The 144179-nt window shown below is 32.2% G+C and overlaps 10 protein-coding genes and 1 long non-coding RNA gene across 23 annotated transcripts; 6 read left to right on the forward strand and 5 right to left on the reverse strand.

The window, feature by feature from the left end:
• Positions 1-13797: 13797 nt before the first annotated feature.
• On the forward strand, positions 13798-20336 carry LOC117931052. Of its 9 annotated transcripts, none has more exons than XR_004653968.1 (6): positions 13805-15608; positions 15889-15957; positions 16035-16164; positions 18583-18623; positions 18714-19309; positions 19410-20336. It is a non-coding gene; the product is annotated as an uncharacterized LOC117931052 (long non-coding RNA). The 9 variants fall into 9 exon arrangements; XR_004653967.1 differs by having other exon boundaries at positions 13805-15603; XR_004653969.1 differs by having other exon boundaries at positions 13798-15385; positions 15520-16164.
• Positions 20337-32581: 12245 nt separating this feature from the next.
• Positions 32582-36397, forward strand: LOC117931202 (zinc finger protein GAI-ASSOCIATED FACTOR 1-like). The gene is made up of 3 exons (XM_034852121.1): positions 32582-33154; positions 34446-34842; positions 35209-36397. The coding sequence occupies exons 1-3, from the start codon at positions 32953-32955 to the stop codon at positions 36203-36205; spliced, it is 1596 nt and encodes a 531-aa protein (XP_034708012.1). The 5' UTR covers positions 32582-32952; the 3' UTR covers positions 36206-36397.
• Positions 36398-37197: 800 nt separating this feature from the next.
• Positions 37198-38479, forward strand: LOC117930286 (psbP domain-containing protein 7, chloroplastic). The gene is made up of 3 exons (XM_034850857.1): positions 37198-37546; positions 37635-37860; positions 37940-38479. Exons 1-3 carry the CDS (start codon positions 37213-37215, stop codon positions 38250-38252), a joined length of 873 nt encoding a protein of 290 aa, XP_034706748.1. The 5' UTR covers positions 37198-37212; the 3' UTR covers positions 38253-38479.
• On the reverse strand, positions 38293-47192 carry LOC117930285 (lysine-specific demethylase JMJ25). 2 transcript variants are annotated; one of them, XM_034850856.1, is made up of 14 exons: positions 47009-47192; positions 44437-45017; positions 43344-43489; positions 43163-43262; positions 42888-43020; positions 42728-42782; positions 41711-42371; positions 41178-41507; positions 40234-40665; positions 40060-40132; positions 39416-39501; positions 38927-39046; positions 38700-38770; positions 38293-38550 (listed from the first exon to the last, which is right to left on the reverse strand). In XM_034850856.1, the coding sequence occupies exons 2-14, from the start codon at positions 44953-44955 to the stop codon at positions 38451-38453; spliced, it is 2826 nt and encodes a 941-aa protein (XP_034706747.1). In that variant the 5' UTR covers positions 44956-45017; positions 47009-47192; the 3' UTR covers positions 38293-38450. The 2 variants fall into 2 exon arrangements, with proteins under 2 accessions (XP_034706747.1, XP_034706746.1); XM_034850855.1 differs by having other exon boundaries at positions 44422-45017.
• A 2105-nt stretch (positions 47193-49297) lies between these two features.
• Positions 49298-62280, forward strand: LOC117930384 (acyl-CoA-binding domain-containing protein 4). 3 transcript variants are annotated; one of them, XM_034851015.1, is made up of 19 exons: positions 49298-49534; positions 50146-50216; positions 50861-50924; positions 51013-51084; positions 51241-51435; positions 51521-51598; positions 52538-52648; positions 52795-52861; positions 56258-56319; positions 56484-56623; positions 57275-57401; positions 57497-57611; positions 58267-58355; positions 59555-59638; positions 59730-59915; positions 60466-60621; positions 61291-61350; positions 61775-61964; positions 62071-62280. In XM_034851015.1, exons 1-18 carry the CDS (start codon positions 49367-49369, stop codon positions 61955-61957), a joined length of 2028 nt encoding a protein of 675 aa, XP_034706906.1. In that variant the 5' UTR covers positions 49298-49366; the 3' UTR covers positions 61958-61964; positions 62071-62280. The 3 variants fall into 3 exon arrangements, with proteins under 3 accessions (XP_034706906.1, XP_034706907.1, XP_034706905.1); XM_034851016.1 differs by having other exon boundaries at positions 60469-60621; positions 61775-62280; XM_034851014.1 differs by having other exon boundaries at positions 49299-49534; positions 61775-62280.
• Positions 62281-66240: 3960 nt separating this feature from the next.
• LOC117930130 lies at positions 66241-74923 on the forward strand. Its single transcript, XM_034850602.1, has 3 exons — positions 66241-66448; positions 66519-67818; positions 71946-74923. The coding sequence occupies exons 2-3, from the start codon at positions 66546-66548 to the stop codon at positions 74426-74428; spliced, it is 3756 nt and encodes a 1251-aa protein (XP_034706493.1). The 5' UTR covers positions 66241-66448; positions 66519-66545; the 3' UTR covers positions 74429-74923.
• A 1331-nt stretch (positions 74924-76254) lies between these two features.
• On the reverse strand, positions 76255-77283 carry LOC117930861 (protein SRC2). The gene has a single exon (XM_034851621.1). It carries the CDS (start codon positions 77203-77205, stop codon positions 76375-76377), a length of 831 nt encoding a protein of 276 aa, XP_034707512.1. The 5' UTR covers positions 77206-77283; the 3' UTR covers positions 76255-76374.
• A 17736-nt stretch (positions 77284-95019) lies between these two features.
• On the forward strand, positions 95020-100675 carry LOC117930882 (autophagy-related protein 18a-like). 2 transcript variants are annotated; one of them, XM_034851651.1, is made up of 5 exons: positions 95020-95946; positions 97322-97529; positions 98039-98165; positions 99960-100097; positions 100539-100675. In XM_034851651.1, exons 1-4 carry the CDS (start codon positions 95095-95097, stop codon positions 100048-100050), a joined length of 1278 nt encoding a protein of 425 aa, XP_034707542.1. In that variant the 5' UTR covers positions 95020-95094; the 3' UTR covers positions 100051-100097; positions 100539-100675. The 2 variants fall into 2 exon arrangements, with proteins under 2 accessions (XP_034707542.1, XP_034707541.1); XM_034851650.1 differs by lacking the exon at positions 100539-100675 and having other exon boundaries at positions 95021-95946; positions 99960-100362.
• A 3633-nt stretch (positions 100676-104308) lies between these two features.
• Positions 104309-116245, reverse strand: LOC117930880 (putative protease Do-like 14). Its single transcript, XM_034851648.1, has 11 exons — positions 115736-116245; positions 115547-115646; positions 115007-115129; positions 114111-114290; positions 113894-114021; positions 109796-110007; positions 108076-108157; positions 106707-106849; positions 106093-106213; positions 105107-105199; positions 104309-104616 (listed from the first exon to the last, which is right to left on the reverse strand). Exons 2-11 carry the CDS (start codon positions 115641-115643, stop codon positions 104500-104502), a joined length of 1296 nt encoding a protein of 431 aa, XP_034707539.1. The 5' UTR covers positions 115644-115646; positions 115736-116245; the 3' UTR covers positions 104309-104499.
• A 118-nt stretch (positions 116246-116363) lies between these two features.
• Positions 116364-117496, reverse strand: LOC117930881 (probable histone H2A.5). The gene is given in 3 exon segments (XM_034851649.1): positions 116364-116706; positions 117222-117325; positions 117328-117496. Coding segments are annotated over 3 exon segments (411 nt in total). The 5' UTR covers positions 117425-117496; the 3' UTR covers positions 116364-116496.
• An 8177-nt stretch (positions 117497-125673) lies between these two features.
• On the reverse strand, positions 125674-141768 carry LOC117929446 (lysine--tRNA ligase, cytoplasmic-like). The gene is made up of 18 exons (XM_034849718.1): positions 141593-141768; positions 138199-138309; positions 137955-138030; positions 136182-136250; positions 135885-136050; positions 135695-135788; positions 134210-134295; positions 132297-132415; positions 132155-132217; positions 129926-130051; positions 129522-129804; positions 129308-129404; positions 129057-129213; positions 126847-126990; positions 126676-126744; positions 126440-126583; positions 126179-126257; positions 125674-125942 (listed from the first exon to the last, which is right to left on the reverse strand). The coding sequence occupies exons 2-18, from the start codon at positions 138279-138281 to the stop codon at positions 125935-125937; spliced, it is 1863 nt and encodes a 620-aa protein (XP_034705609.1). The 5' UTR covers positions 138282-138309; positions 141593-141768; the 3' UTR covers positions 125674-125934.
• Positions 141769-144179: the final 2411 nt, after the last annotated feature.

Genomic DNA, 144179 nt, shown 5'->3' on the forward strand with positions numbered 1-144179 from the left:
AAATAACCCGCCATGCACAATATGATTTCATGTCATAGCATTAAACTTATAACAAATATTATTATAAACATTACAATTATTATCTAGCCACAATAGATGTCTAACCAAGAAAAATCTTAACGTTTTCAAATTGCTTTCTAAAACTAAATTACATGATAAAATAACGTTCAATATTTTTTTATAAAGTCAAAGATAGATATTTACACCTGAACCTAAATAATAGTAATAATAGTAATACTAGTAAAAAGTAAAAATAAAAAATAATTAAGTTTCTTATACAAATTATCATAAATTTTCTTTTATGGAATACAATGGCATGTGATCTAGGGATTAAAACAGTACTATGATAAGAGAATGTTGTCCAATGTTGTCCATTGGGTGACCAAAAAGATAGCGACCCTTAACCTTCCATACAAGACAAATAAATGGATCTTAGCTGTGAATTTTAGTTGTCTCACCATGTATGATATTTTTGTACTTCAATTTGAATTGGGCTTCACCCACCCCTACCCTAATTTTTTCTTAATATTTTTATAATTTATACCATGGCTGACCCATATTTCACATCCATAGCTTATAAATATAATTCCATGATATGATAAAAGTGTGAGCAAAATTTTGTGTCCACTTTGGTTTGATAGTAGGTAGGGTGGTTGAAATTTAATAATTTTATAATTTTGTTTTATATTTGGCTAACTTCTTAATTATTTTTGAGTTTATTAAGTAATTAAAGTCAAAGTTTAAAGTATGATGTTAATGGGTAATTTTTGTTGATGTAGAACTTAAATTAAGAGTCTCGTTTGATAATGATTTTAGAAAATGGTTTTAATTTAAAATAATGTTTTAAAAAAAATAGATATGTGGTAAATTTTAAGAAATACGTTCAAAATTTTGAAAAATCATTTGTAATATTGAAAAATCACTTAATATTTTTTGAAAAAATATTTGATAAGTGGTTCTTCTAAAAAACACTTTCATTATTATTATTTCAAGTATAAATATTATCAAACACACTTTAAATATTAAATAGATTCTCAAGTAAATTAGAAAAGATTTTTTTATTAAATATAAAACAATTTCTCAAATAAGTGAAAAAATGATTTTCATGACACTGTATATTTGTCTTTCTACGAAGTCTTCATTAACTAACTTAAAAGGGATCTAGAAATTTTGTCATATTTTAACCCAAAAAAAATTCAATTATAATTATATATAGCATGTTATATAATATAGAGAAAAAAAATGAAAATGGATAAAGGCTTAAGAAAATGTTGAAATGGAGGGTTTTGTTCAATTTTGAATGGAGATTTGTCTTAGTCCAGTGCATCTGATCCAAAATAAGAATAATAATAATAATAAAAGAAAGAGCAACAGTCAAAATCTATCTTTTTGCCCAAAAATAAACATTAAAATTAGAGAGAAAAAAAAAAAGGCATCCATGCATGTTGGACTCTCCACTTTAAGAAAGTGACTTTTATTTATGTTTAATATAATTAATCAATAATTAATTACTTGGACAGCTATAAGATAATTATTTAATTGAAATATAATTTAACTAAATTTTAAATTTTTTTGCCAACCCATTTGGTTACTGACCCATTAAGTCTACCTACCCAATAAAAAGTAAAAATAAAAAATAATTTTTTGGAAAAAAAAAATTATTTCTATTGATCTTTCTCAATTGGTCAAGTGCCCATTTATATATATATATATATATATTCACTCTCATTTTGCATGATAGGGCCTGCAAATAAATTAATTAAATTATTGCCTCCGTAGAGGTTATTACTTATCATAATGCTTATTATAATGCATTTGAAAAAGTACTTAATGTGATTGGGGTCACCCTAATCTTTCATAATTATAGAAATAAATTAAGATCAATTATTTCTTAATTAAGAACTTTGATTTCATTAATTTTAAAGTGGTGATTACAAGGGGCTGTTCTTATTCAAGCTTAAGCAAATTTTATGTAATTAGCAAAATTAGTGAACATCATAAACTACCAAGTTAATTGAATCATTTTTTTTAACAAATATTATCACTACTTTTCAAATTTTAAGAGTTTACCATTTATACCAAGAAACTTTTAGAAAACACAATTTAAATAACCTAACAATTAAGGGTCATTTAGAGAGTAAATAATCAGTTCTTTAAATACAAGTAATTTGTAAAAAACTTCGCCATACACAGACTTTCTTACTTTAACCATAACTCAATAGTTGTATCTTCTTTTGCAACCTCACAAAGTACCCCATTACCCAAGCACAATAGAATAGCATTGTGCACTTTGTCCATAAGTACATCCTTTTATTCATCAAACATCATTGTTGGTAGAGTCTCTCCACCTTTCAGTGCTTTGGACAATCCCTGTCAAGCTAATAAGGCTAGCATCTTAACGTGTTACAAACTAAAATTGTTTCTTCCATCAAACTTCTCAACCTCAAACTCTGTTGTCATTCCATGTCTAATAACTTATGCTCTTATACCAATTTATTGTGAAAAACCACGACAAAAAATAATAATAGGAAAAAAAAAATAAAAAAAATAAAACACACAAAGTACACAATGATTTATGCGGTTCGACCTCAAACCTACATTTATCGATGAAGACAAAGAATAACTTCCACTATTCTTAAAGGAGATTACAACCCTATAACTCTCAAATCCCAAAGTCTCAATTACACCTAAAAAAAACTTCTACTATTTTGATCAAAATGTCTCCCTAGGTATATTTTCCTAATTACATATATAGGAAAATTGCATATAGAAAACTAAATGTATAATTATCAAAGATGTTCTTTCCTTAAAAAAATCTTATAATATAATATTCCCTCTATAATAATAGGAAACTCAAATACAATAATATTTTGTATTAGGAAATTATCTATAATTTTTCAATTGACTCAAAAATAATGTCTAAGACACTTTCCAACAACATCATCATATCCAACCATTCAAAAGATAGGCGCATCCCTCGTGAAACTAACTGCAAGTATCATCATCTTTTCCCCTCCGTCGAAGCAAACAGTATAGTATTTGATGAATGCTTTGTTGAATCATTGAATTCAAAAGTTTGTGTCACCTCTCCATGTCCAAATTAGAAGTAAGGAGGAAAAACGGTCTTTGATCGCTAAGTGCTACAAAATGAATTTTAGTGCTAGAGATATTCTATCAAGCAGTATGCAAAACTGTCGAGTAATTTTCGTTTCTCCACTTTCATTTCTAACCCAATCTCTGTGTGTGGGTTTTTTTTTTCAAACAAGTTCAACGATGAAATAAAAAATGCCTTCGCTCCCACTTCCTTCGGTGATGTATTTTGACAAAAAAAAAAAAAAAAACTAAAGAAAAGCCCTAAAGCTCTTAAAAGAGATTCCAAGAAGATTAAAAATTTATGGAAGAGTTGAAGAGTATTTAAAAATTTATGGAAGAGTTAAAGAGTATTCCAAGATTCCTTAAAGAAGTTGAAAATTTGAAGATTCTTTCAACATCTTCGGAAGACTTCATTAAAAAATGTAGTATTTATTTATAAAATTTCTTTTTATCCAAAATTAAACATTAAATTACCTAAAAAAAAAGGATATTTTTGTCTTTTATAAAAAATAAAAAATAAAAAATAAAAAATAAATTAGAGAGCCCACCCTCAATTTATAAATATATCAAAATTATGATTTTATCCACAATATTCTCCTTGCATAAAAAAATGTGTGAGCGAATTCAATCACATCCCATCCACGGAATCACATACTGTTGACGGAAAATTTTTTATCTATGATCCTGGTCTATGAAAAAGAACAGAAAAAAGCAAGCTGGAAATTGTGAATTCAAACAGACATTATAGATTATAGCAAATTCATGTGAAGAGGAAAACTGGAAAAGACCCATAATATTGCATGCATGAAATCCAGTGATACAACTTAACAATCTTTACATCTTTATTTGTCTAATCACAAACATGCCGAACTAGAAAAAAACATATCCCAATCATAATTGACGATATATATATATATATATATATAGATATATATGTTATATATTTACCGGGATGAGCGTAGTAGGTCTGAAACCCAGTAAGAATTAGTATTAAAACAGCTGCAATGAGAGCCATGAAAGTCCAGGGAGACCTGAAATGGTCGTGAAGGGCTTCAGCTATCCAAGTATTCACTCTCTTGTCGTAGAGTTTCTGAATAAGATCTTTCACTTCTTCATAAATTCCGGGATCTACCAAGCCATTGCCGATCTCGTTGAAAATTTGGGCCACATCTTCATCGCTGCCAAGAAAGTTGTGGAGAATGTGCTTAGATCTCAGCTCCTTGACATCGTCTGCATGATCAATGAGGTCCTCAAGGAAGCATACATAAGAAGTGACCGCATAGTCATCTGGGGCATCTGGACACATTTCATAGGCTACCATGTTCAAGAACATGGGCTTCGTGAAGTCATCAATGGTTATAGGGGGAAGTTTCAGGTAGCCAAAGAAGAAGTAGGATTTGAAAGAAACGTCTCTCAAGAAACACGTTCTACTCGGTTCGAGGTAGATGCCGGCAGCTTTAAGCTCCTTGATGTGTCGAAAAGACTGCCAAATGCCCCGTTGTTTGCCTTTTTTCCATGGCCAACGGAGCCCCCACTTTCCTCCTTGAGACGACGACGACGACTTTCCTTTTTTCTTAGGTTGCTGCTCTTTTTCGGGCTGACTCCTAATCATTTGGAACCTGCCTAGGAGAGCACTTCGCAAAAGGTCGAGGAGATGAGAGGGCTCTTCGTTCACCTCTTTCAGCTGTATTTCTGATGACAACCCTTCTGGCATTCCGATGACAGTGACGAATTTTATTATATTCTTTTCCATTGGTAGATCAACCTTGAAATTTGCTCCCTCAAAAATCAACTTGAGGACTCCAAAGGGAAGTTGATTCTCCAGCAAGAACAAGTCCTGCTCCACAAAATCTATTTCGTGAACTTTAAGAACGTTTATCATACCTCCCCTGCGGATGAAATATAGTAAAAAACACCCATCCAGAAGCATCATCCTGGCGAGTTTCACATCATCATACTTTTTTGTACTACTCCAATCATAGCACTTTTTCACTGCCTCGATATTACTTCGAATTTTTGTGTACAAAGCTTCGATGTCCTGGTTACTATCAGCCAGGAATTTTTGGGCGCATGGAGGCTTGATCATTTCCACTCGGCCAAGGTGGGGCTTGCCATGGTGGTAAGGACCGATTGAAATTACCTCGGTTCGTAGAATTTCTTGAAATCCTGGGTCCCCCTCAGCATCTGAGGAACCTTTGGTATCCTTGGCCATTGAGTGCTTTCTCCTGCCGTTCTGAGAGACTCAATCCAATCCCTATCACTGATTTCAAAAAAGTCAATCCTATGCTCCTCAGTCTCGAGGCCAGTTTGGCCACTGTTCCTACTTGGTTGGCCGCCTTCTGGTTCTATCTCTCCAACGTTCCTCCTATCTTGCTGCTCTTCCATGGAATTGGATCACCACCTTAGCCTAATCACTGTTGGTATGCTAATTGGTCCAGAAGATGTATGCCTACTGCCGATGACTATCCTCAAAATCAACCAAAATGAATGGTCTAAATAAATGAAAGATGTTAGTGAACATTGACGTGTTGATATTTTATTTAATTAGGCGAAACTTTTGAGTAGCGACTTAGTGGAAGGTCAATAGTTTAAATTCTTGCCAAGTCACATTTCGAAATTAGAAACTTCAAAAATTAAATATAAATTTAGCGATTAAATTATTTGAGATTGGATTTTTGAAATTTGAATATTATATGTATTACAAGAATTAATTTTATTATTATAAGGTAACTTTTAGAAAACCTTAATTAGAAAAACTTGATGAAATTTGTATTATATCAAATGGTTATAATAAATTTTTCAAAAGAAATTTAATTTAATGTTATGATATGAATCAATTTATTTTTTATAACCCTTATAAAATTATAAAATATGAATTAATAAAATTGAATTGAAATGAAATTAAATTAAATATGAATTTAAGAATTTATACAAAAAGGTAAATTGATTAAATATGGATATTATCATTTAGTAGATTTAATTTTTGAAAGGTTAATTTAATTGAGGTGTAATTGATCAAGGAAGTGGGTTAAATTAATGTCATTTTGAAGGATTGAGAATCTCATTATTGTAAGTCGAATGATTAAATAATAAATGATTAGTGGATAGCTTATTATCTAAAGTTAATATATTTGAAAAAAAATAGAAAGCTTAACTAAAATTATAGATTCCACCATCTTAATAATTTTATTCATCAATATTATTATTCTTAATAATCAATATTAATTCAATTAATTTATTCCTTATTTAACTAAAATCAATAAGTTTCTTGCTATAGACAATTAACTAAAATTATATAGATTCGATGATCCTAATAATATTATTTATTAATATTATTATTTCTAATTATTAATATTAATTTAATTCATTTATTCCTTGTTTAAATAAAATTAATAAGTTTCTAAGAATATATAGCTAATTTAATTAAACTATAATTTTATTTTTTTATTAAATTTTATTTCATTTATTAACTTAACATCTAACATTATTACTATTATTATTATTATTATTTTATCATTATAGTATCATGTTAGTTTGTATTTCACCCAATTCTCGATACCCATTATTTATTGTTTAATCCTTATGAAGTGCAAGACCACGGGTATTTGAAAAATCAGGATTTTTTGCCAAAATATCGACAAAAAATCATTTATCGGCATTGGCTAATACAAAATCAACCACGGGTAATCGATCAACGCTGCTGCTTCAAATTAACGCTACCCATGCTACCACACTTCAAATTTCAAATTTAAAGTGGTTGCTAGCCTGCCATTTTAAATTAAAGTGGCTACGAAGGGGAATCATGTGAACCAACCCAAAAGGCTTGGGTTCAAGTTTGATTATCAGTAGACCAGTTTTCATTTGTTAATATATAATTAAGAAAATAAAGGTTATGCTTAAATAAGAAAAACACCCAAGAGGGGGTGAATTGGGTTTTTCAAAAACTTTTTCAACACAACAAATACAAACACAATATAATAAAAAATAAGGAGATGGAGTTAGAGAATTCAAACTCGGATTTTATAGTGGTTCGGCACTTCCTTGCGTACGTCCACTCTCCTCAAACTCCTAACCAAGTGAGGATTCCACTAGCTTAAAGCTTCAACCAAGTTTCTAATCCTTTACACTTAGATTCCAGCTTCAATGGGCTCTTACAAAATCTCTTCAAGATTCAAACCTCTTGAAGGCTTTAACACTCAAGTTTTCCAAGAAAGAATCCTTCAACCTAGCTCAAATACAAATCAAAGCTAGGATGACTCACAAGGGTGTACTAAAAGATATGCAAGTTAGGATTTAATGCACTAAGAAATAAATGAGAGCTTTTAAGGTAAGAACAAGTAGGTAGACAATTGATTGCAAGTGTTATCTATTTCATAAATGAACTGGAGCGTTCAATTTATAGGTTTCTAAGCTCGGGAGCCAAGAAAAGCAAAAGGCAGTCTCAACCGATCGAGTTGGGGGTCGACCGGTTCACTAGCCGTTAGAGCATTTAATGCTTTGGCAGGTTACCGTTACCTCAACCTGATCTCAACCGGAAAGGAGGGACCCTCAACTAGGAAGAGGAAGCTACTAGATGAAAGAAAGTGTTTTTGGCACTCCTCGACCAGATCTCAATCAAACAAGGGCAATCGGTCAACCGATTCCTCAACCGGTTGAGCCAGTTGGCCAGAGCCTCGACCGGTTCAGCCTTTTGGCCCCGAAAACCTATCTTTTTCAATTCTTTTCTTTTCTAACACTTAGGCAAGGTCTCTAGGTAAATTAATATACCAAATTTGAAACGTTTTGCCTAAGGTACATTTGATAAAACTCGGGTTCTAATTAAATCAAAATTTTAAAGAGTAAATCGAGTTTTCAAAGATGCATGAAAAGGTATGAAAAATCTAAGTGCACTCATGCATTCATCTTACAATCATTTCCTATTATCAAAAGTCTTCCAATAGTCTTGATCTTGTATTCATTTGGTTTTTTGATGAATTTGAAAATTTATACTTGAGATTCTTTATCATTCAAACCAATTAGTCACTTAACCATGATTTGTTATTATCAAATCCGATTAGGAGAACCTTTGGCTAACAATAATAATAATAATAATAATAAATATGTTAAATTTTATTATTAAAAAAATAAATTAATAAATTTTAAGTCTTTTATTTTAAATTTTATTTAATTAATTAATAAATATATAAAAACCATCATTATAATTTTCTTAACAAATATTTTTTTAATATCATTTGTAGGATAATTAAATATTAAAAAGTCATATATGCATCATTATTTATTTTACATTATTAAATGCATTTGAATTAAATAAATTATAATTTAAATGTTAAATATATCATCATTTATCTCATTAATCCTATTTTAAAAAATTACTATTATTTCACTTTTAAAAAAAATTATTTATTATTTTAATTTTATTTAATTTTGGAAAATGTATGAATTGATAAGTAGCAACAACATTGAAAGGTTGTCTTCGTGCCTTGTATGCAATAATTCAATATTTTTTTATGTCGACCCATCCGGCCTTATGGTGTCAAGAGTGACGAACTTTTTTATCTTCTCTTGCATTATTGAACCACCCTTGAATTTTGCTTCCTCAAAAATCAACTTGAGGACTCCGAAGGGAAGTTGGTTCTCCAGCAAGAACAAGTCCAGCCCCACAAAATAAATTTGGTGACATCTAAGAACATTACCCAAATTGACTGTGCTGCCGTCTTCTGTGCTGTGCGCGGATGAATTGTAGTAAAAGACACCCATCCAGAAGCATCATCCAGGCGAGTGCCTCATCATGATACTCGCTTTTACTACTCCAATCATAGCACTTCCTCAGTGCCTCAGTATTACTTTCGATTTTTGTGTACAAAGCATCAATGTCCTAGTTACTATCAGCCAAGAAGTTTTGGGCACAGGGAGGCTTGATCATTTCCCCTGGGCGAAGGTGGGACTTGCCATGGTGGTAAGTGTGGGGCCTTCCCCCACGTGTCAGTGCACTATTTGTCCATGTGGTGCTCCTCTCATAACTATTGTGACGAAAAAATAAAAATAAAATAAAAAATAGATTCAAAATCAATTAAATTTTTTTTTTTATATTTCTTCAAATTCATTTCACTTTGTTTCATCTATTATATAATGATTAAATAGTTTTAAAATATATAAATTTCTAATTAATTTTAATTATATTTAATTTTCTTCAAAAAAATTTATGATGAAACCAAACATAAGAAAATCATTTTCCTTTATATTTTTTTTTCTTTTCTTAACATTTTCAGAACCAAACATAACCTATTAGTCCGTTTTATGGCAAATTAAGTTCCTTCGATAATATTTTAAACTAAATTGCATGACATACGCATGATATTAGTCAAACAAATTCTGCTTCCCAAGTTAAAAAGTATTGTTTCTTATAGTTCCAAGAGCTCTTAAAAAGATTCCAAGAAGATTAAAAAAAAATTTGAAGAGTTGAAATATAATCAAAGATTTCTTAAAAAAAGTTGAAAACTTGAAGACTCTTTTAGTGAATATCGGAAGACCTTAATAAAAAATGTCATATTTATTTATGAAATCTCTTTTGACCCAAAATCAAGTATTAAATTGCCTAAAAGGATATTTTTGTCTTTTGAAAATAATAATAATCATGGGAGGGCATATTTGAGATTCTTCCTTCAATTTATAAATATATCAAAATTATGATTTTATCCACAATTTGCTTATTAATTGAAAAAAAAAAATGTGTGTGCAATTTCAATCCCATCCCATCCACCGAATTACATAGTGTTGGCTGAAAATTTTCTATGTGGATATCGTGTTACGTATGATGCTGGTCTATGCAAAGGAATACAAAGAAGGTAGCTGGAAATGGTGAGTTCAAACAATATCATACAACTTATCAATATGTAATCTTACATGTCTCAAACACATCACAGTCATAATTAACCCATGTATATATATCGATTATTTAATTACCGGGAAGAGCGTAGTAGGTCTGAACCCCAGCAATAGCAATGAAAGCCAAAAGCCATCATAGTCCATGGAGTAATGAAATGGTTGTGAAAGGCTTGAGCTATCCAAGTATTCACTCTCTTGTTGTAATGTTCCTGAATACGATCTTTCACATCTTTATAAGCACCGGGATCTACCAAGCCATTGCCGATCTCATTGAAAAGTTGGGCCACATCTTCATCCCTGCCAAGACAATTGTAGAGATTGTGCTTAGATCTCAGCTCCTTGACATCGTCTGCATGATCAATGAGGTCGTCAAGGAGGCATATATAAGAAGTGACCCCATAGTCATCTGGGGCATCTGGACACATTTCATAGGCTAAAATGTTCAAGAACTTCCGCTTCGTGAAGTCATCAATGATTATTCGGGGAAGTTTCAGGCAGCCATAGAAGACGTAGGAATTGAAAGAAATGTCTCTCAAGGATCTCGTTCCACTCAGTTGGAGATGGATCCCGGCAGCTTTAAGCTCCTTGATGTTTCGAAAAGACTGCCAATTGCCTCGTTTGCATTTTTTCCATGGGCAACGACTTCTTTCCTTTTTTTCTCAGGTTGCTGCTCTTGTTTGGGCTGACTCTGGCCTAGGAGAGCACTTCGCAAAAGGTCGAGGAGATGAGAGGGCTCTTCATCCTCTTCCAGCTCTATTTCTGATGTCGACCATTCTGGGCATTCGGCGTCAGTCACGAATTCTTTCATCTTCTTTTCCATTGGTAGACCAACCTTGAAATTTTGCTCCCTCAAAAATCAACTTGAGGACTCCAAAGGGAAGTTGGTTCTCCAGCAAGAGCAAGTCCTCCTCCACAAAATTTATTTGGTGATCTCTAAGATATTTACCCCTATTGGCTGGGCTGCGGATGAACCGTAGCAAAAAACACCCATCCAGAAGCATCATCCAGGCGAGTGTCTCATTATCATACCTGTTCATGGGTCTCTTATCATAGCAGCTCCTCACTGCCTCGATATCTCTTTCAATTTTTTTGTACAAAGCTTCGATGTCCTGGTTACTATCAGCCAGGAAGTTTTGGGCACATAGAGGCTTGATCATTTCCATTGGGTGAATGTGGGACTTGCCATGGTGGTAAGGACCAATTGAAACTACCCTCGGATCGTAGAATTTCTTAAAATCCTGGGTCCCCCTCAGAATGTGAGGAACCTTTAGTATCCTTGGCCATTGAGTTTGAGATTGAGTCCTTTCTTTTGCATTTTGGACGGCCCGAATTCGATTTTTCACCCTAGGACTGAATACAATGTCAATCCTATGCTCCTTAGGCTCGGGGCCAGTTTGGCAACTGTTGCTGCTTGGTCGGCGGCCTTCTTTCTCTCCACCATTCCTCCTATGACCTATCTTGTTGCTCTTCCATGGAATTGGTTCATCACCTTGGCTTAATCAGTACTTTGGTATGTTAATTGGTCGAGAAGGTGTCAGTCTACTATCGATGACTATCCCCTTAACATCACCCAAAACAAATGGTCTATCTTGTGATGTTCCACATCGGATAGGGGAGAATGTTCTTGGCGCTATATATGTAGAGACTCATCTTAACTAAGTAAACGTATTTTAAAGCTATGAGGGTCCCCTTGGGCCCAAAGCGAACAATATTTACATGATTGGGTGCGGGTCATTACAAATGGTATCAGAGTCGTTCCCCGACCCTGGTATGGGGGTTTGTTTGGCTTCGTAAGGGGTATTTGTCTGTTTGACTCCGCAATCCCATGGTGGGACACAACGAGGACGTTGTGTCTACATGGGGAGGTGTGATGTCTCATATCGGATATGGGAGAATGTTCCTAGCGCTATATATGTAGAGGCTCTTTTTAACCCTGTAGACTCTTTTTAAAGTCGTGAGGGCTCCCTTGGGCCCAAAGCGGACAATATCTACATGGTTGGGAAAGGGGCCCTCACGGACAATATCTACATGGTTGGGTGTGAGTCGTTACATACCTAATCCTACTGTTGGTATGTTAATTGGTCAAGAAGGTGTAAATCTACTGTCAATGACTATCCTCAACATCACCCAAAACAAATGGTCAAGGTAAATAATGGTGAACATTCATTTATTTGTGTCAGTAGGCCTTGATGTTACCAATATTTTGAGAATCGAATCGATCATTAAATAAAAAAAGTTATCAATTTATTTATTTAACCTCATAAATATATATTTTATATATTATTAAAATTTTAAAAATTAAAAAATAATAATAAATTATATTTAAATTTTAACAACATCTAATTTGTTTGTTGGGTTTTTTCACAAAATTTTTTACTTATAGAAGTCATCAATCATCATATATCATATCTAGTCATCAACAATTTATAATCAAGTCATCACCAATTTTATTTAAAGAAAAAAATCTAGTTATCAACAATTTAAAAAATAAAATAATTAAGAAAATTGAAATTTATTAAAGCGGTGGTGATGTGGAAATGAAATGGAAGGAAAGAGAAAGAAAGTGGGAATGTAAAGGGAGAGATGGGGAGGTTGCCGACCGGAGAGAGCTGTGAGCTGCGGCCGGTGATGACGTTGACCAAGTGCCACTCGATATTGCCGCTGATGAGAGGCAACAAGCGCAGTGGATCACTGGTAGTGGGCCGCGGTGGTGATATGGAAAATGAAGGAAACAGAGAGAAAGAGGGAAGGGAAAGGGAGAAAGGGGGAGATTGCCAATTGGAGAGAGGTGAGAGTGGCGATGAATGATGACGCCGGCATAGTGTCTATCGATTTTAGTGGGGAGGGAGGCAGGGAGAGGCGAAGGGTGGTTAGAAAGGACGTTTTTTTTTCTATTTGACACTTAATTAAAAAATCAAATATAAAGATTCAAAAACTCAAATTTTTTGGGGTTGGTGTTCCATAACATGATTCCCCTTTATTTAATGAGTTGTGCATTCCATGGGGTAATAAAAATTAATTTTTTAACACTTTGTAAAATATAATGGAAAAAATTTAAATAAAAGTGAAAAAAATATATAAAATATAATAGAAAAAAATTAAATAAAAGAGTTTATAAATAAACTAATAATAAATTTATATTTATGTATCTTGAACGCTTTTCATAAATATTAAAAAGTTAAAAAATACATATTTCATTTTAAATTTATGATATATTTTTTTTTTTACGTAATATTAATACTTACTATCATATTATATTTATTTATGTAATATTAATATTTATTTGATATAAAAAAAATTAATAAATTCATATTTATATATTTTTTTATAATAAATTTATATGTAAAATATAATTTTCTAATATTTAATAAAGAAAAAAATTTAAATAAAAGAGCTATCACGAGTACCTCTTAATATTAATAAATTATGAATAATAAATAAATTCATGTCCATATATTTTGTATAATAAATTAATTAATAATAAATTCATATTTTGGTTTTTAATGGTTTATATAATATTAATACTTATTATCTTGTTATATCCATATATAGTTAAGATAATGAAAGCATATTAAAAAGAAGAAAAGAAAGTTCGATAATACTATTTTAAATTAATTATGATAATTATTTCCTGAGAATAATCATCTTAATTAATTTTTAAGGTTTTCTTTTAAAAAAAAAAAAAAAAAGCATTATTCGAATTAATTAAATAAGATAATAATAAGACACCAGTAAGCATATGAGTGAGATGATATTTCATCATCCACTCAACAGACCCACATGCCCACATAACTCAAATATATATATGAAATTCCCTTGCAGCTGCAGCTGCTTTTTTCGAAGCCTTTAGATTCTGGGTGATTTTTTAGTCTGCAATAAACTGAATTTGACAGGAACTTTGAGGATGGCCCCTATTGGGATAAAGAGAAAGAGTTGCCATAAACCAAGGAGATGCATTGTTTTGAAATTTTATCATCAAATACCTGCAAAAACAGCCACATTTTCTGAAATTTCTTGCAGCAAAGCCAGTGCAGATTGGTCGTAAAATTGATTTTCTACTAGCAAGTCCAAGTTCTAATATATGAGCCCCCTTTAACTTAGTGATTTTTTTAGAATAAAGTAAATATGCAATGACTGTTAGTATTTTTTGTCAAGGATTTATCTATTAGTGATGATATTGAACTTGTGTGCCTTTTCTTTCTTTCTTTTTTTCCTTTTTTTAGGTGTTTGTTGATTGTTTTTGGGTTGTTTGATGGGTCCAGGAATATCAGATTGGGTAATGGGTTCTTAATTTAAAGCCGTGTTTTTGTAATAACTGGTGGGTGGAGTGATGGATTGGGTGTTCTCTGAAGTTATTCTGGTCTTCTTGCTTCTTGCTGCTACAATTGCTACAGTTGAACCCAATGCTGTAAGCAATTTCTGGATAATGGAGTAAAATGAGACAATTTTCTAGGGTTTTGAGGGTTGAAGTTTGTATTTCTGATACATATTTGAATCTATTCATGCCCATCCTCATTTGAGTTGAATTGTTGGACCAAATCTCGTGTTTGTTCTTCTGGGCTTATGTAAGTTCTGCAGATTTCTCAGTAAAATCCCATTGGGTGACCACAAATTGAATCTTGGTTTCTGTAATATCATTTGGTGGGGATATCCTAATTGGGATTCTGGCTTTACTAGATCTATTGGGTTCTTTGCAGAAATCAATAATATTAGTTACCCTCCAATTGGTTGCTGATATAACTAAGAAATTAATTTTTTAAAACTTAAGTCTTACCTCCTGGGTTGATTTTGTTTCCAGAAAAATGGAGGCATAAGAGGAAGAGAACCCTCCTTAGCTAGACTTTATGTTGTTTTTCAGGTTACAGACAAAATATTAATGTTTCTTTTCGTAGTAATTGTGGATGTAGGACATATGTTTGATAATGTGTTATAATGATATTTTCATGTTAATTTTCTCATCATGAATGCCGATTCTCAGGTCTTAACTACCAATATCTAAAGTGCAAATTCTGATAAAAATAAGTATGATAAGTATGTTAATCCTTCTGACAAATTATTCGCTTTTACGATAATTATTTCAATTTTCTCTTGGTTTTTCAACTAGACTAATTGTATGCACATGCAGCTTTGTTTCTCCTCGGTGGTTTCTCCCATGTCTGTTTTCTCATTTGGCCTGGATATTTTCCCTTAATTTTCTCTCTTTGTTTCTCATGGTTAAGGAGAGCATTGTTTATGGTTGGGACCTCAAAGTACCAATTTAGCCACTAGTTTGTTGTGCTATGTCTCCTAACTGCTGGATTGGTATTCATCAAGTCGTAATAAGGCGATTGGAGTTAGGCTTTTACTCCTCCAAATAATCAACGCTATAATACCATATGTTAACCAGTAAAAGGACTACCATATCAGTGTACAGTATTGTATTCCCCATGAACTTGGAATTAATTTCATTTAAATATGGCTGTCATATAGTAGGTTATAATTTTGTTATCCTTTTCGTTCTCTGTCTTTAACTGATATGAGAGGCTTCTGTGTTGGTTGCAGGAATGTTAATGGATCTTGTTTCTCCTTTGTTCCCTTCGGCGTTTGTGTTCATAGTTTGCTTAAGGAGCATATAAAGATTGCTCAGTAAGGTTTTGTACACTCCAATTCATTGTTACAAAATGAAAAGCTACTATTACTTTCTGATTTTTATTGCCCTAGCTCATACTATCTTCAAGGAATATATTTGATCAAACTCTATGTATTTTGGTGAACATGACAGGTTAATATGTAAATACTGTTTGTGATCTCAACATTTGTTTGGTAGTCAATACTGTCAGTGGAATTGAAAATATTTCTGCTGAATAAGAATAATGCACATTGTGTTGGTGTTTCTTATCAAAATCTAATTTTTATGCTCTTCAAAAATAGCTGGTGTTGCAAGCAGAGCAACTAGAGCTGCATTGACACAACATAAACGCTGCAGATATATCTGCCGAGGTGTGAGTATAAGCATTCTGAGCTGGATGGAAATCATATGAGCTTATGATTAAGTAACTAGTTCTATACTTTGATAGGAAGGATGTCAGGAGACAGTAGAGACAATGGTTGGCATGGCTTTCGGAATGCTTCTTGCTCACATTACAATGGGACTCTCTGTAGCTATTTGGTTCTCTTTCCTGTCTCTCACCATGTTTCATATGTATGGTAAGTTCTGCTTCAATTTCTGATGCTCGAATTTGTACTTATTCACAACATATTGAAACTGAAAATTCATAGATGTAAGTGTTAACTTGTGAATATTACTGCAATTCATCTATAATTTTGTGTATGTGCTTATGAGTACACTCTTGGTAGCCTAGATGGACCTTTCGGTTGTGGGTGGGGTGGGATGGGGGGTTGGTGGGTGGGGTGTTGTTGAATTGGTCTAGTTTTTAAAAATTTTAAACGAATCAATTCAAAATTAGTGGAATTAATTTTAATTAATCGAACACATTCAATCTGATTGACACAACAAGCAGGAAAAGTATATACCTAAAAACAAAAAAAAAACAGTAAAAGTATATATAGAGAAGGCATTATGCGTATGTGAAGAACTCTTCAAATTATTAGGTGGTAACCATGGGACAGTAAATCATTTGAAACTAATCCTATAGAAGTCAAAGCTAGAGTACAAAAAATACAGATGAGGCATCCACACCATCCAGTCCTGGATCACAGCACCCAATCATTACTCGATGCTTGCACATTCATGTCGTGCTGTGGACAACTCCTTGTTTTTCTTTTAGCGGATGTTACAAACTCTTTCTAGAAGTCATTGGAAGCACAACTTGCAAGTCACACTCGACAAATGTGAAAGGGCAATTTACGAGGGTTTTTTCCAATCAATATGCAATAGAATGGTTGTATAAATAACCTTTTTAAGTTAAATATTTATAAAATAACCCTCTTCTTAGGTGGCCTATAGTTTGCTTAGACAAAGATAGCGGAGACCGAGGTATCAAAAACCTCTATGTTCTAAATGAGGCTCTTCTCAACAAGTAATATTGGAGATTTGTAACTGAGAGGGATTATTTTTAGAAGCGAGTTATTTCTCAAAAATTTAGAGAAGAAGGGGTATGGTGCTCAAGGTTATGGGGTGAGTGAGTGGAAAGCGATCAAAAAAGAATAGGATAGAGATCACTTCTTTATTGGCAATGGAAGAAGAGTCAAGTTTTGAAAAGATAGATGGTATGGTGACTCATCTCTGGAAGGATTTTTTTTCATCATTGTTCTCTTTTCCACAGACAAAGACACATTAGGTTGCGGATGTATGGGAGCAATATGGAAAAAGTGGTTGGTGGTGCCCTCGGTTTCCTAGACAGTTTTGTGATTGGGAGCTTGAAGTAGGGACAAACTTTTTCCAAAAACTCCAAGCTTGCTCAGTTAAGAGAGAGGAGGATGATAGTTTGGAGTTGAAGGAATCCAACGGTGGCAAGTCTTCCATTAAATCCTTCTACCTCTCTTTAGTCTATAGGGTAGAAGTGAGCCTTTCCCTGCAACCTGTGTTTGGAATTCCTGGGTTCCCACGAATGAGAGTTTTTTTTACTTGGGAAGCATCATGGAGCGGAATTTGACAATTGAGCAACTTAAAAGGAGGGGGTGGAGTATTTAGAATAGGTGCTACATGTGTAAAAAGGACGAGGAGTCGACTAATCATTTGCTCCTTCAATGCCCAATGGCTAGTATTCTATGGCAGTTGATTTTTTCTATATTTAGTGTGATTTGGGTATTGCATTCCTCAGTGAGGGGAACTTTGTTAAGCTGACATAGCTCCTTTGTGGGCAAGAAGCAGAAAAAGCATGGAGGGCAGCTCCAGTGTTCCTAGTCTAGACGCTTTGGATGGAAAGAAATAAAAAGACCTTTGAAGATTCAGAAAAAACAGAACAAGCAATTAAACTATCATTTATGAATGCTTTTGCTGAATGGGTTAAATTATATGTTGATGTTAATCCCATGTCCTTGATAGGCTTGGTAAACTGGATTAGTTCTGAGTAAGGAGTAGGGGAGAGGGGGTATTGTTTTTTGTTCCTTCCTCTATCTCCTTCTTGCCTGTCCTTCAGCACCTTTTGTATACTTAGTGTGTACTTTGTTGTGCATATAGTGCAGGCACTGTACTTATTTCTATACATATACTTGTAGTCTTTCTTGTTGCCTATCAAAAAAATATATATTTATAGAGGCTAGAACTCTTTAAGAGAGTTCAAACCCAATTATAACACTTCAATAAATTGGTTGCCTCAGGTTGCCTCAGATTGTCTGGAAATGTGAGTTTTCAAGTCCATTAAGCTTATGCACTAAATATCAGGGTTGCCTCAGGTGCAGAGTTTACTCTGCCAACTGTAAACATGGCAATTTTAAGAATGCCGATTTTTCAGTCTCTTTTCTGCAATGATGTACTGGGATCCCTCTTAGAACCATCAAATTACTATTTTCCATATCTCAATGCCTCTACAGTTTGGATCAAATCTTCTTAAATCCGTGCAACACAAACGACTCTGAGCTACTCCTGCCAGTCATGGTCGCTTAATGCATTTTATCATGCCAATAACTGACAATTGATTGATACTTGTCTTTGTCAAACAGGACAGACCTCTTATGTTCTGCAGAATCTCATTATAAGAAAGGTTGAGCACTAGCTAGTATTTTGATAGTGATGATATTGGACCAAAAATTCTGGCTCAGTTTAATTGTTGTTTCTCTTCTGGGCTTTTTAGCCAAGTATTTGCTGCTGGAAAGGAAGGGACTCATCAGCATTATTATGCATAAAGATTCAACATCTTCATATGTCTTGCAATCATTCATTCATGCACTTGTGATGGCAAACCTAGTGGATAAAAACAGATCTAAACATTTGGAGAGTCAATCATGGATGGATGGATAAACACTATGAAGTTTTTCTTCTTAAGGTATTGTTTGGTGGATTTTCATTTTCGATTATGATGGTCAACTGCGGTATGCTATAAGTATAATGTTCTAGAAGCTGACAACATGATATAAATATCCATATTCAGATGGTCGTGACTGCTCCCAAAATAGTGTATTTTTGCCTAAAAGACCTAATAATTGGTCCAAGCATTCTAACTCAACTTGAATTGGCCTATGGAAATTGGTTTTAGATCTTGCAGCTTGCCAGTGGCCATATTGAATGTTACATGATTCAGAAAGGCAACCATGTTGCCTCTTCATACTGTGTTCTGGTGGCAGTGATTGGTCAGTGGACAAATCTGGAAGGAGCTATTGAAAGAAGAGCTACTAAATGCACTAAAAAAGGAAAAGAAGAAGGAAGCCAAAACAGATACTACTTTTTCCTGTGAGAATTCAAAAGCATGACCTTCTTATACTTTGCTACTCTACATGTTTATCTGTTTCCATTTCAAATGACGACTTTTTTTCTTCTTCTTATTTTCCAGCTACAGTCATCAGGTCAATTATTTGGAGGGCAAATTGGATATGTGGGTCTTCAGATGAAAAGATTGACCAGGTAATCTCTAGTTAACAGCATGGATGATGGAATTCATCTAATTATCGTGACTGGGAAAGGTGAAATTGGCAGACATTCTGTCTGGAAGCTAAGTGCTGTGACCATGAAGACTAATACTTGGTTTTGGTTCCTCGGCCAAGAGATTAAAATTTATAGATGCTCTAGAATGAAATTATTACTTGATTGACAAGCAGTTCTCGTACTAAATTTTTAGATGCGAAACAACATTTTTTATCAGAACTTTTCTATAGTCTTTACGACAATAACTAGTTGCCAATCTTAGAACATCATTACCAAAAACAAGTTTCTGGGCAAAAGGATGGAAGCTTCATTCTGCACTGTGACAATGGTACTTCATAAGTTGGAGCTTGTCAACTTGGAATTTCCATTGTAGAGGAACAGCTGTAGAGGAGGTGAGTCTGCTATACAAAGTATACAACAGTCTCTTTCAGTTTTCTAATGGATTGATGTATCTATAGCTGGTGAAACTCGAATGCTAAACTGTAATCCTTTTTAATCTTAGTCTGGTTCTTGATTTGGGAAGAGGATGAAAGCCTCTTCAGTTAATGAAATATTGGGTAACTCGAGGAACATGGTTCTCCCCTCCCCTTTAACAGCAACTCGCTGTGGCTCTTCATAGGATTTCTAGTTTCAATTGGTCATTTTCTTGTCCAAGTTTCTGCAATTCTTCAGTACCGGATGATTCCTATAATTATCTTATTGATATAATGGGTGTCCTTGTGATTGTTGAGGAGGATTTCTCCATCTTCAATGATTTTTCTGACAGTTTCATCTCTCATATATGTACTTGTTTGATGAACCAATTCAAGAACCGCAGGTGATATTTTACGCCGAATCCAGTGGCTTTCATTTCTTTCACCCCCCTTTTCTGCTCATGGTTGAACTTTGTAGCTTGATATTTATTAACCAATTCCAGTTTGTTCTCTAATTTCTTATGCTTAGCTCTAAACTCGTAGATTAGAAGTTAAATTCTTGTTGCTTGAGGCATTTTGGGAGTCTGTTGAATTGTGCTTCAGAGTTCTTTTCTTTTCTTTTCTTTTCCTTTCCTTTCTTTTCTTTTCTTTTCTTTTCTTTTTAGGTTACTTCATAATATTGTAGTACAGTGCTCCTGGTTCTAAATTGGTTGAAAGTTTTCAGATGAATGTATTGGTAGAGCCTAAACAGCCCACAAAAGGGTTACTACTTCTTTTGGTCATTAAGAAGTTGAGAGAGGGTTGGTTGCAATTTTCTTGGGTTCTTGGATTCTGTTTGTCTCTCGAGAAAATAAAATCAGGAACATGTGTGGCATCAATGGGGTTGGAAGAGGAACTTATGGTAATGACTATAAAAATGTAGATTAAGTTTCTTTTCTTTTAAATTTTATGTTATTTATATATTTATTTTATTATTGTAAACAAAATTCTAATATGTATACAAATATTGACTATATAAAAACCATTTTCGGGTATAAACCAGTGACTTTTGATTACATTATTTTTAATGAAAGTGTTTTTTTTAAAGTGTTTTTAAGAAAATCGTCTTTCTAAATTTTATCAAACACATAAAATCCAGTGATTTTAGAAAATATTTTTAACATTTTTAAAATTAGAATTATAAACTTTTTCAAAGATTAAAAATGTTATAAGTGTTTCCTAAAATTATTATCAAACAAGCTTTTAATTTATTTTCAAAAACACTTTTTAAACTAAAAATGGTTAATAGGCTTTTTGTAAGGCAAATTAATCTTGATTTATAAAGAAATTCCTTAACATAAAAATAAAAAAAAAAATAATTGAAAAACCCTAATTATTTATCCATCCAACATTTTTTTTCCTCTTCTCCACATTTTTCATGGAAAACTTTTGAAAATCTCATGCTTTTTCCCATGTCTAAGCTATCATAATGAGATGAAATGAACCCTTTTGAATTAGGCCAAGTGGCACCTTGTAGAGCATTCTTTTATTTGAATGACATCTAATAAATGAATAAACAAAAAGTGAAAAGCCATTTTATTATTGGGCCCACCAATTGAGACTTTTGCCCAAAATCTTGATGATTAAGTATGTATTAGGCAGCTATCATCATCATTGTCTTCCAAATATATCTTTATCATCAATTTGATTTTGAATAATTTGACCGACATTTTGGAATTCTCTACGTCTGTGAATTCTTCACTGGAAACAAACATCCCAAACATTTTTCACAAACTTTTAAATTTAAAGGAAATAATTGATATCATTTACAAACTTTCTTCTTAATCAAGCAATAATTGATCACTTTGTCAATGGCTCCATCAAGTGACTCCCATAGTCCCACTGGGGTCCATGTCTCTCATCATGATGATAAAACAACTTAAAAATCATGGTCAACATTGTTAGTCTTTATTTTCATTTTTCATTTTTTTCTTTTTTAATTTATGGGGTTTAAGTTCAAATATATCTCTTATTGTAGGCATAGATTAAATTAACACTTAATAATTTAAATTAACTTAATACGAATTTTCTTAAATTTTTTCTTAACTATTTAAGTTGAACTAATACGAAACTTAAAATTTGTTTAAAACTATTAAATTTAACTTATTTGTCATGATTAATATTGGAAGTATGCCTAAAGGAGGGGAATCAAGGAAAAAGAGTTGATGACTTCAATGGAGCGTCATTTAGTCGATCAAGTTTTACTATTAATTTTTTGTTTAAATTCTTTAAAATTAAGAGTCGATTTAGCATAGTGATTTAAAAAAAAGTTTTTGTCTTTTAAAAACAGAAACCCGTTTTTAAAATTTTCAATACTATTTGGTAGTTGTTTTCAAGAAATAATTTTTAAAAATAAAATAAAATAGAAAACAATTTTTAAGAACAAATAGAAGTTATTTTTATCGATTTTTAAAAATCAAAAGGAAAATATGACTTGTTTAACCATAAACTTATTTTTAAAAACTATTTTTTATTTTTTAATTTAAAAATAGTTTTTAAAACGAAGTTTGAGAAATCATGACCAAACGGGCGTTTAGTTTGTTATCAACGTAGTGCTGTCATGATAAAAATATTATCATTTCCTATTTTTAAATAGAAAATTAAGGTAAGAAATAGCGGTTATTTTCCTTATTTTAAGTAGAAAATGCCAATTTTATTTTTATTTTTTGGAGTTTTCCTATTGGGGTCTAGATGCAAGTGGGAATTATTTAAGTTGAATTAGGTTCAACCTAAAGAAATTAAAAAAATATGCCGGCTTCATAGATTGGCTTAAGTCCAAAGTCGTACATTCTTTATGAGGTGATGTGTAAGACTAATCCAAATTTGACTACCCAATTTATAATCATTACTTAAGTTTGAAGATAATTTAATAATTTTTAAAGCAAATTAACAGCTAATATAAAAGTAAATTTGTCTGAAGAAGTAAATCTTTTTCTTATTGATGCGGGATGTTCCCTTAAAACTTTACCTTTGACTAATTCGAATGGCAAATCAACCTAATTTCCTTGGAAATTTTACAAACAATATAATATATATTTAATCAATTTATAAATATATATAGAAATAGGCGAAGATAATGTCAAGAGATAAAAATGGTAAAAAAAATAATATCTTATCAATAAACAAAGGATCCATGGATAGTGAAAGAGACCGGTAATTGAAGGAATAGTAAATGAATCACTTAATTGTGGGTATAAATAATGGAGTTTTAAAGTGAAAGTATGTTTGATAGTGATTTTAAAAAATAATTTTGAAAGTTCTTAACATTATATAAGTATGAGTTGTTTATAATTTTATCAAAATGTTTTAAAGTTATAAGAACCCTTTGAATCCAAAGTGGACAATATCCATATAGTTGGATATGGGTTATTAATAATATCTATATAATTAGATATATATCATTACAAATGGTATCAAATCTAATTCATAACCACAGTGTAGGAGTTTGTTTAGTCTTGGGAAGGATGTTTATCTGTTTCATCCCACAATCTTGCGAGATACAATAAGGATGTGTAAATGTTTGTGATATTTCACATCGAATAAGAGATAAAATTTCTTATACTATATAAGTATAGGTTTTTTTTAATCTTGTAGACGTGTTTTAAAACAGTTAGGAACCCTTTGGGGCTGAAGTGGATAACATCTACACGATTAGGTGTGGTTTTTACAAAAAGTGTTTTTTAAAAAATGTTAATTGTTTGGCAAGATTAAGAAAACACTTTTAAAATTTTGAAAAATCACTTTTAATGTTTTTTTGAAGAAATATTTGATCATATGTTATTCTCCTAAAAACACTTCCTAAGAAAACACTTCTATTAAATATACTTCAAGTAAAAACACTCTCAAACGTACTTTGTTTAATCTCTAAAAATAAGCGATAATTTAACATACCATCAAAATCCTAATCGTTAAACACTTGGATTATTATTTATTAATTTATTATCTTGAATATTTTTACTTTGTGTAAGGTTATTTCAGGTTCTTTTGCTCATTCATAGATCCATTTCTAATAATAATTACACTTTTTTATGCAATGATTGAAGACCATCTTCAATCTTGATGTATGATACAATAAATATATATACATCTTGTTGAAAAGTTCATACTTTTATTTAAAAATTAATTATAGATATAACATTTTTATTTACATAGACAAAGAATATTATTAGAAAATTTAATGTATAAATTTGAGTTAGGTGGCAATAATTTTGATAAAGAATGTAGTTGGTGTTGGTGGGTACCATGCAATATTTTAAATAGGGTTTCTCCCTTTCTTCATATTATTTTGAGTGTTATTAAAGGGACATTACCAATTAATACCTTAGATTCAATGTTTTCCCAAGAGCCATGATTATACTCGTTGAGTCTTTGTAAAAGAGATCTCATTCTCCATTAAGAAATTTGAGCCCTTTTTAGGGTAAGCAACCTAGGTATTTCTTGCATGCTAATGCATGCTTTTGGCAAAAATTAATTTTTATATACTTATTTGTGTATGGATCAAATGATTAATAAATCGACATTTAATTTTTTATTTGAGCTCGTTTTATTCCAACAATAATTTTATCTAAAAAAAATAAATTATCTTGTATATATTATACAAATAACGGGCACTGAGTTAATTAGAACTAAAACTTTAATATAATTTGTATAAATACATTACATCATTGTCTCGAGACATATGTGTCATGTGTTAAATATATTATAAAATCGAAGCATGTATACTTATCTTTTTTATTATTTTACTTTATTTTCGAGTCATGACTTTATTATTTAAGATAGGTTAATATTTTTCATCTACCAATAACATTAATATGTCTATTTGAATAAAGAGCCAAGCTTGAAGTTTTAATAAAGATTTAGGTGATGTTTAACTTAAAACTAAATAGTATTTAATAGTGTTAAGTTTTAGTTTATTTATTTTTATAATATTTTATTTATGTTAAGTATGAAAAAATAAAGAAAATCCAATATATTATTTTTTTCATTTAAAAAAGTCAAATATTTTGAATTCTTTTATTCAACCAAAAATTTATAATAAATCATAAAAAAATAGAAAAATAAATGACTTACGGTTTGATAATAAATTACTTTCAACAAAAAGTTAAAAAAAAACAAAAACCGATCACCATCTTAATCTTTTTTTCTTTATGAAATCAATTCTCTCACTATTGGGCATAGTAAGATTGGTTTGAGTGCCTCGATCAATTAATAATCAAGTAATAAAAATATTAACAGATTCAATGAGCCTAGAAATAAACCTAGCTTAAAGATAATGCTAAGGTCGTTTCCATAAGAGACAACATGACAAAGAGAGACTTGTTTTTTGACTTTTTAATTAACACATCATTATCAAAATGTCTATCTCATAAACCAAGTCATTTATCAATTTACCTTATTAAACACATATGTTAAGTACGCTAGGTAGGATGATCAATAAAGTAAAAAAAATACATTAATTTGACATTCACATAACCCAAAATTAGTGATTCAAATGAGGCTTTGAGATTAAGCAATCAATAATACCCTTATTGATACAAACAAATTAAAGAATTCTTAGATTAAATAATATTAAGACCAATATCGATCGATCATTTGTTTATTTTTTAGTCGAAATCAATAATATTAAAACTAAATAGCTTGTCATGTACGATATAGCTTCATGTCATATAGCATTAGACATATATCAAATATCATTGTAAACGTCATAATCATTATCTACCCACAATTGACATCTAACCAAGAAAAATCTTAATGTTTTCAAATTGCTTTCTAAAACTTAATTACACGACAAAATAACAATCAATATTTTCTTTTATAAAGTCAAAGATATTTACACCTTGGGTTTCGTTTAAACCTAAATAATAGTAATAATAGTAAATAGTAAAAATAAAAAAGTTAAGTTTCTTATACAAATTATCATAAATTTTCTTTTACCTATCAAGGCATATATACAATGGCATGTGATCTAGGGTCTCAAACAGTACTATGACAAGAGAATGTTGTCCATGGTGGGGTAGGGACCTTAGCTGTGATGGTCTATCCATTGGGTGACCACACGGATGGTGACCCTTAACCTTCCATACAAGACAAATAAATGGATCTTAGCTGTGAATTTTAGTTGTCTCACCATGCATGACATTTTTGTACTTCAATTTGAATTAGCTTTCTTCCCTACCCTAATTTTTTTGAATATTTTTATATATAATATATACCATGGTAGACCCATATTTCACATCCATAGCTTATAAATACAATTCCATGATATGATAAAAGTGTGAGCAAAATCTTTTGTTTCCACTTTTGTTTGATAGTATGTAGGGTGAACGGTTGAAAATTAATAAATTTTAAATTTTTTTTATATTTAGATAACTTCTTATTTTTTACTTTATTAAGTAATTAAAGACGGTTAAAATATGATTTTAAAGGGTGATTTGTGTTGATGTAGAAGTTAAATTAAGAGTGCATTTTGATAGTAATTTTAAGAAACGGTTTTAACCTAAAAAGTGTTTTTTTTTTTTAAAAAAAAAAAAAAACATAGATGTTAGGCAAAATTTAAGAAACAATTTTAAAAATCTAATAAATCATTGTAATATTGAAAAATTATTTATAATGTTTTCCGAAGAAACACTTGAGAAGGGTTTTTTTAAAAACACTTTGAAAGAAAATACTTCCACTAAAAACACTTTGAATAAAAACATTGTCAAACATACTTTAAATATTAAGTAGATTCTCGAACAAATTAGAAAAGATTTTTCGGTTAAATATGAAACAACTTCTCAAATAAGTCAAAGAATGATTTTCGCGACATTGAATATGAAGTTTTCATTAATTAACTTATTTAAACAAAGAAAATATATTTTCAATTATAATTATAATTATATATAGCATGTTATATAATATAGAGAAAAAAAAAGGTGAAAATGGATAAAGGGCTTAGGAAAATGTAGAAATGGAGGATTTTGTTCAATTTTGAATGAAGATTTGTCTTAGACCGGTGCATGTGAACAAAAAAAAAATTAATGAATAAAAATAAAAGAAAGAGCAACAGTCAAAAGCTATCTTTCTACCCAAAAATAAACAATAAAATTAGAAAAAAAAAGTGTTCATGCATGTTGGACTCTCCACTTTAAGAAAGTGGCTTTTAGTTATTTTTAATATAATTAAGCAATAATTAATTAATTGGATCCAATTAATTAATTGAAATATACATTTAACTAAATTTTAAATTTTTTTTGCCACATACCCACTTGGTGACTAACCCATTAAGTCTACCTACCCAATAAAATATAAAATAAAAAATAAATATTTGGAAAAAAAAAAGTTATTTCTATACATCTCTCTCAATTGGTCAAGTGCCCATTTAAATAAAATAAAAAAAAAAGGATTTTGTAATTAGGGTCACTCTCATTTTGCATGATAGGGCATGCAAATAAATTAATTAAATTATTGCCTCCATAGTGGTTATCACTTATCACTCATCATAATGCATTTGAAAAAGGAGTACTTAAGATTGGGGCCACCCTAATCTTTCACAATTATGGAAATAAATTAAGATTAATTATTTCTTAATTAAGGACTTTGATTTCATTAAAAGGGGTTGTTCTTATTCAAACTTAAGTAAATTTTATAATTAATAAAATATATATATATGGTGCATGTTTGAGAACAAAATTAGTGAACATCATAGACTACCAAGTTAATTGAATCATCTTTTCTTAACAACCATCATCACTACTTTTCACTTTGTAAAAGCTTACCATTTATGCCATGAAACTTTTAGAAAAAACAATTTAATTAACCTAACAATTAAGGGTCATCAAGTATTCTTAAAATTGTCACTTGATTAAAATTTTAAGGTGTTGAGAAATGATTTAAAATTGACAAGAAAAATATGCCACAAAAGTAAAATTATTATATTATATTTTGAAATTGAATCGATTAAGTTGATTAGATTATGAAATTATGAAACAAAATCTTTCATATATATGATATATATATTCACTCAAAATGACACATCATTTTGTGATGACATTTATATAAATTCATCTTAAATATAAGTAAATCATTAATCAACTGATTATTCGTCTTAGTTATCTTGGATTTTGATTTTGTATTTTTAAAATTATATATATATATATATATATATATATATATATATATATATAAACAGTAATTTCACCTATCTCTCTTAAGGTTTGAATTAAATATATTAATTTCATTAGTTTAAAATTTAATAAAAATTTCCTGTTGTTTTGAGTTAAAGAGAAGATGAATGAAAATAATTAATGAAAATGGAGAAATTTTTAATGAAATTACTAATAGAAGTGTATTGAGTTTAACCCTCATAGAATATAAGAATGACAACATAACGAATTTGGGACAAATCACTCACATCTCCTTTAATTATATTTAATCGCATCCTCACCAAAAATAAATCAATCAATCAATCAATAAGAACAAGTTGAGTGTAGAAAATTCTCATCCCGACCTTACTTAACTTTTTCCTTTTTCTATTTTTTAAATTTTTTGTCCATTTTTTGTACTTTAAAAATAAATAAAATTTATAAATTAATAAATATTTTTAATTTATTTTTACAAAAAAAAATACTTATATATGTTAAAATTTTGAAAATTAATGAAAAATAAATCAACTAAAATAATTTTTTATTTAATATTATATATGATCGGAATGAGACGGTGTAGAATAAAGTCCAACCAAAGCTTGCCTCAAACGCATCCTATATTTTAAAACCAAAAAAATTTGGTCCAATACACGCTAAATTTATTTATATTTATTTCAAACCCGTTTTATCAAAGATAAGACAAGACAGATACCAAAAAAAATTTGTCCAATTATCATTGCATAATATGAGTGACCTTATATGTAAAATACATTTTTGACCAAATTATCGAATATTCTTTATTAGTCAAACTTTACATATTTAAGATATTTTTAATTAAAATTGATTTTGATTTTGATATCATCTAACTTGATCTAGTATTTAATATAAATTCTATTCATCTTGGAAATGGTAATTCTCACCAACTTCAAAACACATTGACATAGACAAAAACTTATCCCTTGGGACCTCACAAAAATAAACTAAATCAAAACTATAATTTAATGTTACTCCATGATCACACTCGTGACGAGGTTGAGGGAGAAAAAAAAAATGGACTCAGAAAAAGGGCGAAACTCCACCCCCGCGCCCCCGCCACGACCCCCACCCCCCCTCCCCCCAAGTCGATGTGGGACCTTCCAAAAAAAAAAAAGTAAAGAGAATAAAATGCATGTAAACCATGAAAAAGACGCCAAAAAAATGATCACCCACCACCACCACCACCACAGAGGAATGAATGGGTTTAAGTGATTGATTGGAAGAGGAGGATAGGGGCTAATTATTGGAGGGTGAGTAAGTGCATGGACATGATCACACAGCAGCAGCCAGTAGTACTGGGGGGGGCATCCAGCAGTGGGAGGAAGGTGCAGAGAAGGAAAGCAACAAAACTTCACATGATTGCAGTTCCAAAGTTATAGGCATGCAAAGGTCCCATCATCACACACCATTTCCTCTTTTCTCATTTCTCATTTCTTTTCTCTCTCTCTCTCTCTCCAAACAGGACTACACTTTCCTCCCTCTAATTTATTATCCACTCTCTTCTACCTTTTTTTTTTTAACATTTGTCCTTTGCTTTTTTTTTTTTGACTTTTTTTTTTTTTTGAGGTGGGAGGTATTAGAATTCTTTTAGAAGGTGTTGATAATTAAAATGTTTTTATTAATAGTATTTTTTAAAAGTGTTTTCTATTAAAGTAGTTTTAGAAGAGTCATCTTTAGAGTGTTTTTTTATAAAACATTATAAGTATTTTTTCAAAATTTTAAAATTATTTTCTAAATTTTGGTAATTATTTTTTTAAATAATTCTGAAAAATAGTTTTTAAAATTATTTTAAATTTTTTTATAAAATAAAAATCTTTTTGAAAATCTAATGTTTTTAAGATATTTTTAATATTATTTGACATATGTTTTAAATAATATTAAAATATGTTTTAAAAATAATTTTTATACCTAATATTTTATTTTTAATTATTTTACATGTTTATATAATTATTTCTTAAAATAAATTTTAGAAAACAAGTAAAAATAATTAAAATATATTTTCTAAAAACACCATATTTCCTATACTTGAGAATAGAAAATAGAAAATATTTTTTATTGTCAAATGTATTTTCTATGTTTTTTATTCTAAAAAATAAAAATAAAAAATTGTTTTCGAAAATAGATCCCAAACATGTTCTTAAATTTTTTTTTCAAAAACATTTTTTAAAATTAAAAATATTTTCTAAAATTACTACGTATCAAAGTTCTTTAAGCTATCATGTTTCTCTAAATAAAAAAAAATAATAGCAAAGGAAATTTAAGAAAAATGATTTTTTTTTCTTGTTTTTATTTATTATAGAAAATCGAAAATAAAAATAAACATAGTTAAAATTAATTATAAATTTATGTATTTTTAAATAATTTATTTTTTTATATAGAAGAAAAAATATGTGAAATAAATTTTAAAATGTATGTAACAATAATTTTATTTATTTATTTTAGCCTATTTCAAATAAATTTATTTTCTCACAAATATAAATATTTATATATAATTTTAATAAAAATAAATATTTTCAAATTATTTAAAAATTAAGTTTATTCCAATGCTTGAAAGCATTTTTCTCATAGAAATTAAACATTTAGTAAAGTTTTAAAAAGCCAAAAAAATCAATCAATTTATTTTTCATTCGCCATCACTCTGTTTTGAAATATATCCTCCTAAAACATGCCCCAAAAAATTAAGAAAAAAAATTGACATGATAATTGTAAAATACCCAAAATACCCTTGTGCGATCTTACCATCTGTAAAGTACTAGGACATCCACGTGAACAGAAGAATTTTTGTATTATTGTCGGGTCCTTTTCGAGAAGGATTTGATCAGTGCCCACCCGTGACTGGTGGGGGTATTTTGGTCATTTGGAGGATCACGGCCGCCTATGTAGTAATGGCAATTTGGTGGTTTAGTGATACTGACAGGGACAATTGTGGAATAAGAATGCTTTCATAAAATATCATGGAAAACGAACAAAATATCTATCTAGAAAGCCCCCGTACGCCTGCAATTGCTGAAATCAATTGAGTCGTGATCACACTAATGTAACCAAATTCCCAAAATGCCCATGGGCTTTGGTTCAATACTTTAAAATATATAAGACCCTAAATAATATTTAATTAGTTGAATATTGATGCTTTCATTAATTTGAAATTAATTACTTATTTACATTTTAAAAAATTGGTAGGACCTTATAAATAATTTTCTCAAACTAATGCTGTGTTTATTTTTGGTTAAATTCTACTAAAAAACAAACACTACGTAAATTTAACTTTTCATATTTTTATTAATCTCAAACAATATTTTACTCTTATCTCGATAATTTTAGTTGTTATATGAATTTTTTCATTTATTTTTCACATAAATTCTTATCAAAAAAGAATATTTGAATTTAATTAGGGTTGATGTTGCTTTCGCAAAAATATGAAATTGAAATATTGATGAAAGCATGAATAGTACTTTTATTACCTACCCTATAAATTTTATAGTTAAAAATTTAATAGAGAAGATTAAGCATATTAGGAATAATTTTTTTTTCCTGATATTCTAAACAATGTACAATGTTCACATTCATGTGAAGTGAGTTTTTCAATCTATTTCTCACAAAAAATCTCATAAAAAGACAATAATCGAATATAATCAGACTCAATGATGTTTCGATAAAAACATGTGAGTGTCACTTGCCTTTTCCAAGATTAACACTAAATATATCTAATTACCGTTAATTTGAAATTTCATTATATATCTTCTCGATCATTTTTGTTTATTATTTTTCTGGCATCTTGATGAAATTTCGAACTCATAATGTTTGAATATATTTAGCTCAAACTTCAAGAAAGATGAGTAAAATTTACCTAGGCATGAAATTGCAATAGTAATGAAAGCATGAGTAGTACTTTTTCTCAACTACCCTACAAAATTTCGGGTGAAAATTATTTTCTCATGCTTAAAAAAAATTAATTATAAGCATTTTGATTAGCTTTAAAATATGATTTAAGCCCAATTTATCCCACATTTTAAGTACTTGGCATAACTCCAAATTCCAAATTCCGAAAAAGGGAAAAAGAAAAGTGGGGCACTTCACATGCACAAACCATTAGAGGTCATGATCCTCTCATAAAACCAAAGCAAAGTACACTCACAAAAACAAACCCTAATGTTGTTGAAATGGGCACAAAGGTCCTACACTTGTCTACCCTTCCACTGACAACCAAAGGTTAAATACTTAATGCCAAAACCACAATTTTTCTACTCCACCACCTTCCCTCCTACTATAAAAAATACTACTAGCTATACTACATATAGAATTTTCTCTTCCTTTCTTATTTCCTTTTTTCTTTTGGACATTTGGTAAAGAAGAAAAACAAGGGCAATCCATTAATACCCACCAAATTTAAGGGCATATCTATGTAGAGTTGTAGCCAACACTCAAAAACACTAGAGCCCTACAAGAATTAACATAAGATTTTATGTGTGTATATATATTTTTATATATATATGATATTGCAAAGCTGAAGAAGACTTATTGGTTCTTTCTCTTTTGTGTTCTTCCTGTGGCAGCAACAACTATCTTCTTCTCAACCAGAAATGATGGAGGATTTCTTGGTTTTTGTCTCCCTCTGGTGAAAACAAAATCCCAGGTTTTGTGTTAGGGGAAAAAGAAAAAAAAAATTCCCATTTGAGAGAAAATACATATAGGAGGCAAAAAGCAAAATCCTTTTCCCATTAGAGAGAAAGAAACAATAGAGTTTGGAGGAATTAAAGAGGCTGGAGAAGAAAGACAAAAGTTTTGAATAAAATTCTCCTTATCTCTAGCTAGCTTTGTTTTATCCTTTTGCCCTCCTCCAATGTCAAACATAACAGCCGGGGATGGTGGGAGCTTCTCTTCTGGAACTAATGGTGGAGAAGAAGTTCAGCAGCAGCCTGTCAACAACCTCCATGGCTTAAGCTCATCAGTGCCTTCATCTACAAGTAACAACAGCAATGGCTCCATCTCTCAGCAGCAGCCTCCACCAGCCAAGAAGAAAAGGAATCTCCCAGGAAACCCAGGTGAATTAATTAACTCTCAACCATATGTTTTCATGAATCTTTACTTTAGTGATTTCTTTCTAATTTTTATTTTTATTTTTTTAATGATTTGTCTTAGTGGGTTTTGAATATTCGGACCAAACTCAAATGGGTTTGGTTTAATTTTCCTTCTAAATGCTCAATTTTGCATGAGTTCAATAACCCATTGTTTTGCATTTAATTTCAACAATTTTTCAATTTATTTAGCAAATCATGTGATGGGATTGTTAATTTCAATTGGTAGAACTTCATGGATATTTTTTTGGGATTAAATCAATGAAACAAAAGAAAAAGATGTAGAGGAAGATTTGATCCAGATTAGGGTATACCCATATGGAGAACAGTACTTTTCTGATTTTCCTTCTCTTTATTTTCCCAAGAAAAAGAAAACTTTGAGGTTAAATGGATTACAGAGAAAAAGGGGAATTATTGATGTGTAAGTTGTTGAAAGAGTTCAATTATTGGTTTGCTTGGGGGATTACAATAATTGTAGGGAAGAAGTACTGTTGTTGGCTTGCCTTGGCTGCCCTCTCTTTCTTTCCTTTTGTTTTTGTTTTTTAACTGTTTCAGGCAAGGGAATCATATATTTCTATGCATGGGATATATCTAATGTCCCACTCTTTCTCTCTCTCTCTCTCCCTCCCTCTCTCTCTCTATCTATCTATCTATCTTTTCTCCCTCTCTCCACTTGATGTTCTTGGCTTAATTTCAATTCAAATGCTTCACTTTTTGTATATTCAAAATTGTGATGTGTTTGAGAATTCAATTCACTCCATGGGAAAACACCCACAAGGAGAAGGAAAACCTTTTCATTGGAATTGAGGAGTTTTCTTCACAAATCATTCAAGAAAAAGCATGGCATGATCCTCCCTAAAGTGTGTTTACTTTACATGCACTTTCTTCACTATTTTCCTCTTTTACTTTTCTTCCTCCTATGATTACAGATAGTGAAAAAAATGATAAATAAATTAATCAAGACACAAATTTTCCTTTCCTTTGAATACATGGATTAATGCACATTATTACAACTTGATACCGCTCAAGTATTTGTCATCATTCATTCAAATACCAATCTCCAAGTAAATCTCCGATGATATACACTAGCATTTTCTTCTTATACCACTTAAATATCAAGAAGATTCGGATTTTGTAAATCCTAGGTGATATGGACCCGCACTCTAATTAATACCACTAACCCCCATAAAATAATTGTACTCCAAATTTTGTAACAAAATTATGCAAACTTACATTAATTTATGCATATATAATGCAGATCCAAGTGCAGAAGTGATAGCTCTATCACCAACAACCCTAATGGCAACAAACAGGTTTGTGTGTGAGATTTGTAACAAAGGGTTCCAAAGAGATCAAAACCTTCAATTACACAGGCGAGGGCATAATCTACCATGGAAGCTGAGGCAAAGATCAAGCACAGAGATCAGGAAAAGGGTGTATGTATGCCCAGAACCCTCGTGTGTTCACCATAACCCAGCTCGAGCACTAGGTGATCTTACAGGGATAAAGAAGCATTTCTGCAGAAAACATGGGGAGAAGAAATGGAAGTGTGACAAGTGCTCCAAGAAGTATGCAGTTCAGTCTGACTGGAAAGCCCACTCCAAGACCTGTGGCACCAGGGAGTATAAGTGTGACTGTGGCACTATCTTCTCCAGGTTGGTATACTGATTAAGAACCTTTTTTTTTTTTTTTTTTTTTTATACTCCGCTTTTTATTTTCTTTCTTTTTGTTATACATCACATTATAAAAACACTCTAAAGTACTTTTTGCCTTTATCATATCTATGCATAGATTGATTCTCCATAAAGTGCTTTTGTTTTAAGTCTTATCTCACAGAAGTACTATTGGATAAAAGTGATTTATGAGAATTTCTCTCAAACCAAACCACCCCTTTCTTACTTATCTATCGGATGGAAAAAAAAATGAAAACCCTTTTAATTTTCTTTCTGTTTGTAGTAGTTAAGAAGACTCAAGATGAACATTTTAATAAGCTGCTGCTTCACTTTTGCTGTTGCATGCAGAAGAGATAGCTTCATCACTCATAGGGCTTTTTGTGATGCCCTAGCTGAAGAAAACACCAAAGTGAATCAAGGTCTAGCAAACACCATGAGACGCAACTTACAAATACAAGGCCAGGTCTCTGAGCTGTTGTCCTCCATGCCTCTAAACAACAACGCTAATTCAACAATGGGGTTGTCCGAGTTTACTCACTCTGATTCCAAAAACCATCTTAAAACCCTACCCCATGAGCCCATGCCTGTACCTCCAAAGCCCTTGAACATGGCAGCTGCTGGCATGTTCTCAACCACCTCTGGAAGCCTCTTTGGGTGCCCAATAACCGCTTCGTCTCCTTCGTCCTCATCCCGCCTTCAGCTCAGTACTAATTCATCATCACCCAGCTTTGAAAATGGACAGCAACTACCGCCGCCGCCAGCGTCAACGCTCATGTCTGCAACGGCACTGCTGCAGAAAGCAGCCCAAATGGGAGCAACTGCAAGTACTAAAATGAATAACTCTCCAACAAAGGGCTTTGTGACAAGCATGGCTCCAACCCCATTTGGTGGGATACTTCTACAGAAGAACAGTAGCTCAAATGATCACCACCTCCAAGCTGATCCAACCCAGTTTCTAAACCAGTTTTTTTATCAGAATGATGGGGCTGAGAGTGAGGTGATGAGCGAAATGGGGATGTTCTCAGGACTGTTTGATCAAAACCATGGACTGTTCAAGAACATGGAGCATCATGAACATAGCAACAGTAACAACATTTTGGCTGCTAAAACTACAAATCCAGGGTTAAGTAGCACTCCAAGAAATGGAAAAACTGATACGATGACAGTCGATTTCTTGGGGATCGGAGGAGCCCGGCCTGGGAATTTCCATGGACAGCAGCAGCAGCAGCAAGAAATGTTTGAAGGAATGAATATAAACCACCCAAGAATGCAAGGTTTTAGTAGCTTTGAGCAGCACATCGCACATGGGCAAGCAGCAATGGAGAAGACCATGTGGGAGGCTTGAAGTTTTCTCCTTTTTCTTCACTTTGTGATAGTTCTTTAGAACTAAATGTAATGAGTTCTTCTATCTTTATTGTTCTTTCGTTTTTTTCTTTCAATTATGCGAGGAACCAGAAGTGTCTTGCAGAAGTGCGAGGCATGTTGAGAGTTCAGGTGATTACTCAATGAAGATGATAGAAATGGTAGGTTTTATTAATTGGGTTAGTTCAAATGCTTCTCCGAAAGAGACAAAGGTGATGTTTGTTTTTTAACCGAATAAAAAAAGTTAAAATATTTAACTTTTTCTATTTAGTTAAAAGTAACATGTTGATATCAATCAACAAAACTAAATTGAACTTATTAATAAAAAGTTCAGGTTAGTTACATCGATTGATATCAATGGATTACTTTTAATGATTGATATCAATGGATTACTTTTTAACTGAATAGAAAAAGTCAAATATTTTAGGTTTTTTTATTCAACAAAAAAACAAACACTACCTTAGTTGTTTTTTATCGGTCATGATTTTATGTTTAAGATCATATTAATTTATTAAAAATAATAATAATTTTAAATAATTTAAATATTTTTAAGATTTTAATCAAATAAAAATATGTTTTTCATATAGCATTTGAGTACATGAATTACAATTGGAGGTGGGTTACCAAAAATATAAATAAAACAAAGAAAAATGGAGATGGGCCAAGCTTATATATTTGGGTCAGGCTTGATCTGGAAAAAAAGGCTAAAGCCCAACACTAGTTTAAACTGTTGGCCCAACCTCATCCCAACCCATTCACAATCCCGAAAAGAAAAATGACAACCACCAAAACCAGATAAGGCCCTTTGTATTCACCTTATCTACAATACTACTTCACAGGCTGCCAACTCATTGTTCTTTCCATATTTTCCCTAAATTACCCCTGAGTTTCACTAGAATGACTAACCAACCCAGAAAAGGATGACGTGGCATGATGTGATTCGAAGTCCAAAGCATAATAAACCTAGACTCCAACATGTGAAAGTGAATAATGGCAATGCAACACCACTTTCATGCATCTAAATTTGGCTCTCATAGAATATATATGACCCAATCCTCCGGTGACCGGAAGGACGGTTTGCAGGAGGTTACAATCCCGCCAGGCAGACCCCCGGCTGAAGAATTTGGGCCGCTTGCATCGGTATTCCGGCGACGGCTCCTAACTGGTCTTGGGTCAGCTTCTCTAGTTGCTGTTGGGGCTAATTTTGCGGGAATCACCAGTTCCCTTCTGGGGTTTTCGCCGGAAACTGGCCGGAATCTTAAACTCGATGTGCTTTATCCAATCAGAGGCTACAGCCGGTGCATTGAAACCAATGAGGGATTTGGTTAGTAAATCCGCTTCTAATGATACTGTCATGTCCACAGCTGGGTTATAAATTTTAAGATTTTTGGACGTTTTTGCTATGTAAACAGAGTTCATATACCCTGCGAAATGGGTTGGGGATCAGACCCTTTTGTATCGAGCCGTGGGCAAGGCGGAGCTGGAGAGATCACTGGATCCACCTCCCCTAAACATTACAAAATCCAGTGATCGGCACCGCCGGAGTATAAGTGAACCAGTTGTCGCGTTTGGGCCACCAGGTTCAACCGGTGAGCTCAATGTGAGTGTCATTGTTTCACCAGTACCTCTTGATTTCTCGTAAGTACCCTACTCTTTTACATCATCAATGCCATCTCTGTACACTGAAATTGCACTAATCTTTTACATTCCTGCACAGAATTGAAGCATTTGGAGGGCCGAGGGAGGTGGGAGAGGCAGTGGTTCGAACCATCACCGGATCCAGCCAACGCCCTGATGTGAAAGGAACCCTGATAGGATCAAAACTAAGAGAGGATACTATTAAGAATGTCAAGTACTATGAGCTTGAATTCAGAGTTGAGAGCCCCTCATTTCGGAGGCATAACATCGCTGTTTGCTGCACAAGGGGTGGAAAGTTATTCACTCTAAACGCACAGGCACCGGAATCAAAATGGCCGGAGGTGAAACCGGACTTCTACACAATTGCTGATTCTTTTAGCCTCACTTCCTGATAATGTCGGTTTTTTCGAACAGGAAGAGAAAGCTACAAGATTTTCATGAAATGGGATCCTGAAGTGTTAAATCAAACAGCTTGAAATCTGCAAGCTTGGGACATTTACATCTAAATATATTTGTACAATAGGGGCATAGTTAAGCGCATGTTTAAAATTAAATTCTGTACCTAAGTTACAAGAATACTGTACACTAATTCAAGCACAAGTGACCTGCCTTCGTCTAATCATCTTCTCCAGGTTCTCAGAAACCAATGCGGTTAAATTTGGATCCTCGAAACCAAGCTCTGGGCCGAGTCTGCAGCAGAGACGTGAACAGAAGGAGCGCTAGTTTAACAATGGTATTCAGAAAAGTAAAGAATGAAGGACGATAACTGTAATGAGTTTTATAACATGGAAGATCAACAAACCCTAGGGCATGGAATGGGAAAAGTCGGGAGAGCTTACTTTGGATCAAGAACCAACTTCTGTACTTCTTTAATAGCTGAACTGGCTGCATATAGTGATATCTTCCCCACCTACATCAGAGCCCAATAGAAAACTACGATGAACAAACCATGAAAAGATCAAAAGACAAAAAAAAAATTAAAAAATGCCCTGGATAATTTCACAAACAAAAAAGGGAAAATGGTAGGGACTAATAATACTTCAAGGGAAGATTTATTTTGCTTCACCTCCAACACTTGCCGCTTTGCCTCATGCTCAGTTGGAAGACATCGGATTTCATCAGCCAGTCTCACAGCCTCCCCTAGGCTCTCAGGCGACAAAAAGTCAAGGCCCAACTGAACTATAGACTGGAAATATATAACAAGGAAATACTCAGAAACTGATTAAATGAGAATAACCATTATACACACTAAAATTCATTTATCTGATTATAGATGATCTAATTATCCTTGATAATCACATCTACAGATTCTAGAAACTCCAAGAAAGTCGATATTTACAGAATGTCTATTGCAGGCGCTTTTCAATACTATTCAAGGAATATTTGCCATAAAAAAAGTAGTCTAAAATGCCAATGATGTATGATTTATATGGCACTTCGAAAAATCAGACTCTTCAACCATCAGTTCTATTTGATACCAATATCACCCATAATGAATATATATAAAATGCCTAGGGCTCACAACCATGAAGATCATTAGAAACACTGAACGCACCTGAAGATTTCTCGATTGGAAAGGGCAACCAGCAGGGATGAATATGGCTTGCCCCAAATGCTGTTCAAATGACCAAGGCTCAACTCCTGAGAAAGAGCAAGAACACCAGTAATTAGTTTTCAACAAGCATCTAACAGCAAAATCCCAGAAGCTATTCATATTCTATGATTATCAAGACAAAGAAGATGTTAACACAGACCAAGGAAATCCCATGGGGCCTAGGATTATCTGGTTTAAATTCAACCAGTCCCTCTACTGAAAACCAAGTTATTTCATCATTATCTTTTAAAGAATTCTTTGATAAAAACCAAATTTGATTTTTTAATAAAAACTGGCATCCTGCAAATTCTTTTGGACCCACATGCTTTTCCATAAATTTTACTAGGCAGCCAGATCATCCAGATTCCCTAAGAGAAGCTTAGCAAACATTGCCCTTGTTAATTGACTTTGTCCTGCCTATGAACATTTTTTCAGGATCATTGCCATAAAATTTAAAAAACAAATAAACTAGAAGGAAAAAAGGTAAAAATATTCGTGTGCTAGAAAGATTGGACTATCTCATTCAGATGAATCTTTGGACCATGGAAATCCCTCTGGTGGGGACTGGGACCAAGTGAACGGTATATATGACCAGTTGTCCTTACCAAATTCTTCTTTCAATTGTGTTTTATGATGCCTGTTCAGAAAAATGGCTTCTTCATAAAGAGGATGTTGAACCTGAGATACAGAAGTAGGATCAGAGACATCAATTAAAAACAAAACCAATGATGCTAACTCAGATGAAATGTAGATTTATGAGAATAAGCAAATAAACTTACAGAATCAGTTGTTGCACTGGTAGGCTTCCCAAATTCCTCCCAATGAATTTGCAAATACTCAATCAGCTTTGGAACATCCTGCCGACGGAAAACATCCCAAAGAGCTCCTGGATGAGTGATTTGGGAGATATCACCATTATCTCTGTGCAGGTTTTCACAGTTGACAGTTTTCGCTTCAACACTAGAGGTAGTATCAATCCCCTGGTCCTCCATTTCCTCATCCTTATCGTTGTTTAACTTTTCCCCATGATCCCCCTGTTGATCATGTCCGCCAAGTGATAAATCAGGGGTTCTTCCCTCATCCAAACTTGTTTGTACATCTCCAGGTGATTCTTTTGCCTCAGACTCCATAGAGGCCTCTTTCCCCTCTTCAATCTTCTCCTCCTGCCGACCTTTTAGTTTGACCTCAGATGTGTGTACCAGTAGGTAAACCTAACAACCCAGAAAATGTCATCCAAGTTATTCCATCACTTTTCTTAAGACAGCTAATTTCAGCAAGACATGCAAGGAAAAACAAAAGGAAAAAAAAAAAAGCAAAAGAAATGAAATTAAAAACAAAAATACCAATGGTTCCTTGTCCAGTGGGGTGTCAACCAACTTCAAGTTCTCAAGAAAATCCAACTTTCAACATAGATTGTCCATTAACAAGTGGAAATTGTATCCAATATTTTGTAGATAGGTTAAAGAATCTAACACCTTTCCAAAACTTATGCTATATCACCGCATTTAAAGTTTCCTGATTCTGAACTTCATGGTGAGAATATATAACTTGAAGGCCAATTACACCATCAAACATTAAATTCCAAACTAGAGTTAAATACAAGTCAAAAAAGCTATTGACAGAAACATCAACCATACATATTGGACACATGGATTAACTACAGGGAAATGGTTCTAAAAGCCAACAGGATCACATTAAGAAGAAAGGAAAGCAATTCACTTACCATGTCACGCATTTCTAAATGGAGGTTGGTCACTGAATCACTGCTACCAAGTTCCTCATAGGTCCCATAAGAAATAAAAATGTTGGGCCCTACATCATTCTGCAAGGAGTAATGAGGCAGTTTTGCTGCAACATTTAAAAGGCCCCACTTTGAATGGATGTACTCAAGTAATGGCATTTTACTGATAAATTCAGGTCTCTGGTATAACAATAACTCTTCAGAAGCACTGGGGGATGGCCAATCCTTCAACTTCAACATTTCTGGCCACCCGTCATCACGAAGTCGCCCCTCTGAGTATCCTTTGATAAATTGACCAAGTTCAATATCAACCTGCCATTTTGTCAAGCGACATTTGGAAAAATCTCAGGGCAAATAGCAGACAATAACAAGAAATTAATTATTCAATGCCCAAAGACACAGATACAATCAACTGGGGCCTGGAGAAGTACCATGAATTAGATACAATAACAGGCTTAATAGCAACTGAAATTTATTCATTCCTTACAAAAGAGTTCAAGCTTAAGAAATCCTACCTCAGACCAGTCTAAGCAGTCTATGGCCTTGACTGTTCTGTTATCATCTTTCATCTTCTCATCTGATGTCTCTCTAATCCCTCTCCATATAACCGATGGATCCCAGTTTGAAATAGACGAGTCATCACACACCTGCTTAACAATAACAGGTTCTCCCCTGATCCAATGCTTTCGAAAATTTCCAATTCCTTCAGTTTTGATATCTTGAGATGATGGACAATATAAGAAATTATCATCACTGTCCTCTCTATGTGCAGATTGGCAGAACCTGTCGCTTGACCTGGTTTTTTGTGGACTATTAATATCATAAACCTTACAGCCAGTAACCATCTCCTCCACATTTTTTACCAGCTTTGCAACCCAATTCATCTTGAAAATGCGGGTAAGAGTTAATGATGAGAAACCACAGCCACCATAATCCTTTGGTGGGCATGGAATACTGCCATCATCATTGCCTTTCCAAGCAGGAAACTTATCTGCTAAATTTAATTTCAATTTGGTTGGTTTCACTTGTTCTGACAAAGTTTCTTTTTCTGCTGCTTCTCCTTTGGTACCAAGCATAGATGCTTCTCGAAGATCTTGACAGCAATTAAGGCATAGGTCATACGAGCAATTCATACAATGCCTGTGGTAATCAATAATAGGTACCCTACAGAAATTGCTGCAGAACGAAAAAAATAAAGAGAAAAAAACACACAATAAGCCATGATCCTCAGAACATGTAGTCCGTGTGCATGTGACACTTCTATTTGCTTGAATAAATTAGAATGGCCTAAAAAAATAGGTCAGAAATCATCCTGATGAACCCATCAGGAACATCCAATTCCTTCAGAATAACAAAAAACCATATTCGTTCTAACATATTAATTGTGAACAACAAAACTGACCATCTAATTAGGACCCATGATGCTGTATAGGTCTCAGACATATGAAAATAATTTAATAGTATTATTGCCCATGACTAACTAGGAAAAAAAAAAATTACTGTAAATAGTTTATAAGGGTTCTTGAAGGTACCAGCACATCTGTTCATCATTATTCAATCTTTGCCTCTCAAGTTTTATTCTAGCTCCTGAAGAAAACACCCAAAACAGTAAGATCATGGATAACTGCCATATGTAGTATGCAACTACAACATCAAACTCCAGATGCAAATAGAACATTAAAAGTGTCTTACCATGAAGCCTTTTATCCAGTTCTAGTTCAGCACATTGTTCATGGTGGATCTGCTTAACTACCGGGAGCACCGAAGATAGTAAAGAGTGGAGATATTGCAGCTTGTCTTGGACTGGAATCTCCCGTATCCTTACCTACAAATCATAATAGATAAAATAACTTTTCAACTAATTAGGTGACCAGAGAATTATATCTAAGGAATTAGGTATATATTTTGTGTTCCAATAAGCTACTATTGAAATAAATGCCAGGCCCTTTGATCCAGAACTGGAATACCTTTATCAAATTATCTCCACGTAAGCAAACCTTACAATTACAAGTACCACGACATGCAGGACAGATCTTCTGGATCTCTTCCAATGGGATATCTGAGTACCTGAAAAGTAAAGCATGTAACATCATCACTAAGCTGACAATATGGAAGTATACATCTCTTTAACTGGAAAGTCAACCTCACCATGTAGAGATGCAGCTATCACAGTATCCTCTCTTATCACATCTAAGGCACCAGATAACTCTGTCTCTATCGTTCCTCCGACACTGATGGCAAGTTTGCCCACCATTTTCATCATCAGAAGAATCTGTGCTTCCATCAGAGTAATCCTGAAAAGGCAGCATGTTCATTTAGTAAGGCAGGAAATACAAGTAGGAAAAAAAATACAAAAAACAAACAAACAAACAACAGCATAATTAAGGATTGGCATACTGACTGATGGGCCACACAGAAAGACCTTCTATATCAGAATCAAGCACAACTGACAATCATACTCATCTGGCCTTAAAATTCTCTTTCCCAAAGAGAAAGAAACCTGGTACACTGCCCAGGTATAAGAAGATGGGATGTTCAATATGTCTAAACCAAAACAACTTTAATGCAAATCGTCTGCATCGGTTAAAGGAATTTTTTGGTCCTCAACCCCTTTATTTGGCTTGATTTAACCCATTAAGGTTTGCAAAGTTTCAAATTCAGTAGAATCTTCTTGGGGTATACATGACTTGCTGGAATCTGGAAAAAAAAAAAAAAAAAAAAAGGATATCATGCTGGGGGAGCCATTACTTGTTTCACGGAATCATCCAGCCAGAGAGACGGTAAACAGGCTGAAACCTGAGTTCTTTTCTTCTTCCTTTTTTAAAGACTACAAGGCCACTCTCATGGAAGATTCAGCAATAGAAAATGTAATCAAGTGCTGTCAAATAATCACATGTCCTAGGAGGCTTTCTCTAACCATCAAAGAGATGTATCATTTATCTCAATGATAAGCTTCTTGTTTTCACAGGTTGCAAATGAAGCATCCAACAATTACAGGAAAAGTTGGTGTAGCTTTCTACGATGGGTGCAAATTCATCAGAAGCAGAACTGAATCCTGTTAAGCATTTTTCCATAGGACCTCATTTATATATGGTATGCATTCCCTCTAATTTTTAATCAAACCTCTTGTTATTGATATGATACGAATAGTAGCAATAAACCAAACAAATAAAAAAGCGAAGATAACAATAAAAATTCCATTCATATATATTGAAATTCCACTCACCGCCATTGCACTCACATCCAAACTCCTCTGTGATTTGGTCCTAGAGGAATCCATCACAGAAAGTGGTGTTGTCCTATAAGACCTCCTGTTCTCTTCAAACTGTGTCTCTCTTTGTGAATCATCATTTGGCTTTAAAGAACTGCGTATGGACACACTCCTAACAGGAGGTGTTTCAGGTGAATAGCGTACCTGTTTCTTAGTTACCTTCTCCTTATACTTATTTCCTGATACCGAAACAGGATAATCAGCAGCTTTTGTGTTGACAAGTGGCATGTCAAAATCATCACTCTTGCTCTCCAAGTAAACATCAGTTTCACCTAGGGACTTCCTCTTGGCTTTCTTCAGGCTAGCTCTCAATGCAGAATTTGCAGCTCTTTTCTTTGCCTGGATGTAGTGCTTTTCGCATACTGTTTTATCTGGCATGGACATGGCACTGCATCTCCACTGTTTCCCATCTGACCTCTTGCAACGCAAATCCTCTGGAATCCCAACATTATCCTCACCATTCCCAGATGTTGACCGAGGATGATCCATTATAATAATGTTAAGACGAAGTTGTACGGTAATGAAATATGCACAGTTATACAAAGATCAACCTGCAGTGTGCCCCAAACGTACTTGTCATATGGTGTTATGAAGAATGCTATTATATCATTGAAGAGTTTCAAACATGAAAAAGCAATAAAAACAAATTAATACTGAAACTTTCAAGGGACAAAGTGCAACAAAAAGATATAGATCTGGCAAGGAAGGCAAAATCAGCCTGATGCGATCAAATTAAAAAATATAAACATATTTGAGTGAGCAACAAGATTGTCCAACCCCATGCCAATGAAGTATCCAAGAAAAAGAAAAGAACAAAAAACAAGGTTTTAACAAGTACTAATGGAAGGTGCACCCTTTCTTTGAACCTTGACAGTGATTGAAATAAAGATTTGAACTGAGCGCCATTGGATGCGAAACTGATAACAATGGAGAGGGATAGAGAAAGGATTGACAAGCAAAAGTGGTATTCTGGTAAGAGTCTAAATCTGGTGTGAACTGTCCTGGTATATAAATAAGGAAGAAAGTACAAAGATGTAGCCTCTTGGGAAGGGATGTACCCGTTTGCAAGTAGAAACGGGAATGGTTTTTTTGTCTATAAAAAAAAATTAAAAAAAAAAGGAAAGGAATGGCTTTTCATAAATGTATGAAATGTTCTTTTTCGGACGATTGTGAGTTGTTAAAGAGTTTGCATTTTCTAAAACACAGAAAACAACATGTTAGCATTTCCTAAAAAAGACCCATTTAAAGAAATGGTATCAAAAATAAGTCTGGAAACCATGCTACAGTTACTACCAAGCATGTTTTCTCAAAACCAGTTTCTCAAAAGTCGTCTCCTCCCAACTGCATTAGTAAGATTTGCTAGATCAATTGTAAAAACACATAAGATATAATGCTTGTTCAATGCTGCCATCATGGGATCTGATTGAATTCTCTAAAGGTGATCACGACATTTTTGTATGTAGCAACAACAGTTAATCCTTCATTGCACTCCAATAGACGTGCAACAAGTTTCTCCAGGATTCAAGCACTTAGCCAGTTTTGACTAGCCACTTTTTGTTTGATTACACATCCATGTAGGCCAATAATGAGTCAAGCACAAAAAATGCTTCTGCATGGATCATATTGCGAAGTTCATGTCTTCCCTTTCTTTTCTTGGACAGGTAACATTTTTCCCCTATAGGGAATTGAACCCGGAACCTTTACCTCCCAGATCCCTATCCCCAACCCCTTGCAACATGAGCCAGCCCACGAAGGCATGTTTGGTTCTAGTGTTCCCTTGTCGGTAACACACGTCATATTTATCTCTTTTTCATGCATTCCTCTACATAACACGCACCCTCACAGCAATGACAACCGTTTTACTGGTTCCAAACATATCCTTTTATAAGAGATTTATATAATACTAAAACAAAAAAGAATTTTCTTCTCTCAAGATCTTTGAGAAAGTGCTTCCCCGCACACTCAGAGAAGTTATGCAGATAAAATTGTTCTGTGAAAATGTCATCAATCCATCACAAAATAACACAAAATGTTTGGCACAAGACCATGAGGCAAGACAATTCAGTCCCTAAAGGCTAATGTCTGATCACCTATAACTGTTCCAATTTCTGCTACTTCTTTTATGATTACTGAAAAATAATAATAATTTAAAAAAAAACAAAAATATGATACAAAAATTCAACACTTGAAACAAATTAAAATAATAATAATAATTATCTATCAAAATTAAACCATCAAATACAATGCAAAAAAACAGTATGTATAAAATCAAATAATCTAGAATTTAGGAACAATTAGAAAGAAAGAAAAAAAAAAAAAGCACTATAAATTCGTATTTAAAAAACTGAAAGCAAACGAAAGAGCAAATGGGTGAAGTAGCTCAATGCACATATAATTCAGTGAAAAATAAAAAATAAAATAATTACCTTGCCGAAAATAATCACACATGAATAATAAAAACGAACCATTTTTCCAAGGGAAAAAAGGGTAAGACTCGAAGAAAGATGATTTTCTAAAGAGACAAAAGATTGGGAGAACATACTGCGAGTGTAATCGGATCCAACGAGCGTGCAGTTGAGGAAAACAGCAATAATGATCAAACATTGAGAGAGATGCGTGGAGAGATCGAAGAAGAGAGAGAACTCTGAAGCTAGGGTTTTGAATGAGTTTCAGAGTCGAAAGTGGAAGGAGAGGGGCGGGTTCTTCTGCGGGAGATTCCTGTCCGGTTCTGTACGGTGAGTTTAGAAATTTAGCCAGGTGGAGCACGGTGAGAATATGAGAGTAAACTGCTGTGTTGTGGGTCCTACTTGTGTGGGCCTGATGCCTGATGGAGTGCAAAAATTAACAGTAGACAAGCTTGGCCGTTGGATCGCAATACTATTGGTCAAACTTATGGATAACTTTTATTTTTTATTTATTTATAAATAGAAATGTAAATAAATAAATTTTTATTTTTAAAAATATAAATAACTTAAGCTATTGGGGAGTTTAATAATAAATTATATTTTAAACCTAAAAATGGAAAAAGTGAGTTTTCTCACTTGTGTCACGTTACAAATATAATACCAAAAAATAATATTAAATTTAATTAATGAGATATGATAAAATAAGATATTTATATTTTAGGATATCATATCTCATTTGATATCAAATACCTTAAGATATTAAATTTAATTTTATAATATCCTCGAATATTAAACTTAATGATATATTAAGTAGCATATTTAATGAAATATGTTATTTCATATTTATATTTTATTTATAAAATAAAATAAAAATTATATATATAATTTTATTATTTAAAATAAAAATTGTTTTACATTTTTCTATTAAAAATATAAAAAAAATCTTATGTTTATGATCAAATATTTCAACTTTATAAATAAATAAAAATTATATTATGATATTATTTCCTTCATCTCTCATCTCTTTCTTCCTTTTTTTTCACATATATAACACGGACTCAATATTACTTATTGTAAAAGATCTTTTGTCGCTTCTTATCCTATCATCAATCAAACTATAATATGGTGTGTTATCATTTATTTTATTTTATCTTCTGTTATATCATATTAATCAAATATAATATTGTTATATTCTACAATATTATAAGACCACATGCAATAATCACTCGATATCCCATACATAAGTGTAGAATTACATTTGATACCATTTTGTAACGACTTACTTATTCTTATGTAGATATTGTTTGCTTTTGATCAAAATGGGTTAATCCTCGTATAATTGTTATGTCTCATAAGATTACACGAACATTTTTATGAACAAACTTCTCTTACATTACGAAGCAAATAAAGTTTAGCACTGGAATTAAAAATTAACTCTAATACAAAAGTCATGATAATAATTTTATCTAATTTTTTTTCGGTAATTTTTTAAGAGGAAATTATAATGTTTTTTTTTGGGTAATATTTTGAAAAACTTTCACATTAAAACTTTAGGTGTCTTTTTTGAAGTATTTGGTAAGTGGGAACGGGGAATGGAAGACAAGATCCAAAGGGAGTCATAATCATTGAGAAAAGAGGAATCAAAATCATAACATAGATAACAATGGTTTTTTTCTTTATATTTCCATTATAAAAAATAGTTTAACCATACGAATAAATAGGAGATAAAATTAATTTTTCATTCTCATTATTTATTCCAATATTTCAAACATGACATTTGTGTAATTATTATTATTATTATTTTTAAATAAGAGTCCATTTGGCCCTTCTACTAAACTTTTCATTCACTTGTGCAAATTAAAAGTGTTATCCAAAATGAATCCTTACTGCAATCTGATATTCCGACTTGACCTATTGAACCTCAGGGGGAACCTAAGCTGAAAATCAACATGGAGTGATTTTATTAAAACTCGTTTGGTCATATAACAACTCTTATTTATTTTTTAAAAATTGTTATTTATTTTATTTTGTTTTTAAAAATTATTTAAAGAGAACAGTGGTTAAATAATATTATAAATTTTTTATTTTTAAAAACATAATTTTTTTTTTTAAATCACTCTCTCAAACATATTCTAATATTCTCTTTTAAAATTGATATGAAAATAATCAAATTCAAAATTAAAAAAGATAAGACGTATAGATTTGAGATCATTTCCTTTATCTTTTAATCAAATAATATTTTTATAAGAATTGCTTGCCCATTTTTGTCTGTTTCCGTGTCTATTTTGTGTGATTTTTGGGTTCGAAGTTTTCTTAATTTAAAACGTGGAGAGCACAAAGTTGGGCAAAACACCAACGAGACAGAGACTTTACAAAAGAAAGCCCAATAGCCTATAAAAGGGCCAGGCCCAGGGCCCAATAGTCTCTGAATCTTCCGTTTCTCTCTCAAAACTCTTGCAGATCTGCAGAAAGAAGAGAGATAACACAAGACGACGATGTCGATGGCCATGGCGAGGGCAAGCTCCGGCCTCGCTTATCCCGACCGCTTCTACGCTGCCGCCTCCTATGCCGGTTTCGATGGATCCCCCAATTCATCCTCCAAGGGCGTCAGCTCCAAGTTCTCAAACGACGTCGCTTTGCTCCTTTACGCCCTCTACCAACAGGTTCGCAAAGTGTCTCCAATTTTCGAATTTTTTGTCATGATCCACAATGAATTTGATGTTGTTTCATTGGTGGAGTTTTAATTTGGCGTGCATTGGCAGTTTTTAGCTGTGAATTGGCCGGATCTGGTTTTGTGGATTGGGATCTGTTAGTTTGGATGCCGAGAAATGTTGGGTATTATAGGAAATTATGTTTTAAAAAGTTGGATTTCCACTGATTGGGATAAATATGGAGAAAGAGGAAAAGAATTGTCTGAACTGAGCCTAACACGTATTTGGATCAAATGCGGATCAAGTAGAAACCCCAGTGGACACGTTATTTTCTGTTCTTTTTTTTCTTTTCAGCTTTCTTGGCAGCCAAGAAATGGTTAGTGATCATGGGTGGGAATTTTTTGAGATTGAAATTCTGGCGGGAATTGGATTATATATTTGTTTGCATGACAATTTAGGATTCGGTATATTGAATTCTTTTTTCTATGGTTGTTGGATCTAGGTGTAGCAGTTGAAATCTCAGACATGTTATTAGAGAAATGTTGCTGAACAAGTGTCTGTGTTCATTGTTTTGATGGATTTGTATACCAATGTGTTTTCCCCGTGATTAATTCTGATTGCAGGCTACAGTAGGGCGATGTACCATTCCAAAGCCACGTGGTTGGAATCCCATTGAACAAAGCAAGTGGACGAGGTAACTTTTCTATTTCAAAATTTTGATTTGCATGTTCCCAGTTGCCGAAATATATAGAGATGCTCGTTAAAACACATTGACAAGCTTGGGTCGATTCTTAACTGTGTGCATCCACTACAAGTGACTGGGCTGGCTGTGTATTCAATACGTGTAAACTTGAATCTGATTTCTTAGTCAATTTGGGCTCAATAGACAGTTACAAGCAGAGTAATGCTTAACTATTACAAAATATAAAATTTTTCTTATTGAAATTTGGATGTTAGTTATTTATTTTCTTCTGAAAATTGAATTTAAGCCTGACAATAATACAGGATCGGTTGGCAAGTCAAAACTAGCCAAGCTTTGAACATTTTTACTTTCCTGTAGAATGTATGCTTTCATCATTGAGTTGTTGTCATTAGAATGAATTAAAATTTTCCGTTTTTATTTATTTTTCTATAGTATTTTATTCCGGATGAATTATTTGCTCTTTCCTTAAGTCGCTGCACTTTTGGCATCTTTGGGTGTGATATTTCACACAAAGAGTTGCATTTATAGGTTGCGCCAGGTTCCTTATTAACGATTCACATATTTGACTTCTATATCATAACACATCTGTTGATACCTTCTTGAGTTTTTCTTAAAGGCTTTCCCTGTTTATACAGCTGGCATGGGCTTGGAAACATGGCTGCAGCAGAAGCAATGCGGCTTTTTGTGAAAATACTGGAGGTCCATGCAAACTTAATATGAGATTCGTGTTTTTTTTCATGTAATATGGAACCTCAGTTATTCACTTCTGCTCTTTCTTTTTGAGTAGGAAGAAGATCCGGGGTGGTATTCAAGAGCATCTGACTTTGTTGCAGAGCCAGTGGTAGATGTGGAAATAAATGTGAGTACCCTGGAAATTATACATTCCAACTTTACTCTTTTTGCCTTTGTAGTATTGATGATGATTTCTTATATCAGTGCTAGCTATGGATTCTGTCGTCAGCCTCTCTCTTAGTTATTTATCTAAGTCATAACAGTGTTTATTTTTTGTTTATAGCATCATCCAAAAGTTGAACCAGTTACGGAGAATGGGAACTCTTTTCCTGAGACAAAGACTATTTCTCATGAAAATGGCAGCATGTTGGAAACTCAGGACAAGGATGTTGTCTTGGAGGGCCTTGGTTCAATTGCTGTCTATGATCAGTGGATTGCTCCTTCAGTGTCTGGTCAACGTCCTAAACCACGATATGAGGTATTGGCCTGTCTCCTTTTTAGAATTTAATTGAATCCATCACTGTTTCCCTCCCTTTCTGAACAAAATTTTCTTGAATTTGCAGCATGGAGCAGCAGTTGTTCAAGATAAAATGTATATATTTGGTGGAAACCACAATGGTCGTTACCTTAATGATCTTCAGGTAGGAAAACTATTTGCTTAGGTGTAGAGAGAGCCTAATATGTAAATTTTAACACAGAAAACCATATGATGCATCTCAATATTTGTTAGCCAAAGGTGTGCAAAACATGTTACATAGGAGTGAGAAAGATGGTCACCTTGGTGGGAGAGGAGAAACCTATGTATGGTTGAAAGAGGGGGAGGGGAAGGCAGAGAGGCAAATATGAGTTGTGCGAAGGTGGACTGGTGGAGTGATTACATAAGTTGACTCCTGTTATTACAATTATAACCATCTACTCGATTTGTATCTGTGGAAATTAAGTGGTAGCATTAATGATGATGTGCAACAAAAGCAGGCTACATTTTTTGTTTTTTGATAGGTAAATAACAGATCGTATTAGTAAAGCCTAGAAGCGGCAAAAAAAGTACACATGAAGTGTACAAACTATGCCCAAGAAGCTAGGCAAAAAGAAAGACGAAAACCTTTCTCCTAACTAGACAAAAGCCACTTTATAAAATCAATCATGGACAAAGAATGATCTTCTAAATACACCCTACCCCAATTCACAAAAGTGTACAAAAAAGGAAGTTTTAAAGCTTGGTTGGACCGTTCAATGTCATTGAATACTCTTTCGTTTCTTTCCTTACATAAGATCCACATTAAACAAAAGCAGGCTACATACTTCTTCTAATGTGGTAGCATGAATGATGATGTGCAAATGCATTATATTTTCTTCTCATGTTATATCGGTCTAGTTTCTTAAGCTATTGCTTGGGAAATCTGAATTATAAATTCAATTCTTTACTGTTCAAAGAACAATGCAGGTTCTAGGCAGGCCTGTCTCCTTTGTCATAAAAAACCTTTTAAAAAAAACCTTATAATTCTTTTTAATCTTTAATTTGTATTCTTTTCATCTGGATAGTTAAGGATATAACTTCTTCAATTTGAGGAACAATGCAGGTTCTTGATTTGAGAAGTTGGACCTGGTCCAAGGTTGAGGTTAAGGCCGGGACTGAGTCACTGGAGTCACCATCTACTGTACCATTACCTTCCTGTGCTGGTCATTCCTTGGTTAGTATAGTTTTTCATTTATTTTCTAGATTTCTGGAGACAAAGTTATTGACCTTTGTATGCCATCCATGTCCTGAAATGCATTGTGCCAATATTGAAAATCCTCTTCTTGTGAAATCCATGTTCATATCTCTTTTTTTCTGTAGATACAATGGGAAAATAAGCTTCTTTCAATTGCTGGACACACAAAAGATCCCTCTGAAACAATCCAAGGTACAAGTCAATATCATTTTAACGTCCTCCTATTTCATACAGGATTATGTCACTTTTGCAGAAATATCATTCCAATAAAAGTTAGAACAATGTGGAACATTTTGATTGGGATGACTATTTTAAAGTTTTAGGGGAATTGAGGAAACACTGTGAGAATGTCAAATATCATTATCATTTGAATGAAAACTTCAAAGATAACTAACTAACTCACTATATTTCATTTAGCAGTCCCCTCAACTGAAAAAAGAGAAATATATGTTTGACTTATAATTATTTTTTAATTATTTTGAATTCATTCATATTCCTCATGGATCAGTATATAATGTTTACATGGCACAGTTTCTTGTTTGAAGTTATTTCATGTTAGAGTTAGTTGATGTTTGACTAATGTTGTGAGGAGAGGATCTTTTCGTGCTTGTGTCTCCTTTCATAGCTAGGATTGTAAAAATCATTGAAGCTTTTAAATGCAAGTTTTTCCTTAATTTGAGGTGTAGATAAAATTGAATCTTTAGAATTTTTTACTGCTTGAATAAATCTTCACACTTAAATATTATACATGTTTATTTAATAAAATTAAAAATATTAATACATTTATATTTATCCTTATCTTGATTTGATATTATCAAGGATAAAAATGAAATATTATTAAAATTTTTAATTATATATGCTTTTTTTATAATTATTTTAAATGTTAATAATATAAGAATTATATATTCATGAAGTCATGTTGACATTATAGTTTAAGCAGATTGAACCACCGGTCCAACCAATGAACTATGATCTAATAACTTTTCTAATTCAATGATCAGTTTGATTTTGAAAACACTAGCAACAATGAGTTGGGTCCATGTCATGTTAAAGAATATTCTAAAAATGTACTCAAGCCTAAGTACAACTTGTTAGCATTTTGTTATCTTTTCTTGAAGACTACATGTTTGTTATAGGGATAACATGCATGACACACCATGACACACATGATTTATGTAATAAAAAGATTGGGTTGGGTCAGGCTATATCATGTTCAAATTGACATGTAGTTACCCTATAATATGTATGTTAATCCATTTGATATGATTGTAATCTATTTAACCCAATTAAGACTTTAACTCTATGCAATGAAGTCAATGTAAATTACAAGAACTCTTATATAGAAAACAAAAACTCTAAGAATAAAAAATGTTATATGAGCTAAACTGGTCCAATATGAGTTGTAATCATAGTAGCAACATAAGACTCTATTTAAACGAGTCATATATATATATAAGCATGCAAACATGACACAATAAGTAAATAAGTATGATTGAAATGTCCCAACCTGAACATGATCCTTCTCATAAATGGGTGGGATAGGAGGTTTGACACTTGTCACAATTTGTTTGCAGCACTATTGGACTCGAATCAAACCCGCTAACTTAAAGTCATTTTTGGGTTGCTTTGGTGAATTGTTTTAAGAATTGCCACCCCTACCCTGTTTGTAGTCCTTGGCCCCCTTTTTTTTTCATTTTTTTTAATGGGAATTGAACCTAGAGCCTCCCATATTCCCACCCTAACCGCTTGCCAAACTTTTCATCTAGGAAGTGTGCATCTACCAAAACTGGATAAGTATCACTTAGTTGGTGAATTAGAATTGTAAAATACATCCATATTGATGATTATTGATGATTAGAGGTTGGATTGCTTAATGCAAACTTAAAAATTTGCGTTAGTTGAGATAATTTTTTTCTGCCAAGACCAAATAAATTTACTTGTTCAAATTAAAAGTACCTTGCAGTTTACATTTTAAAATTCCCAGAATATCACCCAAAAAAAAAAAAAAAGCTTAATTTAGGCAGTTTTGTCTTCTTGTTAACACGTAAATTGCAACATTTTTTTGTGGCAAATATTTGTTTGGTTCTATAGACTAGAAAAATTGCAAAGAGACTTCTTGTGGGGAGGGGGAAGTTTGGAGAGGAAAGCTCACCTTGTCAGTTGGGAGAGGGTGTGTGTGAGCAAAGAGAAGGGGGGGCTTGGCTTGAGGAAACTAGTCTTCTTGAACAAAGCCCTCCTTGGAAAATGGGTATGGAGGTTTGCTCATGCCAAGGAGGAGATGTGGAAACGTGTTCTTGTGGCAAAGTATGGGCAAGAGGAATTTGGGTGGAGAACTAAAAAAGCAAATGGGGCGTTTGGTGTTGGGCTATGGAAGGAGATTATGAAAGAAGCAGATTGGTGTTGGAACAATATGGTTTTTAAGGTTGGAAAAGGCACCAAAATCAGGTTTTGGAAGGACACTTGGTGTGGGGATGTGGGGCTGGCCAGGAGATTCCCTAACCTCTTTAATGTGGCTGCACAAAAAAGTGCCACTGTGGGGGAGTTATGGGACCAGTCCGCTGGCCAAGGAGGCTGGAACCTTAGGTTTATTAGAAGTTTCAATGATTGGGAGCTGACCCTGGTTGACGAATTGCTACAAATCCTAAGGAGTCAAAGAATATCCTTGGAGGAAGACTTGGCCGTATGGAAGGGGGGAAAAAATGGGAAGTATGAAGTCAAGGATGCGTATGGGCTGGTGATCAGCCATAGTACCCCTATGTTTCCCAAAAAAGGAGTTTGGGTGGAGAACGTTCCTTCCAAGTTAGCGTTTTTTGCATGGGAAGCTACTTGGGGGAGGGTTCTTACTATTGATAGGCTTCAAAAGAGAGGATGGCAGATGCCTAACCGGTGTTACCTTTGTGGTAGTGAGGAGGAAAATGTAAATCATCTTCTTATTCAGTGTACAGTGGCTGGAGTGTTATGGGGGATGGTTCTTAGTCTGTTTGGAGCCCAGTGGGTCTTTCCAGAAACTGTAAAGGAGGTGATTATCAGCTGGAAGGGTTCTTTTGTGGGCAAAAAGAGGAAGAGAATTTGGAGATCCATACCGTTATTTATTTTTTGGACGGTGTGGAAAGAAAGGAATAGATTAGCATTTAGGGGGGGGGGGGGGGGGAGCTAGCTATACAGAAAATTAAATATTCTTTTGTTTGTAATTTGTGGGGGTGGGCAAAGTTGTATAATGGTGCGGAGTCCCGCTCCCTTATAGGTTTCCTGGAGTGGCTAGCCTCCAGTTGAGGGCTGGTGGGTTTTTTGTTTGTTTTTTGGTCCTTTGTTGTGAGGCTGTCGTCGCCTCGTATACTCCCTGTGTACCTTGCGGCGTTTTCCTTTGCTAATATATTTGTGTTTATGTATCAAAAAAAAAAATTATTATAAAGTTTGATTTCTGTATTGGCATTCATGTGATCATTGAGGTTGCTTCCTCTACTTAAATTGGGAAATATTGGTGGAATGTTCATATATTTTACTGAAATTGGAAAAACACTTTGTATTTTAAGCAACATTTTTTTTCTTCAGTTATAGCTTATTGCTTTTGTTGTTTTCTCTCTGCAGTGAAGGCATTTGATCTGCAAACTTGTACATGGTCAACCTTAAAAACTTACGGCAAGGCACCGGTATTTATTTATTCTTTCCTATATGCAATGATGAGAAAAGTATTGATGAACCTAATTCTAGCAGAAGTTGATGTTGATGGAATTGGGACGATGCTCTGTAGAAGTTGAAATTAGTGTATATTGGGGTAAGTCACAATGTGATGACTATTATTTGTGCTTTGCAGGCGTCAAGAGGAGGTCAATCTGTAACCCTTGTTGGGACAAGCTTGGTCATATTTGGTGGACAAGATGCAAAGAGATCTCTCTTGAATGATCTACATCTTCTTGACCTAGAAACAATGACCTGGGATGAAATAGATGCTGTGTAAGTTGCTTTCTGTAAATGTCATAAGCTTACTTATTTGTCTTTTCCATTTTGTCTTGGTTTTGGAATACCAAAGGATTTACAGAAGCCATTCAGCAGATAGATTGCCCATAATAATGACAAAAATTTCCACAACAAATTTTGTCATTGTTTCTTATGCACATTTTAACTAGGCCACCATTCTATTTACTAATAAAAAAAATAAAAAAAATAAACTAGGCCACCATATTTGAGTTGTTCAATTAGTTTTATGATTTCCATAATTAAGATGTATTGTTATAGCAGTGCCCCTATAACTTCCTGCACATAATGAGGGTGATCCCAGCTATTTCTTTATCCAATATCCTGAATATATGTTATTCTCAAATAAACTTTTAATGAACTAAACAGCAGCATAATTAGAGGAAGTTTTGGAATATATAATGTGGCAAGAGGATGGAGAGAGGGCTACTTTAGGTAGTTCCTCTTCCAGCCCCGTAATATAACAATTTAAGTTTTAATCATTTAGTCAAAAAATATTATTAAAGGTTGAGTTTATGATCTACAGTCATTAACGAGTGAACCCTTTCTTCCAACTGTTATAGAATGTAAAGATTAATATCAGGTTTAAATTTCAATTTCTAAGGTTGATTCTTCTTTGTTATTCTGTAGGGGTGTGCCTCCATCTCCAAGGTCTGATCATGCTGCTGCAGTACATGCAGAGCGTTACCTTCTTATCTTTGGTGGTGGTTCACATGCTACTTGCTTCAATGATCTGCATGTCCTTGATTTGCAAGCTGTAAGATAACTTCTGTATTATCTATACCTTTCAGTATTTGTGTTGTTGTATGATGGGACACTATTATCATCCATTTCGTGTATTTGGATTTTTAGATGGAATGGTCAAGACCCACTCAACAAGGTGACATACCGACTCCACGGGCTGGACATGCAGGTGTGCCAGTTGGGGAGAATTGGTTTATTGTTGGTGGTGGTGATAATAAAAGTGGTATGTATCAAGCTTCCTGACTGCTAGCTAACCTTTATACTTTTCTCAAAATTAACTGGTGGTCTTGGAAATAATAAATATGTGGATCTATTGAAAACCATCATGATGTTCAGTTTTGCATTCCAGAAGTGTGATAGGAGTTGTAACTGCATCTGTTAGACTTCACACTTGTACTACGTAAATATCTACTTTATTTCTCTCCTCTTTTCATTAGAGGCAGATGATGCTATTTCTTCATAGATGTATATTTTTTTTGATAGGCAATATTTCTTCATAGATATGTTCTACTTTAGTTCAAAAAGTGATATTATAGCAGTATCCAGGCCTGCCACTCCTGTGAGTATCTGGTTTAAGAAAGAAATAAGATTAAAAAAGGGATATGCATTATAGGAGTTTGAATTAATTCTTGGAGCTGCACAATGAGGACTGCAGCAACCATTACATGATCTACTACACTATTCTAGATTGGTTAAAGCAGATTTCGGGACTGAAAATCCCAGATGCATTCATAGAAATTTCCTCTGCATTTTGCTAGCAAAGATGACTGCTTGTGAAGAAATTAAATATTTGTACAAATTTTAAAAATCATCAAATTTCCAAAAATATTAAAACACTTATTAATTGGAATTTATTTCTTTCTTTTAACTTCTTGCAGGGGTCTCTGAAACTGTTGTCTTGAACATGTCCACACTTGTGTGGTCAGTTGTAACTACCGTTCAAGGGCGTGTTCCTCTTGCTAGTGAGGTATTCTACTTAATAGGTTAATGATAGCATATATTTCATAATTCTAGTCATACCTGTAAGATGCAGAACATCTAAACTTGAGATACAATAGTTTGTAGACATATTATGCTATAAGAAAGCATGAAGTAAAAGTTAAAGCTGAAATGAACCTTCATAACAGTTTTATGCTACTTATAGAAATTATGGATGGTCTAGTAACATGTATATCAGTCAGATAAAGTGTGAAACTAATGCAATATTCTTAATTAGCTTCTTCAACATTAAGCATGTTTTGAAAGAATAACTTCTTTTGGACAGTTATACTGGTGAGGATAGATGAAGTAGACTGTGGAGTTTACTGATCTCCGAAAGAACGAATTTGCATTAAGTGTGAAACATTTTGGGGTTTAAAGGGTGAAGTAAGGACAAATATGCAATACTGTTTACCTTTAGTCTTATTTTCTTTTCCAAAATGATAAAAGGGATGGGCCTGGGAAGAACTTCAGAATTGTAACTGGCTAGGATACCTGTCTTCTCAAAACAGTTGAAACAATATAAATTGTGATGCCAGATCTAGGCAGAATGGGAATATGGGCCTTTGGATGATCAAACGAGAAGCTAGCCAGTTGGAGTTCGAGATCCAGTTTATTACCCACCTTTTATTGAGATTCTCATTAATTGTGTGAATCTATGGATGGCAAGACTGAGTTGGATTTGCAAATATAGGACAAATGCCCTCACTGCCACTTCTTTTTGCTAGGACTTCATAGTGTTGAGGTAGAGCTTGCAGGCTGATGAAGGTTTTCAGAGAGCAGTAGCAGTCTTTCTCCTGCAAAAACTACCATTTCTTTTTAATTGTAATTTGCTAGTGGTGAAGTACTCTTTGTCCTTCAATGATTGTTTTTCTTCTTAACAAACTACGTGTTGGGTATGCTGCAAATATCAGAAATAATAAAGAGGTTCAATTTTGGTGATGTTGATCCAACTGTTAAGTAGAACTTGTACTTTGCTTTTGCTTTGCACCTGCTATATTGTTTACATACATGCCTTGTCTTGTCTAATTTATAATGTTTGGGTCTGATTAAAGGGCAATCCATGCAGTGGCACTAAATAATAAAGATTTATGACAAAGTCTTTTATATATGTTTTTTTTGCTGTGAAACTGCCTTCAACACAAGGCATTTAGCACTTAATCACTATCGGATTGTTTGCAATTGCAGGGCTTGAGTTTGGTTGTAGGCTCCTATAATGGCGAAGATGTTCTCATATCTTTTGGAGGATACAATGGGCGGTACAGCAATGAGGTTAAGACCTATATTTACTACTTTGTGTGCCTTTCAGAGTCCTGCCCGTTCCTCATCTTTATTATTTATTTATTTGTTTACTTGCTGTTAGGTCAACGTTCTTAAACCTAGCCATAAATCAAGCTTGCAAACAAAAATAATGGAGCCTGTGCCTGAAAGCGTTTCTGCTGTGCATAATGCTACTAATGCCACCAGAGATGTTGAGTCTGAGTTTGAAGCAGGTCAAGAAGGAAAAATAAGGGAAATTGTTATGGACAATGTTGATTCAGAACCCATGGTAATATCTTGTTTCCATTTTCTCCTTTTTTTATTCTGTCATAATTGGTTGGACACTGCTGCTAAGATATCCTCCATCATATTGTTGGCATGCAAAATATACTGCTGATGGAGTTTGACCTGAATCATTCTCTCTTAAGAATGGTGACAATCATAAATTTATATTAACTGTAAAAGGTTTTGAATAGTTCATGGTTTTTCTTTTTTTAATTAGGTGAATGTAATTTTCATGAATGTTCTCAACAATTCTGTAGCTGTTCATTAAAGTGTTGAATTAGTCCCAAAAATTTCAGAATAAAAATACATGCTGTTTTTTTAATAGAAATGAATTGCTTCTCCCATTTAGAATTGCTTATTTGTTTATTTTTAATTGATCACAAATCGTATTACCTATTTTTCATCCAAACTAGCTTTCCAGCTTTGTCCACATGTTACAACTAGTTATCCAGTTGAACTAATAATCGTTGTTTTCAAATGAGTCCTGAATCTTTTATTTCTAACTATGCTTTCTAATTTATCCCTTCCCTCCTAAATTTTATAATTGTGTGCAGAAGATAAAAAATGAAGAAACTGGTGAAGGTCTTATTGCAACTCTGAAGTCAGAGAAAGAAGAGCTAGAATCATCACTCAACAAGGAGAAGACGCAGTCTCTCCAATTAAAGCAAGAGTTAGCAGAAGCTGAGACTCGAAACTCAGACCTGTACAAGGTAATTACTTCTGGTGTTTAATTGATATTCAGGGAGAAGTGTGCATTGTTTTGTCTTTGTACCTTTAGGCTCTTTTGTCATGTTGAAAGATATGATAGGAATCCTTTATTTATGACTACTGGATGTGATAGCGAAGAGATAGTTATTTCCTTGAGGGGAAGACTTCTGGCCATGTTAGACAAAAGATGAAAAAGAATTGAAAAAAAAAATTGCTCCAAATTTTCGCGAGTACTTCCATCAAAATGATGGGCTTGGATGTATTATGAAAAGTTACATGACTAAGCAGTGATAATGTTTTAAACTGACCCTTCTTAAAGATTAATTTTCAATTGAGAATCGTTTCCATAAAAAACAATGGAGCTTTTAGTGAAGCTTTGGTTTCAAATATTGAATCTTGATCCTATTACTCTTTGTAATTCCTTTCCAATTTTCATCATTTTGTACATTAGGTAACTGGAATTTTGTCATTGCATGCTGTTTTAGATATAAGAAAAGGATCCTAACAACTTGCTTCCAATTGTGGGAATGTACGAAATTACTAAGTTCCTTCGAGAGTGCAAATGAACTTGAATTACCTTCAATTTTGCTTGAAAGCAAGCTTCTCCTAGCACAGAAAGTAGCTGTCCCTTCTAATAATATCTCCTTAACTTTTCTGTATTCACGTGGCAGGAGCTCCAATCAGTACGTGGTCAACTTGCTGCTGAGCAGTCAAGATGTTTCAAACTTGAGGTATGTGCTCAATCTTTGGAGCACCCGCCCCTATTTTGTTCTCAATCATTTGATTTATTACTCTATTTCAGCATAATTAGGAATTGTTTTCTGTCAAAGAAAGACTGTAAAGAGTTGTCATTGTTTGTTCAATGTTAGAAATTACTTTCATGGTTACCCTAGGTTTTACCGGATTTACTCCGCTCTTACTGCAACGGAAATCAACTACATCTACCCAGAATACATTATTTCAATACTGGAAAACGAGAAAATATTTAGATCCAAAATGTCCTTTTCCTTTTTCAAGTTCATGGCCGAGGTTTTAAGATTTCAGCCTGAACTCATCCTCCTTGATTTGATTTGATTTAATCTAAACCCCAAACCTCCTCAGTGATTGTCACAATAAGGGTCAAGGTCATATGCTAATTAACTGTTGAACCAACAGGTGGACGTTGCAGAACTTCGACAAAAGCTACAGACAATGGAGACCCTACAAAAGGAACTTGAGCTGCTACAGAGACAAAAGGCTGCCTCAGAACAAGCTTTAAACGCAAAACAGAGGCAGAGCTCAGGTGGCATGTGGGGTTGGCTTGCTGGAACACCAAATGAAAAAGCCGATGATGCCTGAAAAATCGGTACCCTTTTGTTACACTAGAAGACACTTAGATTTGGTTGTCATCCATTATTTTTGGGGTCAATGATTTTTGTGGTCTTTTTTAACCCAGTTCTTTCCTTTGATAGAAAATAAGACATAGGTGTCTGCTGGCTGAGATGGGCTTTTTCTCATATGAATACATGTTGTGTAAGTTTTTACTATATGTAGTTTTTGCATATGACAGTCACAATTTTTATCTGTCTGTAATTGAATCCAAAAAATATGATTGAAGTATAGGCTTACCATTTGTACTCTGCACTGAGAGGATGATTTGAACAACTTCCCCAGTCTCTTATAATTCTTGTTGTTTTACCTCCTTTCATATTACCATTATGAGGTGATGGCACTATAAATTTCACTTTGCTTTTATATTCTTCTTTTTTAAAATTTAAATTTCACATATAAATAGGTGCTATTAGTTTTATTTCACATATTTTAGCTTTAAATTTACCTTTTAAAAATAGTCATTTTGTAAAATTATTTTAGTTTCAAATTTGGAATTAAACTATCTATATGCATTTAGGGTCTATTTGGGAACTGTTTTTTAGAATAGTTTTTTGTTATCTAAAACAAGAAACACAGATAACATGTTTGACAACCAAAAAATATTTTATATTATTGTTTTAAGAAATAATTATACAAATATGTGGAATAATTAAAAATATAACATCAAATATAAAAATTATTTTTAAAACATATTTAAAAATATTTAAAATAGGTTCGAAATATTTTGGGTTTTCAAACATATTTTTATTTTATAAAAATCATAAAACAGATTTCAAAAGTTGTTCTTAAAAACTAGTTTTTAGAATTATTTTTTAGAACAGTTATCAACTTGTCCTTATATTTTCTTCATTTGGTTTTGCTTGTAAAGAATTAAATAATCCAATTTCTATTTATTTTTTCTACCTTAAACAAATTCCATATTTACTAAATTTAAGTATATCCACATTAACACATCCTAATTACATTATTAAATTTAAGTCTCTAATTGTGTACTTAATGCTTAGTATCACATATAAATTTGGATGATTTGAATTCTTATTAAATTCAACTCTTCCTCTATAATTGATATAACTTACTGCCATAGTTTGTATAACATGATTGAGGTGAAATTTTCTCTTCCTTTTAAATGAAATTAATAAAAAACCTAATTTAGTTTTAGTTTCTGTCCTTTTTTCTTTTACCCATATGAAATAATGATTTTATATTAATACAATTTATTCAAAAATTTAAATCGAGATATAGGGCATGTTTGACATTTGTTTTTTAGAACAATTTTTTATTTTTTAGAACAAAAAAAATAGAAAAATAAATTTGACAATCAGAAAATTGTTTTTTTTTTTCATATTCTTGAAATTATAAAATATGGTATTTTCATATAATATTTTTTATTTTCAAATAATATTTTTAAATTATTTTCAATTGTTTTTTTTAGGGTTGTTTAAAAAAAATATTTATATAAATATGTAAAATGATTAAAAATAAAGCACTAAATATAAAAATTATTTTTAAAACATATTTAAAAATAGGTTTAAAACATTTTATGTTCTTAATAAACTTTTGTTTTACAAATCAAAATTTATAAGTAACCAAACTAACATAATCCATTGTATTTGAGATTTTATTTTCTAAATCTTCTCAATTGTGTCATTAAGAGAAAAAAAAAAGGTATGTTTTCATGTACTTCTTTATCAACAAAGACTAATAAGATTAATATGAGTTACAAATCAAGGGAAAATTTCATTTCCACCTAAATAGTTAATTAACGTAATATATTAATGATCCTCTTAATTATGTAATTAATATTTACACAAATTAGAAATTTTTCGTGATTAATTCACTAACATGATACGTTAGATTCATAACTCTATTTTCTTTTCAAATCCCATATTTCGAGTTGTGTAATTTATGTTAATGTCGATCAAACCTTAATTTTCATTTTTGTCATTTATTATATTCAAAATTTTAGGCTACATTTGATTAATGAGACATAATAGGATCACTTACATATCATGTGATATCTTTTTGGATGTAAAATGCATATCCTAAAATATGATTTTTAATGAAATATGATATCCTTAAATATTAAACTCAATGGACATTATATCAACATATCCAATGAAATATTTAATGCTATGTCTATATTTAATTTTTAAAATAAATAAATAAATAAAATAAAATATATTTTTACTTTTTAATATTTAAAATAAAAAACATTACATTTGGATATTTGCTATCTAAAAATGGTATGAAATTTCTCTTACCATTTAATAATATTTATGATTAAAATACCCACCATGATAATATTTATTCATATTTTAATTATTTTTAGTTATTTTTTAAAATACTCTACAAAAAGCACCCAAAAACATCTCAAATTCTTAAAAACAACATAAATTCTCAAGCAACTATTTCAATAAAAAAAAAAATTACTATTCATATTTTTTGAGTTGGGAAACTCTTTTGAAAAATAGTTGGAAGCCTTTATTCTTTTTTGTGCGATCCACAATAAAAAATAAGGGAAAAATATGTTTGGTTTAATAACCAAAAACTGTTTTCTATTTTTAAGAAAATAAAATATGCTATTTTCAAAAAACAATTTTTAATTGTTTTCGGTTACTATTACTTATTTTCAAATGGTTGTTTCAAAAAATAATTATACAAACACATATAATTATTAAAATAAAGTATTAAACATAAAAAACATTTCTAAAACATAATTAAAATATTAAAAATATTTTAGGTTTCCAAATATATATATATATGTTTTTTTTTTTTTTTTAAATAGAGGACAAGTTTCAAAACCTATTTTTGAAAATAGATACAAAACAAACCCTAAGTGTTTGGCATAAAAATTGAGGGACCTAATTGATACTAGTTTTAAAGTTCAAAATTTTTTCTTCCATATCTTTTACTTTCTTGCCAAAAATATTCACATACAAAATTTCATCTTCTTAATTATATAATTAATTTTAATACTATTTTAGATCATATAATTAAGAGGTAGTGTAGAAAATTGGGCATCACTCATCCAAAATTCAAAAATCAAAATTTTATTTTACATTTCTTTCCTTCACCCCTCTTACAATAAAAATATTAATTTACAAAAAATCAATTTTTTAAATAAATTTTCTTACCTTTTATATTGTAAAATAAAATATTAATGTGCAATAAATACACCTTCTAAATTACATTATGAATTTCAAGAATCCACTAGTTTATATAATTAAATTATTTTCTAAATTTGAGTAGCCCCTACTAATTTCAATAATGTCCATAAAATCAAAATGTTACCCTTTATCCTTTTTCCCCCTTTTTATCTTACCATTTTTTTCCCTTAGAAATTAATTTTAAATAATTGTATTTCTTAATTATAAAACTAATTTAATAAAAAAACCATCTAGATCATAATAATTAAGTTGTCAATATATAGAAAATTTTATTTTATTTTTGTCCTTCTCATCTTCGCTTTCTTGCCATGAAATATTAAAATAGAACAAATGCATCTTCTTAATTATATAATTATTAATTTATATAATTAATTTCTATAATCATTAATTTCAAGAATCCTTCTAGATCATATAGGTATTTTTTCAAAATTTTATTTATTTTAATTATTTATATATGTATATTTTAATTAATGGGTTAAAATGTCGAAATAATCTTTATATTTGTGATTTTAATCTCTTCAGTGTTTTTTTTGAAGAGTAACTTATTTTTGACATAAATACCCTTAATTATTTTAAATATTTACACGTATATTTTAAAAGAAATGATTATTTTTACAAGAAAAAATGAGGGTATTTTAGTCAAAATGTGATAAAAAAAAAGTCAGTTAGATTTTAAAATTAAGTTTTTAATGACCATTTTAATCAAATATCCAATTTTCTTATAATTTTACCACCTCACCTTCTTAATTAAATCATTAATTTTAGTAATATTTTTAAGATATAATTAAATTCTGAGTGTGAAATTGAGTGGCATGTTGTCTTCTTGGCCCATTTATTTAAGAGGGTATTTGATTTTAAAATTCGAAATTTTATTTCTTGACCTTTTTCTTGCCATCCAAACAGCCCTTCTAGTTACACAATTAATTCCATGTTCTTCAACCAACACAAGATTTTTAGGGCAAATTGAAGAAATCCGCCGCGTGGGTCCCACAAATCTACAGATTATCTGACGAAAATGCCCCCGATATGGTGACGTGGCAGCATAGAAGGCGGGTGTGCAGAGTCGAATTGTACACCGCCGGTGTACTGTTTCCACGGATATAAAGCCGGAGTTGATGTTGAGAACCGAACACCACAATCTCACTCTCACATTCTCTCATTTTTCTCTCCGGTTCTCTCTCTAGGGTTTAATTCATCGAGGAATCGATTTTTTTTTTTTTTTTTCCCCGGATGTTCCGACCGTTTCTCGAATGTTCTCATCAAAATTTTTCACTTTGCGGAGCCTGAAAAGGTATGATTTGTTGATGTGGTTCCGATTCTTAGAACTCTCTAATTTGAAGCTCTAAACACTCAATTTCTAGGGCTTCGAATCGGTTTCAGCTCTTACTATGATATCTGTGATGAACAACGAGTGCGAATTCGCTACAAAATCCGATGCGATTGAAGAGCCTCCCACAACTACTAGGGTTTCGGAGGATGCCGTTGATCGTTCCGGTAGAGGCACCGATGGTGAAGGTGTTGGTGGAGGAGGGAGCTGTATGAATTTCGGGGTTTCGGATAGAATTGGGGGTTCTCCCGAGCGCCGGTTGGGTGCTGTGGAGAGCGAGGGCAATGTTAGGGTTTCTGAGGATGAGGTTAGTGGTGGTGTTGAGTTTGAGAATGGGCGATCAGATGGGGTTAGAGCTTCTTTGGAGGATGATTCCGGGGGTGTAGATAGGGAAATTGAATCTAGGGTTTCTTCGGATAGTGGCTGTAGAAAAATAGTTGATCAGGAAATGCGAACTGAGGTTTCTGAAATTAAGGATGGAGAGGGGGCTCCGAGAGAGGGTGTGGATCAGTTTGATAGTCGAAGTGATAGGAAGGAGGGTGCGCTGCCCAGGGTTGATGCGCATGAGTTGGAGGGGGGCAGTGTTTCCCAATATGAGTCCTTGTTATCCAAGTTTGATGATTATGTTGCAAACGGAATGGGTGGGGCTTATGGCATGGGGACGTCAAGGGCGTCGAGCCATGCGCTTGAAGTGGGGGAAATGGTATGGGGAAAGGTGAAATCCCATCCATGGTGGCCCGGACATATTTTCAATGAAGCTCTTGCAGATCCCTTGGTGAGGCGAACAAAGAGGGAAGGTCATGTGTTGGTCGCATTCTTTGGAGATAGTAGTTATGGGTGGTTTCTTCCGGATGAGCTCGTCCCGTTTGATACAAATTTTGCAGAGAAATCGAGGCAGACTACTGCAAAAACGTTTTTGAAGGCAGTTGAAGAGGCAGTGGACGAGGTGGGTAGAAGGTGTGGCCTTCGGGTAGTCTGTCAATGTAGAAACCCATATACTTTCAGGCCAAAAAGGGTGCCAGGGTACTTTGAAGTTGATGTGCCTGATTATGAGACTGGAGGGATTTATTCAGCAGATCAAATCAGTAATGCACGAGAGAGTTTTCAGCCAGAAGATACACTTTCTTTTGTAAAGCAATTGGCATTGGCGCCCCGTGATAGTGATCAAAAAAACATCAGGTGGATCAAGAATAAAGCTACCGTTTATGCTTATCGGAGGGCAATTTATGAGGAGTACGATGAAACCTATGCTCAGGCATTCGGTGTGCAGACATCACGCCCTTCTCATGCGCAATTGAATGCAAACCGGCATCTCTATAAAGAGCCTCCTCGAGGTATAACCGATATGCCTCCCTTTTGTGTCCTTGATAATCTTTTTGTGCTGGTTTATGCTACATTTTGTGTTATTGAGATATATGTAATTTGTTTATAAGGATGCATGTACAACCTTATTAATTTGCTTTTAACCTCTTAGATTTTACTACATATAGTTATGCAGTAAGTTGGGGTAGAATTGCCAGTTTATATGATGTCTGAAATGTACATCGCATCTTGGGAACTGTTTTGTAGCTTTTATGGCTGCCTTGATGGGCTTCTGTTTGTGTTTTGTTGGGATTTTACTCTTATATGTAGCTTTTCCTGAGATTGTACCTCCATTAGGTGGTTTTAGTTAGTTTAATGTTAGGTAGATACTGAAGAAAATCAGTATGAATCATATGCAACAATGAGTTTATTTCTCAACAGAAATGTTGATTTGACTTCTGTACCATCGAGGGACTGACATTTTATGGCTAATGCCTTTGTCCTTTCTATTTGGTTAAGAAGATGTAGAAGTGGTTATTTGCTTAGCGTGAGTTGAGTTCTTCATGTAGAGACTGATTATGGGCCTTAAAAACAAAAATTCCTTAATTTCCAGTTGTAGGGTTGCATCAATTAATTTGTATTACCATGAGATGTGTGCTAGGGATCGAGGGTAGTAACATTTAGGATTCCTACTTGTGTTACTTTGAGATACGGGCACAACTGCATTAACATAAATTTTAAATTATGTTCCATTTTTGTGATATAGTGCTTAAGACTCCTAGTTGCATTATGCCCATTGTATACATCCTGTATACTTTGGAGCACTTTTTTTTGTGCTTATTTATAAAATTTTATCATTTGCGTATCAAAAAAGACTCCTAGTTGCATTACTTTGAGATGTAAGCATAATCATGTTAACAGGATTCTTTCTTTAATCTGCTTTGCTTTTTTCGTCAAAAGAAGAAATGTAAGTTTATGCTTTGTATTTTAATAATTACTGAATTATGGTTGAATAACCTTGATATCGTGCTTTTTTAAAACTCTCTGATCATTCCTGATAGCCATGGAATTACAGTTGATTCTTATTTTTTATCGTGCGTTTCTTTCCTCCCTCTCATTGGATGCTTAAGTTATTTAAAAAATAACTCCAAATTTTGAGTAAGGCTAATGCAAATGATTCCCAAATCTTGGATTCATCACTGTGATATGGTTATGTTTCTTGGAAAATTGCGTCCCCCCCCCTTCTTTCCTTTTTTTATTTTTTATTTATCAGAGCCATTTGGATGGAGATTCAGTGTTGTGAAGTTCTCAGTTCAATCCTTGAAAGATGTTCTTATTTGGTCCTCTTGCTTTGGTTTCAGTTTTGCTTTAGTGGTCTTTACATGGCTTTATTGATTCTATGAGGTCTCTGCCTATTATTAAAGAAAAAAAGGATTATATAGGGTCTCACTAGTGTGGCTTTGGTTCCCTTTCTTTTTTGGCCTTTTCATCCTTTGTATATCTCCTATCTCCTCGAGGTGTGCCTCTTCTTTTAATTTGTGCTTATTAATAAATGCCGCTTCTATTAATTGGTGCTTATTAATGGATTCCCTGTTTGGATAAACAAAGACCTTATAGAATATTGAATCAAATAAGCCTTTATTGACCTAGTATTCAAAAACCTTGTAAAAGAGCTATATAGGTGAGTTTTTAGAGCTAGTTTATTGGAAGAAATTTATGGATAGATTTTATGTTATTTGCCAATTCCTATTTGCATAAACATCATCAAATCGTGAGAGTACTTCACATCAGTTGATCCATGATGAGGATCTTTTTCCGAACAGCTCTGCCACAAAAACAAACAAAAATGTTTTAATTGAGAAACTGTCCTTTGAGGTTCTTCAAACTCAAAATTCTCTCAACTCTGATTTTTTGTTGATAAATGTGGACCAGGTAGCTCCCTACATCCTTCAATTCGTAATCATGAAGACTCCAGAAATCTTAGATTTCAATGTCTAGAACCATGCTCCAAATACCAATAATCAGCTATATGTGTTTCTATATTGACTGCCAAGGTCAAGGAAGTTGACCTTTGAGTCCACTTCAACGAAGTTTGCTGTTTCTGATAAGAAGAATATTAATTGCCAAGGTCAACAGAGGCAGGAACTGAACTTTTAGACCAACCTCTATGCCTATCCTAGATTTTGTTGATTTATTGGGTTCTTTTTGATGTGTGACTGTTATTTTTTGTCGATCTCTCCATCTATTTCTCTTTTTGACACCTTTGTGTACAACTGGTGTACTTTGGTGTGCGCTTAATAATTTTATTTTTGCCTGTCGAAAAAAATAAAAATAAAATTCAAACACCACCCCAGAACTTAGTTCATCTACCACTTCCCAAAGATAAACAACTCATTTTTAATATGCACATCCAGGAAGGGAAAATGAGTTTAGACCATTTTGATGTGCAAAATAAAATTTGACAATCCAAAAGCATTAAAGTCAACCTACCTTTACTTGATGAGTGATTTTATTTTTAATTTTAAATGATTTTCTTGTGAAATTTGGTGTCCAAACCCCTCTAATTTATTAAATTTTAGAATTCATTGGAAGAGTCCAAATGTGTAATCTGCGTTGAATTCATCAAATTCTCAATTTCTGTTCTGATATAATTTTGTGAATTTAAAGATTAAGATTTCATTTTCAATTTTAAGGCCAAAGACTTGATAATTTGGAATGTGCAAAATATTATATCTATTGCCAATTATTGCCCATCCAAAAAAATAAATTTATATCTATTACCAATAGGTTTTATAGAAAAAGCTTCAATCCATTGCTTCGGTCATAGAAGGATCCTTCTTAGAAAACATTATATGAAGGGTTATAAATAAAAAATATTGCTAATTAGGAGGATGTTGTTTTATGAAGGATCCTTCTTATAGATATAAAATATTGAGATAATTTATTTTGAGGTTAGAATGTGTAGATAATAAAATAACTTGATTTGGAGGTCGTAATGTGGTAGTATTGTATATTTTAGTGTGTTTATGTGAGGTTTTTGGGGGCAGCATTCTTTGAAATTATCCACTCTTGATGGGCATGGTAGAAAACTGCTCAGATTTTGTCTATCACGTCAGAGAATTTTTACTTCGTGAACTGTGAATGGAACGCTTTTTAAACTCAGTGACTGTGCCAAATATTCTTGACTCACTGGGCAACTATAAGAATAGTGTTAAGGATGGGGAAAGTCATGGAAGAAGTGATGATGTGGTAGCTCCTATACTTTCAGACATTTATATGAGTTGCATGGAAAATTTCTCAATGGCCTAATAGAGGGCATCATTATGACTGTTAATCTATCAAGTTTGAAAGTTTTTCCTTTTGTGAAAGAATGGTGGAAGCCATTTTCAGAAGTATGAGAAGAATTTGCCAACTTTGGGCACTTAGGGACGATACAATGGTCAGCATCAGGAAAACTATAGCATGCCTTATTATGCTGTTTGGTTTTGTTCTCAATGTCACTGGAAATAATCTTTGTAACGGTTAATTCGACCTTTGAATCAACTTATGATGATTTTGTTATGTTTTTTTCAGACTAATCATGGTTTTGTAGTGGTCTCTTTGAAGTGATTTAGCATTGGATACATTCATATGTTGCCTTATTTGCCATCTTTTCCTAATTTAGAGAAAGTGGAATGAGACCTTAGGAGTGTTTTAGGATGTGCAAGGGTATTTCATTTAGTTCCTTTTCATTTATTTTATTTTCTCATTCTTTTTCTTTAGCTTCAAAGAACTTAATGAAGAAACGAAATGTATGAGATTTCATTTGTCAGATGTATACTCTCTTGAGTTCCCAATGTTTCGTCTCCTTCCTATTAACAAATATTGTAGGCTCTATTAATTTGTATTCTTAGCGAAGCTTTTCTCATTCATTGGTAGGCCTCCTATTTTATGACAAATTTGATGCATTATTTCTTAGTACTTGAAAATTGCTGAGGCCCTTTTATGCTTTCCTACTTAATTATGTTGATGAGCATTGACTACATAAATCTCACATTTGTTGCCTCTTGTTTTACTAGTGAAAATTGTCAAGTCTCTATATGTTGCCTCAGTCTTATAAGTTAAGCTTGCGTAGTCCATGAAAATTTCTCTCATGTTACGGTTTTGTCACTTTCTTCAGCTCCATTGAGTGGTCCTCTGGTAATTGCGGAAGCTCTAGGCAGTCGAAAAGGCTCAACCAAGAATTTGAAAGGAAAGATGAAAAAGGAGCGTTATCTATTTAAGAGGAGAGAAGAGCCTGTTGACTTCAGACCCCATCAATTTAACAAGGGCCAGGCCAGTTCATCAAGTAGTCTGGGACAGACAAGTGCAACTATAAGCCCGGGTCAGGCAACTGCATCAATCAACCAAGGACAAGCTTCCTCCTCATCAACTTGTGAGGAGGGGCCATCTACATTTGCAACTGGAGATTATGTGTTTCAAAAGAGAGCTCCCTCTGCATCTTCTCAGGTGAATGCAACTAAGGTTGAATCCCCTGCTGATTTTGGTGTTACACACATGGATCAGGCTCTGGCCCACAGTACTCATGATAAGAAGGATGCTATTTGGGAATCAAAAGACACAATTGTGTCAGATGTAGCTGCTGGCCCTGCAAACATGGGTGGGTCAGACATGGTGAGGAGAGGGGTATTCTCAGAGGAAATAGATGTTGTACCTCCTCCTCTGCAACAAGACAGATATCAAGGTCAGATTGCTCGTAGTGAACTGCCATCTCCAGTTGATGCAAAGATTCCTGTTCAGAATACAAGGATAGGTACTGATGGCAAGGTGAAGAAGGCCAAGGCTCTGAAGCGGTCAATGGGGGATTTGGCCTCTGATAGTTCCAGCCAGGGGGAGAAAAAGAAGAAAAGGAAAAAGGAGTCTCTCATGGAAACAAGTGCTGGTCATCCTCTGAAGCCTATGCCCACTGGAAAAGGTGGATCAGCGGTGGCAAAATTAGCAGCACAACCTGTGCAGATAGGTTCAATGCCAAGGGATTCTCGATTTGACCATCAGACAAAAGAGGAAGGGACCAGTGCTTCCTTATCCAGTTCTGGAGCGACTATGGCAATGGATGGGTTGGATGATATTGAGCTCAAAGTTCCAGAATTACTGAGTGATTTGCGAGATCTTGCCCTTAATCCCTACCATGGTAGGGAGAGGAATAGGCCTCAAATTGTGATGAAATTCTTCTTGGCATTCCGTTCTCTCAAGTATGAGAAAAGCTTATCTCTATCTCCTCCAGCTGAGAATGAGCCTGTTGAAGGGAATGCCCCACAATCTTCCCCCAGTATTGGGGCTTCTGAGAACCTTCCGAGTGAGAATGTTAGGGTTTTGCCATCTGTAAAGCTACAAAAACCTCCAGTCCGGCCCAATGATCCATCAAAAACTGGTAGGAAACGTGCCCCCTCTGATCGTCAAGAAGGAAATGCTTTGAAGAAGTTGAAGAAAATCAACGATCTGAAATCACTGGCTGCAGAAAAGAAGGCCAGTCAGAAGACTCTGGAAACTCCACGAGGAGATGGAAAAGAAACAGTGGCTGCCCTAGCTCCCGCCCCACCTAAGCCAGTCAGACAGGAGCTCAAGCCAGTGAAGCAGGATCCTAAGGTGGTCAAACAGGATGCTAAACCATTCAAACTGGATCCTGCCAAGAAGACAGAGCCTTCAGCTAGGGTGGAAGAACCCACTATGCTGCTGATGAAATTCCCACCGAGAACATCTCTGCCATCTATTGCGGAGCTGAAGGCAAGATTTGTTCGATTTGGGCCATTGGACCACTCAAGCACCCGGGTTTTCTGGAAGTCGTTGACATGCCGAGTGGTGTTCCGATACAAGCATGATGCTGAAGCAGCGCATAGATATGCTGTTAAAAATAATTCATTATTTGGCAACGTGAGTGTAAAGTACACTCTGAGGGAATTGGAAGTAGTTGCACCGGAGCTTCCTGACTCTGGCAAGGGCAGAGGAGAAGACACCTCCAGTGAAACCCCACAGCCCAGGGATGCAGCAGCAGAACAAAGGGTGGCACCAACCTTTGTGCATGGCCAAGCACAGCAGCAGCAGCAACAGCAGCAGCCAGTGGTTCAGCTGAAGTCCTGTCTGAAGAAACCGTCAAGCGATGAAGGGGGCACAGGAAGTGGTGGTAGGGGGACATCACGTGTAAAATTCTTGTTGGGGACAGGGGAAGAAGGGCATAGGGGAGAGCAAACGATGGTTGCTAATAGAAACTTCAACAACCATGCTACTAGTATTGCTGATGCTGGTTCTACTTCTGTTGCAGCACTGGAATTTAATTCTAAAAACTTTCAAAAGGTCATTTCTCCACCTCCTTTTTATCCTCCTCCTCCCTCTCTACTGCCTCAATTTTCAAGACCCCCACATGATATTCATCACACAGAAGTAGGGATAAGACATGGTTACAACAACAATAACACCCTTACAGCTCCACCTCCTGCCAACAACGTTCCTACCCACCTGCCACCTTTTCCAAACACCACCGCTGCTGCCCCTCCTCCTGCCAACCCCGGCTTTAACCACAAGATGCTCAGCCTTATGAACAGGGCCGAGGATATAGTAACCAGAGTGAAGAACTACTATGGGTATATGCCTTACCACCCTTTATGAGAAACCCTGCACAGAACCCGGCCAAATGTTTTTTGAGTTACATGGACAAAGGAGTATTCGGTGCTTTTGGTATATATAGCATGATAAATAGCTGGAATGCAGACATCGAACCACAAAAAAAGCAAGTGCCATGGGCGGAGTCCGAGGTCCCATTGGGTGGCCTTAAGGACGGGATGAGAAGAGGCCAGGCGCGGCCTGGCGTGGCCAGTGAAAAAACAAAAAAATTCAATAAGTTAGGTTCAATATTTGTGTAGTTTACAGCAAAATGTACCAGACGTTTGTAGCTTTTTATTTCTTGAATTTTCTTGACCTTTTTGTGGGGTTGGGCCAAAGTTAACAGCCGTGCGCTGTGCCCTCCAAATTCTGCTTTAGATTTGATGCTTTTAGTCTTGAAATTTTGTTTAAATATTTGGTATGTTTGATTCTGCCCTCTCCAACTCCATTGCCTAATAAGGCCTAGTGCTGCACCAACTCAAACTATATAATTAAACTCGACTTGGTTTGTGTTGGTGTGAGGAGACTGGGCCATATCCCTTTTACTGCAACTACGTATGCAAGTCTATTGAATCTTACCCCCTTTCTTTGGACCCACTTTCCCCTCTCTCTCTCTCTCTCTCTCTCTCTCTCTCCTGTTTTTCCTGCCCTTTGAGCAATATCATAGGGGCATGTTTGGAACCCAAGAATGGGAAAATGGCAGGGTTAGAACCAAAAACCATAATCCATCGTTATCAGGATTTCGATTCCTCCTTTTTGTCATTCCTATTCGGGACACCAAATGCAAGTAAGCCTGAATTTTTATACCTAAGTGTATCACTTTTTTAGAACTTCCCTATTTAATACATTCAATCCTTCTCCCACCCTTCCTGCCCATGCCTTTGCTGCTACCTCCCCCCTCTTCCCTTCCATTTCCATATTTTCTTTATGTTTTATTTTTATTTTTATTTATTTTATTAGTTTTATCTCCATTATAGTTTATTTTATTTTACATTTATTATTTTTTTTAACTTCATAATTCTTAAAATTTGTGATTTTAATTTAAATTAATGAAAACATTATGATTTAAAATAAATTTCTAAAAACATTGTGTCCTCATATTTTGAATAAATTTTTTTATTTTAAAATAAGTTTTTGATTTAAAAATAAAATTTAAAATTTCTTTTTATTTGAAACTACATTGACTGCTGATCCCACGTGTAAACTTGAACTTGTTTTAGGTTTTTTTTTTTTTTGGTTAAATGGTGAAAGGACTCAAAATTGTAGCACGAATCTAACCTAAGGCATAATTGCTTTCAAAACATTCCAAAGTAAAATTCTTCAACTTTTTCCTTGAATCTCGAAAGTCATTACTAGTAGCCAAAAAGTACTAAAAGTGATAAGCGGCTCATTTGCAGGAATTTTGATTAAAAATTAATTAATACTTAAATATTAAAATAAGAATTCAACATAAGCTATTAAATATAGGGTTAATTTCATTCACCTCATTGGTTTCTTTGATTTTGAAACATTAAGGCTATATTTGGTTCCGTTCCGGAAAGGAATAGGGAAAGAAAAAAATGCTAAGAAAATGGTTTTTTCATATTTGGTTTCACCATAAAGTTTTTTTTTTTTTTTTAAATTAAATATAATAAAAATTAGTTGAAAATTTATATGTTTTAAAATTATTTAATCTTTATATAATAGAGGAAACTAAGTGAAATGAGTTTAAAAAAACATATAAAAATAATTTATTAATTTTGAATCTAATTTTTTTTTTCCTTCCACTTTTTTTCTCTTTTTTTTTTTTTTCTTCACATTTTTCCTTGAATTTTCCAAGAGGCAAACATAGCTTAAATGGAGGTAAGGATGATTCTTTAGTAAAGTGTTGAAATCAAATCCTCAAACCATAGTATCTGCACAAAGACAAACCAACTAAAACCAAAAATAATAAAAATAAAAATAAAAATAAATTAGAAATCCATGCCATCGTCAAACCCAGCATCATAACCAGCATCATAGCCGGCTACATCTCCCATCATATCTCCGATCAAAAGCCCACCCAAAAGCCCAGCACCCAGCCCCAGCCCAAGCTTGTTCTTCTTCTTCTGCGGCTGCTGGACCTGTTGTGGACATCCATACCCATACCCATATCCCATTTGAGGCGGATGCCCATAAACGCCGCCCTGTGGATACCCTGAAGATGGCGGATATGGGTACGCCCCCGCATGATGTGGGTAGGCTCCAGCTGACGGTGGGTACGCCCCTCGTGGTGGGTATCCTCCAGCTGGTGGATACGCATAAGCAGAGCTCGACCCAGCCCCGGGCGCCACCGCCGGATACGCCATTACCGGATCGTCCGCCTTCCTTGCCGCCGGCGCAGGAGCGGAGAACTTCTCACCGAACTTATACGAAAAACTCAACGTCCCTTGCGCCTTCCCGGATTGCCTCCTCACCTGAAAGCTGACAACCCGGTCTACCTTATCGTCGCTGGCGTTGTCGAGAAGCTCCTTCAGCGGCACGTAAACCTCGCCAATATCCCTGTCGCCGAGAGCCCGGTTGGACCGGAGCGTAAAGTTGAGGCCGATGCGGTTCTGGTGGGCCAAAGCATCATCAACCGTGAACTTCATGGAAAAATTCCACTTGGGGCTGGTGCCACCGTCCTTGTCCACCGGCGTCTTTTGGACCGTCCTGGGGTCGCCGGAGATGGTCACCACCACGTAGACATCCATCTTCGAGAAAAGATTGACATCTTTCAAATCTTTAGCTTCCAATACCTTAATATCCAGAGCACGATACTCCATATGAATTACAGAAGAGTAGCGAGAAGAAGACAGAAGACAGAAAAAATTCGAGATTTGAGACTGAAGTTATGAAATGCAAATGAAGTGATGGAGAAATATATATATATATATATATATATATATATATATGGAGCGAAGGCAACATCGAAAAGGAAAAGAGAGAAGGTTCTTGAAACCGACTCAGAATTTTCAGGAGGCGCGTGGAGAATGAGGACCGTCATTCATGGGAGTTTCCCTCCTTACGTCGATGGAAGCGCGTTTGCTGTCGTTATAGGGAAGAATATCTTTTATTATGCCCTGTTTGGAGATCTACGCTAAGGAAAGGTGTGATAATTACGAACACCGCGTTTGGTTGTTGGATTAGATTAGGTAATTAGTTAATTAGAAGTGGCATATTTATCATCTTTTTAAACCTATTTATGCCTTTTTATCGTTATTTTAATTTAAAAATAAAAGAAAAAAACCACTTTACCTGGATTGGACTAGCATACCCTCTTCGTCTTTATTTTTAAAAATGAAAAATAAATTAAATTCTATTTTTATTTTTTAGATTTTTTTTATTAAAAGGAAAAAATTAAGAAAAAAATTAGGTTGTCAAAACATTTTTATCCCTAAAATTAGGGGTGTAAGTAAAACCGAAAAAACCAACAAATCAATCCAAGCCAACCAAAATCTATCTTGGTTTGATTTTAAAAAATAAAAAAAATGTCAAACTAAATGGATATTCTAAAACTTATATATAATTGTTTGATATTTGATATAAAAAATTTATATTGTCATCAAAATTAATTCTAAATGCATTTAATATTATTTATAACATCAAATCAAAGTTGGTTTCAATTAATTTTAAAAATAAATTAGATTTAAGGCCTAATATAAACTCAAATTAATAGGATTTGAACTCAAAATAAGTAAAAATCTACAATTAGGTTTAAGACTAAAAAAAGTTACTAAATTAAGTCAAAACATAGCTAAATTGACCTAAAAGGCTTGGTTTGGTTTTTTCACTCCAAATTTGATCGGTTATTATCATATATAAAACCACTATATTGATTTAGTTCATTTTTTATCAAAAAACCACATCGACCTTATTTATACCTATACTTAAAACATTAATTTTCTTATTTTGAAAAAAATAAATTTTTTATTTATAAAATAAGACATTTTAAAACCATTTTAATCAAATATTCCAAAAATTAAAGGGATAATTTCATTTACCTCACTTAAAGTTTTGATTAAATACACTTAGTATAGTAGGTTTGAAATTTCATGAAAAAATCTCCCTTATTTTTAATGAGAGGGAAGATAAGTAAAAATAAGAAATGAAAAAAATTAGGGAAGTTATTTGATGAAATTTCAAACCAAAGGGAATTAGAAATATTTAATTTAAATATCGGGGAAAGGTAAATAAAATTAACTAAAAATCAAATGGTTACGGGAGTGTTAGAATATGATAGATTCTTCTTCTTCTCCTTTCCGTTTTTTTTTTTGGTTTCATAAAGGGTTATGGAATCTGATTTTGGGTGTGATATAAACACTTTCTTTAGAAAATATTCCTAGCACTTTATTCTTTGTTAATATAGATTGCTTTCACATTTGTACCCACCAATTTTTGGACATTCTTTATTGTTACTTTTGAACAGATTTGCAACATCATATACTCAAGTAAGTCAAATATTGACCTATTGAGGATGGGGTATATTTTTGTAGATTGATGTTGTGATATTTTCCCTTTTTGTTCCATTACTTAAATATTATTTATTAATATATAGTGCTCAAATTATAAATATATTTAACATAAATTAATAACTTGGATTAATGATTTTTTTTAATTAATTATGATAATTTAATATTCTTAGGTTATGTTTGTTTCTCTGAAAATTTTAAGGAAAATGTAAGAGAATGAAAATGGAGAAAAAAAAAAAGAAGGAAAGAAAAGGTAAAGGAAAATAAAAAATAAATTTAAAATTAATAAATTATTTTTATATATTATTTTAAACTCATTTTAATTTCTAACTAATTTTAATTATATTTGATTTTCTTTTATATTTTTCATAAAATAACTAAATATGAGAAAGTCCTTAGGTTATGTTTGGTTTGGAGAAAGTAGTAAGGAAAGAAAAAAATGTTAAGGAAAATTATTTTCTTATGTTTGGTTGTTTAATAAAAATACCAACAAAAATAAAATATAATTAAAATTAATTAGGAATTTTTTACTTCAAACTTTTTATTTATTTATTTTTTATTTTCTTTTATTTTTAATTTTTATTTTATTTCCCTCAAATTTTCCAAGAACTAAATATAACTTTAATATTTTTGTTATTTCCTTAGTATTTCCAAGAACCAAACATTGTTGGAAAGTACTAAGGAAATTAAAAAAAATGTTAAAAAAAGTGTTTTTTTCATAATGGTTTTAACATGAAAAATACAAAAGAAAGTTAAATATAATTAAAATTAGTAAGAAATTTATATATCTTTAAATTATTTAATATTTATATAAAAGAATTAAATAAGTAAAATGAGTTTGAAGTAATATATTTATTGATTTTAAATCTATTTTTTTTTCCTCTTTTATTTTTTTTATATTTTCTCTCAAACTTTCCAGAAACCAAACATAACTTAAACTTTAAAAATGCCAATAATTCTTCCATCTTAATGATTCTCGAAGGAATGAGCAAGCTCGATGGTTTGAAGAGTGGTTATTATAAAATTCTAATTGCATATGGATTCAACTTTATTTTAGAAAATTATTAATGTATGTAATAAATGAGTCATATATCATACCATACAAATTTTTTTATATAATATATTATCTTATAAATTTATCGAATTATTAATTTAGCATGTTGATCTCAATAGAACCGACATTTATTGAATATTACTTTAGTATTATAAATATACTATTAATAAAATAATTAAAAAGTGAGTTGACTCGTCCAACAATGAAAGGGTGTACTTTTCTTTTCCACTTTCACTTGCTTTTTATTCATGTGGTTCTTTTTCTCAACTTTGCATAAGTTCCCATACTCTTTTCATTTTTTTAAAGGTCACTCTTCCATTAGTTTAATACAAGTGAAAGCATTAATCAAATAAATTTCAGATACCATTTCTTTTTTCCACTAATAACATCATGAATTTGGTAATATTTATGATTTTATTCAGATAGCATTTGATCGAACCAAGATAAGATAAGATAGGGATACTAAAATATCATATCTCAAATAAAAAATACATATTTTAGGATATTATTTCTTAGAAAATATATATTCTTGAATATTATATATCATGTAACAAGAAATGCATATCGTAAAATATTATTTCCAAAAAAGTATGATATCATTAGATATCGTCTCGAAAGGGACATGATTTCTTTAGGTAGTTTATCCAATGTGATACTTATAATTAGTTTGTAAAATGAATAAAAAAAGGAAATGGAATGGTATATTATTTTTCAATATTTAAAATAAAAATTATATTTTATTTTAATATTATCTATTTAAAAAAAATATGAAATTTCTCTTACCTTTAACAATATTTATGATTAAACTATTTAAATTTTATATATAATTTATATATATCGCATGTAGAAGTGATATAAAAAAGGTGATGAATAAGTTGTTAATTTAAAATTTATTTTAAGTCATCAAATTAACATATTTATCCTCATTAGTTATATTTAATATTATTATAATTAATTTTAATTAATATTATATATTAAATATTCATACTTAAAGTATTATAAATATATAAGATAACCTTAAAATATTTTCTATAAAAAAAAGTCATAGATATTGAGTTGTAGTTGTTAAATATACCCTCATTAGATATAGATAAATAAGACAAAAAAAATTTGAAATTAAGAATAAGTTAATTATTCTAATTTAATATTTAAAATCATTTTTAATTACAAGTTATAATATTACGTTATTTTACCAAATATGTTTAATCTAATTAATAACTTAAATTTAAGTTATTAAATCACTTTAAATCATTAAATTAATTTATCAAACATATAAATGCAATGCAAAGTGAATTAAGTTTTAACTAAAAAAAATTTACTCAAACTCAAGCCTATCATGAAAATTAATTCTCAAGCTCATTAAAAATAGGAGTTGAGTTGAAATTGGATGATACGTCGTATAAAATTTCTTCAAAAATTGAGTTGGTGGACACCTTAAACTTATCCTTGTGTATATACCATGGGTTATGGAAAATTTGAGAAAAAAATATGAGAGAAAAAAAATAAAGAGGAAAAGTGAATGAAGAATAAAGTGAAGAAAATAAAATATGGATCAATAAATTATACACTCACACACACACACATATATATATATATATATATATATATATATATATATATTTATGTTATTTCAAACTTATTGTACTTATTATAACATTTTATATCAAGACTAAATAATTTAAAAATACATATATTAATACTTAATTTTAATTATATTTAGTTTTTTTTTTGTATTTTTTATAATAAAATCAAATATGAAAAAAAATCATTTTTCTTAGTATGTTTTTCTTCTATTTTTGGGAACCAAACATGTCTCCCATGAACTTCTTTTATTTGGAACATTTTTCATAGAGTAGGTAAAATAAGAAACTACCTTTAGTCACATAAGAAAAAAAATTATCTTAAAAAAAAATAATTATAAGAGAAAATTTAATTTTTAGCAAGAAAGCCCACCCTCAAATTAATATTTTTATAACATTTACAACTTGGTAGAAAAATAATACCAAGCTAAGAAAACACAACAAAAATATTTATTTTTAATTTTTTTACTTAAAAATATTAAAAAATAAGGAAAATTAGTGAAAATAGATTAAATATTTTTAAAAGTTGGCTTTCATTAGGGAAAAATAGTTGCAACATGAATTCATGGATAATACAACAATCTTTATGATATGAAACAATAATTTTGTAGAAATTAATAATAATAAATATAAAAAAACATAAGAAAAAAATTTGACTAATAACATTTGGGTGTATGAGAGCCAAAAATGGTGAAAGTGAAATACCATTACTTTTAATGTTATTTTACTTATTCTGCGAATCGGAGGGAGAGCATCCCCCTTTTGGACCCAAGGTGCCCCAAGCGGGCCAATCACAAAAAGAAAAAAATGAAAAAAAAAAGGTAAATCCTTGAAAAGGTTTGACTTGAAAAGTGTTGTCGGAGGCAAATTATATAGAATCAATTTTAAAAACATTATTATATGGTGTGTACATATGATGTGAATAATATGATGTTAAAAAGCATTAGAGAATAAGGCCAAATACACATAATGGAATGTGGACCCATTCTAGTGGTCTTCATTGGGATTTGGATAATTAGATAAGTTTTTGAGTTTTGATAAAGAAAAATAGATTTTTATGTTCATTTCATTAAAAATAGGAACAAAAATAAACAATCATTTTAAGGAAAAAAAATACTTCCATTTGAATTTAAATGTTAGATTAATAAGATATTAGTTGTCAACTTATTATATTTCAATTGAAGATCAATATGGATTTAAGGTGGTCTAGACCCATTGAACCTATTCAAAACATATGTTGGGTATGATATTATAAATATTTTTATTTCTTTTTTAAATTCAAAATTGTTAATCTTATTCTCCCAATACAATTTTATAATTAGAAAAACTTGAAATAAATCCTTAAAAAAAATAAATATCCATTGATCTTCACATGTGGATGCATTAATTTAAAAATAAAAAATAAAATATTCTTTTTACTTTAGTTTCACGAGTGTAAAACTCATGGGCATCTCATTCTAGTCTTGTACTAGAATATTAGAATTCTTTAAAAAAAAAAACTTGAAATTGTAAACCCATTTATTATGGATAGTATCTTGATATTTGGGGGTGACCCGTGCCACGAACCCATATAAGAAGGTTTAGAGAGTTTTTTCAAGGCATTGAACTCGTTAAGTTATTGTGAGAGTCTTTCCGAAGAATGTCTTATATTTCGAAAAAAACAAGTTGGAAAGTTAACCCTCTTATGTGTTTTGTGACTTTCTTGTTAAAATCCCTTGTTGCCTTTTGAGAAGTTTGGCTTAAAGTGCTTCTAAGCACCTACACAACCTCAAGAAAAACTTGTGGGAAATTTCATGGGTGTGAATATCTTCCAACAATTGAAAAATGCTAAAATTATGATACATTTTTTATCCATTTATGTAACATTAAATATAACACGACCTAACATAACAATAAGAGGTCTTTGAGCTGTTCGATATTGGTCTAGTTTTATTATTATCACCTTGTAATACCCAAGAAGTTTACTAAGAACCTCTCAATTTTAGTGATTGAGATTCATTGTTTTCCATCACATATAACAATATAACTAAAAACAATTTTTAATAAGAATTCATTTGGTGGTGATTTTATAAAACACTTTTAGCCTAAAAATATTTATGAAGAAAAGTGAGTTTTTTCAACTACAAATTTTTAACATTACTATTGTTAACCATAAAAAATCATTAATGAATTAAGGAAAGACAAATACAATATAAGAAGGGAAAATTAAATTAGAAAGACAATTAATATAATTGAAAACTAAAGATGTTTTAGATTTTTTTAGTAATTTTAAATTATTTTATTATTTTATTTTCAATATATTTTTATTTTTAGTTATGGTGTAAATGAATGGAGTTGATATATAAAGGAAGACATGGGTTTATAATATATATATATATATATATATTATAAACGTCAAATTATTAAATATCATTTGAGGATCAAGGACTTTTTTCCATTTAAGATGATCCACCTAAATTGTATACCTCATAATGATTTGCAATATTCTATATAATTGTAAAATTTATGGTAAATACATGCATATGTGGATGTGAAAATCCAAAGTCCTATCTTATCTTATAAATCCAAATATGTCATATATTATCTAAAACAAGATATGATAAGTATATGAAATGGACTACAAAAATAGCATGTCAACCTCTTTCTTTCTCATAACCAAATCTTCATTCAAACTTTTCATTGTGGTCTTGTTCCAGTGTAAACTAAAATTCTATCTCCTACTTTGCTAATTTGGTTGGTGAGTTTTTCTTTCTACTTTGATTGTGTTGATTGTGTATTATTATAGGGAAGGGTGCAATTATTTTGTTTGTAAAAGTACGTGTGATTGCTTATATAATTCTTCTATGAATTTGTATTCATAATTAAGATCTCATATTATTATTTAATTTTGTAAACTAAGTAATTTGGACTCTGTTTAGAAAATGTTTTTGAAAATAGTTTTGAAAAATAATTTTTAAAAATAATTTTTTAATATTGTTGTCCATTGTTTTGTAAAACAAAAAGAATTTGAAATATTCTTAATCTTTTTTCAAAAAATAACTTTTATTTATTGTACTTTATTTTTAATGAAAAAAAGATATTTTCAAAAAATATTTTTTAATTTTATTACTTATTTTTGTTTAGGACTGTGTTAAAAAATAAATAACATGAAAAATAATTAAAAATAAAGTACCAATATAAAATTATTTTTAAAACATATTTAAAACCATTAAAAACAAATTAAAAATATTTAGGTTCTTAAATAAACTTTTATTTTACAAAATATTAGAGAATAATTTTCAAAAAGTATTTTTGATAACCGGTTTTTAAAACATTACCAATGGACTCTTATCAATGTAGTGAGCAGTTATACATAAAAAACCAGTGTGAGTTAAAGATGTCCAAATATCAGATATTAAACAAATATTTCTTTCAAAATTTGCAAAAAAAAAAAATTTAATTTCTTTTTGTGTATAAATTTTTTTCATAATATATCTTTTAATTGTATTTACAGACTAACCTTTAAATTGAGGATTAATACCTCGTTGAATTGTTCCTGCAAAATCATGAGTTTCCATCATGTTGAAAGGTTGTTCTGCTCTTATTATATAATCAATTATTTCTTCACGACAGTTAGATTCATCATAAGAAAATGTTTTTAAATTTCCACTTTCATTTTTACCTAATTGCATATAATTTTTAATATTTACATTATTTTTAGTTTTACAATTTTCATGATGTCTTTTTAAATGACTTGTGCCTGCATTTGAGCCACCAGTAAGAAATTTATTACAAATTTTACATTTTGCTTTTATTTCTTTTTTATTATTTTCTAAAATTATTTCTATTCTATCAAAAAAATTCCATATATTTGAAGTAAATTTTTTGTTTGATGATATTTCATCACATGGACTAGATGAAGAAGCACTTGTCATATTATAATTATTGATAAAATATTATGCCAAAAATAATAAAGTAATAAATATAAAAAAAAATGTAACAAAAAAATAAAGTAGTAGGGGTGAAGTATGTTACTCAATTAGAAAACCGATGCAGAAATTCCTAGCAAATTTGAACTCTTGGAGCCACCAATGCTTGTTTTGCACCACCAACAATATTGTATAATTTGAGGGAAAAATAAAAGAATTTGAAATATTGTAGAATGTGAAAGAAATAGAGAGAATTTGATGAAAAAATGAAAAGGAAGAAATTGTATTTATAGGAAGGTTAAAAAAAAAAAATCAAAATAATTGGCCATGTGACCGTTGGAGGCTTAGCTCCAACGGTCACATGGGCTGGAGCTAGGCTCCAACGGTCAACCTTTAATTTTTTTTTAAAAAATAATATACTTTATTTTTATATAGATATAACTAACTCAATTAATAAACATAAAAAGAATGTAGTTTAGTTGGTTAGACCCTTAAGGTTTAAGCATGAGGGGAGGGGTTCGAATCCCCCCCTCTCTCTTCCATTGGTTTCATTTTGGCTTAAATAAAAAAGCCCGCCGGCCCGGCCCGCCCGTTGGAGACCCCTGTGTGAAGATCATCATTTAATGGGTGGAATGTGATGAAGGGATCATCATTTAATGGGTGGAATGTGATGAAGGGATCGAGTAGGAACGACGGTAGGAGGAACCTTGAACAGAAGAATTGACCGCATTCTCCTTCTCTCCATCTCTTAATCGTGAAGCCAATGCATGGCTTGGAAATACTGAGTGATTTGCAGGCTCTTTCTTTGTCTAGGAAGATCCCCCAAACATGGTCTTAGTAGGACAAGAAGACTCTTCATATCCTGCGTACTATGTGCTAATCAAAAATCTTATTTTACAATTAATCCACCTCATGATTTAAAATAAATTCCGCAAAGGCAAACAATTAAATAAAATAAAATAAATAAAACATGTACTTTCTTAAAAATTATATTATCTATTAATTACTCTATTATTGTAATTATTATTGTGAAGTAAGATATTGGCAACCATCATCAAAAGTGTAGATTAGGAAAAAAAAAAAATACATACATATATATATATATATATTTCAGTAGCGGAGTCAAACCAAATGTCACAATATGCTCCAAATGACTACCTTGCTTGGCCTTATATAGGCTCATTTAGTAACATCAAGCGAGTTGAGTTGTCTAAATGTTGGACAAATCCTAAGTCCAAACCCTTAACCTTTTGTTTAAGGAGAAAATATGTTTTCCACTACACTATATATCATTGTTTCTTCTTATTTTTGCCCCTTGAAATAATTCTTTTATTTATGTCCCTTATAGAGCACATTCCTAACTTAGATCATGCTAGTAATTTAATAATAATTTTTAAAAAAAAAGAATATATATATATATATAATCAAATAATTAACAAACAAGGGGAAGAAAAACTTACCAATCAAATTAATAAACTAGGGAATGGGAGAAGACTTTTTAGTCTACATTGAAATGAGATTATGATATAGAATTTGAGAAATATTTGGTTATGAGAAAGAAAGTGAAATGTTATTTTATAGCCCATGGAAAGTATGTAATATTAAATGCATATTAAAATCCTATAAATATATGTCCAAATAATTTGTGATACGATTGGGTTTATAAGATAGGATAAGATAAGGTTTATAAATCAATATTTACACATTTTTCGTTTCATACAAAAATATTTTCCATAAATTATACTTTGGATGAAATAGTACAAATAATTATTGAGAGTATATGATTTATTACAAGATTGGATGAGGATAAGATAAAGTTTTTTAATTTGAAATTCAAAATGTGAAATATTGCATCGATATAGAACATAAGCACGTCCACAAAAATATACAATATGATAAGAATTGAGATTAGTTTGATAATGAGATAGAATAAATTACCACCCTTTTTATATCACTTCTATATATTAACTTTAAGTTAAAATATAGGATATAGATATTCCATATATCATAAATTAATTTTTTTTAATCAAAATTTAAATTTTTTTATATTACTTATTTAAAAAAATAAAAAATAATTTAAAATTTTAGTTTGTGAATATAAAGAAGAATTAAAAAAATTATAAAATATGTTGTAAATTAATGCTACTGTATTTACTATTTAATACATAAAAATTCTTTTTATATGCTGAATAATATAATATAAAAAATTATATCTAAATTTTAAATATTTTAATCATGAATATTATCAAAATATAAACAAATTTTCATATTTTTCAATAAAAAATATTCAAATGTAATTGTGGACCCCGTATTTCAGCTCAATGCGCTTCCACTCAATGATGAGCTCGATTTTTATTTGAAAAATGATTTTATTTTTAAGAAAATGACTTGGAGTTGCCACTTATTTTTGTTTTATTTTTAAAGGGTAAACAAAATAAGAAAGAAAACCCTAAGTGTGACTCTATATTTCGAAAAATGTGGTCTGTGAAAAATCTAATCAAGGCTCGGGGGTCAGGTTACTTATTGGGAAGGTACGGTAAAAATCGTAGCACCCCTCTAAGTCCCTAAAAATGGGTCTCTACTAATAAAATGAAGCAATCATGGCAATTGATAAGGAAATCAATGGATACCCAGAACTATCATGCACAATAGGGAGATCAAAATATGCATAAGAATGGCTAGAGTGAAAACAGGTGTGTACCTTGGCAACTAGCTATAATGCGCTATCAAGAAATGGAATTAGTGCATAATAATGAGCATAAAATATAGCACACATGTCACTAAATCGAATATGAAATCACCAATGACATACTTGACACTTCACTCAAGTTCATTTTTATTTTAGATAAAACCTCTTTAATGTCGAGCCCCCACCAAAACCCAATTGATTTCGCATGAATTAATCCCACAAATTCCATTATTTTGGAATTATGAAATTGCATTCATGCTCATGTAAAACCAAGAAAAACAGAAGATTATTTGAGAACCGAAGTTGAATTAAAATTGTTTAAGAGAAAACTGAATTTTTGAAAATTGGAGTCTTAAGAATTAAATTTAAGAATTGGAATTTTGGAAATTAAATTTGAAAGAATTTGGAAAACCCTAAGAATTGGAAATTAAATTTGAAAGAAATTTATTTGAAAATTGGAGTCTTGGGAATTAAATTTAAGAATTGAAATTTTGGAAATTAAATTTGAAAGAAATTGGAAATTTTAAAATTATTTGAGAATTAGAACTATGAAAATTAAATTATAAAAATTGGAATCTGGGAAATTATTTGAAGATGGAGTTTTTTTTTTAATAAATAATAATAATAATAATAATAATAATAATAAATAAATAAATAAATAAATGTAAAAATTGGAATTTCGGGAATTGGAAATTGAATTCGGAAATTGGAAAATCGGAATCTCGAAAATTGGGAATTGAATTTGGAAATAGGAATTTTGAAGAATTATTTAAAGATGGAATATATATATATATATATAATAAAATAAAATAATTTTGAAAATAATTAAAGTTTGGGAAGTCAAAGTTTTGAAAATTAATTTTTTTTAAAAATGGGAGTTTTGAAAAAAATTAAATTAAAATTAGAGCTTTGAAAAATTAAATTAAAACTGAAGTTTTAGAAAATTGTATTAAGATTAAAATTTTGAAAATGAAAATTTTGACATCAATAGTTGAAGAAAACTAAGAAAATAATAAATAAATAGTTAAAAAAAAAAAAAAAGCCTTAGCATCATAAAGTGTACATGCACTAGCACTACAAACCCATTTTATACATTGCCATGATGTCATACTTACACCACAAGTCCATTTTCCAATGCACATCTCTGCCACACCCACACCACAAGTATGAACCCTCACATTAAGATAATCGCCTAGGGCTCATGTAGCCTTTTCAACCTGTTGGGCAAGTACCCTTGCAGCCTTAAAGCACTCAACATCCCTACCAAAGTCAGGATATTTAAACATGGTCTCTAGTTGCCTATTATTGCTCTGATCTCATGCATAAGAACTATGAACTGTTAACCTTCATGCATTTGCACCAGATTCATTCACAAACGATCTCTTATAACTAGTTAAGACCATTTCAAAAGGCATAATATCCCATCTCAAATAGCTTTCACCTCTGTAATGATTGTAAACCCATTGAGCCTACATAACATCATGCATTGTAACCATGATATCTTTCTCTTGCTTAATCAGAAAACCCTCATTTCTAATATCTGGGTATTGGAAATCTGAATCCGACTCATTCTCAAAATGCTTGGTTGGATAAGCGTGGAGGGTGGGGATTGGTGAGGCGTTTGCATGGGTCATCCTTGGTGGGTTGGGTTATTGTAAGGTAGTAAGAGAAATGGTTATAAAGGGACGATTGATGGAATGGGTACTGGAAATGTTATGAAAAGCGGGTTTAGTAGATGTTGAGAGGTGGAAGCATGGGTATGATGGTAGAATAAGCGGCTAACGGTGGGTACGGTGAGCACGAAGGATGGTAAGGTGAGTATGAAGGGTGGATGAATGAAAATGGAATGGAATGGAGGTAGCCATGTTCATGGGAACAAGAACGAGTTTGCATGGATGAGGTGGTGAAACGAACTGCTGCAATGGGTGTGATGGATGAAGGAAATGGGTGTGGATTGGTGGGAAGAGTACTAGCATCTTCAAATGAGAAAAAAAAAAAAAAAAACAACAACAACAACTAATATCTTCAAATAAAGCAAGACGAAACAAAGCTTCACTGAGTTTAAACCATACTAAAAGAACAGTGAATGAAACAATAAAAATGAGCATATGAACGAGCCAAAAATCAACAAAACTCTTGTGTAGCTTCTATTATCCATGACCAAACAAGCAAACGAAACTCCTAACAGAGGAAGATGGGATAACTGTGGTAATGAAGATGAACAAGAAATACACAGATAACTTACCTGAGAGCTTCTCTGAAACAAAGACAGTCTGCCCCTCTCCTGAGCTCACTTCTCTGTTTCCCTTAGAAAATATCTTCCTCTCTCCGTTTTTTTTTTCTGCTCTCAACCCGAACTGTCCAAATTTTTCTCTCAAAAAAAATCTTCCCAGCCCTCTCATATTTTTTTCCTTTCGCTACCCTTTCTTCTCTCTCTCTCTCTCTCTCCCCCTCCCGGTGAGATGGTGGTGTCCTTGGCCATGTGTCCATGCATGCAACTCGCTTGAAGAAGTCGGCCCCCCACTCCTCCCAGATGCTGCCAACTCTCCAAAGTGGTAAAAAAAAAAGTCGTCAAAAATGCCCAAAACCTAGACCAAAAGGAAAGTGCACAGTAATATAATTTTTATTTTTAAAAAATATTGATCAAATACTGAAAAATAATATAAATTTCATTTTATTTATTTTGAATCAATATTTATCTAATTAGTTAGATGTGTCTTCCCTTCACAGACATAGGAAATTCTACACTTGAAATTAATCATGGGAGAATTACCCAAAAGGGCGAGCTGAAAAAAATAATGACTATGAAGGTTCACTCTTTTAGAGGACAATTTTATCCTTGAATATGCTTTCTATATTTTTTTATAAATAAATTGAGATTGTCAATGATGTGGGGCCCATACATGATGATAAGTACATGTTGATAGCCAATCAATGGTACATTTCTCAGCTTGAAAAAATTGTTGTCACTTTTGAACAATCAAATGACTGTTTAAAAATTTGCTAATTTTTTTTTTCAAAAAAATTTAGATTTTTTAAAGAACCTTATAAAAAAAATAATTTTTAATATCTTATAAATAAAAATCATATCCTAAAGTTATTATATCGTTTTATATATAAAACATACAATTAAAAACTTTATTATCATAATATAATGAATAATTATTTTTTACGAGCACTCATCAATTGAATAATATATAAATATTCAATTGACGTTAACACACCTAATAACTCACAATTATTCATTGGGTAATATAGCACGTGAAAAAATTAAATAAAAATAAATTAAATTAAGTTGTAATATATTGTAATGATAGTGTATTTATATTGTAATTATAATGCATTTATGTCATACTTATATTTCATTACAAAAGTAATAATTCTAAAAATGTTTATTCATATCATATTGGTATTAACACATCGTATCAATATATTAACAACATTTATTTAGTGTTTTGAAATTATTTAATAATTTTTGTATATATATATATATATATATATATATACTACGTATATTCAAATTAGTATTTCATTTGGTTTCAAAAATTATTTATGATATAAGTATGTTGTGAAATATGGTATGATCATACAAAATTACAATTTTTATAAAAAAAAATTCATATATTTCTTAATTAGGTTTTATTGTAATGTATTATAATGTAAGTGTATTTATATTATAATTATAACATATTTTTGTTGTGTCTGTATTTTATAATAAAAGTAATAATCTTGAGGATCACCTTTTATACCTTATTAATATTCAACATATCAAATATATTAACATCATTCACTCGATGCATTGAGAAAAAAAATTTATATGAAAATTTAAAAAAAAAAAAAAACACTATGCAAAGGAAAAAAAAATCATATAAATTTTAAAAAAAATTATTACAAAAATAAAAAATGATTAAAACTTTCTCTATCATTTTCTTATTCTTTTTAGAGAATGTGAATGAAAAATTAAACATTTTATCTTCCTTAAATTTAATACAAAAACATAATTTATTAATTTAAAATTAATATATATATATATATATATATATATATATATATAAATCATCATTTTTATTATATAATTATAAAACTTATTTTTTTCTTCATAAAATTAAAGATTAGAATAAAAATAAAAAAAGGTAAAAAAGCAATAAATGATATTTTGAAAATATTTTTTAAAAGTATTTTTGTTTTAAATAGTAAATTTAAATAACAAATTATATATAATTGTAAGGGTTAAATCCAAAATTTTGATTTAAAATTTAAATATCAATAATTACAATAAATGTGGGACCCATGTACCATAAATGTACTAACAAATAAAGTGAAATGCTTTAAATGTTTTGAATTTTAATAGTTTTAGTTAAAGAATAATTTTAGTATATTAAACCTATTAAAGTCCTCTCCAATAATTATTAAAAGATACCACCCCTTTTAGTAATTGTTCTGTTCAGCCCACCCTTTTGGGTAATTCTCTCATTAATCATTGGTTTTTTTTTTTTTTTTGAATAAATAAAAGTCAAAATTTTTAAATCCAATCATCTTGACTTAAAAAAACCAAGCACAAGGAAGCAAGGTTTGATACATTTGAGTTTCTTTCATTCCCACTGCCACGTAAGCGTGAGGGTTACATCAAGTGAGGGAAAATGTAAAGAGAGAGAAAAAAAGAAGAAAAGGAAACTTGAAAAGAAATAAATAATAATAATGTATAAAGATTAATTAATTTAAAAATATGTAAATTTCTAAATAATTTTATTTCTATTGGATTTTCTTTCTTATTTTCCATATTAAAATAAAACATAAAAAAATTATTGATATCATTTTTCTTTTCTTTTAATACTTTCCTAGAATCTAACATAGATAAAATATTTTTTCTATTTAAAGTATTTTTAGTGAAAGTATTTTTTTCTAAAGCTTTTTTTTAAAACAATCAATTATAAAATGTTTTTTTTTCCAAAATATACTACAAATAATATGTCAACATTATAATTGATTTTAAAAGTGTTTGTTAAAATTTGACAAATACCTTTTTTTTCCATTCAAAAAACATTTTTTAAGTTAAAAACAATTTTTTAAAATTATTGCTAAATGGAATCTTAATATCTCATTCATCATTCGCCTCACAACTTTGACAAATAACTAGGGATGCAACTTGGATAGGTTGACTTGAAGAATGTGAATCCAACATAATGTTTAAACAGGTTTGGATAAACATTTTCATTACTTGGATTAAACTTACATTAAATTTTCTCAACCTGAACTCAATTTTGGTTGAGCTCGAGCTAAGGTTCAAACAACTTGAGTCTAATCCGAAATAAATTTAATATTTTTATACTATTTATAACATTTAATATCATATGTGATAGTATTCATCTTCTTTTTAGATTAAAAAAATATCAAATTATAATTATATTATATATTTTTTTATTTTTAAAAAAAAAGATATGGTTTTTTTTTTTACTTTTTTATTGTTATCTTGAAATTTTTTATTATATATTATTTAAATTTTGATATAAATATATATATAAAAAGTTTTTAAAAAACCATTATAAATGAATTTTGAATCTTGAAATCCAATAAACTCAAACAACTTGAGTTTAACTAGACCTATTTGAGTTTCATTCGACTAATCTGAATTCAACCCAAATTTAGAAAAATGATATTGAGTTGGATTTGAGTTAAATACATAGTGATAAAGATCAGATGAGGTTGAACTTAGATTGATTGTTTCTTAATTTAAGTTAAACTTAAATTAACTATCAACCCAACCAAACCATTGTAGCCCAACAAATAATTAAAATTTATCTTTTTCCCTTTTCTTCAATTTATTTATTTTTACATAAGTAACATCTTCACATATCATTTATCTTAATTTTATTTCCCCATTTTTCTACCTTATGGAAGCCTTTTTTTTTTTTCCTTTAAAAGTATAGTATTCTAAATAATTATTTTTTCAAAACACCCATAGCGTTGGGCCGCACTATTGTGAAAGAAAATGATTTTTTACTAAGAAAAAAATATGCAAATTAAATAATTTTATTTTTAGTGTGGATTTGAGTTAGTTAACTTAGATTGATTGGTCCATTTTGCTTTTACTATTATAGGTGGCTGTTTGTAAATTGTAATCTAATGACGTTAGGTTAGGTTTGGACTTAATTCAACTCAAACTTGTTCAAATCATTCAAAAGTCAAATTAAATTTGGATTAACTAAATAATGTTGTATATCACATACATTTAACGTATGTTTCATAATTATTTTTGAAAATAATTTTTTATTTAAAAAAAACATATTTGACAATCAAAAAATCGTTTTTTGATTTTTTATTTTTAAAAATAGAAAATATTTTTTAATTATTTTTACTTATTTTAAAAAAATAATTATATGAACACATAAAATAATTAAAAATAAAATATTAGATATAAAATTATTTTTAAAAATATTTCACATTCTCAAATAAACTTTTATTCTATAAAATGTCAAAAACCAATTTTTAAAAATTTTTAGTACTGTTTTTTGAAACAGTCATCATGTTCTTATATTTCCCTAAAAATTATTTATGAAAATTAAAATGGTTAATTTATTAGTTAAATTGATGTTATTTTAATAGATAAATTTTCAACTTAAAAAATATTTACTCTATGTAAATTGGAGAAAAAAAACACAAAAAAACAAAATGTAGTTGTAAAAACGAAATTAACAGACCATTGACAGCAGAATTTTTTCATTTTTAAATCAGGAAATTAAACTAATTTAGTTGAAATGAGAAGGAAAATTGATTAAAATTAAAAGATTTTCTTAAAATTCCAATTTACACGTGGCAATTGTACAAAGCGAGTACACTCCATATGTCCTCTACTGCCACCTTCCCTAATCAAAATTCCCCAGCTTATCTCTATCACTTCTTCCTAAATCTGCGTTCCGCAGATTGGTAGTTGCAGCAGACCGCCTATAGAATCGGTGCTACCCCGGTTGTCGGATGGCCACGTTGTCGCCTCCTTCTTCGTCGGCATCTTGGCCTCTGCCTCCCTCAGACCCTAACCCCAACCCTAATTTCCTCTCACTGCCCGTGGCACCGAATTCGCCTCCCTCCGCTTCCTCTTCCCAAACCATAGACCTCCCAGAATCTGAATACAACGACGATTCGGTTCCTCCAAGCGCTGACCCAACCCGTTTGCCCGCTCCGACGCTGCTCCACCTCTCCTTTAACCAAGACCATGGCTGCTTCTCCGCCGGCACCGACCACGGATTCCGGATCTACAACTGCGATCCCTTCCGCGAGATCTTCCGCCGCGACTTCTGCGGCGATGACGGCGGCGGCGGAACGGGGATCGGAGTGGTGGAGATGCTGTTCCGGTGCAATATTCTGGCACTTGTCGGGGGCGGTCCCGACCCGCAGTACCCGCCGAACAAGGTTATGATCTGGGACGACCACCAGACGAGGTGCATCGGTGAGCTTTCCTTCCGGTCGGAGGTGAAATCGGTGCGGCTCCGACGGGACCGGATAGTGGCGATTCTGCTGCAGAAGATCTTCGTATACAATTTTGCTGACCTGAAGCTGCTACACCAAATCGAGACGATTGCCAATCCCAAGGGACTGTGTGAAGTTTCGCAGCTATCGGGATCGATGGTTCTAGTGTGTCCGGGGTTGCTTAAGGGGCAAGTTAGGGTTGAGCACTATAATTCGAAGAGGACTAAGTTCATAATGGCGCACGATTCCCGGATTGCGTGTTTTGCCCTCACGCAGGATGGGCGGTTGCTGGCGACATCGAGTAGTAAGGGGACTTTGGTTAGGATTTTCAATACTTTGGATGGTACATTGTTGCAGGAGGTAAATGCAAATTTTTCATCTGTTTGTGTTCGAGTTAATTTGAATTTTCTTGGTGAATTGAGTTTGCTTGATAATGGTATGTTGTGAATTGTGGAGTTGAAGATCTTTGGCTTTGAAAAGGTTTCACTTTATGCATGTGAGAGACGAAGTATGATGGATTTGAAAATTAATTGTGGGAGAAGGAGAGATATCTAATGGGAAAGTTCATGCTTCATTAGGTTTTGAATTTTAGGTCAAGCTCCAAATTTAAAATTTCACCAGATTTCGTATGCCAAAACCATATCCATTGTTTCTCTTTCTGATTTTTACAGTTGCGGTCCTTTCAAACACCCCAAAACTAGCACAAAGAACTTTCTTCTGCTCACCTAGTCTTCCCTTTGATTGCAAAGTCAATGCGAATTAACTGGAGTCCAGCTCCTCTTCATGGGTTGATCTATAGCAAAAATGTTTCCTACATCGCATCCCAATGAAAAATCCATCATGGAAGGTGCTTCAGACACACACACCCCTTAGCTGGAAGTAGACAAACCAGAATGGATGATAGCTGGTACCTGCAAATCACACATTATGGTGTCAGTTATTTTCATACTCTAAATGATAGATGTATCGACCCTGCTGACCGACAATCCTATATGTTTAGAACTGTTTTTAGACCCAAGTTTAACCCTCTCTAAATAGTTTCTGAAATGGAAACTTGAGAATTGTTAGATAGTATAGAAATATTTTTTGATAGGTAAAACGAAATGAGTTAAAAGATTGATTGTGTAGAGATTAATCATTGTATCTAGAACATTTATATGTACATTTTCAGTCAACTGCGTAGGTGATAAATTGCTCCTGATACCTGGTTTTTAGGTGTCTTACCCTGCTTTAACTTTTTGTGATCTTTGATCTGTAAACTGATCACTAAATTTCTTTGGGTACGTATTTCCACAGAAGCCTCTGGTGGAAGTGTGTAACAAGATTTGTTTCTGTTCTCGAAAAAAAAAAAAAGTTTCACAATATATGATTGCACAGAGTAGGAATAAATACTTCTATATTACTTCCCACTTTTTAGGACCAATACTTGTCAACTTTGGACATGTATTTCCAGAGAAGCTTCTGGTAGAAGTGCGTACCAAGATTTGTTTCTGCTCTTGAAACAAAAAGTTTCAAAATATGTGATTGCACAAGTAGGAATAAATACTTCTCACTTCCCATTATTTAGGACCGATACTTGTTGACCTTTGAAATTCTGTGGAGCTGTGGATCTTATTAGGCTCTACTATGCTTGTTTATTGTTTAAATATTATCATGACCAATTTTCATGCCAGCTCTGTTTGTTGCTGCTATAAAAGATTTAAACTTAATTAAATTGTTTGGACATTCAATTTAGGTAAGGAGAGGTGCAGATAGAGCAGAAATTTACAGCGTAGCTTTCTCTTCTAGTGCCCAATGGCTGGCTGTTTCTAGTGACAAGGGAACTGTGCATGTCTTCAGCCTAAAAGTTGAATCAGGATCATTAGGGAGTGACAGATCACGCAGTTCATCTGAACCAAATCTTTCTGTTCCATCAGCTGTTTCATCTCTCTCCTTCATGAAAGGTAGGATTGTCTATTAATTTGTTCTTTATTACGATTTGTTGTAAGATACAATTTGTTATATCTTGGTCCTCGATTTGTAGTTACATAGTTTGGGATCAAGAAGGAAATGAATTGTAGTGGCGAGTAATAATGAGCTGTTTAGAAAAACCATAAATTGCCAGCTGACTGTCACTTTGGCCCAATTTCAACTTTTGCACTTTTGGAAGTTGTTGGTCTGAATCCTTGCTCATTTAATTGCATTAATTTCATGAAATTGATATAAAACTTCTTGGATCCACTATCTTTTCTAGATGAAAAGAGTGCTAATACGTCTTTATCATTTTGAGATTTTTAAACAGGCTACATTAGTGAATATCCTTCCGACTCTAGCTGAAGTGGTAGAGCAGCATGTATTTTCCAAACCAGTCCATTAGGATGAGGCATTAGGAATATTGAATTATGGATATGTCCCAATAATGAATCAAGGATCTGCATTTATCTGTGCAATTGTGGGTTTTCATATTTTGCAGGTGTGCTGCCAAGGTATTTCAGCTCAGAATGGTCTGTTGCTCAGTTCCGATTGCATGAAGGTTCTCAGTACATTGTTGCCTTTGGCCACCAAAAGAACACGGTTGTGATCCTTGGCATGGATGGAAGGTAACTAAATATCATATTAAACTTGTGCAAATTCTTTGATTTGAACTTTCAAGTTGTTATTTATTGGTTGGAGGTAGGTGTGTGTTTGGTTGGTTGGTTGGGGGTGGGTGGGGGTTTTTCTTGGGGGGTGATGTCGGGGTGTGGCTGGAGGAAGTAGAAGATAAGAGCGGAAGGGCGGTTGGTTTGTTGTTCTGTGGGAAGCCTCCCATGATGAACTAAATTGATATACAACATGGATCATAATCTTTCCAACATATCCCTTTGAGGTATCAATTGCCATATTACTCTCCTTGTGTATATAGATAAAACTTTCTCAACAAATATCTTCAACAGAGGTCCCAAATGTTCCATTGAGGAGTAGGCACTCGAATTGAGTCCATGATAACATTGGTGCTTCTTGCATTTTGAATATTCATCACTTCATAGCGGTGCATTCTGCACTGTTTTTTCTGTTCCTTATAATAATAAGTCAGGCATTAGAAACCCCTCACAATTACAATTATAAAATGAGTTCATTAGAGGCCATTTACTGGTGTGGTGTTTAATTCCTTTGTCTCCTCATCCTTCATGGTGGTCTTGCAAACTAGAATTTATTATTATCATTGGTGATGCAATTTGGCATATTACCTATAGATTTTGCTATTTGGTGCTATAAGTATACTCCATGTACTTTGATACGCCTTTTTCAAGCACTTTTAATTTAATTTCCCTTTTCACCTATATTAAAAATAAAAATAAAAATTGCTATTTTGTAGATGGAGATTTTAGGATGGACCTTGAAACACATCTACTTCCTATGCTCTCATATGCTCATTGTCTTCAGTTGTCTGACTCACATGTTTATCCAGTTTTTAATTTCTAATTCCCTTCAGACCATTAATGAAATTAATTAACATGTCTCCTTATTCATTCAACTTGGACATATTTTTATATTGAACCTCTTCAATATCTTCATTGTGGAGATGTTCCTTAGCATTAACCGAGGGATTTGTTTTATGATACACTGTAATTTGCAAATCCCATTTAGAAAATTACCCTTTGGATGATAAGCATTGAAAAACACCTGGCTCAACTAAAAAACCTCATCCTACCAAGTTATGTGGCAGGGTTAATTGGAGACACAGAGATATTTATATGCATTTCAGAATTTTCTTATAAATCCCCATCCAACAAATCCTTGCTTGGAACCAAGTCAAGTTCACAAGAAGTAGGTTTCTATTCAACCATCTAGCTCACATCACTGAAAATTCATCTTTATATGCCTGAATCCGTTAGGGTAAGTCCTGCACTTTCATCTTAGGGATAGGAATAGCTTCTATAATAACTGCTTTCGATGCAACATCATCCAGAGTGTATTATCTTAACTAGTCAAGATCCATTGTTAACTTTCTGAAGCAAAGCTAGTTAATGATTAGATAATGATCAAGCTACTTGGAGTTTATGTACTGCCACCTATTTTTGCCAAATCCTCATTCCCGTGCTTCTTATCAAAGACAAGAAAGTTACTGGAAATGGATTTTATCATGGTTTTAATTCCTTTTCACTAGTAGATCTAGTATCATCTTTACAATGATTCAGCAAGCTTCTGATTTCAATAGAATTGAATCTTCTAGGGATTAAATCCGAGGGTGTCTTGTTCTGATAACTAAATCTCTGATCTGATTATTCACACACCTATCTTGTATGTGGTACATCAGTTTATGCAATTATGTATGCCTTTAGAGAGCTTTGTATTTCATGTGAAAGGCTGACATGCAATGAAATCGATAATTAACAAATAAATTGCAAATGCAGTTTCTACCGATGCCAGTTTGATCCAGTAGCAGGTGGAGAGATGACCCAGCTGGAGTACTACAATTTCCTGAAGCCTGAAGAAACTTTCTAAACTCTCAAGATGGAGGCATGACTCTACTTTGGCATGGTCGTTATCGGGTATTATTTTTCCTAGATTTGTTTAGGGGGTCTTAATAAGTTGTATATATACTAGGAATTGGAAATGAGCTGAAAATGCTGGCAATTCAATATCTGTGTTGTATATGCATGCAAATATCAATATCTGTACATGTATATAACTCAAACCATAACAGTGACTGCTCTTCTTCCTTCTTTTTTTGCTTTTATTTTTCCCTTACCACTTTTGTTTCACCCCACATTACTTGATAAATAAATGAGATTGAAGACAGTTGTTGTATATTAATCTTTGCGTGTCCCAAGTCCATCTATTGATTTTGGTAGGCTGGCCTTTAGATGTGGTTGCTACGGAAAGCTGCAGAGTTGGTTTAGTCACAAGTCACAACTTGGTGTATGAAATAATTAGTTGCACATAAGCAATGTTATTATTATTAATATTATTGCTGTTTGTTATTGCTGCAGCCGCTGTTGCTGTTGCTGCCGCTGATGGTTTTTGTCGGGAATGATGGAAATGACCGTAAAAAGTACTGAAAGCAGAGATGATATGAGCAGTTTGGTCATCCTTTTATGTTTGTTTTTAAATTTTGTTTTTAAGGTAAGAAAGAAAAGTAATTTTATAACAATAAAGATATTTGTAAAGTTTGTTTTTAAAAAATAAAAGTAAAAATAAAATTTTTTTTCTTTTGATTTTATAAATCTATTATAAATTCAATTTATATGGAATTTGGTTTAAGTTTAAAATGAAAATAGTTTTGTAATTATAAATAAATTAAAAAATGATACATTATTAATTATAATAAATATTAATTAAATATTATTTATGATTTTTATTAATACTAGTTAATAAAATAATTAATGTTATTTATGACTTCCATTAATATTCATTAATGAGAATATTAATGAAAACTTATAAAAAAACTCTTCATCCCATATAATATGTATTCTTGGGCAAGAAAGGAATCTATTTATTTCTCTCATTATTTTTGTCTTTCATTCTCTCAACCCTCTTCTTTGATTCCTTATCTCATTATATATAGTGTTAAAGTAATACATAATTTATTTCTACTTTGAGTTGCGTTGCATTTATTCTCGTTTTACAACACGTTATTAGCACGAATTGCTATGAAGGTAACTTTCGTATCTTAAACTTAAAGTTGTTTATATAGAATAAAATTTTGCATATTACTATTGTTAAATTCATTTAATTTATATTATATATTTTTAAAAGCTATAAGCAAATTATTTGATTTTGTTTATAATCAAAAGTTATTTCAATGCTATCAATTTGTTATAACTAATTCTAATAATACTGTTTTGTCATATATATGAAATTATTTGACAATGTCAAATATCACAAAACTCGAATTTGTGGCATTTGACATTTCGGAAAAAAAATTATCTATCTTAGATCTTTGATGTTGAAATACATCTTAATGCAATGAATCTTGGAGTTACGATCAAAGAAGGAAATCAAGCATACATGTAGGATCGTGCAAAAACACTAATTTTCCTTCGTCATCACCTTCATAAAGATTTAAAAAATGAGTATCTTACGATAAATGGTTCTTTTACTCTATAAAGTAATTTGAAGGAAAGAAATGACAACCAGAAAACTATGATTCTCCCAAAATATCAATATGAATGGATACACCAAAGGTTGTAGGATTTTAAAACTATTAATGAATATAACTCTGTACTTTTCAAAATTAGCTCTCAATTAAGTTATGTGGAGAAAAAATTACAGAAAAAGACATATTGAAAAAACTTTTACTACATTTCATGCCTCGCATGTGTTCTTATAGCAAGAATATTAAGAGCGTAGATTTACAAAATACTTTGAATTAATATCATGTCTTCTCGTTGTTGAGCAAAATAATGAGCTTTTAAGTTCTCCAATGGTTGTTCAATCACTTGATGTGAAAAAAATACTCATTTTGTCCTTGTGAAAAAAATGAATAATTACTTGGTCGAAATGTCATATCTTAGTGCTATTGGTGCACTAATGTATCTTGCCAATTGTACACGTCTAGACATTACTTTTCTTTTAATTTATTCGTAAGATACCGTTTCACTCTAACTCGAAGACATTGGAATGATATCAAACATATATTGCGTTATTTCTACAGAATTATTGATATGGGTTTATTTTACTCAAGAGAATCAAAGCAACAATTGTTTGGATATGTAGATGCAGGATACATTTTAGATTCAGGATACTTTCAAATCTACATAAAGATAGGTCTCAAACAGGATATGTGTTTAATTGTAATGGTACTGCTATTTCATGAAGATCTGTTAAACAAACAATGGTGGCAACATCATCAAATCATTTAGAAATACTTGCAATTCATGAAGCAAGTCGTAAATGTATATGGCTAAGATCTATAATCCAACATATTCAGGAATTATGTGGACTCCCTTTTATCAAAGATGGCCTCACAATATTATTTGTAGATAATGTTGCATGCATTGCACATATAACAAGGGGTTATATTAAAGAAGATAAAACTAAACATATTTCACTCAAATTCTTTTATACACATGAACTCCAAAAGAGTGGTGAAATTGATGTTCAACAAATATGCTTATGTGATAATCTAGTAGATTTAGTCATAAAGTTATTGTCAACCTCAACATTCAAAACGTTATTATACAATATTAGAATGTGTCAACTCAAGGATATTAACATAAGGGGGAGTATGCTTGTAAAATGATGTTAGTGTATTGTACTCTTTTTTCCATTATCTAAGTTTTATCCTACTGGGTTTTACTGGCAAGGTTTTTAATGAGGCAGTCCTAACATACCAAAAACAACTTAAAGAATATTGTATTCCTTTACTAGGCTTTTCTCATAGGGTTTTTTACTAACAAAGTTTTAATGAGGCATATTCATCTAATGTGACGGACGTATAAGGGGGTGTATTATAACTGAAGTAATGAATGCCACCACTTAATTATAATAAATATTAATTAAATATTATTTATAACTTCCATTAATATTCAATAATGTGAATATTAATGGGAGTAATTAGGAAAGCGTATAAAAAGGTTTCTCATCCCTTGTAATTTATATTCTTGATTAAGAAAGAAATTTCCCTCTTTTTCTCACTCTTTCTGTCTTTCATTCTCTCAACTCTCTTATTTGATTCCTTCCCCCATTATATATATTGTTCAAAAATTATCTTTACTTTGAGATGTGTTGCATTTATCCACGTTTTATAACAATAATAAAATTATAAATTACATCAATTTTTTATTTTTTTCAAAATGAACCGTAATTTAAAAATAATAATTGTTAATAATATTTTATTTAATATGAATTTAAATACAAATCAATAAAAGGTGTAGTATGATTTTATATATATATATATATTGTCTATAAAAAATTATTCTTTAAATTTCAAGTTTTTTTTTAAATTTATTAAATTCATTAATGAATCTAATACATTAAATCTTGTTTGATTTAAAATTTATTTATGACTTTTAAATAAATTTTATTTCATGACTTTTCAATATTATTTTCATGACTTTCTATTATTAATTAAATTGATTTTTGAGTTTAAAATTATTTTTAAAAATGAATAATTTTATGTATAAAGTATAGTTTTATTTAGAATTATTTGCCTTTTGAAAATTTCTAAAGATATTCAACAATACATATAGAATTCAAAAGAATATCATAAATAAAGCCTTCATCTTCTATATTTTTTTTAAATTTCTTTATCTTTTCCTTTATTTTTAAAAACTAGTAAAAAAAAACCTTTAATTGTTATCTAAAAACCATTTATTTTACTTGGTTTTCGAAAGTTGGAAATAGAGAACAATGAGCAAATAATGCTATGAATTTTTAAAATCGGTTTTCTACTTTTAAAAAATCCAAACAAGCTGTATACCTCGAAGCGCTACAAATACTGAATTACATATTTGGAGTGATTTCTTTGATAAGGAGAATCTTCAAAATTATTCCCTGTTCGGTTCCAGAGAATATGAAACTTACAATTCCAACCAAAACAAAAGCCTCCTTTAATTTCCCTCTCCTTCCCTACCTCTATATTTGGATTTAATAGAAGCGCTTTTAAAAGAAAATCCATGCTTAATTCATTCCTTTTGACTGCCTTCCATGTTACAATGAAGTTAGTTGATAACTAAAGTTATGTTTGGTTCGGAGAACATTTAAGAGAATGCAAGGAAAGAAAATAACGAGGAAAATAAAAAATAAATTTAAATAGTTCAACTCATTTCCCTTATTTTAACTTTTCAATTAAAAGATTAAAGAATTTAAAAATGCATAAATTTGTAATGAAAAAGTAACAAATGCTTGCACCATACTTTCTTTTCTATAATCTGCTCACATCTCCTATGAAAGGCACTAAAAAAATGAAACTAAGATTCTATCATGAGGGAAGAAGAGAACTCAAACCATTTACATGACCGGGCTCACCTCCACTGGGACCACTGTCAAAGTCGTTCTAATGTTATTTGCTCTGATCACAACTACTTTCAAAGGAATCCCAGCTCTGTCTCCCATTATTTCAACGACCTGTAACAAAACCATTAATATATACACACATTAGCATACATAATCACGGAGATTATGATCGACTCAAGGGGCTGGCCCTTCTTCACTAGTAAAGTCTCTCGACGGTTGTACTATGAATAGCTACTAGCTACAACCAAATCCACCTTCATCACGGACGAGGGCAACCCGTGTTGAGTAGCCCATGATGAGACCTTTCCTACCATATTATTTTGTTTTATTTTACCAATATTCTGCACCAGATTATGGCCGCGCATTCAAATTGGCTTTTACATGGCTCATGAGTTTGAGCCAACACAATGTGGTTTTATTACCCTTATAAATTCGTGCACCAAGTAACCTGTGTCTAAAGGAACATGACCCAGTTACACTTACGCATAACTGGAGATCCAAATGGTTCCTTCAGTGTGATTTTGCTCAAATCAACCCCAGTGTCACTCCAAATAAAAGGAAAAGAAAGTAGGAAACATGCATGGGGAATGTGCTTAAATACCTCCTTGATGCTCACAACGGGTTTCCCATCGAATTCTGTGACAACATCACCAGGATGGAATCCAGCCAGATCACCAGGCGATCCTGGAGTTACCTGATTAACAAATTTGAAAGGTTGTAATAAAAGAGATTGAGAAACATGCAACTTCATGAATAATTTTATATCAACATTGTCTAAGAGAGCATGAGACGGGCATGCAATTTGAAATAGAAAGCTTGCATCAAGATATTTGCAGGAAAGAGCTTATGTTCAAATGATTATTTACATTGGATAATATTTCAAACAAGATAACTTAGTTATTAAGAATTTGTTTTTCCAGTCGGCGAAAGATGCAGGTGGCCCAGAAATTTACCAAAGAAAGCCTGTCTTGCAAAAAGGGCTGGTTTCTAGAAATCCAAATCCAACCTGATTATAAATATTTTAGCTACCCCAAACCAGCCAAATGAGCAAATATGAAATTGACTTGTATTACTTTTGGTCAAAAATGATATTATTATATATTCCTAGTACTTCCTATATTTTACACATCCAACCCAAACAAGCATTTCTTGATCTACACCCAGTTTCCCCAGTTCAAGCTGGGTCAGCCCGACTCCCAATGAATTCTAAAGACCATTTGGCAGAAAAAATGAATATGTCTCTTTGATTTTTCTCATTTTCAAAAAGTAAAACAACGAACATATTTAAAAACTTGTAACTTTTGAATCGTTTTCTACTATTAAAGTGTTACTATTCACATTAAATGAAATACAAAATGCAATGTCCTAAAATAACTCATCTTCAGGAATCTATTTTTGTTTTTAAACAGCCTTCATACTACAAACTTGCTTTCTGTCATTTTCAGTTTTTAATTTCTAACAAGCTGATCCTAAATTTGTCAGCACTGGGAAAAAAATGCATATTTTCGCATTAATGAAACAACACACTTCTAAGCAACACTCAGAATCATGATAGGAAGGGGGAGAAAAGGCCAAGAAAAAGCATACCATAGGTACAAGAATGCCTCTGTTGACATCAGGAAATTTGGCATCTTTTTCTTTAAGCTGAGCAGCCAACATGTCATTGAGATCAATCATTTTCAATCCAAGCCAAGGTCGAATGACTCTCCTGAAAAACATTGTAACCTATGATGTGTATGGCTCAAACAACTCAAGAATAACTAACAAGTGCAACCCTATAGTACAGTCATATTGTAAACCAAGAAATGCTTGAAATAACAGATAAATTGACTTTCAATATAAAATAAGATAAAATTCTCTTCTTGGTCTAAAATAAAATAACAAAGAACAAAAACAAAAATTCCTACCGAAAGATCTGTTAGCAGGTTTTCACTGTTTAGAGAGCAAGATGTCAAAGTGGACAATATCTAAGTTATATTCAACCTTGGATTCTTATGAGATGAGGTAAATGATGTAGTCTATACCAAGACAAGTAAATACATGAATGAAATAATATTTCAACCTTCTTGACTGCTTATATTTGAGAGAGAGAGAGAGGGGAAGAGAGAAAGGAAACAAATGATGCAACTCAAAACTAAATTATCAATGGCATGGAATTCAATACCTAAATATTTAATTTCAAACAAAAACATAAAACATACCCATTTTTCTTGAAGTGTTCTATAATTGTGGAAACCGAATCAATAGGTACAGCAAAGGCCAAGCCATCAGCGGCAAGTACTTTCATAATATTAACACCAACAACTTCTCCATCAATATTAACTAGGGGGCCTCCAGAATTTCCCTACATCGAAAGAATTTGAAAACAGAGTACAACAAATAGTAAGTTCACAAAAACAGAATGTCCCAACAACAAAAAGATTTTTTTAAACAGACAAAAGAACTTTTTAACAGATAATACATGAAAGAGTTAGTTGAAACCACGACTGAGAGCACACACACAAGCAGACATGTATATTGATGCAACTATTCCTTGAATCATATACAACAGCATTTCACCATAAAATGACCTCTTGTACAAAGAGCAAAGCACAAAACTTCAGGTCTGGATATCTATGGATTTGCAGCAAGCACAAAATTGTAATCTGCTAATCTACAATACCAGTAGCCTTACGATTTGAAAATTCTCTTCCAGCCTTTTCCTATAGCCACAATCAATATCCTCTCAAATCCTTCCTTAACCCTGTAGATAAAGACATGGAACAGGATGTAGGATCTTATTTCTATAATATGGTCACTTTTGGCCAAAATAAGGTAACTGATTAAAGTCATCCCATATCCCATTTATTAGCAAGACAAAATTTACATCCCTTCCAAATAAGGAAATCCAACCCTGCCCATAGACTGGCTTTTCTAAATTTAATCGATAAAAAGATGTAGGTCTTTGACAAAAACATCATGAATGAAAATAAACTTCATGAATGTCAATAATACAGGTATTTGAATCCTGAAAGCAGCATAGTAGAGACATTTCAAATAATTCAAACCTCAGGCACTAGTTCTTAGTATAAAGGATCAAAATTTGTTGTATTAATAAATTAATTAGTTAATCGTATCCCTCTATTCTCTCTAAACAACTTTGCAACAGTTGTCCAATCAACATCAAGAAGAAATCCCACGGTGACAAGCAATCCCTAAGCCATGATTTCATGCTTTCAACTACTAGGGGAAAAATCATCAAATTCAAACCTTAAACTAATTGCAAACCAAAATGCCACAATATAATATCCAATCTCTTACATTTCTATGTATATAAAATTCAAGTGGCTTATCCAGAAACAAAGTACAGTCGAATGAAATGATAGCTGCTGTTAGGCTTGCCAATGTTAGAATTATTCATCTCAATATCCTAGCCACTGCTATCATCAGTAAATACACACATTACCACACTAAAAGTAGAACAGTGCATGAGGGGATGCACTCATATTTATATACTTACAAGGTGACTGCTAAAGAGAGAAAAATAGAGAGAGAGAGAGAGAGAGAGAGAGAGAGAGAGGTTTATATTACAGCATTGATTGCACAATCTGACTGTAGATACTCTCTCCGCATTCCTCCAAGACCCAGATCATTGCTGTTACGGTCAACACAACTAGATCCAAAAAGGTAGAAACAAAAAAGTAGAAAAGAATCATTTACCATTAGGAGTTCTAGCTAAGTTCATTAATCCAACATGTAAAATATGTTCTAGAATATTGCTACTAGGATCAAGGATGAAAATATTGGTAATCACGGATATATTGGTACTTCGATTTTACGAATATATCGGATATATCGGAGATATATCGGCAGATATTCTGGAAAAAAATATCGGTAGGCTTAAAATTATTAAAAACTCATAGAAATGCAAGGAAAACCTCATAATAATATAATTAGAAGTATAATGGACATTTTAAAATTGTTTTATTGAAAAATTTGATATATATATATATATATATAATATAATTTGCGATATTAGATGTAATTATATCATATCGATCTATAAGAAATGTTAATTTTGTAATTGTTCTCATTATAAAGTCACATAAAATATTTCATTTCATTAAATATCAATAATTTGTACACATTAAATTCATTAAATAAACATATTTCATATTCAAATATACTAGTTCATGTTAATTAAATTAATTAAATAATTCAGCATGTTAATTAAATTAATTAAATAATTTAGCATGTTAATTAAATTAATTAAATAATTTAGCTAAGTTAACTAGTTTAATTTAATTCTAGATGTGAAAATAAATCACAAATAATCATCTAAAATAAACATATCAATTTATAATTAAATAATCAAATTAACCTAAGTTAATTCAATAAAAATATAAAAATTAATTACAATTGAATGTAAAAATAGCATTAAATCATCCATATTGCAAACATACTAATTAATTGAAAATACATGAATTAATTACAATTGCAAACAAAATTAATTACAATTTAAAACAAATATACCTTAAAATGATTAAATAATTGAGCAACCTTAATAAAAATTGGAGTAATGAGAGAGCAAATGAAGAATGAAAGCAAAAATGGATGAAATAGATGAAATTTGGGCTATTTATAGAATAAATTTGGGCCAAAATAGCCGTTGGAACATTAATTTACCGTTGAAAATCAATTTTGGCCGTTGAATAAAAAATTGGGAGCAATCTGGCCGTTGGATCGTCATATTACCATTGGAATCACATCTAGGCCGTCGGATCAACACGGGCGTGATCTGGGCCGTCAGATCAAGTTGCATGAAGGAGGGGAAATATCACAAAAAAATCAGCGATATATCTCCGATATATCACCGATATATCATCGATATATCGGCGATATATCACCGATATTTTGCCACCAGAAGCGATTTTTTCAAAAAATCTCCGATATATCTCCCTGAACCGATATATCGCCGATATATCGCCGATATTTTGGCGATATTTACGGAAATATCTCTCCTCGATTTTTCTCCTCAAAATGTCGTGTCGCCGCCTCCCGATACAAGATATATCGGCGATATATCGCCGATATATCCCGATATTTTCCTCCATGACTAGGATAATGAAGTAAGAAAATCAGATGTTACAAATTCACTACTGACTACAAACTATAAAATATTGAAAGATTTTTAGGTAGTTCAAATTTCATTGTAGAAACCATATGTAAACAAACTACGATTTTTTATGAGTCCAAAGATATTAAGTAAAGAAGAAAAAAAGTATATATCAATTCAGTTCATTCTGAATACCTAACAATACCAGCAGTAACTGTATTTTGAAGGGAAAGTGGACAGCCCAGAGCTATAACCCAGTCCCCTGGACGAAGCATACTTGAAGTGCCAAGTTTTGCAGTTGGAAGTGGAGTTGAAGATTTGATCTTTACAATAGCAATATCAGAATGTAAATCAGCATTCAACACGGTACCCTGAAATGATCGACCATCTTGCAAGGTCACATCAACCTGCAACAGTTAATCGTGACAGTATTGAGAATAACATTTGATATGGCATCTAATAACTTCTTTGAAAAGATTAGGTTGAGAACTTTAGAAGAATTCTTTATGTAAGAAGAACATGCTCTTTCTTTGATCTTACCAAGAGCATCTTCTACTTCATGAACGTTGTATATGGGGCATTATTAGTATTTTGATATTATTTGTATGAATGGATCTAGCAAATCATGAATAATTTTACTATGAAATCAAGTAAATGTAAATGGTCCTTAAATGATGGAAAAAAATTCGTTCATTTCCATCCAGAAATGTTCATGCAGTATGGGTTGCATTAACTTTCTTGGAGTCATGTCTAGGGAAGGGACTGGGTTTTGGATGTAAACATACTGAAATCCATGTGCAATCAAAAAAGTAAACATGGGTTTGGGGTGGATCTTTTAACTTTTCTTTTCACAAAGAAATTATCTACTCTATCCAAATAGTTTTGGGTTTGAGTACCTTTTTCTAGCTCACTTTATTCATTCACAGAAAATTATGATGGATCTAGAGTCCAATATGAGAGATCCACCCACGACATAGAAAATTCAATCAGTCCACCAACTTAGTCTTTCACATGGGCAAAACAAAAGTCAAACATCAGCCACACTATTGAATACACAAATTCCAAAAAAATGATCTTATTCAAATAAAAGTTCCTTAAGCAAAAGTTAAGCAACAAGAGTAAGTTGCAACTAAAACCTATGTCTCATGGACTTCTCTCGATTGATTAACCACATGCATGATGGCCAATGTCATACCAAAGCATTCAAATTTTTTTTTTTCCTTACTTGTGTAACAGAAACAACATAATACATGCATAGACAACTAGCATATATAACTAATACATTTTTATGATGTTCTTGTCTAGAGATGTTAAAAAAACCATAATATATTCCACTGCATCACTTTCAGACTGACTCACATGCATAGTTGTCAATTAGTAAGTTGTCATGTATCATTCTCCTATTTTTTCATGTAACATATTGCAACAATTTCTCACATGTTGAAAAATAGATAAAAATAAATAAATAAGTATGCATGTGCAAAACACATATAGTGCCAGAATGTAGTAGTGATATATAACCAATTTCACGAAAATGCGAAGGATAGAAAAGGTGAAACAACTTCAATATAATAGATAAGTAAACATTAACTATAAGAGTTTTTCTGAAAACAACTGAACAAGATATGATGTGTTCACACATAGTCCATTAAAAGAACCCAAAAAATAAGTCTGCTAATAAAACTACGACACGAAAGTCTTAAAGTTCACTCAAATCCCCAACCAATATACCAAAAATGAAATATGAGTATGTATATATATTTATGGATACATATGTGTTCATGTGTTGTAGTTTCAAAAATTCCAAGCCTCCAGGTTCCAAAGTTTTAAAGGGCCAAAAAGCGGTCTTGAGGCTAATGAGGCAAGGTGCAAGCCTCAAGATGCAAAGGGACAAAAACCTCAAAGTAAATAAATTTTAAAAAATAATACAAATAATAATAAATTTCATCAAATAGAACAATAACAAACTGTAAAATAGAACAATAAAAACCTATAAAACTTATAATAAAAAAAAATTAATTGTTAGCTATTTTCAATAGTTTTTACGTTAGTTCCTCCTCATCCATTCTTCTTCTTCTTCATCCATCAATTCTAGTGATCTCTTTACTTCATTTATTAATGACAAGATTAATAAGACAATAATTATATATAAACAAACAACTTTAAGAGGAACTCTATTGAGATGGCATGGATCTTTCATGAACAAAAAGCAGGAAAAAAAAAAAAGACGCTTTGAGAACCACTCCCTCTATGTTTGTTTTGGACGATATGAAAAGAAAGAAACAAACGAGCTTTTGAAGACTCAAAACAATCAAAACAAGCAATTAAAATAGATATTTCTTTGGAATGGATCAAACTGTATACAGATGATCATTCTTTATCCATGATGCATTCTTTATTCATGAAGGGCTATGAAGATTAGATTAGCAAATAGTAAGGAGAGAGGGTTTTTTTTTTTTTTTTTCTCTCATTTTCTTGCTATCCATATTTTCAAATGGTCTTTCATTTCTTTCTTTCCAAATACTCCAAAAAAGGCATAAAAAAGTAACCTTTCCACACTTTGGGCTTCTTCCCTAGAAAACTGCCATGCTAGCATAGGAAATTCTCTTACACTAAAGAAGTTAAGACTCGCTCCACTCCAAATATGAAGAATAAAAAATGCCACAAGACCCTATAAAAAGGGATATGATCAACCAATTCTTCTGCTTCCTTACAAAGAAAGCAAGGTCCACCAAGGTCTTTCCTCTACTTCTTAGCTATAAGCTAATCCAACATCAAAACCCTCACCTAAACCGCTTCCTAAGCAAAGAACCCTAGTTTTATGGGGACCCAAGAATTCCAACCCACTTTTACAAAAAAAGACCCTCCACTTTCCAGTTCCACATAATTTGATCGTTTAGATTTTTCCAAATCAGTCTATCCTCATCATTTCTTCTTATTGGTCACCTTTGTCATAATAAATGCGTTAACCTCTTCCAATCATGAGACCGTCTTAAGAAACGTTGTCTCCAACTCTCTCCCCCACCTAATTCTCCACAAACCCACAACCAAAGCATCCTTTCAATGGGCTATGGCAAAAAAAGGGAAATCTACACACAAGGGGGTCTTTTCAAACTTCCTCATAATGAGTTGTTTCCACAAAGTCTCCCCTTTTTGTGACAAACCTCCAACTCCACTTACCAAGCAAAACTTTCTTTAGAATAGATAATTCTATAATTTTCCCATGCATGCGATAGGGCATCTCACCAAATAAGGCTTGGTCTCAAAGGCTACATTTCAAACTCCACCCCACACACACAAAGACAAACCACAACCCAAAAAAATATGTCCCAAAAGCCTGTAAAATCTCAAATCCAATTGAATAGTAAAGCTTCAGCTTCCCACATAGTCTTGAAACTCATTAAATATTTTGAGGCTTCAACCTCCACACCTCAAGTGGTTGGGGGTTGAGAGAAACCCCAAAAAAGTTGTAAAGAAAAGAGATAAGTATAAAATGATATTAGATTCAAGTGCATAAAGAGAATTTTAACGTGGAGGAAAAGAATAAAAATACAAAAGAGAGTTTCTAAAATTTTATTTTAACTTAAATGTACATTTTAGACAATATTGCATTATTAAGAAACTATTTCAAATTTGATTTTCTTAAAATTTATTAAAAATAGACAAATGTACATGTATTCCGTGCATGAATATGACAAAAGAAGGGGAAAAAAATAAGGAGAACATCTCCTATGGCTTTGTATTGTTGTTTATAAAATTGTAGGAAGTGAAGATTTTAAGGCTTGAGCTTTCAAAGCAGAATCTGAAAGACAATTTTCCTAAAAACCTCTATTTGTTTAGCCAAAGGGATCCTTGGGAATGTGAGCCTATTTGTTATAGATCTCATTAACAGGACCCTTTTTGGCATTTTCTAATAATACTTCTATTCACCAATTATAAAAAAACCAACAAATAGATAAAAGGAGTATGTGCCACATTTTGTATCTTAGGATATAATTAAGATACAATACACATGGGTAATACATCATGTTACATGAAAATGTATTATGCCTTGTGTTGATGCACAATAAGCTGTTGACAATTATGCTGTGTACCATTCAGGCTCTTGATGATTATACCTTGTGTACAAAAGAAATCTACAACCAAATTAATGGAGAATTTCATGACTAGATATCAAGTGCTTGCGTGCATAAAGCTCAGAGACATGGCAAAGAATGGTCAAATTATCCCAATGTCAAGAAGGCAAGAATATAAATAGGAAGTGACAAATAAAATAAAATGGGGCCCACCAACCTTCCCTTTGGATGAATCATTAAGACCATGAAAATCAACTACAACATGAGCACAAGTTAAGATAGTACCATCAGGATCAATGATAGTTCCAGAGCCTATGCTCTTTCCAATAGTCATCCCGTTAAAACCTGCAAGCACAAAATTTAAAAACAATGCTCACCAATAATTTCTCAAGGAAAACACCTCAAATGCTAAACTAATAGTCCCTGCAACATACCCTGTGGTACTGATATATTGACAACAGCAGGACCAACCATAGCAGCTGCATTGGCAATACTATCTCTGCCTAAAAATCCACAAGATGGTTTCACACCATCACCCACTTTCCCAAAAGCTTCCTTATTTACATCCGCTGATGGAACAGGTCCAATTCTAGAGAAAATAGGCGGGAGATTCCCTGAAAAAAAAAAAATTACTTGACCAAATAATAACAAGAGAAAGAAGCTGCTATGCCAAAAGAATGATTATAAATAACATGAAAATTCAAACCATATGGCTTTAGAGTTGAAGTGTAGATCTACTAGGTTGGTTGATGAGACAATTCCCACATGAATTCCTCTTCCAGTGGGTAGCATCAAGTTGAATTTTGATGGATGCTACTTAGCTGAGTACAGTTAGGAATTGGGGACACTCACTGAGCATCCTATAACATTAGTGAAAGCACTTCTAAACATGGTAGAGTGGGCTTAGGAATTGAGGCATCAATATTCACATTGTTGGAAGGCATCAAGCTAACCAAAGCTAAGGGCCACTCCAATCTTCCAATAGAGAGAGATTCCACAATAATACTATCACGGGTGAATAAGAAGGAAAGAAGCTTTTATATTACTTTAGACTTGGATTCCTTAGCTAATTACATGGTAAATATCTAAACAGATTGAGAAGCCAATTTTGCCTTATTATTCAGCTTGTAAATGTAACAATTTTGGTAATGCAATAACCTTAACTCTCTCTAGAGTATGGAGTTGTCTTGTGAATGAAAGAGTTTGCATCCTTATTTGTATTTGTTCATTTTATGATAATGAAATGTTTGTTTATGATAAGATTTATAATTAACAAAAAAAAAATACACACCAACAACAACAAATAAATATAACTTGAAAAAAAACAAACCAGATTGCGAGGCATCTCCCTGAGAAAGGAATGAAGAACGATGAATTATATCTTGAGCAATTTGCCATGGCCTCAACAATGGCTCCCGAAATTGTGCCGGAACAGATATTGATACCGTTGTTTCTAGCATTCAAATTCATTCTAGATTTGTTAGCGAATTCAAGGGAATTAAGCCCTGTTTGGTTTGTAAAGAAAAACGTCCGGAGAAAAGAGGGCAAAGAGAAGAGTCAAAAGGCCATGTTTTTCGAAAATAGCTTTCTGTTCTCTATAAGAAAAAACATATTTAAAATAAAATTATTATTCCACAAAACATGCAGTTCTCAAAAACTGACTTAGAATACACTTGCCAAACAGAGTCAAAACATTCGGTCTTTGGTTCTTCACATCATCTGTGATCAACACAAGCACTTGGCTTAGTTCCGGATCACGGCATCCATAAACCAACGCAACAACACAGAAAATTTTGCCCTTTTCCTCTATTTTCCAGTTAACAAAACAATAAGGAAAAAGATAAAAGTTCGAAGAATATTTGGAGCTCACTGGAATCTGAATCGCGACGCAAATACAACAAACCAGAGGCGGCAGCGGCGACAGAAACCTTCCGCAAGACGGAGTTTATAGTGGAGATTCGAGCCATTCTCTGCGAATATAATAACAAAAGTTATTAATTGGATGAATTGGCTGTTCGGCTCCCAAGATAATATGGAAAGAGAAAGGAAAGGAACGGACTTTAAAGTTGAGAATGCAGCAGTAACACTTGGAAGGTATGTTCTCGGCTCACTGTGTTTTCTCCGGAATCAAACAGAAACGTAGAGAGAAAGGGAGCATTTATTAGTAGTCTCCGACGAAGTAGTTTATCTGCATAAGCTTCATGAGCTTATACCCTAGCAAAGCCCAGGCAATTGGGCCGTATTCAGAACCAAGTTTGAAACGGGCCTCAACTTGACCCATCCCAGAGGTCCAACACAAACGAAAAACCCAGCGAGTTAGGATTTCGGCTCATTTTCGAAACCTTGTAACTGAAAGTGGCAAGCCCAAACAGGCCATAACAGCTACAGTGAAGGTCGAGGCTTAGCATATAAACCGCAAACCTAGAGAGCAACTCCTTTCTCTTGCCAATAGAATATAATGCTCAATCATATTTAGACCATCCCATAAAATTTTCAACCCATACACGGACGTGAAATATGTTATTCGCATGCCATGAATGATCTAACCTCAAAAGTAAGTAGCAAAGGAACAAAATGCCCATTTCCATTCTAAATCAATTTCCATCAAGTAGGTTTTCATTTTGTTTTCCCACTGATTTCAAATCAAAGATGGTTGATACTCAAAAGATATCAATAAATACAATAACTGAAAAAGGAGAACCTTCCATTTCATTTGTAAAATAGATACAACTACAGTAATTATTAATCCGCGACTCTAAGGCGAGGGCAAAAGCAAAAGCCAAAAAAAACCCCTAAATAAACAAAGGATTATAAGAGAGTTTAGGCTTTCTTAGGGGACTTGGGCTCTGAATTGGATTTCTTCGGCAACAACACTGGGTTGATGTTGGGCAGAACACCACCATTTGCGATGGTAACACCTCTGAGAAGCTTTCCCAATTCTTCATCGTTTCTCACGGCCAATAGCACATGTCTAGGGTTGATTCTGTTCTTCTTGTTATCTCTTGCTGCATTTCCCGCCAATTCCAATACCTTCATTGCAAAAAGAATTGGAATGAGAATTGAAATTTTTTTCACAAATTAAAATTTCAAGTATCTGATAGGAATTAAGCACACGATATGTGCTTCATAAAAACCGAGCTATGTTTTCTAAACCGAAAGATATATGGTGGAAAACTTCTGTTTGGATCAGATATACATTACAAAATTAATGGAAATGAGCAGTAAAGTTTTTTTCTTAAACAAAATCCATTTGCACTTTTCCATTTTAAGGAGGCGATCAGAGATAGATAACACGAGAATGAAGGATCTGAAGCAGGTTTCGAAATCAAATGACTGAGAAATCCAACTTTTTTCCAAAAAGGAAACTGCACCATTATTCTCTTCAGCAACCAAAGAGAGACGTACCGAACCAAAACTATAGCTATAGCACACATTTCAAAATCAAATAAAGCGAGAAATCTAATCTTTCCAAACAAAACTTCCCTTCATTTCCAAAGCAACCAAACACAGAAAGATAAATTCAAACATCAAGGATCAGAAAATACCTCAGCGGCAAGGTATTCGAGCACAGCGGCGAGATAAATTGGAGCACCGGTTCCGGTCCGCTGAGCATAGCGGCCGGTCTTCAAGAACCGGGCGATACGACCAACGGGAATTGCAGGCCGGCTTTGACGGATTTCGACACCGACTTCTTCCTCTCTCCGCCCCTCCTTCCTCCGGCACCCTTCGTTGGCTTGGTGTTCTCCATTGTTGACTCCTTCTCAAGCTCTGCCGAATCTCCAAATTCAAATATCCCAAATCGACGTTTAGAATGCGGTGGGGTCGTAGTCTTTTGGGTTTGTATTTATAATGTTCGCCGGTAGGAAAATTGGATCGGGATCGTCCTCATCGAACGGCTGGGAGATATTACACGCTGGCAATCCGAAGGTTTCAGTTTTGGCGAATGGCCTTGTCCTGAATTGCCAAGAGTTCCCCTAGATTTTTTCCCTAAATGACGAAAGAAGCCCTATACTTAATACTGAAATGACGATATTAGGCTTTAGGTGGGTCCCACTCTAATTTGGCGGGAGGTGCGCGTGGTTTTGAAAATAATCTAACGGCTGAGATGTGCCACGATGGGAATCTGTGGGTGTTGGATTCTGACCAATGGGGTTGCTTGTTTTGACTGATTTACTTGACACGTTGGCAATCCTCGGCTTACAGTTTGAACCAATGGAAAACTTCTGTTTGGATCAGTGACGCTTGTATTTCACATGAGGAAAATGATTGATTGTTTGTTAGCAAGATGACAAGATCAGTCCTTTTTTTCTTTTTTATTGAAAATGAATTTTGGTTTATTAATATTTTTTTGAGAAATTGACATATTCTTAATATTTTTAAATAAAAAAAATTCAACATGCTTTTTTGATATTAGAATATGTTTGGCTCCAAAAACTTTGAGAAAAAATGTGAAAAAAAAAAATAACAGAGAAAAATCAAAATTATATTTAAAAAAAAGTTAATAAATTATTTTTATATTTTATTTTAATATAATTTAAAAATATATAAGTTTTTTTTACTAATTTTAATTATAACTAATTTTCTTTTCTATTTTCAATATTAAAATCAAATATGAGAAAAAAATTTGTTTTTTTCTTCCTCAATACTTTATGAGAGCCAAAAATAATCTTATAATGAGTAATAAAAATTATTTTTATTTAGTTGGAACAATAATAATAACACATATTTAATTAAATTGTCAATCATTTTTTCTTTTTGGATAATATTTAACGAGTCATAATCATACATTAGGCAAATGGTAAATTTATAAATAGGTGATACCAAACAAATAAACACACTTTGAATATAACAATAATAATGTATTAAAAAATTAATTTATTAGAAATATAATTAAAAAATAATAATGATCATAAATAGTGTCATGACAAATCTATTTTATAGTTTCAGTAATATATAGAGAGAATTTGTCAACATCTAGGATGAATATGGAGGACTTAAAAAACTAAAAGGAGTTGATTAAGAAAAACTAAAAGTATGTAAAGCTCATTCCTGTCTCTTATTTCTAAGCAATAATTAAGAAAATCTAAAAGGTATAAAATAAAGTAAAAAATAAGACAAGGTTCGCTATATTTATTACCAAAGGAGTTGATTAAGCAAATAATCTTCACAAGAATAAAAGTAATGTTCGCGTAAACATTTAGAGTGTGTTTGACGATAATTGTATGAAGTATTTCTAATATTTTTAATATTTGAAGGATTAAAATTTCTAAGTGTTATAAAAATTAAAAACACTTCTTAAAATCACTATCAAATGCACTCTCAAAGTTTGTTTGTTAGTGATTACAGAAAATGTTTATTATTTAAGCGTTTAAAATATTATAAACGCTTTCTAAAATTACTCTCAAAGAGTGACCTTAAGATTGTTTTTCTTATAGTTTTTTTATTTTAAAATTTGTTTCTAATGGTTTTAAATTGTAAAATTTGCATTTATATTTTAAAATATAAAATAATATTTTAATAGTCACTTTTATATGCTTTTGGCCTATATATGGTTGGTGTGGTGGATTGTTTACTACTTTCTTTTATATTGTAGTCATTTATACATGTTATGGTTGCTAGTTTGATTACATTTTCATTTAGGAGGTTATTGATTTTCTATTTTAAGACTTTTGATAATTTGGAGACTATGTTTGATGGGGGGATTAATATTTCTCCATTTAGTAGATACTTGGACATATTTGTGTTTTTGGCACTTGTCTATCATTTCAACTCATTCGATTATTCTTATGTTGGGTTTTTAGGCTTCATATATGATCTGATCATGGTGTTATGGATTTTGACTTCAGGGTTTCATAGAAAAATTTTAATGACATGACTTTCTTATGTGTCAATATTATTCATTTTTGGCCTAACGCTATATTAAAGTCACTCAAACCTTAGGCCCATAGTAGCCGATATTACATATACACAACAGATTCAATCATTATAGATGGTTTTAGAGCCAAAATTCTCTAACTAGTAAATTCGTTAATATTTCACTAAGGAAGGTTCAAAGTCAGAAGCTACCTATCCTGATGTAATTACTTTTCAAATTTTACTATTTTGATTAATTAGTTTGTCACTTGAATTTTTTAAAACAATTTTCATTCATGCAGGGGATTGTTGGAATTTACATAGGTGAATGAAAATTAGGATTTTTTTTTTGGAAGACATGTTGTTTCTTAATAGACACGACTTGTTTTAAATGGTGTATTTTGTATTTAAAAGACACAACCTCTTCCAAAGGTTGTGTTTAGTGTCTTAAGGCATGATCCTTCAAAGGATGTGTCTAGTATTTTAAATACATTTCTTCTAATGTCATTTTCAAATATATAAATAGGGACCGTGGCTTTTTTATTCATTCATTTATAAATTTCGTAATGATATTATCAAATTCATAAAAGCTAAAAACTTAACATTAAGCCCTTGAAAAATCCAAAAGAGAGTTTAGGATAGTAAAAGATATTACAATTATATAGTTATTTTTATTTTTTAATAAGTAATAATAAGTCTTTATGTAGATGGCGTGAAAGACCTAAACTCTCAAACAAACCCATTCTCTTCACCTGTAACTTTAAGCTAACAATACCAAAGTTGTAACCGGCCCAAAATACCAATATACCAAAGTTGTAACCAGCCCAGAAAACCCATTCTTTGATGTACATTAATTTTATTTTCCACACAAGCAGAAACCAGGTTACCCTCCACAAAACCAATATACATTAATTTTTAATCATCACAATATAAGTTGAAACCAACCCAGAAAACCAATATATATTAATTTTTAATTATCACAATATAACCTGAAACCAACCCAGAAAACCAACACCAATATACATTAATTTTATTTTTCCCAGAAGCTGAAACTAGATTAACCTCAAGACATTAATCATCAAATATACAAATCACCGATCTATCCTTTTTCCCCATAAAATTTTATTTTTTCCAGAAATTTTCATTTTTCCCATAAACTTCAACAAATGTTTGCATCTTAAAGGGCTTCAATCTTTGGATGATAAGAAACCATTTATGGTAAAATAGCCATGAAGGACGTAAACAAAAGACAAAGTCAAAAGCAATGGAAAAAAAATAATTTTCTAAAAACCGAGATTCTAAGATGGGAAAAGAAATGGGAAAGTGCCAAAAACTTTACATAAAATAAGCCAAAAATAAGATTAGGACTAACTTGATACTTTGTAGCTCCAACATTTCTCTCAGTGGCCCACTGGTGGGGTTAGGGTTTTGAAGGAAAAAATCATACAGAGAACAGCACGGGATGGGAAAAGAGAACAACACGAGATGGAAGTTGGTAAAGTAAAAATAAATAATATAAAAAATTGGTTTTTATGCTGATGTGGATTCAAGGGGCTATTTTGAACATTACTTTGGGAAAGAGCCCACTTTTAATATTATGTTTCAGCAGAAGCCCATTTTGGCCCAAAAGTCCAAAAATCAACATTTGACTCATAAAAATTGTATAATTGATGGAGAGGACATAAAATATGAAAAAACCAATATATTATAAAAATATATCATTTAAAAAAAATAAATTTGACACATTTTCAATTATTTTTTATATATGCAATTTTAAAAATATATATTTTCCAAGATGTTTGATTTTTAAATAATAATATTTTTTTTTTTTTTTTTTGGAAAATGGTGTATTTTTTTTAAATCACTAAATTATATTAAATTTTATTGAGGTTTGCAAAAGAAATAAAATTTAAATTAATATTTTTCTACTTTTTTTTTTTTTAGTCATTAAAGGTCATTTTTGGAAAGATAAAAATCTCACATCCTTCTTCTCAATTTTCACACTTCCTCTAGATCTTGGGCTTAAATAATGAACTTAAATGAACCAAAACTTAATTTTTGAGCCCAATTAGGTTCAAAACACAATTGTTCCCTTTTTTTTATTTATTGAAAATGAATTTTGGTTTATTAATATTTTTTTTAAAATAATTTTCAACATGCTTTTTTAACATTAGAATATGTTTGGCTCCAAAAAGTTTGAGGGAAAATGTAAAAAAAATAAAATAGCAAAAAATAAATAAAAGTTATATTTAAAAAAGTCAATAAATTATTTTTATATTTTTATTTTAAAATAATTTACAAATATATAAGTTTTTTACTAATTTTAATTATAACTAATTTTCTTTTCTATTTTTTATATTAAAATCAAATATAAGAAAAATAATTTTTTTTACATTTTTTCCTTAATACTCCCTTAGAGCCAAACATAGTCTTATAACGAGTAATTAAAATTATTTTTATTTAGTTGGAACAATAATAATAACAGATATTTAATTAAATTGTCAATCATTTTTGAATTTCGATAATATTTAATGACTCATAATCATACATTAGGCAAATGGTAAATTTATAAATAGTCGATACCAAACAAATAAACACATTTTGAATATAAAAATAATAATGTATTAAAAAATAAATTTATTAGAAATATAATTAAAAAATAATAATGATCATAAATGTTGTCATGAGTCATGACCAATCTATTTTATAGTTTCAGTAATATAGAGAGAGAGAATTTGCCAACATCTAGGATGAATATGGAGGACTTAAAAAACTAAAAGGAGTTGATTAAGAAAAACTAAAAGTGCGTAAAGCTCATTCCTATCTCTTATTTCTAAGCAATAATTAAGAAAATCTAAAAGGTATAAAATAAAGTAAAAAATAAGATAAGGTCCGCTAGATTTATTACCAAAGGAGTTGATTAAGCAAATAATCTTCACAAGAATAAAAGTAATGTTTCCGTAAATATTTAAAGTGTGTTTGACAGTGATTGTTGGAAGTGTTTCTAATATTTTTAATATTTGAAGAATTAAAATTTTTAAGTATTATAAAAGTTAGAAATATTTCTTAAAATTACTACCAAATACACTCTTAGAGTTTGTTTGGTAGTGATTATAGAAAATGTTTTTAATATTTTTAATACTTAAAAATCTTTATTATTTAAGCGTTTAAAATATTAGAAACGGTTTCTAAAATCACTCTCAAACGAGCTCTTAATGACCTTAGGATTGTTTTTCTCATAGTTTTTTATTTTATTTTAAAATTTGTTTCTAATGGTTTTAAATTGTAAAATTTGCATTTATATTTTAAAATATAAAATAATATTTTTAATAGTCACTTTTATATGCTTTTGGCCTATATATGGTTGGTTTGGTGGATTGTTCACTACTTTCTTTTATATTGTAGTCATTTATACATGTTATAGTTGCTAGTTTGATTACATTTTCATTTAGGAGGTTATTGATTTTCTATTTTAAGACTTCTGATAATTTGGAGACTGTTTGATCGAGGGATTAATATTTCTCCATTTAGCTGGGACATATTTGTGTTTTTGGCACTTGCCTATCATTTCAATTCATTCGATTATTCTCATGTTGGGTTTTCAGGCTTCATATATGATCTGATCATGGTGTTATGGCTTTTGTATTCAAGGTGTCATAGAAATTCTTAATGACATGACTTTCTTATGTGTTGATATTATTCATTGTTGGCTTAACGCTATATTAAAACCACTCAAACCTTAGGCCCGTAGTAACTTATATTACACGTACACAAGGGAATCGATCATTATAGATGGTTTTAAAGCCAAAATTCTCTAGCTAGTAAATTCGTTAATATTTCACTAAGGAATGTTTAAAGTCACAAGCTACATGTCCTGATGTAATTACTTTTCAAATTTTACTATTTTGATTAATTAGTTTGTCATTTGGATTTTTAAAACAATTTTCATTCATGCTTGGAATTTACATAGGTGAATGAAAATTAGGATTTTTTTTTTTGGAAGACATGTTATTTCTTAATAAACACAACTTGTTTTAAATGGTGTATTTTGTATTTAAAAGACACGGCCAGTTTGGTGTCTTAAAACATAACCTTTAAAGGATGTGTTTAGTATTTTAAATACATTTCTTCTAATGTCATTTTCAAATATATATAAAAAGGGACCTCTCGTAGCATTTTGATTGATTCATTCATTCATCCATTCACTCCACTCTTTCTTCCTTTTTGTCATTCAAATCCTTTTTACCTTCAAGTCTAATCATTTCTCTTTTCTACCAAATATTTGGTATACAAGAGAGTACAAATTGTAGCTACTATGGATGGGTTTTTTGTATCAAAGATGGAAGCAGGGGTGAAACTGTGAAAACCTCATCAAATTTTGGAATTTCGAGTGAGACTTTCGATGTGATAGAGATTCAAACCAAGCCGGTCTTCCAGATTCCATTTGCTAGACGTGATGGTCAGCTGTGTGGGGCCTCAGCACTATCAGCATCATCCCAATACCCAGGCCCCACTCCTACATGGCCATGACCACCTTCACTCCTCTTGGTGTACTTTCCCATTTGGTGTTTTTTATATGCTTTTCTTTGATTTTCATTTTCCTTTTTAAATAACATTAATTTTCCTTTTCTTAAAAATTCTTCAAAAACTCCACTTTAAATATTTCAAAGTTAATAAATTATATAATTCCAAAAATAATGGAATTCCTTTAAATTTTTATGATCCTTTTCAATGATCATAAAAAATATAATATTCATAAAATTAATTCATATAAATAAATCGAGCATTGGTGGGACCCAACATATGAGATTTTCACCATTTGATTGGTGATTCTAAGTGTCTTGTACATATTGATTATTGATTGATTTTGCTCATTGTTCAAGTAGGTTCATAACTTTACTTATCTAATTGATTATTTTTCGAAGTTTCCTTAGCCATAACATATCTTGATATTTCATAGATATCCAATCAATCACTCAATTATCATAGTGTCTTGACTTAATTAGTAGAGATTTGACTTTAAGGCTTAGTGGGGTGTTACGGCTTATTACCATACCTTCATAATAAGTACTTTACCCCAAACCTCAACTCAATTTTTCTTAGATTTGTTTTTTTTCGTTTTAGGAGTCACACTGAAGGTTTTTATTTTATTTTTAAAAAATAAAATAAAAATAAATGACGACTTCAAAACAATTTTTACAAAAATCAAAATTTCACAGTAAAAACACGTGGAGAATGTAGGTCCACACCTATCCACTAGTAAGTATTTTTTTTAACGTTTTAAAATAAAAAATTATAAATGAAAAAGATTATACTGATAAATGTATAAATAAAGTGAAGGGGGAAGGAATTTCTTGTAATTCAATTAATGCGATTATTATGAAAATATTGATGTGATAATTATATAAAATTTAGGATAAGATTAATTGGTAAATATGAAAAATTAAATATAAAATAAGGATATTTTTGGTAATTTTTACTCAGTGATTTACCTTTTTTACATTTAATTTTTGCTCAACACACTAATTTTGTTGATTTTACTAAAAAACCCCGGTGATTTATCCTTTTTTTATATTTAACTTTCTCCATATTAATCCATTAATTTTCTTTTAAAAATTTACTATAAAGATATAGAAAAAGTTAAGGTTCAAGATTTTTTATAATTTATTTAATATGATTAATATGAAAATAATTTAAACTTAATTTTTGTAATTTTTAAGATTCAATAATTTAAGTATTAAGGTTATTTAATAAAATTAACTTAAAATTTATTCTAAATCATTAAATTAATATATTAATCTTTATAAATTGTAATTAGGATAAAAAAGATCAAATAAGTTATGAAATAGCAAAAGAAATTGTAAAAGTAACTATGACAAATGAGGTAAAAATGCAAAATGAAAATACAAACTTAAATATCAATATAATTAATAAAAAATAATTTCTTAAATATTTTATAAAATATAAGTTTTAAATAAAAATAATTGATAAGATAATTATAAAATTAAAGACATTTTTCAAAAGGTCAGCTCCACGTATAGCTTTCTAAATATTTATTTTTTACAATAATATTTCATTTCATTAATTTATTTTATCATGAAATCCGAATTTTAAATCACTTTTTTTTTTTAAAAAAAATCTATATATATTCAAAAATTTCAAAGTCTTTGGTATCTTAGCCAAACCGTTATAAATTCAAATGTTTAAACCCTTCCCATCACTGCTTCCCGGGATTTGTTTCATGTTTGGGGTCTAGGGATTATGATTTTCTCTTTCGGCTTTGAACAACATGGAAGCAGCCATTGTCACTGTCGTTGTGATAGTAAATTAACGATCAAAACTTGACAGCAAGCCCAAAAACGTGCATCGATGAAACATCCATTCAAGATTTCAGTCTTCCAACCCCTACACAGCTGCATGATTCAAAAGAAAAATGAAAATAAATAAATGATCAACTGTTAAGCTCCAACTGAAACATGGCATCCATAATAAATAAGCAAACTCAGAGCAGATAGAACCACCATGAATGTATTTATATTGATTTTATCATTGATGCTCATGATTTACGATTGAGCTTTTTTCCATGGCAACACTCAACAGGGGAACTAGCCAAAATTGAATCGGTGACAGAAAATGTAGGCCATATTACCTTGGGTAGAAGGTTGTGCAGGAGGCTGGACAGAAGAAGGCTCATCTTGAGGTTTCATGGCTGGAAAGAGAAGAACTTCCTGTTCCCCATAGAATTCAAAATGTGAGCAGTAACCAAGATTTTAGCAGTCTCATCAGTCTCATTTATATATACCTTGGTTCCTATGTGCATGTGTGTGAGAAAGAGATAGAGATAGAGATAGAGATCATAACACAAATATACCACAAAGGTAAAAATAAAAAAAATAATAGAGATGCAAACCTTAATATTTTGTGAATCTGTTAACATCATTGTAAGTCGATCAATTCCCAATCCCCAGCCACCAGTGGGTGGTAATCCATACTCAAGAGCCATACAAAATGTTTCATCCAAAGCCATTGCTTCATCATCACCTGATTGTCGGTCCTGACATTTGGAAATACATTCACCTCAGAAAAAGTCAGTAATTCACAATTAAGATGATACCTCAGTTGCACATTTCTGATGATTTTTTCTACCTTGAGTTGTTCGGCAAATCGCTGACGTTGGACCACAGGATCATTCAATTCAGTGTAAGCATTGCAAAGCTGTGCAATTACAGAGTAGTAGTAACAAGTATGAATGAGAGAGTTGGTTTAGAAAAAACAAAAAATAGAAATAGAAAACAAATCTTGAAATGGCGTAGGTACTTCATGCTTGTTGACAAACAATTCAAAACGTTCAGTCAAGCTTTGTTTCGATCTGTGCCACTTTGCCAAAGGACTCATTATTTCTGGATGGTTGATGATGAAAGTAGGATTTACACAGGCCTCCTCAAGAAAATGCCCCACAAGCTGCAACATTGCAAAATGGCAATAATTAAAAATCCATAAAATTTAAAATAAGCTATACATCATAAAAGATACAATTGCAATCACAAAATGTTGCACCAAAAATAAGTCAGAAGTGGTGCATAAGTCTCAAATTGCACCAAAAATTCACTCAGAAGCTCATACAACTTACTCAAAATATTACAACCTACAAGCCAAGGAAGACCATTATCGTCCAATGGCGAAAAATACAAAAACATTTGAGAGAGAGAGGGGGGGCCAAGGGGGGGAAGGGAAGGAATGGTCTGCCAGCATACAAGTAATATTGTATTTTAATAAAAATAATCCATGTGAGAAAACATAAGTAAGAGCATTCCACCAGATATTGATGATTGAAAAATTGGTAAGATAAAAGAAACGGAAAAACAAATAGAGCAAGAAGGGCTTTAAGCATTTTCTCATGTCAGGCCTTAAAAATGGTATGAAATGCAAGCACTTGAACAATGAAACCACCAAAAAAACAAGTTTTCAAGGATGTATTGCTTTCATTTTGGAGATTAAAATGTCTTCATCAGAACATCTTTTCCTTGTAGGAATTGGGATTGAATCTAAGACATAGGAATTAGAAGACTAAATTTCTTTTTTGATGGATTTAATATTATTAGCCATCTACTGCCCAAGCTTTATCTCTTTTTCTGGTTCATTCATCAAGTCTCCACACTTCAGGTTGAAGCTCCAATGATGAACATGACCGCTGGGGGAGCAGTGGCTCATCCATAGGAATTAGAAGACCAAATAGGTTCTTATAATGTACCAATACCAGGTCCAATAAAATTCAGAAGGTATTGGAGGAAGCCCCCAACCAAATAAAGGTTTTTGCTATTAGCTTAATTTCAATTAAAGGACCACTACAAATAATACTCCAAAAATTGGGAGCCAAAGGAGTTTTTCAAAGTGCTCATGGTGGGAAAAATGTGTCAAAATACTCCATTTGTAATTTTCTCTTATACAAAAAATTTCCACAGAAAATTTAAGAAACTAAAACAATTTTTTAGAATTAATTTCACTCACCTGCCTTTAGGATTTGGCTAAATACACTCCCATTGGTTTGAAGTTTCATCAAATGCCCTCCTTATTTTGAGAGAGATAGGCTCCTCTCTCTCAAAATAAGGAGGGTATTTGATGAAATTTCAAACCAATGACGGTTAAGTGTATTCAGCCAAAACCTCAGGGGAGGTGACAGAGATTAACCCTAATCTTGTCTCCTTCGCTAGCTCAATTTAAAAATCCAGAATTTGAACTATAATATAAAAGTTTCAGCTCTGATCACAAGGCTGGAGATTACGGAGGAGTAGATCAAGGAGGGATGTTAGAAGAGACAACGGTGTCTTTGGTGTTAGAGGTGGTTACATCTAACAGAAGTTAGTAGTACCTGTGATGGTGGTGGACAGTGAATGTGAGGCAATTATGCTGGTGGTTCTTAACAAGTTACCATTGGTGGTGGCACATATGTTGAAGGGTTGGCAGCAGAAGTGACACTAGTAAAATTACCTGGATTTGGGATAGGTTTTGAAAAGGATAGTTTAGTAGGATGACCTATCAATATTATCTTGTCAATAGCATGTGGTAACATTATGTGATTCTAGTATTCATAGAAATGCTGATGCTGGCAACATGCACTAACAGGGGGGTGTCGATAGTGGCAGCAATGCTGGCATGGTTCCAAAGTTGTAGGTAATGGTGAAGACAACAGTGGCAGAAACAACAGTGGTTGTGTCAGTGTCAGTGGTGTTGAGAGGAGCTGGTAGTGATTTTAAAGTGTAGCAGCACATGGCTAGCCTGGTGAAGGAGGTCGAGGTGGAAGAAATGTGATTTGTTGGCAGTGCAGCCATCAGCCATCTACCAAGGGTTGAGATGAGCCATTTGCTGAACCCATAAGGGCTACTGAACCATGAAGAGTCATGTTTTCGAACTTACCCAGCAAGGAAGCAGTAATATAACATTAGACCACAAACTTTGTCATATTCCCAGATTCCATTGATAGATATTGAGATGCTTAGGAATGGGTCAAAAATAAATAGAGGATTTACTTTGTCCAACAAACGAGCCGTTGTTTGAGGAGGGGGGCATTTGATATCAAATTTCAAGCATGCATCCACCAAATATTTGTTTGCTTCATCGCTCGAGAGATCCTTGGGTATGCTGAGGTCTGCCATCTTCTCTAAATCCTCTATCATGTCAATCCTCCTGTAATATTTAAAACATCAATCACAAAAGTTATTCCAGAAGGATGGATGTTTGAGGTTATACTTTGCACCATAGATTAATATAGTCAATAAACCTGAAAGGTGGAGTGAAGTCAATCTCAATTGGATCCTTATCCAAGCCATTTGCATGGTATTTAATTTTGTAGCCACCTGTAAGTTCCTTGACCATACCTGTTTCAATTAACTATGGTTAGAAAAAAAATTCAGGGAAAAAATTAATAAGGATGATGAAATGCCACAAGGAAAAAAAAATGTGCTTGTTTGGAACAACCCAAATGCCATGCTTACCACTCAACATTTTCTCAGTGAGCTCCATCACGTCATTGTAGTCTGCAAAGGCCATATAAAACTCACATGTAGTGAATTCAGGATTATGGGTCAAATCAATTCCCTCATTCCTAAATTGTTTTCCGATTTCATAAACTCGGTCTAATCCACCAACAACTAGCTCCTTAAGGTAGAGTTCAGGAGCGATACGCATATATAACTTCATGTTTAGATCATTGTGATGAGTCACAAATGGACGAGCCGCTGCACCCCCAGGAATCATGTTCATCATTGGAGTTTCAACCTGAAGTGTGGAGACTCAATGAATGAACGAGAAAAAGAGATAAAGCTTGGGCATTAGACGGCTAATAATATTAAACAATATTGATAATAAAGGAAGATTAACACCTGAACAAATGACTAACCTCCAAGAAATCAAGATTGTCAAGAAAGCTTCTAATGTATGAAATAATCTTAGCTCGGGTCTTGAATATTTGTCGAACCTCCATATTCAACATCAAATCCAGGTAACGTTGACGATATCGAGTTTCCTACCAAAAATATAAATAAGAAAATAAATTTTAAAATTTTAAAATTAAATAAATTAAATTTAAAAAAAAAAAACCTTGATAACCAAACAATGAAAGGAAATTTTTTTCTAAACTACCAAGAATAAAAATAATGCAACAACTTATAAGGATAGGAAACAAAGAATTTCAAATAGCACAATTAATAATGTCAACACAACTCCATACTGCTCAGATGATTGAAGTGGAACTCACATCAGTGTGCCACTGGGAAAAAAACTCACTTTTCTGTTATCCTATAAGACACTATTCACATTACTGCACAAGCAACATTAATATTATACAGAACATTCAGGTTATTGACTAGGAGGGAGGTGTGGTTTGGTGCAACAAAACAACCAAACTTCCCTTCTCTAGTTTAGTTGCGTTCTAGGCACTTTCATCAATGTAAACGAAGCTGCATCAAAATTGTTCACTGATAGTCATTTAATCAACTTTAGCCCTAATAAATCTAACTCTCTCCCAAGTAAACCTTATACTATACTTATAAATAAGTCTAAAAACACATCGTTATATTAACAAGCACCATTAACGATGGCAAGAGAGCAGCTGCCACGCTGCTGCCACATCCATATTCGGCGTTCCCATCCTCTCCTGCTCCCATTCTCTCCTGCAATGCCCTCCATTCAATCAAACATCCACTGCCATGCCACAGGCTGGAAAAATTGATATATCATGATAAGTGGTCAAAAACAATCAGCATTGTTGCCATGTTGCTGATATATCAGTGATCTTTTGCCGATTTTTGAGAAAAATCAGCCTTCCAAGATGTCTCCATCACTTTTTGCTTTGGAATTTGCCGATACACATTATTTCATCAAAATATCCCCAATTTTTAGCGACATTTTTGTCCTTGCTTATAACTTGGGTTGCTCTTCCTGAAATGCCCTAAATCCAATCCAGCTGTGCCCAACCAAAGAAATTCTAACTCAATCTTGATTCCAAATGCTCGATTAAATATGACTACATCAATAGATAATAACTCAACATACATTAGAATGTGTAATGATATGTAGAGCACTTGTCCTATTGATTGGGGCACAATGGACGCTTTTCAACTCAAGACTCTATCCATTTGTGTCCAACTATTTAAACACTTGCAGAAGAGCAAATCTCCTTTTTAGTTTGATATTATCAAAAAGAAAAGAAAATTATACCATTTATATAAAGAACTTCTACTACCATTTGCTTTTTAACAATTAAACGAGTACCATAACAGTTCTAATTATATGATAGTTATTTGGTGTCATTACAATCTTGAATTTTTCATGCATACATAGATAAATGTGTATTATATATATTAAAGCTACCTAGATAAATTTTCACATATCTGTTCACCCTTGAGGCTTGGATCAAGTGGTAAAGGGTTTTGTGGGAGGTTTCAGATTAAAGACCCAATGGGACAAAAATTTACCAATCCAAAAAAAAAAAAAATCATTTTATATGTTCAATACAATAAATCCACAATCACTCACATATAAACATCCTTCTGTCTAGAGTTTTGGGAGTTGACATGTCTAATACCCCATGTTTGTCTCCATGTATCTCTAATATTGTTCAGGTTCTTTTCAAGACGTAAAACTAAATCAGGCTGATCCACTAATCGATGGGTTTCCCAAGTGGGTAAAAAATACATTGAAAATGGACATCGCAAAATCTTTTTTTCACCTTGCTCTTTGCATTGCTAAAATCATCCCTGCCTAAAAAAAAAGAAAAAAAAATGGTAATTTGTAGACCTACATCATGAGCCAAGATAACTAATATGCCTAGTCTGAAAGCTACAAAGTGTATCATGTGAAACCAACAACCATGGAAGTAAACAAAAATGTGTATGAATATTTAATCAGTAAATATGCATGCATTTCAAGTTCAACATAATGATACAGAAATTAAATGAGTAAAGTGAATTAATTATAGGAAACGACATTTTTTTTTCATTTAACTAGGATGAAATCAATAAGAGCAACTCAACTCAAATGAAAAACAAAAAGAACAAAATTTGGGCAATTGACAAAATTTCAATTAGTTAAGAGGTCATGTTTTAAGTTGTAGGCTATTAACTAATACCTGATCTTTCAAAATATATGTTTCAGGATTCCTGGTACTTCCTGGGACCCATACATCAGTTTTCTGTACAAACGCCATAAAAAATTGATGTTAGCAAAAAGCCAGACAACATTAAATCAATCACAAAACAAAATCTGCTCACCTTCACATTGGCATTATCAGAACCAGGACCAGCTTTCTGTCTTGGCATCATATGGAGACAATGAGATAAGACTACAAAAGATTTTGGAAAAATACTTAGCTCCCCCCTTTTGGTTTTTCCTGAAAAATAGTTAAACAAAAAAAGGAAAAAACCAAATTAAAAATAAGGAACAACATAAATCACCATAGCTTGAACATGAGCATCATTAGAAATTCTTCAATTAACCATAATGCAAAATGCTTTCAGTAAACATTAACCCAAAAACTGACTCCCATGGATAATAAAAAAGGTAAGATGACAAACAAAGCATCAATATAACCGTAAGAACATGGCATGAAAGAAAAGAAAGAACGATATCAAAATAGTGGGACATTGAGATGTTGTCAATATTCTAACATCTTTTAAATGATTGCAATCGATAATATCCGTGCAGTGCACCAACATAACATCTAGTAAAAGAACCCACGAGATGATAACAAAGTTGTATATAGTAGAAGGAAACAGATAAAAATGGTTGGGCATAGGAATGGCTATCAGAAGCGAGTACGAGAAGGGGCAGAAGAGAGCACCCTACACCAGTCATAGTAAAGGTTCGGAGAAAGTAGGAAGATCCAAACACACACATACAACTTTAACAATAAATTAAAAGCTTAACTAAGATTGTACAAGAAACATATCTAAAACCTACATTATCAAGTAATTAAAGATTTGGGGATTATACTACTGCATGAAAAAGTACCAAAAACATTAGATGTAGGCTCAAGGCCCCTATTCTCAATTTTTTTTCCCCTACAAAGGTAGCAGGTAGGTGCTGGAAGGGAAGAACAAAAAAAAAAAAATGATATAAAAAGCTAATAAAAAACCAATATGATTCAGGATCATAACCAATAGCCAAAACTCTAGGATCTTATCCTGTTTCCAAATGGCAATGTTCCTTAATGACAAGCAGGATATTCACTATCCAAAAGATGCACCCTCATCATACTTTTTGATCAACAAATGATAAGTGTATTAAAAAGCGCCAAAAAGGATGCACCAAAGTACACACGAGCAGACACTAAGCAGACCAAAGGATGCGCCCTCATCATCCTTGAGAAACTCCATTACGGACACTGGGCAGGTTTCACAAGATAATTGATAAATAGGAAGTTTTTTAATTTAAACTAGAAGTATATAATTCTCCTATAATATAAGGAGTTTCCAGCCAACTAAAGCATGGTTGAATGGATTTTTTTTTCTTTGCAATCAAAGCTAATCCATGTTTAATTCTGGTTGGTTGCTTCTCTTTCTTTCTTTCATTTATTTATTTATTTATTTTGATAGATAAAGAAGTGTATCTATATATGTGTATATATATAGGCACCAAAAGAGTGGCCCAAGGAAAACAGGACGTATACACCTACCACCAAGAGGCTCAAACAAGAGAAGAATTTACAAAACAAGAAGGGCAACAAGAGCCCAACCAATCAAAGAAACTAACTAAAGTCAAAGAACCATCATTTATAAACATCTTAGTTTCCAACCAAAGAAAGCAAATACAAGAGCTTTTTATGTGATCTAGAACTCTATAATTCTCTTATAAATATAAGGAGTTTCGCCTAACTAAAAAGTGGTCGATTGGATTTTTTTTCATCGTAGCCATGATTAACAACATTAACAAAGGATAATAAAATTCTAATGCAATCCTTAGTATTTGGCAAACCAATTTGCAAGAACAAAAAGTTAAATCCACAAGGTTTCATTGTAGTAGCAATGGTTTGATTTTCAGATCAAGATAAAAAAAAATTGTATATTCAATTGAAACTTAATTTATAACCATAATTCTATTTCATATACTCCACCAAAGACACATGAAATATTTATAAAGATAGATTAAAGAAGCTATATTTGATTAATAATTGTAATATCTGGACCTGGAAAGCCAGTGACACCAACAATATCACCCCGCTTCACACCAGAATGGAACCTAGAAAATTCAGCCTCATCCATATCCGAGCTCCTGCATCAATGAAATGCATAGTCTATTAGCGCTTTTCAAGAAGGCAAAAGCCACAAGAAAACACATAATAACACATAATTGAATCTGCTAAAAAAACTCATAGATACTGTTATTTTAACACCTTCACATATTTAAACAAAAGCTATACACATATTGAAGCATGAGTTACACAACTAAAAAAATATCCTAAAGTGACAAGAACTTTTATTGTATCTCAAGCTCCTGCACATGGAGCAGACACATATACTGCTAAACACAGATGATAACTCTCAACAAGCATAAACCAGACCAACACAGGTCGTCTTAAACTCCTAAACACTTAACGGGTTAGGTAGCAGGTGGAAAGGGGGAGAATTGGGATGTTGTGCAAAGGCCGATTGTGCTTGTGTGTATAGGAAACAAGTTCATATCTTTAAGTCACCTTTAACATTTTATTTTATATTTTTGATAGGTAAATGCATAAAAAATTTTATAAACAAAAAGAGAAAAGGGAGTCTAAAGGCCAACCCAAATGATACAGGGAGTGTACAAGAGACACCTAAAGGCAAAAACAAAAAAGAAGAGGGGATACAGAAAAACTCACCAGCCCTCATCTAAAACCCAACCAATCAAAAAAGTTGATTAAAGGTAAAGGTTTTTCATCTATACACGACTTAGACCAAGACCAAAGATTACATACAAAAGAATTTTCACCCTTTGAATCGAAAGATCCTCATTTTCAAAAGCAATCATGTTTCTTTCCTTCCAAACCAACCAAAATAAACATAATAGAGCTACCATCCAAGCCTTTCTACGCTTCTTGCCCACAAAGGAACCATGCCATCCTAGGAGGGTATCTCTAGCCGAAAGCGGAAGGACCCACATCACACCAAACAGCACAAATAACAACTCCTTAAAAACCCTTGTCTTGGTTCAATGGATTAGAATATGATTAATAGACTCCTCTTCAACACAAAAGAAGGAAACATCTATTAGCTCTGGGCCACCCCCTCCTTTTGAGTTACCTTTAATATTGAAATTTAGAATGCCAATTTGAAGAACATATCATTGAAAACCAACTTAGCATAGGGTATGGAACAGTGGTTGAGCTTACTACATATAGATAACAAATCAATAATAGAATAGATATAGACCCTTCTCAACTCCATAGAACCCATCAGGAAATTCAAGAAGATGTTCAAGAAGTATAACAAAGAAAGAGAAAAAAGCAAAAAAAAAATTCATATTAAATAAGTCACCAGACAGAGCATAATGGAAGCTAGCTTTTGATCTGAATATCAAGGATTTAGACAAGCAAATACTAACAAAAACCCTTGTTGAAAATTATTGCCCCAACCTTACATAAATACAAGAAAGAGCATGAATATGTAAATAAGAAGAAATAATAATCATTAGATACCTTGCATCAGCCATAACTTGAACTTTAGCACCATCACCATGCAAATCATAAAAAAATAGCTTTGAAGAGGATGACCGTTTGCTCATTATTCGCCCTTGTAAAAGAGGAATATTATAGAGATTAGCATAAAGAAATGCAAAATTACAACAGGTACAACACTAAATGTGTAGAACCCCCAAATTTCCAATACCAGCCAATGATACTGTGACATCCTCAAGGTGATCCCCATTGCTTAAGGCTCCATATTTCTCTATGTATTCAAGGATAGATAGTGTAACAAAGAATTTGTGAGGATATGGATTTTTTCCAGCAGCCTTTTGAGCTGCAAGATATTTCACCCTATTTTCAAAGTATTGCTGCACAAGAAATCAAGCAAAAAGAGCAACAATTGAAGGTTAATACCATATAGAAAAACATTAATAGAAAGGTTCACTTGGAAACCATTAATAGAAAAACATTATTTAATCAAGGGGCGACAAAGCTCTACAGTTGGATCCATATCTTCATCATCACCAGCCATGGGTTTCTGCACCTTCGAGCTTGAGACAGCAGCAGCCTGGAAAAAGAAAGGGACTTATATAGAATGAAAAACAAACAAGAATTAAAGACTAAAATCTTCTCAGGAAATAGAAAACCTTAGAAGTAGAAATATCTTATTTTCAGAAAAAAAGAAAAAGAAAAATCAATGTTAACCCTCACTTGTGATTCAAATATTAAGAAGGCTGGTGAATTCCATTAGAACCGGACTAAGACCTCTAACTCTCAGTTTAATTGTTATGGAAAAAAAAAACGATTCCATCATCCCCTGTTGCAGAAAACCAACACAAGAAGAAAAAAAAATGCATTCATGATGGAGTTTACAACTTCAAAATTCTTTCATTTTCTTTCCTTTAATTCTCTTCAAAACCAAACAGAACCTAGATTTAAAAGGCTATTGAGGCTTATGCCTTGAGGCTCGCCTCAAGGTGAGGCTATGCAAATTAGCCTTGAGGTTACAGCCTCAATAGAGGGTAATTGAGGCTTAAGCCTCACTTGATTGAGGCTATTGAGGCTTAAGTCTCAAATATTCAAAGGGTTTTAATGGGTTTAGGGTCTTTATCGACTTTTTGTATACATTTGTTAAGAGGTTTAAGCCTCAGCATTTATTTGTTGTAGTGACTTGTGCTTTTATGGGGTTTTCGTATAGATTTATAAGTTTTGTCTTGCATCCAATATTAGGGTTAAAACTTTTAAAAAATAAGGGCTTAGTTGACTACCAATTAACCCTTTAAATTGAAATGAAACGAAGAGATTGGGAAGAAGAAATAAAAGAATTATTGGTCATTATAGTGATCAAGCTTACATATAATCATTATCTTATTATTGATGGATAAGAGGAATAGGTTAGCCTTTAGGGGGGGTGAGTTGAATATTCAGAAACTAAAGAATTCTTTTGTCTGTAATTTGTGGAATTGGGCCAAAGTGTATTTAGGTGAGGAGTCTGTCTCCCTTATAGGTTTTTTGGAGTGGATAGCTTCCACTTAAGGGGAGGTAGTTCTCTTTGGTCCTTTTTCTCTTTTTGAGGCTTTTGCCGTTTTGTATACTACTCCCTGTATGCTCTGTGGCGATTAGCCTTTTTTAATGCATATCCTATTTACTTATCAAAAAAAAAAAAAAATCTTATTATTGATGGATAAAAGAAAAAATATCACTATAATCAATGGATAAAGAAGAAAAATGGATTGACATTAACATTGATGGGGAAGATAATAGAACAATTGGATATAATTATGATTCATTGGAGGATCCTACTAATGATAGTGATGGTAGTTTTGAAGATTATTGGATAATTGCACGACAGAGTTGGATTTTAGAAAAGACAAAGAAACTAAATTAGAAGCTATTGAAAATAACATAACATACAATTAATTTGATTATTATACATTGTATGGTTTTGTTATCATTTAATTTTCATGTGATTTTATTAATATTTTTCTGATTTTTAAGATTTTTTCTTTTTATTATTATTGAAGTCAAGGCTTATGCCTTGTTCTGCTTTGAGGGTTATGCTTCGCCTCATTTAGGCAAAACACCTCAAGACTGTCTTTAACCTTTTAAAACATTGATAATAAATAAAAGTTCCTCTCAACAGAACCTATGTCAACTGCATGGCTTAAACAAGTTGAATTTCCCTGTTTTAGAAAGCTGAAAAACTAAAACAAAAAGAAAATCAAATTTTCTCTTCAACCAACAGACAATTAGGATCTAAGAAACTAATCACCTGCTTTACTTTTTCCTCCTCTTTGCGCTTCTTTTCCTCCTCCCTCTGCTTCATCTTCAACTCCTTCTTCCGAGCACTACCAAAAGCAATCAACAACACAATTTCAGTCAAAACACTACCAAAACCTTAGTTCCACATTGCCACTATTTGCAGCCAAAAAAAGAAGCACAAAGCCTCCATTTTGACTAGGTTTTCTTGTCTTTTCCCAGGAAATAAACAGAGAATTATAGTACGAAAAACTCACTTTTTGCTTATGGTTTCAGATGAAGAACCATCCATGGATAAATCCGAGATTGCTTTGGCAGCTTCTTCAGCAGCACCCTCCATTGGAAATGTAGCTTTAGGTTTTTTCAGGCTGTACATATAATTTTTTTATTTTATTATGAAGTAAATATCACCTGAACCTTATTTCCCATCAATTATTTACTTCACTTGTTCACCATGATTGGATCAAAATAGATCCAATCCACCATCAAATGGATCTGCTCGTACTAAAGCTTTAGTCTTAGAGAATTATAACCATTAGATCTAAACAATCTTTTAAAAAAAATCCCAAAAATTACACTTATCATTTAGATTTGATTAAAAATGAAACAATCATAAGGTACACGTCATTTGCTTATTGGGACCAAATCATTTTCTTGATTTGTAAGATCTTGCTACCAAATGCAACGCATATGATTTTTCTCATGGGGCTCAAAAATGAAAACAGTGAACAAGTAAAATCTTGTCAGTCTCAAATCATTTTCAATGGTTAAAAGTCCTCTGAAACTAGCCCAATTTCATACAATGTTTTTCAAAAAAAATGCTACCAAACATGTTTTCCAATGTCATGTTCATTTTCCTCTTTTCAATTATAGGAAAACAGTTTTCATTGTCACTACCAAACATGTTTTTCTTGCAACAAAATAAATGAAACGCATGTATCATTTCAAGCACCCAGTTTCTTCATTAGATCAAAGACAAATGCATGCACTATACACATTAGTTTCTACTTTGAGACACTCAAAGCAGCACCTAGCCAAAACAGGCAATCAAAACAAAATTTTCTGAAAAACCACAAAATATATTTCAACAACTCAACATTATTTCCTCCATGCAAGCAGATCACAACAAAAAGGACTCCGATGACAACAAAAAAACAGTAGTGTTGCAGAAAATTAAAAAATATATATATTAAACCACCGACACTGCCAATTTCATATCATCATCGCAACAATTGAATTATAATAAAACAAAAGAAAAAAAATATATAAATAGACACAGGGAACCGATAATCCAACAAAAATTTTGTGAGTTGTAATCCAAACTGCCAATAGTTCAGATGTTCAAAGAGAAACCCTAGAATTCAAAACTTATGGTTGTAGCATTCCCAATTTATAAAACGCTTAAGCATGAAATCCGACCCTCTGTTTGGATTACAAGGAAAAATGAAGAAAAATAAAAGAAAACCACACTTTGATTACTATCCCGAGCCCTAGATGCTGCAAAATTTAAGATTCAAAATTTTCTTTCATTTTCTCAGGCTAATCGCAGGCGATTTTCTTATTATTAATATTATTATAATAAACCTGGTTTAAGATCTTCTTCTGTCCAAGAAGTCTTCCATTAATTGCTCTTTTCTTTATCAAACTACAACGACCCATTTTAAATCAGGGTTCCGTGATTTTATTTTGGTTATTTAGGAATAAGCCAAGTTTGGCAATTGCTTGATTTTTTTTATTCTATGATTTATGCTTTCATTTATCTATGCTTTCCTTTTATTTTTGTTGAGTCTTAGGCATAAAAGGGAGGTTCTAGGTAGAGACAACAAAAAAATTATTCAATAAGAAAATTATATTTTTCCGTAGTCTATACTGTGTCTTCTTCTTCCTGGCTGTTTCACTGGTATCAGAGCCACGACCTGACACCTAGAATGGTGGATGGGAATAGAACACAAGAAGTTCGTCATTAGGAGGATTCCGTAAAGCAATTGAAGGAGTCCTCAGATCAGCAATCGATAGAGCTGAAGGAGTTAACCCGTATGATGATAGCAATGAACCTCAAAATTGATCAACTAATGGAAAAATCATTGGTTCTGACGGGTTCCATGGAGGTTAGTAGTTTAGTTCCAACCAAGCCAAGAATAGGTTCCACTTCTAGCATGAATCATTCACAACCCAAATTTTCTAAATTGTATTTTCCAACTTTTGAGGGGGAAAATCCTACGGATTGGGTGTATAAGTGTGAAAGGTTTTTCAAATACAATGAAGTGTTGAAACATGAGAAGGTTGGGATTGCCTCTATTTATTTAGAGGGTAAGGCTCTAGAATGGTTTCAAGGTTATGAAGCTTCTCTTAAGGAATTGAATTGAAAGACATTCACTGTAGATGTAATTGTGCAATTTGGACCAGGAACGTATGACAATCCGATGGGCTAGATTACTAAATTGAGGCAAACCACATCAGTACGAATTTATCAAGAGCAATTTGAAGCCTTAATGGCAAGGACTAGAGGCTTAACCGAGGAATTTTTTGTGCAATGCTTCATAAGTGGTTTGAAATATGGTCTTCCTTTGCCTACAACCTTATAAACAAAGTGTCATTCAAAGGAAATAGGAAGTTGTCTCCTCGATTCTTTGGGCCATATAAGGTTATTCAACGGGTTGGACAAGTCGCCTACAAGTTGGAGTTACCAGTTGAGTCAAAAATCCACCCTGTGTTTCATGTTTCTTGCCTAAAGAAAAAAATTGGGAAGTTGATCACTCCCTTCACGGAGTTACCAACAACACGAGAAGATGGACAGCTGCAACTTGAGCCCACTTCTGTCTTGGATAGGAGAGTGGTTCCGCGGAACAATCATCCGGTGACACAATGGTTGGTTCAATGGTCAAATTCCTTTATGGAAGATGCAATGTGGGAGGATGCATTTAAGTTACAACAAAAGTTTCCTCTATTTCAACCTTGAGGACAAGGCTTTTCTGAAGGGGCAAGGAATGCAACGACCCATTTTAAATTAGGGTTCCGTGATTTTATTTAGATTTTTTATTCCGTGATTTATGCTTTCCATTATCTTTGCTTTCCTTTCATTTTCGTTGAGTTAGGTATAAAAGGGACTGGTTCCTAGGTAGAGACAGCAGAAAATTTATTTAATAAGAAAATTCTATTTTTCCGTAGTCTGTACTGTGTCTTCTTCAGTTCTTCTTCCTGGCTGTTTCACAAACAGCATTGGAATCCAAGCTTTTTTCCTAGAATCTGGTGTAGTTGAGCTAGTGACACAAGAGATTCATACTGAATCTGACTCTATAAATGTAACTTTCTTTGTCATTGCCATATGGCATGAGAAGGAATTAGCACAGTCAACTGACTCAACAGTTAGCTTCTACCACTCTCACTCCTATACTTAGACTTAATCAAAGTCGACTTCTGGAAAGGAGTGAAAGAGAGAGAGGATCCGGAGTATAAGAAGGAAGGGAAGAATTGCAGACAGATAGTAGATTGGAAGACAAGGTATCGAATCTATACTGAATTGAATGGACGAGGAATTGACGTAGGGAAAGAAGAAAAGAATCCAAACTTTGAATAGCACGAAAAATGCCATTATTTTCTCAGCACCCAAACGATTGTATATAAATTGGGGTATAGAGATTGGAAGTGTACCTAGTAGAATTGACCGAAACGCAGCGTTTGGTGAAGGAAATATAGAAAGCTTTTGAGTGAAGAGAGATGGAGGCTTCTCCTGCTGCTGCTGCCGCCGGCAAACCCTAGAGAGCTGAAGGCTTCTGCGTGAAGTCTGATGACAGGGCGCTGAGCCTACGTGTAAACCTGAGTTCGTTCTGGTGAGGCCGGCCCAAATTTTTTGACGCCCTGATTTCTAGCCCATACCACTAGCAAGATCAGTACCTTTTTAAAAAAAAAATGAATTATGGTTTATTAATAATTTTTTTGTCCTTTTTAAAGAAATTAACATATTCTTAATATTTTAAAAAAATAATTTTCAGCATGCTTTTTTAATATTAGGATGTGTTTGGCTCCAAAAAGTTTGAAGAAAAATGTGAAGAAAATAAAATAGTGAGAAAAAATAAAAGTAAATAAAAATAGATTTAAAAAAATCAATAAATTATTAGAAATATAATTAATATTTGATAATCATATTAATCAAATTTATATAATAACAGAAAAGGTTTATACAAGTTGAATTTCCTTTAAATATATTTTTAAATTAAATAGAAAAAAAAAAGTAAAGATAAAAAATTATTAAGAGCCCAATCTTCAATGCTTTTAGAATGAAAACTTTTAAGAAAAATAAGATGTATAATAAAAATAATTTGAAAAAGTAAAAAGAAAAAAAAATCACTTATACTGTTTCTAGACAAAGTATTTGATAGAAAACTCTCATAAAAAATAACATTTCCATTAGAAGTGTTTCAAATAAAAGTCTTATCAAATGCACTCACCGATTATATTGTTAATTGCAAATAGGCTTGATAGTTTATAACATTTATACTAATTCATAATAGAGTTATTTGTTATTAAAATTTTTTCAAGAATAAATACGAGGGATAGATTTGTAATTTTTCATTTTTTATAAAACATGTAAAACCTATTTGAAAATGTATTTTGAAAACAATTCTCAAAATACGGTTTTATGATGCTTTTTAAAATAAAATCTTATTTGAAATTTGGAATGTCCTAAATTTGTAATTTATATTTCTTAAAAATAACTTTTATATGTAAGATGTTATTTTAATTATTTTTTATATTTGTATGATTATTTCATAAACAATCCCAAAAATAATTAAAATATGTTTTAAAATATACACTCTTTCTAAAAGAAGTTCTAAAAAACCTAGAGTTTATTTGATTATATGATTTAAAAACAATTTTATTGTTTTTTTTTTAAAAAAAAGAAGCTATTTTTAAAAATTTATACCAATATTTGTTTATTGTTCTCTATAAACAATTTTTAAAAACAAAATAAAATAAATAACAATTTTTAAAAAACAAGTAAGAGTTGTTTTCACTTATTCCTAAAAATAAAATGAAAACATGGATTTATTTGGTCATATTTTTTTAAAAACTATTTTTAAGTTAAAAAATAGACAACAGTTTTTGAAAATATGTTGAAATTCATGTATTATAATTTAGGAATTGTCTTAAAAATCTTCCCAAATAATGGAATTGTATGAGTGGGAAAATAACACCCATTCCCATTCTTGAATTCCGTAAGCCAAACGAAACCTTACACTCTCCACAATCCTACAAATTTAATAATATATCATGTAAATAAAAATAAGAAATAAAGAAATTAGTTCCACTATATGTAATATGTATTGAAAATTCTAGTGAAGATGAGAATGAACAATGATATTTATCATTACCTTAAAAAATGAAATGAAGTTTATATATTTATTTTGTTTTTTACTAATACCAGATATAATAAAATTTTCTTTTTATTTCGATCAATGAACACAGTCTGCATTCCTGGGAAACAAACATCGGAGTAAGCAAAAGCCTCTCAACGGTTTCTTCGGGTGGCTGAGGCTGAACCTGTGTTTTCAGAGAGCCTTCGTAGAATTACATCATCAACTTCATCTGGGTAAGAGCATATAATCTCCATCTGCATTTTCCTCAGTCCAACAGCAAACCCCAGGGCTTCACTCATGGCGATTCGGGATACCGCCAAGGCCTCCAGAAGCTCCTGATTGCAGAGGTAGTAAGAGCCTACCTGGCTGAGAACACGATCGTGCCGTTCTTGGAACCTCATTGCTCTCTCTTCGGCGTGTTCCAGGGCCTCGCTTATGATCCTCAGTTTCTCTGCTGTGATCTGTTGACTCTGCCATTTTTTCAGGTTTGGCAAACAGAGGGAGACCGACATGGAGAAGCCAATCAAGACGTAAAAGATGGGGCCAAAATCCATTGATTTAGGCGAGAAAAGGATGAACAGGAAGAAGAAGAAGCAAATGGCAAAGGGCTTTTGATTCTTTGCTTTTGAATAAGTACTTAAGAGTAGCCTTTTCCTCTTTCTAGTAACCTCACGTTCGGGGTTGCTTGAGGAAAAGGCAATACGGGGTTCTAACAGCATACTACTATTGTGCCTTACCCAAGGTCCATGGACAAAGTTCCGCATCTTTTGAACTGTGGTCTGCACCTGAACAAGAATCTATAACGTCTAGTGATAAGAGACACAATTTGTTGTACTTGACACTGATGCATTTCTTTTCTGAGTTTTGGTTCAAATCCATGA

Source organism: Vitis riparia, chromosome 14 (genome assembly GCF_004353265.1).
Source record: "Vitis riparia cultivar Riparia Gloire de Montpellier isolate 1030 chromosome 14, EGFV_Vit.rip_1.0, whole genome shotgun sequence".
NCBI classification, from domain to species: domain Eukaryota; kingdom Viridiplantae; phylum Streptophyta; class Magnoliopsida; order Vitales; family Vitaceae; genus Vitis; species Vitis riparia.

Bases quoted from the DNA above. Each gene is read 5' to 3' on its own strand.
- LOC117930130 (XM_034850602.1), top strand. From the start codon at position 66,546: ATGATATCTGTGATGAACAACGAGTGCGAATTCGCTACAAAATCCGAT. The intron at 67,819-71,945 runs GTATAACCGATA...CACTTTCTTCAG, and splicing joins CTATAAAGAGCCTCCTCGAG to CTCCATTGAGTGGTCCTCTG.
- LOC117930285 (XM_034850855.1), bottom strand. From the start codon at position 44,955: ATGGATCATCCTCGGTCAACATCTGGGAATGGTGAGGATAATGTTGGG. The intron at 39,502-40,059 runs GTAAGGACAACT...GCTCTTTCTCAG, and splicing joins ACAATTGAAAGAAGAATTTG to GAGTTGAGCCTTGGTCATTT. The intron at 38,551-38,699 runs GTAAGCTCTCCC...TCTCTGCTGCAG, and splicing joins AAGTTGGTTCTTGATCCAAA to ACTCGGCCCAGAGCTTGGTT.
- LOC117929446 (XM_034849718.1), bottom strand. From the start codon at position 138,281: ATGGAGGGTGCTGCTGAAGAAGCTGCCAAAGCAATCTCGGATTTATCC. The intron at 132,218-132,296 runs GTGAGCAGATTT...GCGTTTGTACAG, and splicing joins CTGATAATGCCAATGTGAAG to AAAACTGATGTATGGGTCCC. The intron at 126,584-126,675 runs GTAGAAAAAATC...TCCAAATGTCAG, and splicing joins GATTTGCCGAACAACTCAAG to GACCGACAATCAGGTGATGA.
- LOC117930384 (XM_034851015.1), top strand. From the start codon at position 49,367: ATGTCGATGGCCATGGCGAGGGCAAGCTCCGGCCTCGCTTATCCCGAC. The intron at 56,624-57,274 runs GTAAGTTGCTTT...GTTATTCTGTAG, and splicing joins TGGGATGAAATAGATGCTGT to GGGTGTGCCTCCATCTCCAA. The intron at 61,351-61,774 runs GTATGTGCTCAA...TTGAACCAACAG, and splicing joins CAAGATGTTTCAAACTTGAG to GTGGACGTTGCAGAACTTCG.
- LOC117931202 (XM_034852121.1), top strand. From the start codon at position 32,953: ATGTCAAACATAACAGCCGGGGATGGTGGGAGCTTCTCTTCTGGAACT. The intron at 33,155-34,445 runs GTGAATTAATTA...TATATAATGCAG, and splicing joins GAATCTCCCAGGAAACCCAG to ATCCAAGTGCAGAAGTGATA. The intron at 34,843-35,208 runs GTTGGTATACTG...TGTTGCATGCAG, and splicing joins TGTGGCACTATCTTCTCCAG to AAGAGATAGCTTCATCACTC.
- LOC117930880 (XM_034851648.1), bottom strand. From the start codon at position 115,643: ATGGCTCGAATCTCCACTATAAACTCCGTCTTGCGGAAGGTTTCTGTC. The intron at 110,008-113,893 runs GTTGGTGGGCCC...TAACTGTTGCAG, and splicing joins ATGATTCATCCAAAGGGAAG to GTTGATGTGACCTTGCAAGA. The intron at 106,850-108,075 runs GTAATATAAACC...CTTTCGATGTAG, and splicing joins CAGATTGTGCAATCAATGCT to GGAAATTCTGGAGGCCCCCT.
- LOC117930286 (XM_034850857.1), top strand. From the start codon at position 37,213: ATGGCAATGCAACACCACTTTCATGCATCTAAATTTGGCTCTCATAGA. The intron at 37,547-37,634 runs GTTAGTAAATCC...CTATGTAAACAG, and splicing joins TGAAACCAATGAGGGATTTG to AGTTCATATACCCTGCGAAA. The intron at 37,861-37,939 runs GTAAGTACCCTA...ATTCCTGCACAG, and splicing joins CCAGTACCTCTTGATTTCTC to AATTGAAGCATTTGGAGGGC.
- LOC117930882 (XM_034851651.1), top strand. From the start codon at position 95,095: ATGGCCACGTTGTCGCCTCCTTCTTCGTCGGCATCTTGGCCTCTGCCT. The intron at 95,947-97,321 runs GTAAATGCAAAT...CATTCAATTTAG, and splicing joins ATGGTACATTGTTGCAGGAG to GTAAGGAGAGGTGCAGATAG. The intron at 97,530-98,038 runs GTAGGATTGTCT...CATATTTTGCAG, and splicing joins ATCTCTCTCCTTCATGAAAG to GTGTGCTGCCAAGGTATTTC.
- LOC117930861 (XM_034851621.1), bottom strand. From the start codon at position 77,205: ATGGAGTATCGTGCTCTGGATATTAAGGTATTGGAAGCTAAAGATTTG.